At 43.1% G+C, this 125255-nt stretch overlaps 1 protein-coding gene across 9 annotated transcripts; it reads left to right on the plus strand.

The window, feature by feature from the left end:
• The first annotated feature begins 4315 nt into the window (after window positions 1-4315).
• rps6ka3b (ribosomal protein S6 kinase, polypeptide 3b) lies at window positions 4316-108908 on the plus strand. 9 transcript variants are annotated; one of them, XM_060899795.1, is made up of 23 exons: window positions 4316-4654; window positions 15851-15907; window positions 72599-72718; window positions 77586-77702; window positions 78000-78081; window positions 86797-86877; window positions 86992-87071; window positions 87168-87274; window positions 90536-90573; window positions 92045-92187; window positions 92293-92363; window positions 95451-95539; window positions 95649-95713; window positions 96360-96462; window positions 96726-96847; window positions 97975-98100; window positions 98212-98301; window positions 99327-99485; window positions 100650-100811; window positions 100906-100982; window positions 101072-101189; window positions 105003-105143; window positions 107310-108908. In XM_060899795.1, the coding sequence occupies exons 1-23, from the start codon at window positions 4601-4603 to the stop codon at window positions 107430-107432; spliced, it is 2325 nt and encodes a 774-aa protein (XP_060755778.1). In that variant the 5' UTR covers window positions 4316-4600; the 3' UTR covers window positions 107433-108908. The 9 variants fall into 9 exon arrangements, with proteins under 9 accessions (XP_060755778.1, XP_060755772.1, XP_060755773.1 ...); XM_060899789.1 differs by lacking the exon at window positions 72599-72718 and having other exon boundaries at window positions 107310-108907; XM_060899790.1 differs by lacking the exons at window positions 4316-4654; window positions 15851-15907; window positions 72599-72718 and adding an exon at window positions 46790-46893 and having other exon boundaries at window positions 107310-108907.
• Window positions 108909-125255: the final 16347 nt, after the last annotated feature.

A 125255-nucleotide genomic window follows, 5' to 3' on the forward strand; every position in this document is an offset into this window, starting at 1 on the left:
TAGCATCGCTAATCCTAGCAGTAGCACTGGATTAGCCTCGTCTTCTCTCTTTCCGGGCAGTTAAAGAAATTCTGTGCATGTGCAGTTTTGTCATTGGATCTTTGTATGATCTCCGATGTGTGATATCATGTTGTCTTGACAACGTGCAATATTGTAACAATATTGCATGCTCATTCTCCATTGGGTAGCGTGACGTAATATACATAGGATAAGCAATATGATAACAATATTGCATGCTATCAAACCAAATGAATAAAGCCTGCTAGAAGGGAATAGAACACATTTTTATTCCACGGAAAAAGTGTCCTGTATGTATAATAATTTGTTATAACGCAGGTTCATGTGATCAAATATTCATTGATAATAGAATTACTGCTTGTGTAGTAATAATCTCATCTCATCTCATCTCATTATCTCTAGCCGCTTTATCCTGTTCTACAGGGTCGCAGGCAAGCTGGAGCCTATCCCAGCTGACTACGGGCGAAAGGCGGGGTACACCCTGGACAAGTCGCCAGGTCATCACAGGGCTGACACATAGACACAGACAACCATTCACACTCACATTCACACCTACGGTCAATTTAGAGTCACCAGTTAACCTAACCTGCATGTCTTTGGACTGTGGGGGAAACCGGAGCACCCGGAGGAAACCCACGCGGACACGGGGAGAACATGCAAACTCCACACAGAAAGGCCCTTGCCAGCCACAGGGCTCGAACCCGGACCTTCTTGCTGTGAGGCGACAGCGCTAACCACTACACCACCGTGCCGCCGTTGTATATTATTATTATTATTAACTTTTTTATTGATTCTTTCCTCAAGTATGTTACAGAAATAAAATAATGTGATGTTCCTGAAATAAAGTTGTAGCTTAGTATTATTATAATTTTAGTTTCTTAATTGATTATTCTATTTATTTTATATTTATTTTGGGCAGCATGGTGGTGTAGTGGTTAGCGCTGTCGCCTCACAGCAAGAAGGTTCTGGGTTCAAGCCCAGCGGCCAATGGGGGCCTTTCTGTCCGGAGTTTGCATGTTGTCCCCGTGTCCGCGTGGGTTTCCTCCGGGTGCTCCGGTTTCCCCCACAGTCCAAAGACATGCAGGTTAGGTTAACTGGTGACTCTAAATTGACCGTAGGTGTGATTGTGAGTGTGAATGGTTGTCTGTGTCTATGTGTCAGCCCTGTGATGACCTGGCGACTTGTCCAGGGTGTACCCCGCCTTTCGCCCGTAGTCAGCTGGGATAGGCTCCGGCTTGCCTGCGACCCTGTAGAACAGGATAAAGCGGCTAGAGATGATGAGATGAGATGTAGGAGGAAAGGTCATTTCCAACATGCAAAAATTGTAAGAGTGTGATATTACATTTAATCATTAAATAATATTGGCTGGCTTTGAGTGGTCTATCAGATAGATATTCCATTCAGCGAGCATGATACAAGTTGAAGACGAGTAGCTGAATGGAATATATCTGATAGACCATGAAAAAAGTCAGCCATTATTATTATTGTACATACACACACTCTTCATATCAGCATTCTCGAAGGCCAACGCAAGCTTACCCGTGACTCAGTACTGTTAGCGCGGCGGTCCAGTTACCTTCCAGCCGGTGTAGCATCTAGCCTTAGTGTTAGCAAAGGCCACTAGCACAGGCTGAGAAGCTAAGATTTCTGTCTCCGGACTCTTCTTCCATGCACGCTCGCTACAGTATTTTTCACTCAGACTTGAGTATTCATTTCCTGATGTAATTTACTGAGTTACTTTTAAAATCAACTTTGACAGCTACACACAATGGAGCGACCTGGCAGCCAAAATTCTCTCAAAACTTCCACTTTTAATGAAGCAAACCTCACAGCCATGTTTGTTTACAAACTGTCACAGTCACTCGCGAGTGCGGCAGTTTTACATCTCTGACGTATCTCTTTTCCAGTTTTTCAATGTCCATTGGTATGTTTTTCTCTTGTAAATATGCATGAAGAATATATAATGAAGTTTTGGTAGCCTTTCCGGTGTTCAGTGCGTCTTCACTTTTCAGTTTGTTTATATAGTGCTTAATTATAGCATCGCTAATCCTAGCAGTAGCACTGGATTAGCCTCGTCTTCTCTCTTTCCGGGCAGTTAAAGAAATTCTGTGCATGCGCAGTTTTGTCATTGGATCTTTGTATGATCTTCGATGTGTGATATCATGTTGTCTTGACAACGTGCAATATTGTAACAATATTGCATGCTCATTCTCCATTGGGTAGCGTGACGTAATATACATAGGATAAGCAATATGATAACAATATTGCATGCTATCAAACCAAATGAATAAAGCCTGCTAGAAGGGAATAGAACACATTTTTATTCCACGGAAAAAGTGTCCTGTATGTATAATAATTTGTTATAACGCAGGTTCATGTGATCAAATATTCATTGATAATAGAATTACTGCTTGTGTAGTAATAATAATAACTTTATTTTAATTAAATCTTATATGTGAATTGTAGAGTAAAATTGCCGTTATGTTGTATATTATTATTATTATTAACTTTTTTATTGATTCTTTCCTCAAGTATCTTACAGAAATAAAATAATGTGATGTTCCTGAAGTAAAGCTGTAGCTAAGTATTATTATAATTTTCGTTTCTTAATTCATCTCATCATCTGTAGCCGATTTTATCCTGTTCTACAGGGTCGCAGGCAAGCTGGAGCCTATCCCAGCTGACTACGGGCGAAAGGCGGGGTACACCCTGGACAAGTCGCCAGGTCATCACAGGGCTGACACATAGACACAGACAACCATTCACACTCACACCTACGGTCAATTTAGAGTCACCAGTTAACCTAACCTGCATGTCTTTGGACTGTGGGGGAAACCGGAGCACCCGGAGGAAACCCACGCGGACACAGGGAGAACATGCAAACTCCACACAGAAAGGCCCTCGCCGGCCACGGAGCTCGAACCCGGACCTTCTTGCTGTGAGGCGACAGCGCTAACCACTACACCACCGTGCCGCCTAGTTTCTTAATTGATTATTCTATTTATTTTATATTTATTTTGGGCGGCACGGTGGTGTAGTGGTTAGCGCTGTCGCCTCACAGCAAGAAGGTTCTGGGTCCGAGCCCAGCGGCCAATGGGGGCTTTTCTGTGTGGAGTTTGCATGTTGCCCACGTGGGTTTTCTCCGGGTGCTCTGGTTTCCCCCACAGTCCAAAGACATGCAGGTTAGGTTAACTGGTGACTCTAAATTGACCGTGAGTGTGAATCGTTGTCTGTGTCTATGTGTCAGCCCTGACACAAGCGGCTACAGATAATGGATAGATATATTTATTTTAATAATTCTATTAAGTTGTATATTATTATTATTTTACTTTTTATTCATTCGGGTATCTTACATAAATAAGATCATGTGATGTTCTTGAAGTTTGCTAGCTACAAATAATTTTATTATGGCCTGGTTCTGGTCTGAACTGATAACTGTATTAGCAGTTTTTCTTTGGCTAATCAGACACAAGGTACGCCACCACACTTGCTGGAGTAGTCGGGGTTAGGTCCCTTGCTCAAGGCTCAGGTGGATAAGGCGCCATACCATAAATCTGGGGACCTGGGTTCGATTCCGACCCTAGGTCATTTTCCGATCCCTCCCCACCCCGCCCTCTCTCCCGCTCATTTCCTGTCTCTACACTGTCCTATCCAATAAAGGTGAAAAAAGCCCCAAAAAAATTTAAAAAAAAAAAAATTATTAAATAACAACAACTGAAGTACCTTACATGCAGCAAAGTTTAAAAAAAATAAAGTATCCTTTTGAATTTTTTTCCCCCGCACTTTATCCTGGCAACACGCAATAATAAACAAATAAATAAACAAACAAACCAATTGACAGTATGACCTCAACCTCTCTGCATTCACCTGTGTTTACGGTCTCTGCACGGCCCCGCCCCTTGTCCCGCCCACTGCTTAGTGACGTAGAGTACACGCTGACTCATTTTTAATTATAACAACTGAAGTACCTTACATACAGCAAAGTTTAAAAAAAAATAAAGCATCCTTTTTAATTTTCTTTTCCGCACTTTATCCTGGCAGCACACAGAAATAAATAAGTAAACAAACAAATAAACAAACAAACCAACTGACAGTATGACCTCAACCTCTCTGCATTCACCTGTGTTTACGGTCTCTGCACGGCCCCGCCCCTTGTCCCGCCCACTGCTTAATGACGTAAGAGTAGACTCTGACTGACAGCGAGATTGAGCCTATGGCGTGCTCGGTGTCTCGAATAGCGGAAGTGGGCCTGTGGGCGGGGTTTGTTGGGAAAGGAATGCGGAGCTGGGAGCTGAGGGCGGGCTGAGTCGGGAGCGCAGCGCCGCGGGGCAGCAGTGAGGAGGAGGAAAGCGAGCGGTGGCGGCGTTTTCGGAATTAACTCCACTTCTCAGCCCGGCGCTTTTACTTCCGCACTCAGCGCGAGGCTTTTTACTCCCACTTCCGGCTCTCCAGGAGCGTCCGAGGGTTCACAGGAAAACCGCCCGAGGTCACCGAGGGACGCTGGGATTCTGAGAAAGAGGCGCTTTTTGAGAGAGAGAGAGAGTGTGTGTGTGTGAGAGAGAGAGAGAGAGAGAGAGCCGACATGCCGCTGGCGCAGCTGGCTGACCCGTGGAGGAAGATGGCTATAGGGAGTGAGGTGAGGAGCTTTAAACTACCTTCACTAGGTCACTCATTAAGGAGTTAATTAGTAATGCCGCTTTAATTAGAAAAGGTGTTGCCTTTATTAGCCGTGCGAGGTGTGTGAGCTGTTTCTCTCCATGCAGCTCTCATCTGTCCAAGGTTAAACTTCAGAAGAAATCAGTGTTTGTGGATGAACAGCACATCACACTCTTCCCTCATACAGGGGCAAAGAACTGACAAGCTGGACCTCTGGATGGATGGATGGATAGATAGATAGATAGATAACATCCTGCCTTTGTGCAGTGTCAAGTACAGTAAATCGATATAAGGTTTTATTTTTGGCTTCCACACTCAAATTTGCTGTCCGTAAATGTCCCAGTATGAAGAAGTGACTCTGGGGCTGATTTCTTTCCAGCCCAGACGTACAGAGCAAACCTCAGGCTTGATGCTGATTCTGAAGCCAACAGGTCATTATTCGATGAGAGCACTGAACCTAATATGATAGTTTTGATTTCTTTCAGTTCAGACTTTGATGGTGCCATTACATCCGCTACGAGATATATATATATATATATATATATATAGGATATTACATGGTGGGGCGGCACGGTGGTGTAGTGGTTAGCGCTGTCGCCTCACAGCAAGAAGGTCCGGGTTCGAGCCTCGTGGCCGGCGAAGGCCTTTCTGTGCAGGGTTTCCTCCAGGTGCTCCGGTTTCCCCCACAGTCCAAAGACATGCAGGTTAGGTTAACTGGTGACTCTAAATTGAGCGTAGGTGTGAATGTGAGTGTGAATGGTTGTCTGTGTCTATGTGTCAGCCCTGTGATGACCTGGCGACTTGTCCAGGGTGTACCCCGCCTTTCGCCCGTAGTCAGCTGGGATAGGCTCCAGCTCGCCTGCGACCCTGTAGAAGGATAAAGCGGCTAGAGATAATGAGATGAGATGAGACTATGCGATTTCAATTCATCAGGTGACAGTTCAGTATTTGGCAATACAAGTGAATCTGTTACGATAAAACAAGATTTCAAGTGATGTTTAATAATGCCACTTAATCTACAAATATATAGGACTTCAGTTCATAAGGCGATGGTTCACTATTTGTTTTCTATATCACTAAATCCGCGATGCTACAGTACGATTTTGATTCATAAAGAGAATTTATTTGAGTCTCTGAATGTGATACGAGTATTTAATTTCAAGTCTTGGAGACAATTCCTTATTTGATTCACTGAATCAAATATGATTTTATTCCTCAGGCAGTGATTTGGTAATACCAATGGAACTGCACCGATACGATGAGTCGTAAGATAACGAGTCGGTATTTGACGATACGAAACGATCCATTTAATAGCCTTCGATTGATATGTGACTAGGTTTATTCAGCATTTGCAAATGATGGTGTCATAGTTTTTTTTTTTTTTTTAAGTGTCAGAGTTGCAAGCAAATCACTTTGTTAGTCTGTTGGATTATTTACACAAGTTAAAAAAAATTTCAACACACCATTTGTTTGCCTTTTTTTATTTATAGTAATCCATTTATGATTTTAATTTCAATCGTTGGTTCAGTCCGGATTGTCGTCACTTTACGCCCCGAGCCCAGGCTGTAGATTCATGCAGCTTATCAGTGGCCATCGCTGTCTGGTGATTACAGCATGACGTGCCCCGGGACTGGATCAGATGTTTTTCAGAAGCGTCCATATCACAGCTTCAGGAGCAACATATTTTCATGTAAATGAGTTGAAATGTTAAAATCATGAATACAGCTGCTTGCATGTCTTTGAAGTGTGTTTGTGTGTAATGGTTAGTCTTCCATCGTTCCTGTTAGACCTGAAGATGGTTTCACTGTCGAGATATTGATAGATTTTAGCCCTCACGTTTAATGATGACCAGCCACCGTCACTGAAGTCTGTTGCCTGAAGTCATGAAGTTGGTGTTGGTGATTCATAAAGAGCAAGGCTGTCTGATTCACACTCCTGCACCTCGCACTGGATTCATCAATGGCACTTAGTCACCACGGCTTGTCACCTCCGCACGACTCTCTCACAACAGCGAGGAGAAGAATCCGTTTCTCAGGAGAGAGACTGCAATCTCAAATCTCTTCCAGTGATCACATCGATGTAACCTTTTTTAAAGCATGTCATGATGAGCACGTAATCATCTAACAGATTTTTACATACATAATTTATACGCTCTAATGCACAGGATCCCAGTCGTGCTCCAGGAGATCCTCGTCTTTCACATTTCAGTGTGTTTTCCTGCTCCAACACGTCTGATTAGTTTAATCAGTGATTTACAATAACGAACGACAAGCCACATTTAAAATAACGCTGAAAAATAATGATACTTTTAGTGATGTACAAAATTTAAATTATTTAATGCTGAAGATGATGTAAAATAAATTCTGAAAAATGTTAACATTTTACCATTAAAAAAAAGACAGTTGAGGACAGAAGTTTACATACACTCATCCTGGACATGAACGTCATGGTGATATTGGGGTATTGGGCATTGAAGTGTTCTTTTTCTGTGGCAGAATGATTATACAGCAAACATCTTTAAAAAAAAAACAATAATTTGGAGCACAAGTTTTAATTCATTCTGGGTTTTTTTTTTTTTGTTTCCTGAAATAAGGTCAAAAGTTATACATACGGTAGGGTGCATCAGTTGCCCTCACTTTCATAAAATCTGATGCATTTTGTTTGGGTGTTCCTTTTCACCAATAAAGACATCCTGTATAATTTTTTGACCATATTCAAAAGTCTAATGGTGGCACCATGAGGTTCATTTTTTGCCAAAAACCGCTTATTTTATGTTTTCGCGTAAGGTTTGAATCACAATGTTGGACTCCATTTATTGATTTCTTGTGAGCCAGAGATCATGTTAAGAACCTCTGCAAGGGATTGAGAAGCATTAATGTGATTCATAATACATTTGTATTGTTTAAAAGTAGTTGAACAATGATTCAATGAACAGCTAAAACTCAAACTGTGCTTGATAATATATTTAGAATATGTACTAAAAATGTGGATCTAAGATATTTGGTATACTCTATAACAGGGGTTTTCAAAGTGTGGGAGAGTCAGGCCCCCCTCAGAGAGCAAATAAACAACAGCACCCGCCCCCCTTACAATTTTTGTTGTTGCTATACTTAATTTCCCATTTGTATTAAAAAAAATGGTTGTACACATTATTTTTTTCTTTTACACATTTTAAACATCTGTGCTTTTTTAAAACCTCTTTTTACACATTTTAAATATCTGTGCTTTTTAAAAACATCTTTTTTTACACATTTTAAACATCTGTGCTTTTTTTTAAAACCTCTTTTTTACACATTTTAAACATCTGTGGTTTTTAAAAACATCTTTTTTTACACATTTTAAACATCTGTGCTTTTTTTAAAACCTATTTTTTTATACGTTTTAAACATCTGTGCTTTTTAAAAACATCTTTTTTTTACACATTTTAAACATCTGCTTTTTTAAAACCTGTTTTTACATGTTTTAAACATCTGTGCTTTTTAAAAACATCTTTTTTTACACATTTTAAACATCTGTGCTTTTTTTAAACCTCTTTTTTACACATTTTAAACATCTGTGCTTTTTTTAAACCTCTTTTTTACACATTTTAAACATGTGCTTTTTTTAAACCTCTTTTTTACACATTTTAAACATCTGTGCTTTTTAAAACCTCTTTTTTTACACATTTTAAACATCTGTGCTTTTTAAAAACATCTTTTTTACACATTTTAAACATCTGTGCTTTTTAAAACCTCTTTTTACACATTTTAAACATCTGTGCTTTTTTAAAAACTTTTTTTTACACATTTTAAACATCTGTGCTTTTTTTAAAACCTATTTTTTTTACACGTTTTAAACATGTGCTTTTTAAAAACATATTTTTTTACACATTTTAAACATCTGTGCTTTTTTAAAACCTCTTTTTTTTTTTTACACATTTTAAACATCTGTGCTTTTTAAAAACATCATCTTTTTTTACACATTTAACATCTGTGCTTTTTTAAAACCTCTTTTTTTTTAACACATTTTAAACATTTGTGCTTTTTTAAAAAAAATTCTTGTTTTACACATTTTAAACATCTCATAGCATCGTTAGCTAGCACCTCTTGGCAGACAACACACTGTGGCAGTGGAGCATCTTCAGATCCAGTCCATGAAAATCCAAGCTTTAAATAATCGTGGTCGTACTTCCTTCTTTTTTTGCTTGGCCCAGACTCTGTCTCCTCACTCACTGTAGCTTTAGGTACTAAAAATCGATCCATTTTGTCTCTGGCAAAGGCTAGCTGAAGTTCGCTAAATGTCCGCAATAGTAACTTATTCTGGTTTGTTTTTCCTCACGTTGCGCCTCTCCTGAAGAACTCTGGCGCCCCACACTTTGAAAAGCCCTGCTCTATAAGGTGCCATAACGTTTCATGAAAAGTGATCGAAATTTTGTCATAAAAGTCATAAAATAGCAGCTTTTTCCATAACTTTGAGCTCCTGGTGCCACCATTAAACTTTTGAATTTTGTCAAAATATTTCACCCAGTGTGTTTTTTCTTACCAAAAGGAACATAAAAACAAAAATGCATCATGATCAGAGGAACTTTTCATTTTTAGGGGGCAACTGATGCACCCTAACATACAGGGTCCAAAATATACACGCACTAACTTAGATTATTAATCCAGTGGTGCTGAAAGTTCCACAATGTCTTAACTTGCCAAGGCCTCTTAACTTCCTGTTCGAGATCATGATTGACTACAGCTGGTAGCTTCTCTGTGCACAACATAAAAAGGGTTTGATTGACCAACACACAGTACAGTGGGGAAAGTCCAAGCAGCTCAGTGCAAATCTGAGAAAGAGGATTATAGATTTATTTACACACTCAGGAAAGTCTCTTGGAGTCATTTTTAAAAATGGCTACAGATTCAAATCTCAGCTCAAACAAGAAGTTACTGGGAGGTGTCGGCGCTTTGCAGAGGTCTGGAAGAAGACCCACGCTGTCACCCTCATCTGGGAGGAAATTGGTTCAGATGATCAGGAACCACCAAGGCACAGACCTGCCATCAACTGAAAGCTGCTGGAACACTGTCTACAGTCAAGTGAGTTTTATATCACCATGGGTTGAGAGGCCTCCGTCAAAGAAAGAACTCCCTGCTCCAAAATCAGCACCTTCAAGCTCAAACTATAGTTTACAGCTGACCACATGGACAAAGAAAAAGCCTTCTGAAGGAAAGTATTTTTATTATTATTATTTTTTTAAATGGTCAGATGAAACAAAGATTGAGTTATTTGGCCACCATGACCAGAGGTACTGGGGAACATTGTACTAACTGTGAAGCATGGTGGTGGTGGCATCATGCTCTGCGGCTGTTTTATTGCTAGTGAAACTGGTGGATTGGACAAAGTGGATGGAATAACCTCAGAATTCTTCATAATAACCTCAAAACATCAGAAACTTTGACAGTTTGAACAGGACAATAACCCCAAACACACATCAGAGCTGGTTGTGGAGGATAAAATAGGCTTACACTAAGCTTTTGGAATGGCCTTCTTGAAAAATACGTGGACCGTGATTTAAATGGCAATTCTGTGCCAGGAAACCAACAAATTTAGCCGAAGTCTACTAATTCTGCCCAGAAGCGCAGACAAATTTCCAAGCAGAATTCTGCCAGAAGCTTGTTGATGGCGAATAAAAGTGTCTGGTTAAGGTTGAGCTTGTTAAAGGACATTTAACCAAATATTACAGTGGTATGCAAAAGTTTGGGCACCCCTGGTCAAAATTGCTGTTACTGTGAACAGTTAAGCAAGTTGAAGATGAAAAGATCTCCAAAAGGCATAAAGTTAAAGATGACTCATTCCCTTTATATTTTAAGCAAAATTTTTTTCCCCATTTTTTACATTTGCAAAATGACAAAGGAAAAGGACCTGAAGCAAAAGTTTGGGCACCCTGCATGGTTAGTACTTAGTAACACCCCATTTGGCAAGTATCACAGCTTGTAAACACTTTTCGTAGCCAGCTAATAATCCTTCAGTTCTTATCTGGGGGATTTTCACACATTCGTCCTTGCAAAAGGCTTCCAGTTCTACAAGTTTCTTGGGCTGTCTTGCATGCACTGCTCTTTTGAGATCTATCCACAGATTTTCAATGATGTTTAGGTCAGGGGACTGTGAGGGCCCGGGCAAAACCTTCAGCTTGGGCCTCTTGAGGTATTCCATTGTAGATTTTGAGGTGTGTTTTGGATCATCGTCTTATTGTAGGACCCATCCTCTTTTTAACTTCAATTTTTTACAGATGGTGTGATGTTTGCTTCCAGAGTTTGCTGGTATTTATTTGAATCCATGCTTCCCTCGACCAATGAAATGTGCCCTGTGCCACTGGCTGCAACACAACCCCAAAGCATGATCCATCCACACCCATGCTTCAGAGTTGGAGAGGTGTTCTTTTCCTGGAATTTGCCACCCTTTTTTCTCCAAACATACCTTTGCACATTGTGGCCAAAAAGTTCTATTTTGATTTCATCAGTCCACAGGACTTGTTTCCAAAATGCATCAGGCTTATTTAGATGTTCGTTTGCGAACTTCAGACACTGAATTTTGTGGCTCAGCTGCAGGAACGGTTTTCTTCTGATGACTCTTCCATGAAGGTCATATTTGTTCGGGTGTCGCTGCATAGTAGAACAGCGCACCACCACTCCAGGGTCTGCTAAATCTTTATGAAGGTCTTTTGCAGTCAAACAGGGGGTTTTATTTGCCTTTCTAGCAATCCAACGAGCAGTTCTTTCAGAAAGTTTTCTTCATCTTCCAGACCTCACCTTGATCTCCACTGTTTCTGTTAACTGCCATTTCTTAATAACATTATGATCTGAGGAAACGGCTACCTGAAAACACTTTGCTACATTCTTGTAGCCTTCTCCTGCTTTGTGAGCATCAATTATTTTATTATTCAGAATGCGAGGGAGTTGCTTAGAGGAGCCCATGGCTGTTGATTTTAGGGACAAGTTTGAGGAGTCAGAATTTATACAGCTTTGAAATCTGCATCATCTGACCTTTCCTAACGAAGAATTTGAACAAGCCACAGCTTAATAAGCTAATTAAGGTCTGGAACCTTGGTAAAAGTTACCTGAGAACTCAAATGTATTGGGGTGCCCAAACTTTCGCATGGTGTTCCTTTTCGTTTTTTCCACTCTCCAATTGTACAAAACAAAAATAATACACACATCCTGCATAAAACGCTGAAAAGAAATGTCTCGTCTTTACCTTCATGCCTTTTGGTGATCAGTTCATCTTCTGCTCACTTAACTATTCACAGTAACAGACATTTTCAGCAAGGGTGCCCAAACTTTTGCATGCCACTGTAAATGGCTGTGTGTATAATTCTGACACTGTGCTGATTTCAGAAAACACAAAATAAATCAAAATTTCAAATTCATGTTTGCTGTGTGTGCAGTCATTCCGCTGCAGAAAAAGAACAGTTCAGAGAAAATCACTGCAGCTTAAAACTGCATGACGTTCATATTCATGATGAGTATATAAACTCCTGACCAACTTTCCTACCATTAAATGTGTGTCCAATTAGGATGTGATTTTTTTTTAATTAATAATATAAAAGAAAACGTTATTTAAAAGATCTTGCAATATCTCAGAAAAGTATACTGTGACATTTATTAAATATAAGCTCAATATTATGTAGCCTGATTGAGTATTGAAGACATTTTGTCACTTGTTCCCTTTGATTAGACGTTAGTAGAATGACTCTGCATTCTCTGAGGAAAAAAAACAAGGTTAAAGGTGCAATCAGTGATTTTTGTTTTTTTTAAAGGTGAAGTTTGGTAATGTTTACAAGTGTTTCTGAATTGTATTGACCATCTTTCCAAAGGTACTTTCGAGAAAATTGGATTCGTAGTATTACAACGCAGTGCCATGCTCCTGTTTACATTTTTCTGACCCAGAAATAACTTCCATACTCAGCCAAAACACAGCTCTAGTTTCCTTTGCCTCATTTCCTTAAAGGGCATATCACGGGTAAATTCAGGAGCAAGATCAGTGTAATTCTCCTATTTTATATTAAACTTTGGTCAAATATCTGTCGCATTTTGTGCAGTTTTTTTTTTTACCTTGCGCAATACCAGAAAAATTCAGTTGAAATCAAGCCATTTGAGGCGAATTGGTCCGCCTCTGAAAAAACTTGGCATATTGATTTTCGTGACGTCACGTGCGGGACGCCTCCCTCTGAATCCTACGTCAGCGCTGGTTTGTTTATGAGAAAACGACCTGGTGGTTTTCTGCAAATTTCTTCGTTATCGCGTAATTATTAAAATGGTTAACAGATGTATCGTAGGAGGGTGTAGCAACACCAATCATGATGGGGTTAGTACTCATCGTTTTCCAAAAGACCGGACAATGAGAGAGAAATGGGAGCGCTTCGTGCGAGGCACCCGGAAGCCGAGCCGAGAAAAAGACCAAGGAAATCGGCAATTCACAAGTTGACTGTTGCCAGGGTAAGAAATAATTCTGACATCTCATTATATTCTTCATCCAAAGGTGAAGTAACATTGCGCTCAGGTGACAATTCCATATTTCAATGCAAAATCGCTAGCTGCTAAACTTGGTCTACACAGGCTGTGCACTGAAACCGTGCAAGCTCTCGCAGCCTGCTGGCGGTTCCGCAGGTGACGTCACGAACCTGGCTCCAGACTCCCCTGGGATTTTTCCAGACGCGTTTTATTTTATTTTTTTCTGCTGTAGACAGATGGCCTTGTGCAAAATTACCCTTCTGGATGAGTGTGTACAGGGACATTCTTTCATATAAACCCCCCCCCCCCCCCCCCCCCGAAATTGGTCCAGGATATGCACTTTAAAAGGGAATTAAGTTAAGAGAATGGAATCAGTTCTGAGAAATGAGAAGGGCTGTCAGGGTTTTCTTCGCAATTGTAGTTCATGGAACTTCAGGCAGATTACAAAGTACTTCTTTAAATCACAACTCTTGCTAGTATTTGGTCATGTTCCGTCAACCTTAACGTCAACAAAATATCTGCTTACACACTCTGTGGAAAAAGTCGCACTGAACACCTATTGTTCCTTGTTGCTGGGGTGATGCCCTTATCTATCGTACCTTTAACTTGGAAATATGAATATAGTGCTCCTTTATTTTTAAGTATACACTGTATGCACCTTTCTGGATAAATATTAAAGGTGCAATACAGTTAGGTCCATAAATATTTGGACAGAGGCAACATTTTTCTAATTTTGGTTCTGTACATTACCACAATGAATTTTGAACAAAACAATTCAGATGCAGTTGAAGTTCAGACTTTCAGCTTTAATTCAGTGGGTTGAACAAAATGATTGCATAAAAATGTGAGGAACTAAAGCATTTTTTAAACACAATCCCTTCATTTCAGGGGCTCAAAAGTAATTGGACAAATTAAATAATTGTAAATAAAATGTTCATTTCTAATACTTGGTTGAAAACCCTTGGTTGGCAATGACTGCCTGAAGTCTTGAACTCATGGACATCACCAGACACTGTGTTTCCTCCTTTTTAATGCTCTGCCAGGCCTTTACTGCAGCGGTTTTCAGTTGCTGTTTGTTTGTGGGCCTTTCTGTCTGAAGTTTAGTCTTTAACAAGTGAAATGCATGCTCAATTGGGTTGAGGTCAGGTGACTGACTTGGCCATTCAAGAATATTCCACTTCTTTGCTTTAATAAACTCCTGGGTTGCTTTGGCTCTATGTTTTGGGTCATTGTCCATCTGTATTATGAAACGCCAACCAATCAGTTTGGCTGGATTTGAGCACACAGTACGTCTCTGAATACCTCAGAATTCATCCGGCTGCTTCTGTCCTGTGTCACATCATCAATAAACACTAGTGACCCAGTGCCACTGGCAGCCATGCATGCCCAAGCCATCACACTGCCTCCGCCGTGTTTTACAGATGATGTGGTATGCTTTGGATCATGAGCTGTACCACGCCTTTGCCATACTTTATTCTTTCCATCATTCTGGTAGAGGTTGATCTTGGTTTCATCTGTCCAAAGAATGTTCTTGCAGAACTGTGCTGGCTTTTTTAGATGTTTTTTAGCAAAGTCCAATCTAGCCTTTTTATTCTTGAGGCTTATGAGTGGCTTGCACTGTGCAGTGAACCCTCTGTATTTACTTTCATGCAGTCTTCTCTTTATGGTAGATTTGGATATTGATACGCCTACCTCCTGGAGAGTGTTGTTCACTTGGTTGGCTGTTGTGAAGGGGTTTCTCTTCACCATGGAAATTATTCTGCGATCATCCACCACTGTTGTCGTCTGTGGGCGTCCAGGTCTTTTTGCATTGATGAGTTCACCAGTGCTTTCTTTCTTTCTCAGGACGTACCAAACTGTAGATTTCGCCACTCCTGATATTGTAGCAATTTCTCGGATGGGTTTTTTCTGTTTTCGCAGCTTAAAGATGGCTTGTTTCACCTGCATGGAGAGCTCCTTTGACCGCATGTGTTCTTCACAGCAGAATCTTCCAAATGCAAGCACCACACCTCAAATCAACTCCAGGCCTTTTATCTGCTTAATTGAGAATGACATAACGAAGGAATTGCCCACACCTGCCCATGAAATAGCCTTTGAGTCAATTGTCCAATTACTTTTGGTCCCTTTAAAAACAGGGTGGCACATGTTAAGGAGCTGAAACTCCTAAACCCTTCATCCAATTTTAATGTGGATACCCTCAAATGAAAGCTGAAAGTCTGGACTTTATGGCCATTATATAACTATAACTTGAATATGTTTCAGTAAACAGGTAAAAAACAAAATTTGTGTCAGTGTCCAAATATATATGGACCTAACTGTAGGTGTGGTGTTAAGGGTAACACCCTTTTTTCTGAGAGTGCAGGAGAGTCTCAGATTTTTGTGAACAGAAGAGGGGGGGGGGACAAATGATGTGGATCACCGAAAACCAACCAATCACAACAAGGGCACATCTGTCAGTTCAAGAAGCTCCGCCTCCTTACACTAACACTGGTATGTGTATTGTGTGGGCGTGGCTTTGGAGAGAAATCTGAAAGGAAACCATTTTATTTTGTTGAATTTTAAGTTTTATCTCAGTTTTGCTAAAATCTCAGATTGTACCTTTTTACGCTCTTACTTTTCTACATTTATAGTCGCTTTACTTATTGTACGCTCCGGATCTAGTGACTATTTATTTATAAACTTATTTATTTTTGTGGCTGCAGGGCACGCAGCAAGTCTTGGAGGATTCTCTAGGAGATGATGACAACCTGTCATGTCAAGTAAGTCTGTCTCTCTCTCTCTCTCTCTCTCTCTCTCTCTCTCTCTGTGTTCATTTCCTGCTGACATTTATTTCCATATTCTCAGCAAATATTAGCTTGAGATTTTCTGCAGGCTTTTTATTGTATTTACACGTCGTAAGGCTGAAATGTACAACATTAGTAACTTTGATGTAACTACGAACATTTCCATCTGAAAAAATCTTGAACAAACTATAAATGTTCACAGCCACATTTGCTAATTGAATTCAAGAAGTTTGTAGAAATCCAATAAGAGTGTTTTCAGTTTCCGCCTTACGAGACCTAGATATGAGAGAACCTCTGGGAAAGCTTAATCCGTCGAGAGAGTCGCGCTTCCTCTCATGTCGAGCTCATCTTTAACACCTTTGTTGTTCGACCCCGTCGTAAAGTTCTCCATCTGGAGCATTTTAAAGACGTTCTTTCGCGGAATTCAGCAACTGCTCTGAGACCATCATTACAGTCCCGTTTGGAGGAAACGTTTTCTTTTTTTCTTCACTAAATGAAAATATGTTCACTCTTGTCAGTGGTAAGCGTGCGCGCACACACACACACACACACACACACACACACACACACACACACACACACACACACACACTCCAGGTGCACACTGAAGGATGGTAGACTTGGGCTTTAATTAGGAGATAAAAGGAGTGGAGCTGAAAGATGTGTATAATTCAGTAATGGCAGGTTTGCTTTTATTGTCACTGTGGAAAAGGAAAGAAAGCGACAAATGGACGTTATCGATCACAGAATCCCCTCAGACAGAGACACCACTGATTGGTTCAGAGCTCAGGGGAAAAGGGTGTGTGTGTGTGTGTGTGTGTGTTGGAAGGATCCGTTTTCATATGACGGCATCAGTGAGATTTAAAAAAAAAAGAGGGATGAAAATCTCACGTAATACAGGCTTACATCAGTGACTGCTAACGCTGAACACACTGTGTGTGTGTCTCTCTCTCTCCATCTGTGTGGATATGTCTCTCGCTCCCTCTGTCTCTCCCTCCTCTGTGTATCTCTCTCTCTCTCATATACTCTTTCTTCTTGTACGGTATCTCTCTCTCTCATATACTCTTTCTTCTTGTACGGTATCTCTCTCTGCATCTCTCTCATACTCTTTCTTCTTGTACAGTATCTCTCTCTCTGTATCTCTCTCATACTCTTTCTTGTACAGTATCTCTCTTTCTGCATCTCTCTCATACTCTTTCTTCTTGTACAGTGTATCTCTCTCTCTCTGCATCTCTCTCTTACTCTTTCTTCTTGTACAGTGTATCTCTCTCTGCATCTCTCTCATACTCTTTCTTCTTGTACAGTATCTCTCTGCATCTCTCATACTCTTTCTTCTTGTACAGTATCTCTCCCTCCCCCCTCTCTCTCGTACTCTTTCTTCTTGTACAGTATCTCTCTCTGTATCTCTCTCATACTCTTTCTTCTTGTACAGTATCTCTCTGCATCTCTCTCTCATACTCTTTCGTGTACAGTATCTCTCTCTCCCCCCTCTCATACTCTTTCTTCTTGTACAGTATCTCTCTGTATCTCTCTCATACTTTCTTGTACAGTATCTCTCTTTCTGCATCTCTCTCATACTCTTTCTTCTTGTACAGTGTATCTCTCTCTCTGCATCTCTCTCATACTTTCTTCTTGTACAGTATCTCTCTTCCCCCTGTGTATATCTCTCTCTGTATCTCTCTCTCATACTCTTTCTTCTTGTACAGTATCTCTCTCTGCATCTCTCTCATACTCTTTCTTCTTGTACAGTATCTCTCTCTCTCTGTATCTCTCTCATACTCTTTCTTCTTGTACAGTATCTCTCTGTATCTCTCTCTGTGTATCTCTCTCATACTCTTTCTTCTTGTACAGTGTATCTCTCTCTCTCTCTCTCTCTCTCTCTCTCTCTCTGCATCTCTCTCATACTCTTCTTGTACAGTATCTCTCTCTGCATCTCTCTCATATTCTTCTTGTACAGTATCTCTCTCTGTGCATCTCTCTCTCATACTCTTTCTTCTTGTACAGTGTATCTCTCTCTCTGCATCTCTCTCATACTCTTCTTGTACAGTATCTCTCTGCATCTCTCTCTCTCATACTCTTTCTTCTTGTACAGTATCTCTCCCCCTCTCTCTCATACTCTTTCTTCTTGTACAGTATCTCTCTCTGTATCTCTCTCATACTCTTTCTTCTTGTACAGTATCTCTCTCTCTGTATCTCTCTCATACTCTTTCTTCTTGTACAGTATCTCTCTGCATCTCTCAAAATATTTCTTCTTGTACAGTATCTCTCTCTCCCCCCTCTCTCTCATACTCTTTCTTCTTGTACAGTATCTCTCTCTGTATCTCTCTCATACTCTTTCTTGTACAGTATCTCTTTCTACATCTCTCTCATACTCTTTCTTCTTGTACAGTGTATCTCTCTCTCTCTCTGCATCTCTCTCATACTCTTTCTTCTTGTACAGTATCTCTCTTCCCCCTCTGTGTATATCTCTCTCTGTATCTCTCTCTGTCTCATACTCTTTCTTCTTGTACAGTGTATCTTTGCATCTCTCTCATACTCTTTCTTCTTGTACAGTGTATCTTTGCATCTCTCTCATACTCTTTCTTATTGTACAGTATCTCTCTGCATCTCTCTCTCTGTATCTCTCTCATACTTTCTTCTTGTACAGTATCTCTCTCTCTGTATCTCTCTCTGTGTATCTCTCTCATACTCTTTCTTGTACAGTGTATCTCTCTCTCTCTCTCTGCATCTCTCTCATACTCTTTCTTCTTGTACAGTATCTCTCTCTGCATCTCTCTCATATTCTTTCTTCTTGTACAGTATCTCTCTCTTTGTATCTCTTTCTCTTTGTATCTCTCATACTCTTTCTTCTTGTACAGTATCACTCTTTCTTCTTGTACAGTATCTCTCTTCCCCCTGTGTATATCTCTCTCTGTATCTCTCTCGTACTCTTTCTTCTTGTACAGTATCTCTCTGTATATCTCTCTCTGTATCTCTCATACTCTTTCTTCTTGTACAGTATCTCTCTTCCCCCTGTGTATATCTCTCTCTCTGTATCTCTCTCGTACTCTTTCTTCTTGTACAGTATCTCTCTGTATCTCTCTCTGTATCTCTCTTCCCCCTGTGTATATCTGTCTCTGTATCTCTCTCATACTCTTTCTTCGTGTACAGTATCTCTCTCTCTGCATCTCTCTCATACTCTTTCTTCGTGTACAGTATCTCTCTCTGCATCTCTCTCATACTCTTCTTGTACAGTATCTCTCTCTCTGTACATCTCTCTCTCTGTATCTCTCTCATACTCTTTCTTCTTGTACAGCATCACTCTCTCTTCTTGTACAGTATCTCTCTTCCCCCTGTGTATATCTCTCTCTGCATCTCTCTCATACTCTTTCTTCTTGTACAGTATCTCTCTCTCTCTCTCTGTATCTCTCTCTGTATCTCTCTTCCCCCTGTGTATATCTGTCTCTGTATCTCTCTCATACTCTTTCTTCGTGTACAGTATCTCTCTCTCTGCATCTCTCTCATACTCTTTCTTCTTGTACAGTATCACTCTCTCTTCTTGTACAGTATCTCTCTTCCCCCTGTGTATATCTCTCTCTGCATCTCTCTCATACTCTCTTCTTGTACAGTATCTCTCTCTGCATCTCTCTCATACTCTTTCTTCTTGTACATTATCTCTCTGCATCTCTCTCAGACTCTTTCTTCTTGTACAGTATCTCTGTCCCCCCTCTGTGCCTCTCTCTCTCTCTGCATCTCTCTCATACTCTTTCTTCTTGTACAGTATCTCTGTCCCCCCTCTGTGCCTCTCTCTCTCTGCATCTCTCTCATACTCTTTCTTCTTGTACGTTATCTCTGTCTCTCTGCATCTCTCTCATACTCTTCTTGTACAGTATCTCTCTCTGTATCTCTCTTTGTATCTCTCTCATACTCTTTCTTCTTGTACAGTATCTCTCTCTGTATCTCTCTCATACTCTTTCTTCTTGTACAGTATCTCTCTCTCTGTATCTCTATTTGTATCTCTCTCATACTCTTTCTTCTTGTACAGTGTATCTCTCTCTCCCCCTGTGTATCTCTCTCTCATACTCTTTTTCTTCTTGTAGAGTATCTCTCTCTGTATCTCTCTCTGTATCTCTCTCATACTCTTTCTTCTTGTACAGTATCACTCTCTCTTCTTGTACAGTATCTCTCTTCCCCCTGTGTATATCTCTCTCTGTATCTCTCTCATACTCTTTCTTTTTGTACAGTATCTCTCTCTCTCTGCATCTCTCTCATACTCTTTCTTCTTGTACAGTATCTCTCTCTGCATCTCTCTGTCATACTCTTTCTTCTTGTACAGTGTATCTCTCTCTCACCCTGTGTATCTCTCTCTCTCTCTGTATCTCTCTCATACTCTTTTTCTTCTTGTACAGTATCTCTCTGTATCTCTCTCTGTATCTCTCTCTCATACTCTTTCTTCTTGTACAGTGTATCTCTCTCTCCCCTGTGTATCTCTCTCTCATACTCTTTTTCTTCTTGTACAGTATCTCTCGCTCTGTATCTCTCTCTCTGTGTATCTCTCTCTCATACTCTTTCTTCTTGTACAGTGTATCTCTCTCTCTCTCTGCATCTCTCTCATATTCTTTCTTCTTGTACAGTATCTCTCTCTGTGTATCTCTCTCATACTCTTTCTTTTTGTACAGTATCTCTCTGCATCTCTCTCATACTCTTTCTTATTGTACAGTATCTCTCTGTATCTCTCTCTGTGTATCTTTCTCTCATACTCTTTCTTCTTGTACAGTGTATCCCTCTCTCTCTGCATCTCTCTCATACTCTTTCTTCTTGTACAGTATCTCTCTCTGCATCTCTCTCATATTCTTTCTTCTTGTACAGTATCTCTCTCTCTTTGTATCTCTCTTTCTTTGTATCTCTCTCATACTCTTTCTTCTTGTACAGTATCACTCTTCCCCCTGTGTATATCTCTCTGTATCTCTCTCTGTATCTCTCTCATACTCTTTCTTCTTGTTACAGCATCTCTCTTCCCCCTCTGTGTATATCTCTCTCTCTCTGTGTCTCTCTCTCATACTCTTTCTTCTTGTACAGTATCTCTTTCTCTCTCTGTAGCTGTCTCTTACCCCTTTTCCACCAAATCAGTTCCAGGGCTGGTTCGGGGCTGGTGCTGGTTCACAGCTCGTTCAACTTGCGAGCCCGCTGAGAACCAGTTTGATTTTCCATAGCTCGAGGTACTAAGGGAAGACACGTCGTTACGTCGTTGTATACGTAATTACGTCGCTGTATACGTCAGTTACGTCGCTACGTTTGCATAAACCTTGGTGCGAATATCGAAGCAAAAACAACGCGGAAGAAGCAGCAGCAGCAACAACAATAATAATAATAATGGATGACTTCGCGTTTGTACAGCTGCTGCTTCTCGTCGCTTAAAAATGGCGATCTTTCGCGGTCTTGTTATTGTTGTTGGTCTTAACAACTCCGCCCCCCCGCTGATGTAAGCGGTTCTTTCCTCTGGCCCAGCAGAGAGTTGGTGCTAGCCTGGAACCGGTTTTTCTGGCCCCAGAGCCAGTTCTTTGTCAGTGGAAACAGAAAACCCGGTTCCAAACTAAGCACTGGCCCCGAACCAGCCCTGGAACTGCTTTGGTGGAAAAGGGGCATCTCTGTGCATCTCTCTCTCATACTCTTTCTTCTTGTACATTATCTCTCTCTTCCCCCTCTGTGTATCTCTCTCTCTCTCTCTCTCTCTCTCTCTCTCTGCTCCCCTGTGCTGCTGCACCTCATTGATTTTTTTTTTTTCTAATGCAGGGAGATGAGCTTGTAAATCTTACAGCTGTCGTTAGGGATGACTCCAGGTTTTCTGTTTTACTCCTATGAAACACAGACATAGGTTTTGTGAATGACAGATTCTCTGACCTCAGATATCAGCCTGAACAGACTGGGACTGAATCAGAAACATGCACAACACAGCCCTTAGAACCTTTTGTGGTGTGTGTGAGATGCAGAATGCCCACGCTTTGACACCTTTGTGAGTGTGACTCGGTGTGTGAGTGGGCATATGTTAAGGCAGGTTAATGTGTGTTAATAAGTGAGCGAGTGTGTTAGTAAAGCACTAATGTGTGGAGTTAAGTGGCTTTAAATCAGCTCTCTCGGTCACGTCTCCATGGGCATCGAGGACGTGGAAGTCAGTCACTCGCCTCTGATTGGAGTTTAATAGAACAGTTTGTCATTTAGTGACAGAAACCCAGTGACATTTAATCCTTTCTGTGTGCAGAGAAATGAAACGCTGCAAAAATATATTTAAGGATGGAATCAGTTCCCTGTTCCTGTGATTAACACTGAAATCAGAGACAGATGTACAAAGTGTTATAAAAGTGCCAATGATGACCGTGATCGTGAACCAGCACATCCTCCAGCACTAGTTTGATGCGTACGGTGATTTGAGTCAGTCGAACAACGTCGGTTCGGTTTTCCCAGCGGTTGTGCTGGTCGAACAAGCAGTCAGTTATTGAACTCGTATGCAAAACAGGCGGTTTACTACTGAGTAAACATTCTGCATCGGACAACAAACACAATCATACGATCTTCAGACATGGGGAGGGTTTACGCCCTGTTGGGATTTAAATGAATATAAAAAGTCCAGTTTAAGGACATCATCCATTCAGATCAGCAAAGAGATACTTCATGTACGGTTACGCTTCTCACCGAGGTCGAGTGCGTTCCTGTTTTAATGACATCTTGTCGTCCTGCAAGTGGCCAGTTGTGTGATGTTGGTGATGCACTCTTAAAAATAAAGACGTTTATTGACGGAATTTAACAAGCGCCCACATACACGCCGTCCATATAAATGAGTAGTTCGGCTTTTGTCTTACGATAACTTTTTTTTATCCCCCGCTGGCTGAAAGGCCTGAAAGGGATTGTCGTGGCGATGTCCGTCCATCCATCCATCCGTCCCAGGAAGGGTGCTCACCTTCTGAAATGAACTCCTCTCACAATTTTTGGAGGAATTTCACCAAACTTGACCGGAATCTTTGTTATATGTCGGTAATACACACATTACAATTTTGTTCAATTTAGTCACATTTTACCAGAGTGATGGCCGAGTTGCCAGCAGGGGATACTGTGCTCTCGGAGCACTCTTGTCTAGCCTGGCAAGCCAGACTAAATGTGAATATTTAGTCTGGCCTCGCTCGTAGACATTTCCAAAGGGTGTGGGAGGAACAACCCGCTGTCTTTCAAACTGTCTCTGTGCGTATAGGCCAACGCTCTGACCAATCAGCGCAACAGTGACTGTGACGTAGTCAGAGCGACAGAAAGCAGTGGGGGAGGCCTTGAAATAAATAATTTTTCAAAATGCGTATTAATTAATAAACAGGTTCTAGATATTAAGAAGTTTGGAGATAATGACCACAAGTTTGGAGTCTGTACCACATACTTAACATACAGCACGGGCGATTGCTCGAAGACAACGAGGGAGGCTCAGCCTCCTCTAAAAATGACGAACATCGTGTAGGATGAATTGCGCTAGGCTTATGTTATAGCCGACCTTATAACATTGCTATTTCAGATCCAGAATCATAGAAATATATGTGCTCAACCCAACTACAGTGCGAAATCATTCCGTTATAACTTTCCCCAGTTCGCCTAATGTGTGCGTGAGTTTTTCCCCCTCGTGACAGCGCGATGCAGCCCAGCCTCAGTGGATTGGGAGCTATGTGCTTGTCAATCTCAAAATGCAAGACGATTATTGGACAAATACTGCGAAAACGCCCGCCCACAGAGTCTCACGGACTCCCAGCCTCAGTGGACTTCAACAGCATTTGGGAGCTCTGCGCTTTTCAGTCTCAAAATGCAAGACGATTATTGGACAAATACTGCGAAAATGCCCGCCCACCGGACTCCCAGCCTCACAGTGGGAGGGACATGGCAGTTTCCGCGAGGAGACTGGTGATTGGTGAAAGCGGCCGGATATTTTCTTTGATTGAAAGCTCGTTTCAACTATAGACAGGCAGCACAGTGTTGCCAGATTGGGCGGTTTTAAGTGCATTTTGGTGGGTTTTGAACATATTTTGGGCTGGATAACGTCAGCAGTATCTGGCAACATCAGTTCAGTCCCATGCGAATTCGCAAGTGCTGTGGTGTATTGTAAGAGATCGGCTTACATTTCGATTTCATTCATTACATACGGTTTCTACCAGCTTTTTTAGTTTGTATATATTTTCATTGTAAATAAAGTGTAAATATAGTGTTGTCAAGTTTGCTATCTTAGTTCCAGAAATTTCGTTTATTTGAGTGACTGAACTTGAACTTGAGGGGGCTAGTCAGCTAGCAAGAAAGCTGCGCACGGATGCCGAGCATTGCTGATTTAATTTTGGCGATGCCATTTGCCAGTCTTCCTTTGAGGAAAAAATTAAAATTAAAGAGCAGGGTAGACCAACGCCTCAAATTGACTTGGTGAAAAAGGTAGGGAATAATACTCGTTCCTTTCAGCTCTCCTGGTACGAGAAAGTGAATTGGCTAACAGCAAGTGACCCACATCAACAACAGTAAATAGGCTACTTTAGTAATATGTCATGGATGGACCAAAAATATAGAATCTATTTAAAACGTTTATGCTGAGTATATTATATTGGAATATTTATTTTTCTGGATATGAATTAAACACCGCTACAATTTGGAAAACATTTTTAAACAAAAACACAGCCGAGGTCAATTTTTAAACAACATGCCACAATTTTAAAATATAAAATGTGAAAATATCCCCCTCCCCCCCAACACCACCATCATGTATATTGGACAGTAGGCTAATGGGCCAAAAGAACCTGTTATTTCACAGTTTGTGACGCTGCCAACAATCAGCCAGATCAGAGGCGAGAGTATGGGCAAAATTGATGTGTTTTTTCTTTTAAAATCTGGAAATATCGTAACTGACCAGCCTCCCCTGTTTGAAAGACTACCAGCCGCCACTGACATACACTCATTTTTTTTTTTTCCAAGTGTTTTTCAAGGGTTTGCTTAAACTGTTTTTGAGAGTTTTTATTTAGTGGTGTTTGGTGAAATAATTTCCCTTAAATTTAAAATAACGGGAAAATAAGAAACAATCAAAAAGTAATGTTTCAAAGCTGTTTATTAATTCTTCGTACTGCACAAACTAGCCCCATCCTTTTGGCTACGAGCGGAGCCAGCTGGTAGATCAGACTTTTGCCATAGCCGGTCAGCAAAACAGCGAAAACGTCCTTCTTGAAAAGGAATGAGCGGAGAGCCTCTTCCTGCTCATGTTTCAACGAAAACTCCAAGTCTAATTCTTCTAAAACTGATTCCAAAGCGGAGTCAAACGCGCGCTGTTCTCTAGCCATAGCCATCTTTCCTGTTGCGCTTTCTCCAGCGTCGCGCAGCCTTGTCATCACTCCTGCAAAAGCCCGCCCAAAGAATCCAAACAAAAACCTTGCGTTGTGATTGGCGGGCACGATTTGATGTCCGGGGTGTTTTGTTGATATGGTGCGAGGCTAGACCCACTCGTAGGCAAAAATATTTTTGGCCGCTAGGCGGGTGGGTCTAGTTTACTAGGCTAACTCTTGTCTGTAGATGGAGTAACTTTTCCTCTCGCGTCGGTCTCATGTTTAAGACCGTTATTGTTGGAGCGTAAAGTGAACTCGAAGGGAAATAATAAAGATCAGGTCAAGTACTAAAGCTTAGAAAATAATAATCAGCTCAACAGATAGTGTGCAGCTCAGAAAATAATCAGGAAACGACAGTCAGTTTAGATTAACGACCAGCTCGGATAGTAGCGATCATCTCGGACAATCACGATTGCCGCAAATAATAACGATCAGCTCATTAACGATTGCAGCTGTAACTCAGACGAGCCGCCCATATGTTTCACTTTGTTTGTTCCCGTTTACCTCCGTATCACTCCAGCTTAATCATGACCGATGAAGGACCTTGTTTTTCTCGACCGCGCGTCTGTCCGTCCTCAGCATTGAGTTGTGTGTGTGTGTGAGTGTTTGGCTCTGTCTCCTGATCTCTCTGGCAGATGGTATTTAATCTTCCACGGCCATCTGGACCAACTCTCTCTCGCATCTTTAACACCCACTCATGCCTGTCTTTCTTTCTTTCTCTCTCTCTCTGTCTCTCATTCTCTCACCACTGCGCACACAGGTGTCACAGAGAGTGACGAGACATCACACGCTCTTAGTCACCCTCACACACCCTCGCTGATCATTTCTTCTCTGAAATTAGCGTTACCTTCAAGTCAGACATCACTGTTGAATTCTTTTTTTTTTTCCTTCCTTTTGTGAAGTGTTCATAGTTAATGGCTGGACCATGTGACTGTGACACACACACACACACACACACACACACACGAATGAAGTGTCTGAGACTAGGTGTAGGACTTTTCCTTATCTCTCCAGCTGAGAGGTGAACATGAATCAGTGTGTGTTTGTGTTTAAGCTGCTCAAGGGCATTAAAGACCAAACACTTCAAATCCGATTATTTCTTGTTGCAAAAATAAAGACACGTTTACGGGGGGTGTAGCCAGGAATAATTTCTAACTAGAGCGGCGGCTACAATTAGGCTACGTTCACACTGCAGGCTGAAGTGACTCAAATCCGATCTTTTCGCCCATATGTGACCTGTATCAGATCTTTTATTGACAATATGAACGACACAGATCCGATTTTTTCAAATCCGACCCTGGCCGTTTGGATATGTGGTCCTAATTCCGATTCCTATCCGCTCTTTTCATATGCGACTTCAGTCTGAACCGCCAGGTCGCATTCATCCGACTTACACGTCATCAACAAGCCACAAATGTCACTATTCTGCGCTGAAGTAGGCGGCGGGTCTCTCAAAAAAAGTTACAACAACATGGCGCATGACATCAATGCGAGGGACGCTTCGGGCTGTGAAGGTTCTGAATCTTCTCAATGGAAGGACGCAGAGGTTAGGGAGCTGATTTCCATTTGGGGGGATGCAGCTATTCAAGCTAGATTGGATGGGTCATACCGCAACCGGGCGGTTTTACTTCCGTAAACACTGGCCATGCTCACTGCGTGTGACGTCGTCGTATCCTGCAATGCGCATGCGGAACACTTTTAGGTCGCTTTTCGTTCATACTGAGGATCACATACAAGTCGCATATATTTGTTAATGTGAACGACCTCACAAAAAAATCGGATTTCACAAAAAAATCGGAATTGAGCATTAAGCCTTGCAGTGTGAACGTAGCATTATCGACACCTTAACGATCTTTTGGCCGTTGCAAAAGTAGAAAAGACTTTTTCAGTACGTAAATTGTGTATGGGCGCGGCACGGTGGTGTAGTGGTTAGCGCTGTCGCCTCACAGCAAGAAGGTCCGGGTTCGAGCCCCGTGGCCGGCGAGGGCCTTTCTGTGCGGAGTTTGCATGTTCTCCCCGTGTCCGCGTGGGTTTCCTCCGGGTGCTCCGGTTTCCCCCACAGTCCAAAGACATGCAGGTTAGGTTAACTGGTGACTCTAAATTGGCCGTGGGTGTGAATGTGAGTGTGAATGGTTGTCTATGTGTCAGCCCTGTGATGACCTGGCGACTTGTCCAGGGTGTACCCCGCCTTTCGCCCATAGTCAGCTGGGATAGGCTCCAGCTCGCCTGCGACCCTGTAGAACAGGATAAAGCGGCTACAGATAATGAGATGAGATGAGATGAGAAATTGTGTATGAATAATTACTCAAACTTCCACTGGGAGAAAATGAGTTGATTCCCGATTTACTTGGCGTATCAGATCACGAGACACCGTTCCACAATTATCGACACCTTTGTCCACGGTTATCGACAGCGTTCCACAATTATTGACACCTCACGTGACTTCTCAAACGCGCGTTTAGATACAAAATGTTGACTGTCAAATGAAACAAAGTAGGTTTCAACAAGGAGATCATGAAATATCGGTGAATTTGATCAGTAAAAGCATGTCCATGATTATTTCCACCATGCTTACCTGCGATGAGAACGTCCGGGTTTTCTGAAAAATTGCTGATCGTGATGATAAAATTCCATCTCAGGTAACGAGCTGCGTCATCAGACGACAAGATCAAAGGGCGAGGCGGGTCTTATTGATTTAACCAATAATAACTGTTGGAACTGAAACTCATCTTTGTTTTTTATTGGTAAATCTGAAAAGGTGTCGATAATTGTAGCCGCCGCTCTATATACATTTTTTTTTTTTAATTTAAATGTAAATATAATGCACTCATGTAATGCAGGTGGATGCCACACTGTAGTACAAATGACAAGTGTAGGAAATAAAATACCTTTATGACAGGTCCACTGAAAATAATTAAAATAACATGCATTGGAAATTTAAATTTTAGTTTATAAAACTGTCCGTTTGCGTCATGGAAAAAAAAAATCATACAATTCTATAAAACAAATTATTTAATAGCAAGTTGAATCTATTTAGAAATTCTCAGCCTATATTAAGAAGGAGGATCTCCAGGGTTATGACTTACTCAGTGTTGCTGTGTGTGTGTGTGTGAGAGAGTGTGACTAATTCAGTATATCTCTCGGTTCCCAGTGGAGTTTTCTCCGAAGCCGTCCGTCAGTCAAAAGCTAAACGATCTGCTGCCATATGCTGCAAAAAATCCCTAATAGCTTCTACATAGACGTCCATATGCTCTAAAGTCTGAGCCACTGAGCCGCTCAGATGATCCCGTTTCATGTGGACGTCACTGAAGGGCTTGTCTTCAGTCAGTATCCTGAATAAATAGAGCAGAGCAGCCGGCACGATCGATACAGTGCTTTATGGTGGTTCTCCATTTGGTCTTTATTCCGGATGGAGCCGGATGACGTCCTGAACGCTTATAGACCCTTTTCAGTCACGTGACCTTCGTAAACGCGACCGCCATTTTGGACATATAGTGGACTTCGGCTCGAATCGGTTTGAATGCGAGGAAGGCGACAAACGGAGAACATAAAAGAAAAAGGAGTGAGATGCAGAAAACACCTTCACTATCCAGCGACGTAGGGCATTTACAGGGAGAGCAGAGGGAGAGGTATTTGCAAAAATTGAGGTTAGCAGGCTTAGAGAACGACGTTTACCTGCTTCCACCAGGATTGTTCACTGACGTATGGAAGTACACGAAGCCCTCGTCTTTACCTGACTTCGGCCCACATGATCTGTATACCTATGTCGTTAAAAACCCATCGCCATACACATACACGCTAGGCTTGGCACGGTTATGGGAAAAAAAACGAACCGTACGATACGCCTGTTGTGGTGCAATACGCGTATAAACCGCGGTACCCCTATTTAAGACGTTCGCCAAAAAAAAAAAAGCTGAATGCCCGTATGAAACCACGTGGTTCTCTTTCGCGCGAACAGGGGTGATAGCGTTCCGGCACCACGGTACGCCGGAAATCCGAATTCCGAATTCCCTTTACTGTCTATCTGCGCATCTCAGAATGACACAGGATAATGGGCGAACTAGATTTTTATTTTTTTTTCCGGCGAGGGGAGGGGAGGTTTTGTTTTAAACAGTGCAGTGATTGGTTTTATTGCAATATTTTATATTGGCTGTGTGTATTTTGTTATAAATCGTTCTAAGAATACACTGGCACTTTAAGATTAGATAAGAAATCCAGCCATACGTTTCAAAACACTGCACTTTAATTTCAAGTGAAAAAATACATCCTCACTCTCAGGGATTAGAAGAGTTTTTGATTGGGTTTTTGTATATAGGTGGTTGGTTGGTCGCCACATAAAAGTTTAAGTTTTAACACACACATCTGTTCAAAAGTAAGCTTTAAGAACTCATTTTTATTTCTTCCAATTATGAAAACTCTGTATGTGACAAAAGACACCTGGTTCCTCTAGATGCCACAACATGGCAGCAAACACTCCTGACACTTTGTATAAATACTGTAGTAAATAAAAAAGCTGTTGAAATCATCCATGTCTTCCCTCTTGCTGTTTCAAAATACTACCTGGCTTTTCATCAGAGATTGTTCATAAAATGTGCTTATGTCAACTCAAACTCAGTTTGTGCATGATTATTTCATTGTAACTATAATTTTAACCTCTCTTAAATGCTGTATCCTAAACTATGTTTACTTAAGGTAAATAGTAGGCTATATGCCCAAATACAGAGTACTTAAGATTAAAAAAAAAAAAACGCAATACATACCGAACCGCAGACCTCAAACTGCAATACGTACCGAACCGCGACTTTTGTGAACCGTGCCACCCCTAATACACGCCAACGTCTGAGGTTCCGGCGCGTGCTCCGGCTTGCTCCAGGAGTGCTCCGGCCGAGGTTACGGAGCACGCTCCGGCTTGCTCCAGAGCAAGCCGGAGCGTGCTGCTTAATTTGAGGGGAACCTCGGCCAGAGTGTGCTCCGGAACCTCGGCCGGAGCACTCCGGGAGCAAGCCGGCGCGCGCTGCTTAATTTGAGGGGAACCTCGGCCAGAGTGTGCTCCGGAACCTCGGCCGGAGCACTCCGGGAGCAAGCCGGTGCGCGCTGCTTAATTTGAGGGGAACCTCGGCCGGAGCACTCCGGGAGCAAGCCGGCGCGCTGCTTAATTTGAGGGGAACCTCGGCCGGAGCACTCCGGGAGCAAGCCGGCGCGCGCTGCTTAATTTGAGGGGAACCTCGGCCGGAGCACTCCGGGAGCAAGCCGGCGCGCGCTGCTTAATTTGAGGGGAACCTCGGCCGGAGCACTCCGGGAGCAAGCTGGAGCGCGCTGCTTAATTTGAGGGGGAGCAAGCCGGAGCGCGCTCCGGAACCTCAGACATTGGCTCCGGCAGCTATTTATACTGGATCCGGTGTAAATAGCTGCCGGATCATAATTACAGTAAACTAGTAAATCCAGTAAAGGAAAAACTTGAGACTGAAAGGTTTTAACAGTCATCCAAATGACTGAACGTAAACATTGCTACAGTAACATACCAGCTATGATGATGTTGACATTAGCTAGTCAACAATAGCTACTACAGAAGAACAAAGAGGTTACAATGGGTTATTTTAGCCTATTTGGTTACACACTCGCCGCCACAGAATGTTAACAGCAATGTAATGCCTTTTCTGGCTAATTTTATTCGTCTTGCCTCCAACAAAGTGGTCACTACACAAGCGTTGGTATGCCGAGGGCTGCCAATCTTTCCTGTTTATGGCTGCTCTCCATCTTCTCCATCGGGATCTGATAAAATGATAACCCTTGCCTTGTTTGTTGATGGTTACTACATCCAGGTGCACAACAATATAGTGGCATGATGGAAGTCTTGCTGAAAGTAAAAACTTTCTTTGCTGCCGTTCCTCAATGTTGGCTGTGGTAAACTACTGGTAGTATACGTCCAAAATGGCGGCCGCGTTTGTCGTGACGTCACGTGAAAAGGGTCTATAGCAGTGAATCCTGCCGTGTGACACAACCAGTATTACCCATGATTCCTTTAACATTCAGAGTAAAAATTAATTCCTTCATTTTATCAGAGGTGGACAGTAACGAAGTACATTTACTTGAGTGCTGTACTTAAGTACACTTTTTGAGTATCTGTACTTTACTTGAGTATTTTTTTTGGAAACTTATGACTTTAACTTCACTACATTTGAAAGGCAAATATCGTACTTTTCACTCCACTACATTTCTGTCAAGGTCCTCGTTACTCGTTATTATGAAGCAGCTTAGAAAGTGGATGTTTTTTCGCAGGTGACACTGAGACCGCCGATCAGTAATCACTAGGGTCACGTCTCATCCATAGACTGGATAAAATCAAGATCAATGATTTCTCAGCAGCGTTACTGAACACGATCAGTTAATGGCAGAATGGAAGGAAGCGGTTCTTCTGGGGAACGCACACGCACCCATGGCCATACCTAGAACCCATGTTTCAGTTTTCAGAAAGGGTTAAAGATTCGTTTCGTTTTAAATGTTTGAAAACAAACCACATCACGGCCTACAAAAACTCGCCGTCCAACCTGCGGAAGCGTATTGAGGTATAGAAACGTTTTATTCCAAGAGAAAGCTTGCAAGCTTGCAATGAAGTTGTCTGTGCTTTTAGAGCTAGCGATAACGTTGCAAACGTAGCTATGCGGTCTGGTTCGTCAAATGACTTGCTATGGATTTTCCCACCAAGTTGCCGTAGCCTTGTCCACAGTTAACGTTTACACACAGCTAGTTAACTTGGACACTTAGTTAGCATGTAAAAACGGAGTTACGCTAACATGAATAACAGTAACTTATTTGAAGTCCTTTCAGAAATATTATGTTTTAGCAGAATCTTGCCAAATAAACAATGTTTATTAGAAATGTTTCTTTTCTAGTAGCGTTAGCTACCCAATATGATTTCGAGTTTGAAAAGAGTTTGCTAGCATGTCAGGTGGAGCGTCACTGACTAGCTAGCTTAACGTTAAACCACCATGATGCACAGCATGCGTTCATTTTGCGAATTCACATTTCTGTCTTTGGTAACGGCGTTAGGTTTTGTAAGCGTTGTGGCAATAATATAACAATGCGTTGACAGAAAATTTACTTTTAATACTTAAGTATTTTTAAAAGCAAGTACTTTAACTTAAGTAAAAATTTGACTGGACAACTTTCACTGGTATCGGAGTCACATTTGACCAGCGGGATCTGGACTTTTAATTTAAGCCCAGCGCACACCTTCCCGATTTCATCGGGGCTTCGTGTGTCGAGCGATCGGTTATAGGGTGGTCACACTAGAGGCGGAATGAGCCGGAATGCCGTCGGAATGAAAATTCTTCGTATATTCCGGGATATTCGAAGTGCATTCTAAAAATTCTGAGTGCATTCCAAACATCCTGGCCCATTCTTGTGGCCGGCCCGAACGTTTTGCTCATGCTCAAAACATTCGAGGTGCATTCGAAGAGGAGAAATATCGAATGGCATTCGAAGTGTATTCTGACTGCATTCTAAATATTCCAACAGCATTCGAAACCTTCTGATCGTGTTCGAGGGAAAAATCGAAATGGCAAGCCACTTCAAATCCTGCCAGAATGTCCCGAGTGAGCCGGAATGCCGTGGGAATGAAAATTCTTCGTATATTCCGGGATATTCGAAGTACATTCTAAGTATTCAAGCTGCATTCTCTGACGTTCGAAACATATTCGGCGGCTATTCCGGGAGCGTCCTGACTGCATTTGAGGTGAATTCGTACAGCATTCGAGGCACCTTCCGACCAGACTTCGGGTGGTATTCGGGCAGCAATCGAACCGCATTCGAAGTGCATTCTTAACATTCTTACTGCATTCTAACAGCACTCTAGGTATTCCTACTGTGTTCCAACTACATTCGAAAGCTAATACACCCGGAATGTGCAAGCTGAGGCTCCAAGTGAGATCTCCCGTCATTTGGCACTTTTCTAAAAAATCTCCCGACATGTGAAAAAAATCCTGCCGACATTTCGTTGCCTGAAGTCGAAAATTATTTTTATGCGTTTTTTTTTCCTGCGGAAGGCAATTGCAGCGCCACTCGATCGTCGGTTACTATTTTCTCCGTAAGAGGCCCCCTCACCTAGTCTAGTTCCCGCCTTCCGCCAGAAGTAAATCTGTATACTTTCAGTTTTCTGCGGTCGGAAGCATTTTTTGCATTGACCAACGAAAAGGAGTACATTAAGGATGCCAAAACGACAAAATACAGAACCTGATGGCTCTCAGCTGCATAAGGGCCTCTGCATGCTCTTGCAACAAGGCTTTCGCAGATAGCTTTTCGCAGACAGTTGTAATTTATCGTTGAGCGGGGAGTAATAGGCGTGCGCGATGTTATTCACCGCCACAACGCAAGGGGGCGCGAAGTCGCGAAATCGCTAGGAGTAGTTGGTGGGTGTGGTTAGTGGAGTGTTTATCCTCCGGTTACTTATAATGACTAGAACTGGAGTCGTATAGATGTACGTACTTCCTCACTTCCTCGATCAACCGCTCTTCGTGCTGCTCCATCTTCGCTCGTGTTTTTAAAAACGGCGGTCGTGAAAACAAACCAAACCGGGAAAGTAGGGAAGCGGAAGTGCGTGTACAGCGGATGTCGAGTGGACCAATCAGAGCCCTCTTGTCTGCGACACTGTCTGCGAGGCTTCTGCGGTGGTCACAATTTTTGGGAGGTGCACGCAGAGCGTCTGCGAAGGTGGGGGGGGCTACGCAGACGCCATCTGCGAGGACTGCGTTGTCAGCATAAATTGGCCTTAAGAACTCAACGAAGTACTTGTCGAAGTATCAGTTGAGTTGGAAAATGGGGTATCCACGGGTCAGAGAGAGCAAGAAAGGACTGCCGTCCGCAGAGTGTGTTTACTGTTTTGAGACTTTCTCGGTAGCCTATGGAGGTAAAAATGATTTTCGAAAACATTCTGATCGGCAAAAACACAAACACAGACCGTGAACGTTCTGCCAGACAGAGTGGTACTCAGGCACGATCGGCTGACGTAGATCAGTCAGTGTTAGTAACTGAAACTGTGGACGATAAAGTGACAAAAGCTGAGGTGCTGTTTTGCCAGTTTATAGCTGAGCATAACTTATCGTTTTCTGTTGCCGACCATATAACTCGGCTTGTGAAGGCAGCTTTTCCGGATGGCAGGAAAATATCAGCGTGGACACACAAAAACCGCAGCTATAATCAATAAGGCTCCTGCTCTTCACTATACGGAAAACATTGCGGAAACTGCTCAAGAGGGCCCGATCGCCATCATGATGGAGGAGTCCGACAAAAGGTCAGATGACAAAGCTTGTGCCGTCATGGTCAGCCTGCTTGACAAAAGGACCTTCAGAGTTGAAAACAGATGTCCAGGCATTCCAGTGTGCAATATACCGAATGCTCAAAACTTGATCATAACTCTACAAGACGCACTACAGTAAGTGTTTTTCCCAGAATATAATAATTATTAACAGATAAGAGAATAGCTTTTTATTCCGGTCCTTAAATTCTGGGTCAATCTAATGATAGGCCTACCAGTCCGTATTAAAAAATGTTTTAATAAACACAGATAACACATGCTGTGGGACCAAACCAAGTACCTCCTTGATCTCTTTGGCCAAGAAGGCACCAGTCCAGTATAATAGTGAGTTTATGGAGGAGAGAGTTCCTGAATAAATAGACTGCGATACTGAAACTCTGTGATTTGAAAAAAGGACAGTAACTGCAATAAGTAAACTTTAATTATCCTAATACAGTCATCCATCCACATTGTTTTATTTGTCTCCTAATGTTGTTATAAATTTGATTCTTGATATTATTTTATCATAGTTCTAAATTTCAAAAAGATAAATGGTTTTGTTTTGGAATTTATTATTTACAATTTATTTTTTTCAAGATTTTATTACTTCCTCCTTAATATGATTGTACTTCACCCAACTGACAGATGATAAAATTTGAATAAATATATGTTATTTACCAGCTGGGAGGTCTGTATCGTGAAATATCATGACCAAGGTCTTGAAAGTACTGAGCGAGGCTCTCTGGGCCGAGGTCAGTATTCAAGGTCGAGGTCACGGTATTTCACCATACGGACCGACCTTAAGCTGGTAAATAATATATTTGTTTTTTTCTTTACCAAATTCTAACAGAAAACGAGAGCGCCCGAAAGGGAAAACCGAGCCGAGCCGCCATTTTGAATCCTCATTCACGGCTGTAATGCAAACGGCTTCCTCCTCGGTATACAAGTGCACTTCCATGGCAGGAAAAAAACTACATTTCGCCGCCTATGTAGTACCCTATTTATACAAATAGGAGTCATTCAGGATTCAGCCATGTTTTTGCTCGGCGTTAGCAAGTTAGAGGTTTTTAGCTTTCTCCTGAAATGTTTTCTTTTATTTCTTCTTCCTCAGGGTAGTAAAACTCGCTTTCGCTGTGAACACTGTCGTTATCGCTATCCATGCTGTAAAATTAATGCTATTCTCCTGAGAAATGCGAAAATAAATGTTGACAAAAATTGCTACTATGTTTGAACGAGCGAGTCGCCAGAGGTCCGTAACTGGGGTCCGTATCGTAGGATACAGACCCGCTCGCCAGCCAATCCGAGCGCAGGATTTGATGGAAACCGGACCGCGAAAAAAATAACTTTGAGTATCGTGATGCGATGTCGTTATATCAACGTTGTTATCCCCCACTGGCTGAAAGGCCCGAAGGGGGATTATGTCATGGCGTTGTCTGTCTGTCCCAGGAAGGGTACTTACCTTCTGAAATCAACTCCTCTTACAATTTTTGGAGGAATTTCAGGAAACTTGACAGGATTTATTTACCAGCTTAAGGTCGGTCCGTATTTCGACCTCTGCCTTGAAAATACTGACCGAGGCCCAGAGGCCTCGATCAGTATTTAAGGCTGAGGTCATGGTATTTCACGATACGGACCGACCTTAAGCTGGTAAATAATATATTTATTTTTTTCTTTACCAAATTCTAACAGAAAACAAGAGCGCCCAAAAGGGAAACCATATTTAGAACAAACCTGACTCGGATAGCGCTGGATACTTCTCTGGAAAGACGTGAGCGAGGACGGCTCGTACACATCACCATTTTTCTTTGTTGCAGACGTGAAAAGTTGCACAGCAACATGTTTAGTTCTTCGCCAGGTATGTCTTCCACCTTTCGACCTTCATTTAGGTTTCGACAGAACTTCCCAAAGACATTGAGGTCGTAGGTCGTCTTTTTTGTTGTATTTTCTGCCCTTTGCTCCTCAATAAACTGCTGGATTTGCTCGGCGTTAGCAACAGTTACAGGTTTTCCAGTTTCTCCTGAAATGTTTTCTTTTATTTTGTCTTCATAAGGGTAGTAAAACTCGCTTTCGCTGTGAACACGGTCATTATCGTGATCCATGCTGTAAAATTAATGCTATTATACTGAGAAATGCGAAAATAAATGTTGACGACAAATTGCTACTACGTTTGTTGTTGTGAACGAGCGAGTCGCCCAAGGTCCGTAACCGGGGTCCGGATCGTAGGATTCCGGACCACTCGCGAGCCAATCAGGGCGCACGATTTGATGGAAACCTGACCACGAAAAAAAATAAGCATATTGTAATTTCGTTCAGTTCAGTCACATTGTACCAAAGTGATGGCCGAGTTGCCGGCGGGGGATGTTGTGCTCTCGGAGCACTCTTGTTTAACGTTTTTATCATATTTAAATTTTAAATGTTTTTAATATTAGAATTGTTCTATAATCAGTATATGAAAAAAGATGGGCTCATATATGTATGTTTTAAGCCTCCATAGTGTATGAATATCTAAAACTATAGGCATTATATACTTTATCTACCTAATGATGGCTCATTTCCTAGTTTTGGTGTTTTAAAGAATTAACAGTAATATTTCAGCAATTAATTAATACTGTATTCGGTATCTGTGGTCATGTTTATAACTAGCTTTAACCAGGATATTTATGTTTTATTACTATCAGGCTGAAAAGTTCTCTAAAATAAATGTTCAGGCCTACTTTGGTCTCATTCTGTGAGGCAAATCTTGCCAAGTGAGCTTCTCCCACAGGGTCGATCCTTCAAAAATTGCGGTACAAATCCAGTGAAAACTGTAAAGTGCAGCTGACTGCAGGTCGGGTTATACTACGTGCTGAACTTTTAAAGTGCTGATGACACGTTTTTGACATCTTTGGCGATGTTTTATAACATAAAAAGTAATTCCCGATGATCCATATATTAATTCACGAAGGCGCCTATTTTACAAGTTATGATAAAAAACGCGGCTATTTGGGCAAATTTGACGGGGCTGCAGCACCCAGGAGACGAAAGAGGAGGAGGGGCTATATGACGTCAGCGAAAGAACCTTCCTCCTAACTTACCAGTTTGTTGTTGATGCGGCAGGTGTTCAGTTTATCATTATTAGTATTATTATTATACATTATTCATACCTGCAAACTTGTCGCTTTTTGGCGACAGTCACCTTTTTCATTGTCAATTGGGTCATTCACGTGAATCGTGTAGAACCGGAGAGTTTTTTTTTTTGGGAGGGGGCATCTGGGCCGATCGTAATCTCAACTGAGCTCGTGCCTGTCAAGAGAGGGGGGGTGGGCTTGCTGCCATGTTATAGGCCATTATTGGACAATTCTTATAATTGACATTTTTTCTGGACCAATCGGAATCTCAGCCTTTGCCTCAGGATCTTGAAACACACTGCCATCTTTGTTCGCGCTTGTTAAGAGACCCCTGAACCTAATGTGGAAACTCTGATGGTAATTGAAGGTAAGTCAGCCTTTTTGGAGCTAAAACAACAGATATTTGTTTGCTAAAGCATGTTTCACAATTGGATCACGATCAGAAGCGACCAAACATTCGTGCGACCGATACATTTTCATATTGATCGTTAACTGTTGCTGAAATAATCGCATATGAAAAAGTAGTCGTGCAAAACCTGCACGTCTAAAGCGACCGTTGTGCAATGCAAAAGCATGAAATCTTGCGATATATCTTGCGACTGTTGTACAATGAAAGCAGGTGTTGTAAGATAGTGCGATAGGGTGGCGCGAATCATCTGGTAATTGGACGATTGAACGCGCGGCGCTCGTGCAATTAACGAATCCATGGTACGAGTGCACGTACGAGTCAGGTTAGAGTCGACGACGGATAAGTAATGCCAGCACGCCCAAACGTCTTCGCTGGAGTTCTTGGAGTTGTACTCGGACATTCAGCAATCCCAATAGACGGCGAGGAGGTATTGGTGCAGCAGCATCCATGGTCAGTGGTGGTCTGAAGCAGCTGACTATACAGAGTTTATATACTAGTGACAAAGCGTGGCAAATTGAAGCTGATAAATCGCGCACTGATAGTAAAGCATTGCAAGATGACATAAAATGTTGCGCAACAGTCTCATTGTTGCAAAACAGACGCACAGGGAGCTGCGATTCATCCTATGATCTTTAAAACTCGTGCATCAGTCTTGTAGGTGCACAAAACGTTGCAAAACATTCGTACTAATGTTCGAAACCCTTGTCCAGGCTAAGAAGAAAAAAAAATGAATGTTTTTCAAGTAAAACATATTCATTCATTTTCATTATTCATGCAAAACATACTGAAAAATAGTGTTTTTCAGTTTCCCTCCATGGTGTTTGCGTGTGTAAGAGTGTTTGTGAAGCCCTTGTCCAGGCTAGAGAAGGAAAAAATAAATGTTTTTCAGTATAATATAATTTGTGTTTTGGTTGTTTTCTTATTTCTTAACACTTACTTGAGTTCGGCGTCGGCGTCACCATTACCCCCCCCGGACACTGTCACCTTTTTTTCTCTGACGAGTTTGCAGGTATGATTATTATATATATAGTTATTATGCCTTCGCGTTGTGTTGCCGGCTTTTGCTCCAAAACCCACAAGGATGGGGTAAGTTTATTCAAGTTTCCCAGAGATCCCGAGCTGCATGCGAAGTGGGTGAAGCAAGTCAGGCGCACTCGTGACAAGTGGGAGCCCTCACCAACATCCGTCCTGTGCTCTGAACACTTCGATTTGGATTGTTTTGACACCCTTCCCAGCTTAAAAGAATCTCTTGGGTGTTCAGTTCAGCACAAACGTGTGTTACTACCATCAGCAGTGCCTACACAGTGTTGCCAGATTGGGAGGTTTCCCACCCAGTTGGGCGGTTTCAAGTGCATTTTGGTGGGTTTTGAACATATTTTGGGCTGGAAAACGTCAGCAGTATCTGTTGCCAGATACTCCAGCCCAAAATATGTTCAAAACCCACCAAAATGCACTTGAAACCGCCCAACTGGGCGGGAAACCTCCCAATCTGGCAACACTGCCAGTATTCCGGAGGGGGTCTACTAGTAGCTATGCCGGATCCAAAGACAGTCCTCCTGTCAGAACATGTGTTGTGAAACGACATAAGATAAAGGTACGTAGAGCTATAGATTCTACATGATAATCATAAATGTAACCATAAAGTTGGCGTGATATCAGTCATGTATTTGCTCGTGAAAGCTTGCGGCTTTCATGTAACTGCCGCCTAGCAACGAGAGGCAAAGGGTAAAGAGGGTAGGCTATCATAGATTCTATTCGGAAGAGATCAACACAATTCTAGACTCCCAGAAGAGGAAGAGCTAGCACTAGAGAGTTCACCGGCGTTTTCATGCGCCATTTCCATTGAGTAGAACCAGAGTAGAACAGCCAGTGAACCGCAGCGTGTTCTTCCGCTGACGTCACAGCATGGCCGCAAGCCACGGACCCAGTTTTCTTGCGCTGTGCAATTAAAAGTTGGATATTTGCGTAACAACAGCTTCTTTTCACGTAATTATAACAGAAATCTAACATGTTTGCCATGTTGTATAGTTTATTTAAGAAATTGCATAGAGTCATGTTCGTGTCATCAGCCCTTTAAAGGCTCGCCGGCAGCCGGATTTAAACATAATTTCACCCTGTCTCTCAAAACCAAGTGTATCTTGAGTAGCCACCCAGTGATAATGTGTGTGTTTTATATTTAGGTGGTATCTTTTGAAATTTGATGGCCCTTCCATTTCCACGTCATCCACATTTCCTCTGAAAGCACACTAGAGTTCAACGTGAAGGATGATCTGGTCTAGTCCTAATGCCCAGGATCAATAGAGGAGAGAAGCTTGCACGTAATTGTCTTCTTGTCCCTTTCCGGAGATCGCTCACAGTGGACGTCGGGATGGTGAAGCATTATTTACAGCGCAACATGAAAGCAAACTCTGCTTCACATCTCTATCTACAAAATAAGGTCATTCTCTGAACGTTCCACCACGAGGACGGTGAGGTTCCCTCTTCAAACGTCCCACGCTGGTGGGTCACAAAGCAGCATGGCTTTTATATGCGCCTTTGAGAGCCGAGTGTGGGTGTGTGTGTCTCAGCAACGGCGGTGACTGTGCGGAGGGGTGGGGAGGTGGAGGCAGCGGGTTAAACTCTCCTCTTTGTTTTCGCCTCAATAGGAGTGGGAACGCGACTCTGACTGTAGCAGCGATTTATTCACACTCCCCAGCTCCGTGACGGCGTGAATAAGGAGTGAGTACAGGCGGCCATTAGCACCGTGTAACCTCCTACCTTCTAAAGGTGAGAGCTCGGTTTTAGAGAAGGGACTCGGCTCTTTGAGTCATTCTAGAGAGTTCCACAAGCAGTAATCTCAGAGAGAGAGACTGAAGGAGAAAGAGAGAGACAGACTAAAAGAGAGAGAGACTGAAAGACGTGCAGACAGACAGAGAGAGAGAGAGAGAGAGAGAGAGAGACGTAGTCGGAGAGAGACTGAAAGAGACAGATTGAAAGGGAGAGAGACTGAAAGAGAGAGAGACATGCAGAGAGAGAGACTGAAAGACAGATTGAAAGGGAGAGAGAGACTGAAAGAGACACGCAGACAGAGCGAGAGAGACTGAAAGAGATAGATGGAGACCTGCAGACTGACAGAGAGAGAGAAACAGACAGACAGATATGGAGAGAGACTAAAAGGAGGGGAGAGAGAGACTGAAAGAGACAGATTGAAAGGGAGAGAGACTGAAAGAGAGAGAGAGAGAGAGACATGCAGAGAGAGAGACTGAAAGACAGATTGAAAGGGAGAGAGAGACTGAAAGAGACACGCAGACAGAGCGAGAGAGACTGAAAGAGATAGATGGAGACCTGCAGACTGACAGAGAGAGAGAAACAGACAGACAGATATGGAGAGTGACTAAAAGGAGGGGGAGAGAGAGACTGAAAGAGAGAGACCGAGACTAAAAGGAGGAGAGAGAGAGAGAGAGAGAGACATGCACAAACAGAGACTGAAAGAAAGAGATGGACTGAAAGAGAGGGAGAGAGAAACTGAAAGAAAGAAAGAAAGGGACACAGACTGAAAGAGACACACACACAGCGAGAGAGACACACACACAGATGGACACACAGAGATAGAGACTAAAAGGAGGGGAGAGAGTGAGATTAAAAGGAGGGAAGACTGAAGGAGAGAGAGAGTGAAAGAGAGACATGCACAGACAGACTGAAAGAAAGAGAGACAAAGAAAGGGACAGACTGAAAGAGAGAGACACCCACACACACACAGATAGACACACAGAGATGGAGACTAAAAGGAGGGGAGAGAGTGAGATTAAAAGGAGGGAAGACTGAAGGAGAGAGTGAAAGAGAGACATGCACAGACAGACTGAAAGAAAGAGAGACAAAGAAAGGGACAGACTGAAAGAGGGGGAGAGAGAAACTGAAAGAAAGGGACAGACTGAAAGAGAGAGACACACACACACACACACACACACACACACACACACAGAGAGAGAGAGAGAGAGAGAGAGAGAGACACAGACAGACAGACACACACACACACACACACACACACACACACACACACACACAGAGGTGGATATAATTGAAAAGGGAGGGATGGAAAATCCAGAGAGACAGATATAGAATGAAAAGGGTGGCCGAACAGGATTGAAGGTTTGAGCAGTAGACACACTACAACCTCCGGGACACAGACTGGAAAGGCATACCATTCATCTTCTCTTCACTGCCACCAACACCTCCTTCACCTGTCTCCATACGCAGCCCACCAGTGTCTGAGTCCCATAAACAGGGTAAATGACAGCCTGGCTCCTGAAAAGGCTCTCCCGAAGCAGAATGGGGATGTAGAGAGATGAAGAGAGAGTGAGATGGGTGGAGGAGGAGGAAGTGTGTGTGTGTGTGTTTTTTGGCCACCCTGTCTAGGTTGTCAGCATGACTAAGCAAGCGTAGTCCTCTGAGCCTCGATGAAGGTCGCAGTCACAAGAACACCACGAATCATCCGAAGGGCATAAACACAAAGGTCTGGGCCGGAGGAGGAATTCCAAACTCCCAGGAATTCAGGATGCAGACTATAGAAGGAAAATAAGGCTCCTTTAGATCGGCGTAGTTGATCACTTCCCCCATCTGTCAGACAAATATGGTCACCATTTGGCATCTTTCCATGAGGGAGTGGAAGGTATTCCCTGAGCTGATGTCCTTTGCACATTTGTATTGGACCATTATGGAAGTGTTTTGGCTCCATGCCAGTGTCTAAGTAAGATTTAAGAGCAACGGGAGGTCAGATCGTTAGAATGATGTAATGCCTTGATCAGGGTACCAGGCTTCCTGAGTGCCCTTTGAGGACTGTAGGCTTCAGGGACTCTCCCGTGATCTTTCACTCTGCACAGGAAGTCAAGTGAGCTGTTCGAACACATCCGCCTCCACCTTTGAGCTTTCTGGAGTGAGATGTAGATGTGGCGGAATGTAGATGAGCCTGCCTTTTGAACAGATCGGAATACGTTCACATACTTGCGCGACATGCAGATTGCAAACAAGATACCCTTTTTACCATATACTTCAAAAAACAAAAGCTCTTCTATCGTTCCTGGACAAACAGGACCACACAGCTACACCGATCGAGGGTTCCTCGGATAGTGGAGGGTCTTTTAAAGGAGATACGCAGAACCTTTTTATTTTTAAATACATTTCTGAGTGGATAGTAAATGGGAATAAAAAAAATATATTTGGGAGTTAAAATCGACCGCAAAGTTGGCATTGGAGCTGCCCCGCTGAGCCAGCCAGCCCTGAGCGTGTGACGTCACAGCGGGAACCGGTTTTAAGGCCGAGGCCTCTGACAGCTATAGACCAACGTCATATAAATAAAAATTTATGGTGAAAGTAAGAAATCCCGTTACCGACTTGCTCAACTAAGACTGATTTGACTTCATTGATTGTGGGTTGACTCTGATTAAAACAGGATGGGTGCTATAACTTATGCAGCATACATGTACATGCATGCGTTTTCACTGATAAAACGTAAAAGGCTAATTAAATAATCAGATGAACTGAGACAATCACATTCTGAAGCAAATTAAATCATCTTATACCGGTAACTTAAACACACAATACAAGTTACGTGTATTAATCTACATGCAGGTAAACAACGTGGTGTTTTGTATCCAAATAAGAGTCGGAGCTTACCCGTCTATGTTCTCGCTTCTTGAAGGCTGAGCTTGTGGCTGATTGTTTTTGAAACAATCTGACTTTCAGTTGTTTGTTCAGTTCTCTGTTCATTCGCTTCTTCCACGTAAGGGCGAGATATTGTTGCTGAGGCGAGCATATCCAGCAGAGAAATCAGACGGCTGCTCCACTCATTCTCTATTTTCTCCATACTGAGTACTCCGCCATTACTGCTCAGCTCAGGCAATTACTAAAACCTGGGATGGGATGTCACCGGTTTTAGCAACAACCACAGAGAGGTCACTGCCCGAGCGATAATATGTCACGTCCTGTTCCATCCCAGGTTTTACCAACAACCCTCGGCTCACACTCCGGGAGAACTGGTGCATCTGAACTTACTTTCCTTTTCTTATAGTTTTCTTTTCCTTACTTGTTGGTACTGAACCCTCTTTCAATATGGGCTTATAGCCAACGCTCCTCAACAGATCAGAGGTCTCGTACAAGTCCTCAGTAAAATGTGCACAGCAGAGGAGAGACCACTTCGTAGCTGCCCAACGTGCAAAACGCGTCCCAATCTTTGCAGTTTGAACATTCTTGGGCCATGAATGCAACGTAAATCCACCTTCTGTCGTGTTGCTGCACTCGCCAGCAACACGTCTACGTGGCATGGCGATAAATTAGCTCAAAATGGAAGCTCGAAGTTGCAGTCAACTCTGTTTTAGTATAGCGGAAATGGCGATGAGACCGATAGCCTTCCTGCTGTGACGTCACAGATGTCAAGGTCATTCACTCGGACCGCTACCTATATGAATCACTTTAATCGTAAAAATGACAATATTAGATTTATTGTTAACGCTTAAAACTATTCCTGTGCCATTCAAAGAGTGAGGCCATGGTTCTGCGTCTCTCCTTTAAGCTTCCTCTGTATGGAATCAATTTTGTGCCAAAATGTTCATACAGTACTTTTGAAATATCAAACAAAAACGACAAATCAAAATACAAAAAAAAGTCAATTTTTTTTAGACTGGCAAACAAATTATTCGTGTAATCGTGCAAAATATCAGTCTATTACTCTTCAGAAACCTTTTATTTTTGTTCCGCGTCTTTCTCAGTTTTGTTCGACGTAATTTATTTTGGTTGCGATTCCAGCTTTCTCGTTTGTGCTCCCTGAGTTTTGGCACAAACTTCACGTGTGGGTGGGCTGTCCAGGAATGCATTCCCATTGGCTAACTTGTGTTTGACTGACAGCTACGCTCAGCCATTCCCTACTCGGATTCTGGCGGACTGTTTGAGGAGTGAGCGATCCATTGACGGTAAACAAGGATCGAGTGGACTTCGGTGGCGACTATGATATTGAATTTACACTTTGTTGAATTAATTCAATATCATAGTCGCCACTGAAGTCCACTCCATCCTTGTTTACGGTCAATGGATCGGTCACTCGTCAAACAGTGACCGCAACAGCCTCCGGGGGAATGGCTGAGCGTAGCTGTCAGTCAAACACAAGTTAGCCAATGGGAATGTGTTCCTGGACAGCCCGCCCACACGTCAAGTTTGTGCCAAAACTCAGGGAGCGCAAACGAGAGCTGGAATCGCAACCAAAATAAATTACGTCAAACAAAACTGAGAAAGACGCGGAACAAAAATAAAAGGTTTCTGAAGAGTAATAGACTGATATTTTGCACGATTACACGAATAATTTGTTTGCCAGTCTAAAAAAATTGACTCTGTTTTTTTGTATTTTGATTTGTCGTTTTTGTTTGATATTTCAAAAGTATTGTATGAACATTTTGGCACAAAATTGATTCCATACCTCTGTAGAACCCTCGCTGAAAGAGAAATGCTCTCCCTGCCTTAGGGATCTCCATGTACTGTCGTAGAATTTTGAACCCGATCCATGGACTCCAAGACCGACAAACTAAAGGACGCTGTAAGGATCTATTTTCAACCCCCCAATATATTGGTTTGTTTTTATAGGACAAGTCAGAATATTTGACTGACCGTTCAGGATTCTAGTTCTTTCACAATTTCATACCATGCATTTGCAAACATTTTAACATCTTTTCTTAATTTGTCTCAAAGATCTGGAAATCCACATACAATGTCTGCGTCTTGTTCATCCTGCTCCTCCATATTTATGAGTAAAGCTTGGGGGGGAGGACAAAAAAAAAAAAAGAAAAGCAGCATTCTCCCTCAGGCGGTCACATGATCTTTGGTCCAGTTGGTTTGGGAAGCCGTACACATTGCGACCTGAGAACACAACCTTGTCATAGATGAGAAGTTCTTTTTTAGTGCGTATGAGCTATACATCTGGCTTTAGTCCGATGTATCTCTTGCTTTGTCTGCTTTGATATCTGACGCCCTTCAGAGTTTTATTAGGTGGAACTTGACAGGGAGAAAGGAAAGCACCGATGCATTGTTCCTGCTGAGGCTTGTACAGATAGGGTTCTGTCCATTCAGCATAAGTTTCACCGTGCAGGAAGTGTACCTCCGCTCTAGAGCAACTGACAGGAAACCAACGAGGAGCTAAGTCTTCCGACAGACATCCTCATACACTCGGAAAGCAAAGCACCAGAAGCATTTGATGGTCATTCAAGGCTGTGGCCTTTTTACCTTCGCTTGTTATCTCAACAGCCGTGCGTTCTGGAGCCGGTTTACTGTGTGACTAAATCTTGAAGGTATTCGCATTTTGTAGTATTGCTGTTGGGTCAAAAAAAAAAAATCGGCAACTCGAACCCTGAAGCCCGCCCCTTTTACTTGTATTCCCATAAAGGCCAAGCTGATTTCATGTTCAGGATCAGAAGCGCGTGTGTGTGTGTGAGGTAGTGGAAACCTTTTGAGAATGACCGAGATGCTCTGTCTGAACAGCTGTGCCTCTTCCTGTGCAGATGTTGCCAGGGGAACATGGACAGGACATGCTCTAATCTCAGTGCTGACCAGCAGCTCGAGGCCTTTCCTGGGCAGGCCCTTCCTCTGCTGTTTCTTTTGTGTAGTATGTATGAGCACACATGGGTGGAGTGGCTTCTGCCAGGCTGCCTCAGCGTCTAGCCTGTACCGTCCGCGAGTTTCATTCCCAGCCGGCTGCAGTGCTGGGGGACTGATGTGAAGACATGAAGATGCTGAAGATGTTTCCTTCGCGCTTCAGACAGAAATTCACACGGGTAGGCTTTTCACTTTCACACTGAGAGCGCTTTCCTGAACTCTTGATTCCTAGATCCGCTTTAAACCTTACATCTGCTGGGTTCTTCTCGATTGATCTTCTCGGATGAAATATCCATTTCTGAAAAAAACGAGAAGGAGAGAACGGGACTAAGCACAAAGTTAGCAAGAGGGCACTATAGTCGATGCCCCCTCCTCTGGGTAAGTCTGCCTCCGGCGGGATGATGACTTCTATTCTGAGTTGATGTCCACCACAGAGAACCACATCAAAAAACTCCCACGATATGATCTGGACTCGCTTCTGTCTTTTTTTTTTTTTTGCTTCATTTCTTTCACATGCTCGCTCTTAACTTGATGAAAGTTGAACATCGTTGTGGCGCTTGTTGGCATCAAATCCACAGTCTTGGCATCGGTTCTCATGATGGGCACCCAGTAATTAGCAAACGTTCTCTCTCCATCCTGAGCGTTACTGAAGTTCCTTATCAATAGACTTCAGAGAAGATTTACAGTAATGAGATGAGTCAGAAGAGACAGTGGTGTGTGTGTGTGTGTGTGTGTGTGTGTGTGTGTGTCAGACCCTGTGGACAGTGCATCATTATTTGTATCGAGATATTTTGCAAGTGACAGTAATGGAACACTGTGTATGAAGGTTGAATTTTGGGAAATGAATCTGAATTATTACTGAAGAACTCCCCCCCCCCCCCCCCCCCCCCCCAAGTCTGTCAAGTTACTGAGGGTGTCTGGAAATGTCTAAAAATGAGTCCTTGATCCTTCAGTCAAAGTGACGGAGGCGTGGCCTTGGTGACGATGGAGGACTGTCTGTGAGTCCAGGTGAAAGAGGTGTGGCTTTTGTATCGATCGTTCCCAGTATAGAGCGTGCACGTGACGTCACGTGATATTCATTATCCGCCATTTTGGACGGCATGGCCGCGCATAGAACTTAGACGAACCCGTTCTAATTATCAAGTGTGTGGGAGTAGATCTTTCGAGAACGGTTATATCTTATTCAGCATTTGGTGTAATCTTCTAATTCAATACTCCTAGTGCATCTGTTAAGTTGATTTTCGGATTGAATGATAGCTGCATACTTCGAAACTAGACAGTCTGTAACGTTTAAAATGGCTGTGCCTAGCCCTACTACCCTGGCCTAGTCTATGACAATGTTTTATCTTTTTGGCTCATATATGCCTTTGAAAGGCCAATCCATAGTAGGGATGGCGAAAACTAAAAAAAAAAATCTTGACCGACCACCGAGCCTCATTAGCCGGTTAAAGTCGGTTAACCTCATCATCTCATTATCTGTAGCTGCTTTATCCTGTTCTACAGGGTCGCAGGCAAGCTGGAGCCTATCCCAGCTGACTACGGGCGAAAGGCGGGGTACACCCTGGACAAGTCGCCAGGTCATAGACACAGACAACCATTCACACTCACATTCACACCTACGGTCAATTTAGAGTCACCAGTTAACCTAACCTGCATGTCTTTGGACTGTGGGGGAAACCGGAGCACCCGGAGGAAACCCACGGGGACACGGGGAGAACATGCAAACTCTGCACAGAAAGGCCCTCGCCGGCCCCGGGGCTCGAACCCGGACCTTCTTGCTGTGAGGCGACAGCGCTAACCACTACACCACCGTGCCGCCCAGTAGGTTAACCTATGAGTTTAAACAGGGATGCAAACGGCGGATGCCGCCTTTTTCACGGCTGAATCGCGCAGATCCGATTTTTTTTTTTAGGGGGGGCGTTGGAGTGTCTGAATAATTTCATCAGAGTAAATTCTGTATTAAAATTACTAAATAAGCAAACGCATTAGAGTCCATGAAAAATAGGAAGTATGAGAAGAAAACAGTAAATCAGAAAGCTGTCCACGTTTTCGCGGAAGCTGCGCAAATGTGCGCAGCTTTCTGATTTCCTGTTTTTCAGACAAAAACATACATATTTACAACCCTGTCATTATCTGGAACTGAGTTTAAATTTCGAACATTCTTACGATAAAACGTCCTGCATAGTCTATGATAAACGTCTTAATGCCACTTACCCGTGAGGTTATCAAGTAGACATTCTTCTTCGGAACCTTCCAGAGGTATAGTTGAGAGACCTATCCCGCAACAAAATATTTATAAGCTTCCAGGCTCTTGTAAGCTTCGAGGGCTTTGCCAGTGTAACACGATTCACGATTAACGAGAAAATTGTAAATGTCGTGGTAGGCCAGATCGGGCAAATCGCCAGCACCGCAGCTCCGAATTTCCCTGAACAAGGATTGCGGCAAGTTGTACGGATCTGCAATCCCCAACCTGGAACACTTTTCCACGTAACGCTGCCTCACGTCACCTTCAAGATGCTGAACAAACTTAGACAAGTAATCACGCGATGTAGATGGGGTATTTTCCGAATTTTCTTGGGGATTACTCCCTGGATCCATTACGCTCGCGCAAGGTAAACTATCCTGATGCCGTCCAATATGCCGGAGTGGGCGGAGTACACGCGTGCGGGTCACGTGACTCCACATCCTCTATACAGGGTGTGGCTTTTGCATTTCAAAGCCCAGGTAAAGGAGGCGTGGCTTTTGCATTTCAAAGCCCAGGTAAAGCAGGCATGACCTTAGTCCTTGTGACTCAGAGCGAAGGACACATGGCGTCTGTCGCTGTACCTGTCAATCTAAGTGAAGCGTGCGTGGTCTCTGTACGTACTCATCCGAGTAAAGGAGGCGTGGCTTTTGTGAAGGTGTTTTACTCTGTCAGTCCAAGGAAAGAAGGCGTGGCTTTTCTACATGTCGATCTGAATGTAGCATGGCCAGCTTGTCTGTCAAAGTGAAGGAGGCGTGGCCTCTTGGTCTATCACTCCGAGCGATGGTGTCAAAGGCGACCCGACGCTCGACAGAGCGAATACTTTTTTGCTTCAGTATTACTTTTCTTTTATCCATCAGATGTTGATGATGTATGGAATCATTGTGCAAGCAGAGAGACACTCCTCGCTAATCGCTCACTCTGCCATCAGGCCGTGTTACAGGGATCTTTCTGACGTTCAACACATCACCAGAGCGGCTCCATCAAAAACACATCTGCGTTTAATACAGATCGTGCCGAGTGTGAGAGGAGTTTCAGACCACAACCCTGTGAGAGAGGAGTTCCTACAGCATCAGCAGCAGCAGCAGCAGCATCGTCACCCCCATCTTTTATTTATGTACAACCTGAATGACCTTCTGATTCACCCTGAACTGAATATTTATTTATTTATTTATTTATTTATTTCCCCTCTTCATGAGTCACACATCTGACTCCTCCGTCTCTGTCCTCTTCATACACGCAGTTCAGTTTATAAGGTCATGGGTGTGAATGAGCAAATCGCCTGCGAGATGGAAAAACCCCCGTCTCAACAAGCATGCTTTTTCTTTCTTTTTTTTTTTTAAAGAACTATGTCGGCTTTTGTTTCGGTGTGCATACATGTATACAAATGCTTTTTTTTTTTTTGTCGTCTATAGACTGAAAAAACGGAAGCATGCAGACTGTGACCTGAATTGAGAGGGTTTTTTTTTTTTTATAAATACCTCCACTCACTTTTGTGCCTATATTTAGAAACCAAAGTTATGATTCAGACTCTTTTTCCATCAGGGGAAATGTTCCAGAGTGAGCTTACGCTGGAGGCACAGATTATACCACGTGATTCATTGAGCTCATTTATAATTGATTAGTTTAATCGATTGTCCTGTCCTTGGCTCGGAAATGTAGATATAAATTAAGTCTCTCTCTCTCTCTCTCTCTCTCTCTCTCTGTGACGTAAGACATCAAGGAAAAGTAAAGCTTAATCTGAAACCTAGGGGTTCGAAGAATCTCTGCACTAAGACCCCGTCCACACGTAGCCGGGTATCTGCTAAATCGAAGATATTTTTCTACGTTTTGGCCTGTCATCCACATGAAAACGCATCAAAAACGAATATTTAAAAAAAACTCCGGGCAAAGTGAAGATTTTTGAAAACTCCGTGTACGCCTTTTCGTGTAGACAGAGATAACCGGATTTTTAAGTATGTTACCTCGGTTGTTGACAGTTTCGGCGAACACTTCCGCCTTCTTCAAAACAGTCACCAGATGTCGAGTGGTGACGTGCCTTATCAGCTGATGTTACTCTATGGAGGCGTGAACGTCCCGCCCAATTTGACAGGTAGTCCACGCCTCCTGCTGTCAGGTCGCTGGCCCAGGACTGCGCTCCAGGTGTGTGACAGCGCGTATGCTCCGTCATCCCGGTTCATCGTCCTCTGCGCCCACTTACGTATGTTACCTCTGATTAACAACCGAGGTAACATACTTAAAAATACGTGTCTTAAGAAACGAACTTAAAAGAATAGTTATAATTATCAGACATAATGAATTTTCACTACATAGAGATAACCGGAGTTTTGCGTTTTAGAACGTCACAATCCGCGCCAAAAAAATGACAACAAATCTGCCCTGACGTCAAACGTGCGACCTTTGTTTACTGCAGAAGCCAGATTAAGCATGGACAAAGAGTAATAGATCGGAGTAGTGCCTTGAACGCATTAATTATTGTGCAGGTGCTATTTACATGTTTAATTTTAGAAGCCCAACTACTGACAAGATTCCCAATCAACGTTTTCTTGCGTCTTTTGAAGTTTATACTCCAAAATTGTGTTTAGAAGCAATTCTGTCTCCGAGTCTGTCCAGACGAACGAGCTTGGCGCCATGTTTTATGTTTAGGCGGAAGTGACGCCAACAGAGGGCTATTCTGATGTGATTAGGGGGTAGGATTTGGGGAAATAATGCCATCTACAGGTTTGGAATGCTTATGAATGTGATTGAAAACGCAGATGTTCGGTTATGTGTGAAAGGGATTTTTTTCGAAGACGAGGTGGTGTGGATAAAACATTTTTATAAACGGAGAGGGGGGAAATGTTCGGTTTTAAAAATACCCGGCTACGTGTGTACACGGCCTGAGTTTGCTTGTCAAGTTTATTTGTATAGCGCTTTTAATAATAAACATTGTCGCAAAGCAGCTTTACAGAATTTGAACGACTTAAAACATGAGCTAATTTTGTCCCTAATCTATCCCTAATGAGCAAACCTGTGGCGACGGTGGCAAGGAAAAACTCCCTCAGACGACATGAGGAAGAAACCTCGAGAGGAACCAGACTCAAAAGGGAACCCATCCTCATTTGGGCAACAACAGACAACATGACTATAACATTAACAGTTTTAACATGAAGACAGTTTCGTTGATGTTGTAACTCTTCATTGATGGAAACTTGAGTGCAAAACTGTTCATGACAACTGCAGTCCTAAAGTTAGCAAGTCAACTGCAGTCCTCAGCCATAAAAGCATTACTGTAAGAGTCCAGAGCATCTTCCAGGTGTAACTTTCAACTGTCCACATGGGGCCGTCCTCTACAGGAGTGATGCGATGAGACTCCAACTAGACACAGGGCACCAGGATGGATCAGGCAGGTCTGAGGAGCAGAAGAGGTCAGCATCTCGATCCCAGGATTGATATGTAACTCAGGCCCTGTCCACACGGCAACGGATTCAGGTGAATCTGATAAAATTGTTTATCGTTTCGGCCTGGCGTCCACACGGCACCGGCGTTTTGGGTGCCCCAAAACGAAATCTTTTGAGAACGGGTTCCAGAGTGGAAAAATCTGGCAACGGCGCCGTTGCGAAGTCGTCTGGATGCGTAGAACGGATTTGTTTACGATGACGTCACAACCACATGACTGTCAGTGCTTCACGCCGGGTAGAAGTGTAACGAACTCGATGCGAGTTGTCAACAAATCCTATAACTTGGTTCGTGAAACACGCTTACAAAATATTTTCACTGCTTTCCAAAAACAAAAACAATCCCGCCAGCAAAAATAGGGAAAAAAAAAAGGAGCGCTCTCACCTCTTCAGATGTTGGTTTAAGTCCGACAATACATTCCTCAAAAAGGGCGTAGAAGAACAAAGTAATCCATCAACGTGTAGCATTCAATTTATTCCAGACCATTAAAGAATTCTGGAGGATATCGGAATGTTGGCGTACCGGCTTCCATCTACCCCCATTCATTCCTCTTTCCGCGTCTTTCGTTTTACGCTACTGATTAATAATCAAGACTTTATGTGGCTAATGCTACAGAAGAAGGGGTTTATGCGCATGCGTCTACTTCTATTGTTCTGGTGTCTCCGATGGGACCGTCTTACAGCGCACGTAGAGGTGTGGCATGTGTATTGCATCAGTTTCAGCAAGCGTTGCGTTGCCATATGAACCTGATATTTTACTGATCCGTTGCCCATGTGGACGCGATATTTAAAAAAAAAAAAAAATCTCGTTGTCGTGTGGATGTAGCCTCAGAGGGACAGATTTTTTTGGGGAGGTTGTTAGGTATGCCCAATGTCACCTGAATAAGTAGGAACGGTATACATATTGCACGGAGTACAAGCAGGGACTCCGGCAACTAACTATGACAGCATAACTAAAAGGGGAGAGCTTATCTTGCTTCCCTTCTTCACGTATTAGTTCCGCCCCTTTCGCACATGAGGAAAGGACTCGAGCAGATGACGCGACACCAGACAGATTTATTTTTATAAACATCCAGCTGTGATTTACACAACAAACACCCTTGATTATAATTTTACTGCAGTGAGCCCTCGGTTAATCAAGTATGCATACATTTGCTTCGTCATGAAACCAAATATCTAGCCTTGGTTCGATATTTCACTCCGAACACACACTTCAGATAAATGTTTGTTGGAAAGTCTTTTGCTGTTTTATACTTTTTCTGTATGAAAACCATCATAAATCTAACAGCTTCTAAACAGATAAGAGTGAAATTTCATGAAAGCGTGCCGTCCGTCTAAAGTGTCAAATACGATTTCATATATTTCCACAGTCGTAAATGTGGTTTATCAGGGTTTTTAAAGGAAACTGACGTGTAGATCATCATAAAGGAGACGTTAATGCGAGTTTTTCGGAGCTACGTGAAGTGGGCGGAGCTTAAAGCCTTCTTCAGCATTGCTAAGTTTCAGAAAATTCGGAGAAAGAGACACCTTACTGCTGACTTAAGAGTAGACATGCTATAATTTATACAAAAAATTTGTTTTCTACCCGTCATGTCTTGGCACAAATGACGAGCTTTTCGCTCATTTTAGCGAACTTTGGTCCTCGATGTTTGTTTTGCCGTCATGTTTTAATTACTCATTGTGATTAACTTTGCTCATTTCGTTGTTTTTTATTAGTGTGCTTGCTCAAGCACACGGCAAGCACACCTATTGTTGTTGTTAAGTTTAGTTATTCTGCCTTATTCCGACACGTTTTTTGGATCCACTACTCCTCCTAGGGCATTCGACATAGACACTGTTCCAACTCTGAGACGTCTGGCCCGAAGTGGTGTAGTGTGCTTTCTATACAGCTTTTGGATCAACGTGCCCGTTCTTGTCGTTTTTCTTTTGGTTTTTTTCCCATAGAGAATGAATAGGGCTCATGAATCGAATCGTCCTACTCGGACACGCTCCATCGCAGATGCACCAAACCTCATGTGATTTACACATGAGGCCAACTCCCTCGACACATACATGAAATTGGTTCTGACCCGCATTCATATTTTTCCTTTCTTTTTGCTCATCCCTTTTTCCTCCATAGGCTTGCATTGATTTTTGTCCCCATTGAAAATGAATGGTGTTTCAGGAGAAAAACTTTCACTCTCCATCAATTTTTTTAACCAAGTGACCAAACTTCAAGAAACTTCACTTGATGCCTCAGGCCAAGTCCCTGCACAGATCCATCCCCTCATCTGAGACCTGCACTCGTCTTTTCCTTGGTTTTCACGCATCTCTTTTTACCTCCATTGGCTTCCATTGATTTTTGGCCCCATTCAAATGAATGGAGTTTTGCTCAGTAACACTTCACCACACATCCACCAAACTTCATACGGCACCTCAGGCCAAATCACCATCACACACATGATATCGGTTCTGACCCGCACTCGGCTTTGTCTTGCCTTTCATCCGTCCGTTTTTTCTCCATTTTGCCGCTAATCAATGGAAGCTCGACTGAGTCATTCCTCCCTTCCCCCATAGGTGATGATGCATTTGGCAAGGATCTGCTCATTTGAGACTTTGACAGCAAATCAACTTCAACTCAATGGCCACTTTATTAGGAATACTTACACGCGCGCACACGATAGCAATTAGCATATAAGCATTCACGTGTACCATGAACTGTTAGCATGTTATCCATTACGATATCATGCCTGCTCTTGGCTCACGAGTTGTTAGCATGTTCGCCATTACCATGTTATCATGAGAGCGGTTAACATGTTAGGATTAGCATGGTAGCATGCAAAGTTCTCCTGAGCATGTTAGCATGTCACCCTCGGTGTGTTAGCATGCTAAAAGTTAACATACTAGCCTGTTAGCATGATAGCTGTCAGCATATTAGCCTTTAAGTGTTAGAATTTTAACAAATAGCATGTTATCTATTAGCATGTTAGCATTAACATGTTAGTATGCTAGTTGTTAGCATGTTGGCATGCTAGCTTTTAGCATGATTGCTGTTCTGCTACAGCTCAGCAAGCACACTTTGCATTTTCTCTGCGGAAATGCAGTCTAGTTGACCTCATAATTCCTCTGAACAGACACGAACTGAAACGTCATGTAAATACGACGGCGCATGATCGATTTCCAAGTCACGAGCTGGATTATACAGGGTCAGGTTCATAAACGTTCCAGTATTATTATACACGCAGCTCAATAGTTTCTTTTGGTTATTTTTAAATTAGTCATTTGCGTAGATTTTCTTTTGTCTTGGAGGATTCTACCTACGCCGCCTTCTTTCTGTTTTTGTAAGGGTTTTTTTTTCCCCCCTCTCCTACTCAGAAACCAGACAGGGTGTGAACTTTTGAGCTCGGCTATATTTAATATGTTGTAATTAAATATAATTATATATAATGATACAATACAGTGAGCTATAAATTCATAAAAAAATTCCAAAGTCAAAAAAGGGCATGACACATCCCATCTCATCTCATCTCATTATCTCTAGCCGCTTTATCCTTCTACAGGGTCGCAGGCGAGCTGGAGCCTATCCCAGCTGACTACGGGCGAAAGGCGGGGTACACCCTGGACAAGTCGCCAGGTCATCACAGGGCTGACACATAGACACAGACAACCATTCACACTCACATTCACACCTACGGTCAATTTAGAGTCACCAGTTAACCTAACCTGCATGTCTTTGGACTGTGGGGGAAACCGGAGCACCCGGAGGAAACCCACGCGGACACGGGGAGAACATGCAAACTCCGCACAGAAAGGCCCTCGCTGGCCCCGGGGCTCGAACCCAGGACCTTCTTGCTGTGAGGCGACAGCGCTAACCACTACACCACCGTGCCGCCCGGCATGACACATATTATTTTTAATTTAGTAACGGATAAAGCAACGAACCACAAAGTAAAGACTGAAGAAGCATGCAGCATGTGTTAATATGGACAGCTACAGTGCTGTGCAAAAGTATTGGCACCCTTTGTTATAGATTTCTATTTTATGACTTCTACATTACTGAGTCAAAACATTTTAGAGTCCAAATGTATTTTTTTTTTTTTTTCTCAGCACAAAATTAAATGTTACAAGAAAAATAATGTTTGTATCCGAGCAGCATATTACCACTTTTCAGATTAAAAAAGAAAACATAATCAAGGCTGCTGGGTTTTGGTGTAAAATGAAGCGAGTGTGACCAAGTGTCCAGAAGAACTGTGGCTGGTTCTGTAAGATGCTCAGTAAAACCTACAGCTTGTTTAGCAGACGCTATTATCCAGAGCAACTTACAACATACCCAGAGCAGCCTGGTCCAGGGAATCGAACCGGCAACCTTTTCATCCCAAAGCTGCTTCTCGAACCATTAGGCCATGACTTCCCCTACAGCTCATTTCCTTAAAGCAAAGGGTCGTCTTGTCTCTCACCAAATATTGACTTTTTCGTTTATTATGGCTTTCCATCTCATCTCATCATCTCTAGCCGCTTTATCCTGTTCTACAGGGTCGCAGGCGAGCTGGAGCCTATCCCAGCTGACTACGGGCGAAAGGCGGGGTACACCCTGGACAAGTCGCCAGGTCATCACAGGGCTGATACATAGACACAGACAACCATTCACATTCACACCTACGGTCAATTTAGAGTCACCAGTTAACCTAACCTGCATGTCTTTGGACTGTGGGGGAAACCGGAGCACCCGGAGGAAACCCACGCGGACACGGGGAGAACATGCAAACTCCACACAGAAAGGCCCTCGCCGGCCCCGGGGCTCGAACCCGGACCTTCTTGCTGTGAGGCGACAGCGCTAACCACTACACCACCGTGCCACCTATGGCTTACCAATTACTGTTTAAAAAAAAAAATACTATAATGTTGAAACATTTCATTATTATTTTTTTAAGCTGTTTTTGATCGACAGCATTTCTTTACATGTGCCTAAGACTTTTGCACAGGACTATAAATTTGTTTTAAAAAATTTTTTCTACAACTTTTTGTCCTTTTATTCCTCACTTTGATCGATCTGAAAATTCTGGAGTGCTGAAAAGAATATTGGCAGGGTTTTTGGATAATATTATTATAGATAATAATAAGAATAATGATGGAACATCTTTTGTATAAGGCTTTGGAATAAAACTTGTAAGAAATTTCAAGGTAATAAACAAAATCCATGAACGCATTAGTTTGGCTCTCCTTCAGTTCCAAAGCGCAGACGTGTCCCTCGGGTGTCTGGACGTGTGAACTCCGGGTCAGGGTCGGAATGTCCGATCCATACTGCTGTTCTGCTTCGAGGGGTTTTACTTATAGACGAGTGGAAACCTGTCAACGCCTTTACACAGACTGACCTTTCCAGAGAAGCGTAACTGGAGCCCAGGAGGCCTCACAGCTGTTCCGGTGTGTTGCATAACTCCACATCTCTCTCTCACACACACACACACGCAAAACCCATGTCCGTACTATCCTCTCGGAGTTCTCTTGCAAAAACATGCAGCTTGTCGTGCTTTCCGTGTAAGAAAACATCCCGCCTGCTACAAAGCGCCGACACTGGAGTGTCTTTTACCCCTTTTCCACCAAATCAGTTCCAGGGCTGGTTCGGGGCCGGTGCTGGTGCTGGTTCACAACTCGTTCAACTTGCGAGCCAGCTGAGAACCAGTTTGCTTTTCCATAGCTCACGGTGCTAAGGGAAGACACGTCATTACGTCGCTGTATACGTCATTACGTCGCTGTATACGTCAGTTACGTCGCTACGTTTGCATAAACCTTGGCGCGAATATCAAAGCAAAAACAACGCGGAAGAAGCAGCAGCAGCAACAATAATAAATGACTTCGCGTTTGTACAGCTGCTGCTTCTCGCTGCTTAAAAATGGCGATCTTTCGCGGTCTTGTTATTGTTGTCGGTCTTAACAACTCCGCCCCCCCGCTGACGTAAGCGGTTCTTTCCTCTGGCCCAGCAGAGAGTTGGTGCTAGCCTGGAACCGGTTTTTCTGGCCCAGAGCCAGTTCTTTGTCAGTGGAAACAGAAAACCCGGTTCCAAACTAAGCACTGGCCCCGAACCAGCCCTGGAACTGATTTGGTGGAAAAGGGGCATTTCTGTAAATCGTAATAAACATCCACTTACCGGAAACTTCTGATCTCTTTTTCTTCTCATTAAAATGAAAGTTCAGCCTGTTTTAATCCGTCTGAGATTATACAGGACGCTCCTTGTGTTAGTCGTTACTATAGAAACGATAACGTCAGGGTGCTGCAAGGATAACTGTATTAGCTAAGCAAATCAAAGCTCGAGTGCTGCCTCGTCTGAGGTTTCAGTTTAAATTGGTGACTCTAATATAATGCAATATAATATACCATGCAGTGCCAGTCAAAAGTTTGTACACCCTTACTCGTCATTCATGGGGTTTTCTGTATTCCGAAATGTATTTTCTACATCGTAGAACAATACTGAAGATGGTAAAAGTATGACATAACCTCTAGAAGATGTATGGAATTATGTGGTAAACAAAAAAGTGTTCAAAAGAAAATGTTACACTACGTTCACACTGCAGGCTGAAGTGACTCAAATCCGATCTTTTCGCCCATATGTGACCTGTATCCGATCTTTTATTGACAATATGAACGACACAGATCCGATTTTTTCAAATCCGACCCAGGCCGTTTGGATATGTGGTCCTAATTCCGATTCCTATCCGCTCTTTTCATATGCGACTTCAGTCTGAACCGCCAGGTCGCATTCATCCGACTTACACGTCATCAACAAGCCACAAACGTCACTATTCTGCGCTGAAGTAGGCGGCGGGTCTCTCAAAAAAAGTTACAACAACGTGGCTTTGATGTTCCTTTGAACGGAGGTTGCGGTCACTACCCTGCAGAACGCCTGAGCCGAAACCCTTGCCCTCTTCCTTCTCAACCTCCTCCTTAACATCAGGCTATTGTGCATGTTCTGGCTCCGTCGCAACAACAACTGCATCATCGCCAGGTACTCCATGCTGGCTACTGTCATACACAGGAAACTTTAGGTTACTTCCGTAAACACTGGCCATGCTCACTGCGTGTGACGTCATCGTATCCTGCAATGCGCATGCGGAACACTTTTAGGTTGCTTTTTGTTCATACTGAGGATCACATACAAGTCGCATATATTTGTTAATGTGAATGACCTCACAAAAAAATCGGATTTCACAAAAAAATCGGAATTGAGCATTAAGCCTTGCAGTGTGAACGCAGTGTTAGATATTTTAGATTCTTCAGCGTATCCAGCGTTTACCTTGATGACGCTTTGTACACTATTGTTGGGTTTCACGTGACGTCACATCCGCATCATTAGTTATTTAGCTGGTGGTCTACCAAAGCTCAGTTGACAAAGCGTTTGTACGGAGAAGGTGCATTGCTCGCATGAAAAATGCCTTACGCTTGCATTGTTTTAGGTTGTTCAAACCGTGAAAGTGATAAAAGTTTCTTCAGGGTTCCCCGTGAACTAATAATAAAAAGGGTGAACGAACAGGATTTCACAAAAAGACGTGGAGAAAGGTGGCTTTTGAACCTCTCAGTAAAATCAAAGGGAGCCGAGTCGAAGCATGCTCGAGTTTGCAGTGGTCACTTGGTGAAAGGTTTGTATTTCCCTCTCAGTGTTTTCCAAGTACTTTTCTTGCTATGTGCCGTTATTTTACGGTACTTTTTTAGTCCCGAAGTGCTAAAGTCCCCAGCTGTTTCTTTGTTTACTCCTCACAAAGTCCATACGGTATGCATGAAGGTCGCGACAAAATTCTTCCCCAGCCGTACAGTTACAATGCACCGTGACCACTTCTCCGTCTTATTTAACTAATGGCCCTTTTCCACTACCCTTTTTCAGCTCACTTCAGCCCAACACGGCTCACGTTTCGACTACCTCAGAGCGGCGCGACTGGGCTCGCTTCAGCCTTACTCGGCACCCAAAACTCGCACGGTTTTGGAGTGGGGCTGAAGTGAGCCAAACCGAGCTGAGTGAGGCTGGGGGCGTGAGGAGACACTCCCCTATGCACTGATTGGTGAGGAGGAGTGTCCTCACACGCCCACACACGCCCCGCGAGCACGCTGGGATCTGTAAACCCGGAAGAAGCAGAATTATGAAGCCTTATGCGCCTCGCCTCATCTATACGCTCTTGCCAGTATCTGTTGGCGTTGTCGGTGACAACAAGCCACAGCACCAAGACCAGCAACACTAACGACTCCATGTCCTCCAGGTTTATTGTTTACTATTCGGGTCGTGAGACTACCGCTTAAAAGCTCACTGATGTCACTGTTTGCGCCGCCTAACGACATCACGTGACGTCCACCCACTTTCGCTAACTCCACCCAATGTGTCCACCCACTTCCAGCCAGCACGGTTCAGCGCGGTTGTAGTCGAAATGCAACTCCAACAGCCCCGCTCAGCCCGACTCAGCACGGCACGGCTCAGCCCGACTCAGCCGCGTTTGTAGTGGAAAAGCGGCATAAGATCCAGGTCTTTAAAGGGGTTTCTGATGATCTTTGTGAATGATTTAGCTGAGAGATAAGAGCCAACACAAGTGAGAATCAAGCAAACTGTTGTTTGTTTACACTTCAACTTGCAGCGCTTCGTTGTAAAGACGCGAACGAAAAGCTTAAAAAAAAAACACACTTACACGGGCAAAAACGATACAGGATTCATTGGGCAGCAACTTGATGCTGAGGTCCTTTACCCAGCCACATACAAAAAAGTTGTAAGCCTCCATACTCTTCCACGCTTTCATCTGTTTTGCGGTGTAGAAGGACGTCTGCAACACCAGATAGTTGGAGATGTCGGGGAACTCGACTGAAGGGTCGTTTTCCAGATCGTATGACAAATCCTTCTTTCCCAGACTGTAGGGGTCGATTCCATTGCACACAGCAATCTTCTGAATATATCTAAAGCCAGCAGTGGCTTCTAGATTACGAGCGTACTCTGATAAGTTATCGCTAGTTGTTTGCACTACGGCAGCCGTTTAGACCACCAGCTATTTCACTTCAAACTGCTAAGAAAAGTCACGTGACTGAAACCCAGCAATATTGGCATTATCTTAACCAGCTTCATGAGGTCGTCACCTGGAACGCCTTTCAATTAACAGGTGTGCCTCGTCAGAAGTTAATTAGTGGATGAGTTTCTTGCCTTATTAATGCGTTTGAGATCAAACAAAGAGTAAATAATAATACAGTAAATAGTCCTGTTCCACACCTGCAGTAATCCATATTATGTCAAGAACCGCTCAGCTAAGTAAAGAGAAACGACATCATTACTTTTAATTAATAAAAATAAAGAAAAAACATGGAATTAGAAGGTGTGTGTGAAACTTTTGCTGGTACCGTCAGACAAGCCAGTTAGTTACATTAATGCTACTACTTCTTTTGGCTGCTCCCGATTAGGGGTCGCCACAGCGGATCTTTCGTCTCCATTGCTCCCTGTCTTCCGCATCCTTCTCCAGGGTTTTTTCTAGAAAAATTTAGTATGAGGGCGCTCACCGTGGCGAGGGAGCGAAGCAGGTGGGGGGGAGGAGATGGTGCCGGTTGTCCCCCCCGCCGTGTAAAGCCTTTGAAAAATGCTCCAATGGGACATTCTGAGGCTATCTGAGAGGGAAATTGTAACAAATTGTCTGTCAACATTGAAAAAGAAAGAAGTAATCTTCTTCTGCCCCGGACAGTCTTTGGCTTTCTTCCGTTTCGTGCCGCGGGATGACATCTTTAAATGCCCAAGTGTCAACAAAAACAACTCGCGAACTACTTCTGTCAAAAGCTCCCGCGCCGGTGGGTGAAAGGTCATTCAGTCTCGAGAAATCTCGCTCTACAAGTCAGCTGACCTTGTATGTAACCCATGTCAAATCTCGCGAGAGCAGCCGCGACAAGTAAACAACTAAACAACATGGCGCCTCAGTCTGGAAAACGCCAATTCGGATTGTTTTTGCACCGTCTGGCGGTGTATCTACTATGATTGGAATATTTTTTGAGCAATTATAACGTATTTGATGATCAGACACATTGTCACGTAGTGTTGCTGGGATGTTTTCACGGAGTCGGTAAGGGGGCGCACGCCGAGAGTAAGAGGGCGCAGCGCCCCTGTTCCCCCGTTTAGACGAAAGCCTGCTTCTCTACCACACCTGCCACTTTCATGTCCTCTCTCACCACATCCATGTATCTCCTCTTTGGCCTTCCTCGTTTTCGTTTGCCTGGCAGCTCCATCCTCAACATTCCCCTTCCCACATGCTCTGCATCTCTTCTCAGGATGTGCCCATACCATCCCAGTCTCATCTCTCTTTGCTTCATTCCCAAGCTCTCCACATGTGCTGTCCCTCTGATGTGCTCATTCCTTATCCTGTCCAACCTCCCATCGCAAACCTTAACATCCTCAACTCCGCCACCTCCAACTTTGCCTCCTGTCTGTTAGTTACGTTAATACAGGAGTGTGAATTGCCAGCGAGAGTCATGTCGCCTCTGATGCTCCTTTTCCACCAACAGGGAACGGGTTCTTGATCTGGTTCCATTCAGGATTCTTTCAACCTTGGTGCCAGTTAGCGACCTGGTCCACATTTTCACCAGTTTTGATTAGAACAATGGTAATGTATCATGAACAGAGGGCGAGTAACCAGTAGTCACAAGATGGCGGAGTGCATCGACTACCTGCGAGTTTTTTGTTCTGTTTTTGTTCCTTTTTTTTTTTTCTGAACATGTTTCCTTTTCCGTTGCGTTCCGCTTTGATACACCCACTGATGTCGTGACGGTTCATGCTGGAAAAACCAGCTATGTTTTGGTTCCAACTAGGAACCAACTTTTTCAGGTTCTGGACTCATTTTTGGTCGAAATGCTCTGAAAGGTTCAAAATTTGGTGCACGAACCAGAATAAAAGTGTTGAAAAGTGGTAACCGAGAGCTCGACAAACAGTCAGCAGGTTGCTGGTGGATGTCTGGGCTGCGAGAGGTGTGTTGGGTTGTTTGCTTTCTTTGTCTGGTTGTCGAATCGACCGATATAAAGACAGGAAATGTGTTCGTCCTGGGCGTCAGGGCTCCACCTCATCCTCGTTGTCCTAGAAAATTAATCAACACATTCTAACCAGTCGCACTTGAGAATTTGCAAGCGTTGTGATTTAGGATTATTAAATAACCCTGATCCGTGGACATTCTGTACTGGAAGGCCGCTGGCTGCCGGAGTTGCTAATTATGTTGTGCGAAGAAACAGTTTCCAAAATTCATCTCCCGGAATTCCACGGATGAAGGCCACAGAGCTGGAAAGTGGAGTTAGAGGAGGCTTTTGTGTTCCCTTTCGGTAAACCCAACACCGATAGCACTACCTCCTGTTATTCTCGGCCGGCTTTGTGAGGTTAATGAATTGGCATGGAAGCAGAGGAAGTGCTCGAGTTTCAGAATGCTCTTGTTTTGATCCGTACATCACACGCAGGGCTTTGGCTTGGCACTCGGGGGTTGGAGGGAGTACTTACAGCCTAGTGGTGCTTGGCTCTGCACGACAGGTGCTTTTAATCTCAGCTGTAGAGCTTCATCCTGGAGAGAGTGTGTGTGTGTGTGTGTGTCAGCTGATGGAGAACATGGGGATCTCCAGCTTTTTCTGAAAGGGGACTTTGGAAGGGAAATCTCACACTTGAGATAGAACACACCCCTCCTCTGGGCTTCCCCGTTTAGTCACTCAGTGCTGGACATGTGAATAATCGGGATACACTCTCTTTGTGTGAGTGAATGGATCACTAAGGACCGTGGTGAGCTGAAGCAGTGCAGTAATGGACGAGGGTAAGGCCTGGGCTCTGGCGCTCAGGGAAGCGCTGGCGTGTGCTGTACGTTTCAGGCTCAAGGCTCTCCGTCGTCTCGTCTACAGGGAGCCGCCGAGATTCTTCAGCCGGACCGTGAGTACCTCAGCGTGACCGCTGTTCACGTTTTCACCACAAATCGGTAAAAGTGCTCACCTTTATTCTGAAGGTCCTGCGAATGTCTTGGGATTGTTCTCATCTCATCTCTCATTATCTGTAGCCGCTTTACCCTGTTCTACAGGGTCGCAGGCAAGCTGGAGCCTATCCCAGCTGACTACGGGCGAAAGGCGGGGTACACCCTGGACAAGTCGCCAGGTCATCACAGGGCTGACACATAGACACAGACAACCATTCACACTCACATTCACACCTACGCTCAATTTAGAGTCACCAGTTAACCTAACCTGCATGTCTTTGGACTGTGGGGGAAACCGGAGCACCCGGAGGAAACCCACGCGGACACGGGGAGAACATGCAAACTCCGCACAGAAAGGCCCTCGCCGGCCACGGGGCTCGAACCCGGACCTTCTTGCTGTGAGGTGACCGCGCTAACCACTACACCACCGTGCCGCCGTCTTGGGATTGTTGATTGACACAAAGTGTGTCAGACTGAAGTGCTTTCAACTGTTTATTTATACAAAGTTCTTCAAGATATGAATTAGAACTTCCTACAACGGATCAGTTCTTGGTTCCTGGTCCCTCGCCAACTACACTACCATTCAAAAGTTTGGGGTCACCCAGACAATTTTGTGTTTTTTCTATGAAAAGTCACACTTTTATTTACCACCATAAGTTGTAAAATGAACAGAAAATATAGTCGAGACATTTTTCTGGCCATTTTGAGCATTTAATCGACCCCACAAATGTGATGCTCCAGAAACTCAATCTGCTCAAAGGAAGGTCAGTTTTATAGCTTCTCTAAAGAGCTCAACTGTTTTCAGCTGTGCTAACATGATTGTACAAGGGTTTTCTAATCATCCATTAGCCTTCTGAGGCAATGAGCAAACACATTGTACCATTAGAACACTGGAGTGAGAGTTGCTGGAAATGGGCCTCTATACACCTATGGAGATATTGCACCAAAAACCAGACATTTGCAGCTAGAATAGTCATTTACCACATTAGCAATGTATAGAGTGCATTTCTGATTAGTTTAAAGTGATCTTCATTGAAAAGAACAGTGCTTTTCTTTCAAAAATAAGGACATTTCAAAGTGACCCCAAACTTTTGAACGGTAGTGTATGTGCTGAGTTTAGTGAAGATCTGTCGTGAGTTTGTAAATGTAACGTGAAAGGCATTGAGGGAAGGGGTGGGTGGCTGTTGTGCCCCTAAGGGACCTCCCTGGGGCCCGAATTTTGTTTATATCTGCAAAATTCCAGGTCATCCCCGGACCTACTTGCCAAATTTGGTGAAAATCCGTCGAGAAATGGCAGCGTTAGCTCAAAACAGACAGACAAACAAACAAACTTTGCTGCTGATTATACACGTCGAGAGCCACTCCTGTTGTCCAGAGTCCACGTCGCCCGCTGAGTGTGTTTAGTTTAGTTTAGTTTATTGCACAGTTTGAGGCTGGAAGTTAAGGACAGAACTAGAGGAAAATACTTTATTGGGGTTTTTTTTTCACACTAAATTGTGCTAAACCCTCAAAATTATACCTTTTAACGCTGCTTTATGTTTGAATGCAGTGGGGGAATAAAATAGCCTAGAAAATAATTGTTGCTGTGTCCAGCTTTATGCTTCATGACCTGGCCAGCAAGCAGATTTGATATCCCACTCCCCAAAAACTCAAAACGTATCATTTTAAGGTACGTTTAGAACATATTTAAAAAAAAAAAAAAAACCGTACGATTAATTGCGAGTTAACTATGGACAATAATACGATTAATTGCGATTAAATACTTTAATCGATCGGCAGCTGTAATATTAATCCTTATTTTAATCACTGTTCTGATTATTGCTTCACTCTTGTTCGATGCTGATCTTATGGCGTATTCACACCTACGTTGTTTGGTCCGGACCAAACGAACCAAATTTCCCTTGGTCCAGACCTTTTGGGTTGGTCTGAATACAAACCACCGAACTCTGGTCCGGACCAAACAAGCGGACCGAGACCGAGCTGCAAGGTCGGACTCGGTCCGGACCAAAGGAACCCTGGTGCGGATCTTTTGGAGGTGTGAAAGCAGACCGGACCTAATCCGACAGTTTTGCTTTTTTTTTTTTGTACCTCGGGAGCTTCCGTCGTTTGTCGAGCATTATGGGAAACAGAGTCTTGACACTCCACCGCAACGTGCAAACACTGTTTCGGTTGTCAAGGGAACCTTATAACAGTCGTTCAGTCATTCAGACCAGTGGTAGGCTAGACTACAGAGTACAAAAAATGAGTAGGGGGCAAACGTGGGCCGAGGAAGAAACGCGCACCCTTGTGGATATATGGGCAGATGTCCACATATCTGAGCTTTTGGAGAGAACACACAAAAATGCCGACGTGTTTGCTGTATTCAGTGAGAAAATGAAGGAGAAGGGGTTCACGCGCTCCCCAGAACAACGTCGGCTAAAAGTGAAGAAACTCCGTCAGACCTACATTAAAATCAGGGACATTCTTTCAAAAAGTGACGGTACTAGCGACGCAAAAAAGAAATTCATCTATTGCGTGAAGAGCCAGAACTGTCACATGATCATCAGCGCTATCCTCCGTAGCCGCCTTGCCCTTCGTCGTCGTCGTTGATAAATTACTTGTACAACAGCATAGTAATCGCACAATTGTGAAAACAGTAAAAACTGGAAAAAACATATAGCTTTGATGACATTACAAAGAATAACAGCACGGAAAGCCTCCATGACTACTTTTGAACTTAACGCTTTGTGCGCGTGTCGTCTCTGACCAATAGCTGAACGACCTCAGGGCGCGTGGCTTTGTGGACAGATTTTGGTCCGCTTACTAAAATGTACAGTGTGAAAGCGAACCGCACCAAAGTGAAAAAATAAAAAAAACCTTTGGTTCGGACCAAAGCAAGTGAACTATCCTGGTCTGAATACACCCTTAAATTCAGATCATCCGCTTTCAAGTTGCTTCAAAATTTAAAAAAATATATATATATATATATTTTTTTACACGTTTGTGTTTGAAAGCATTGTTTGCGCCATACGTCAGAAGGACTTTTAGATTTTTTTTTTTTTAACGGACCACATCATCTCTTTCACCTCCATTGTGTTCCTGAAACAGGAAGTGGTATGACGAGTCTAACCGATTACACTATCCAACACCCAGCGCCAGGAGTGAGTCACTCTTCACACACTTTCTCTTCTCACCTCTGGAAGGAAAAAAAAGCTTCAGAATCTGCTCAAAAATGTCGTGTGTCTCGCCTCACTCTTCCCCTGAACAACAGAGTACGTGTAGAGCTCGAATATTGTGGGATATCTGATGAAAAAGGTTTTGGCTAAAACAGCTCGTCGTTAACACGGATGACAACGGCTGCTATGGAAAAGATCACGTGACTCATTTCCCACTTCCTCTGTGGATTTGGCGATATCTCCAGGCCTGTTTTATTTGACTGATTACTTGTAATGTTCTTGACACATGACTGATGTTTTGTATTCACGTCAGTAAATCTGTGCCGATATGTTACAACCGCTTATCTGATAGAGCTGCGAGTTTTAATTCTGCAGTCCGTGAACTCTGACAGGTCTGATCTTTTCTGTCCTCCTGTTATTAAGCTGCGTTTTTGACGTCTTTGGTATGAGAAATAAGAAACAGGAAATGATTGGCATTTTATTTCCTGTTGGCATGTATTTTCTCTCTTTTTTTTTTTTTTTTTAAAGGAAGAGGAATTGAACAAACTGGATGGAAGGTGAGAGGAATGAAATCAAGAATGGAATAAAACAGAACAAATTAGAATGGAAGGAAGCAGAGCGGGATAGATTGATGTGGAATATATCCATCCATCCGTTATCTGTAGCCGCTTTATCCTGTTCTACAGGGTCGCAGGCAAGCTGGAGCCTATCCCAGCTGACTACGGGCGAAAGGCGGGGTACACCCTGGACAAGTCGCCAGGTCATCACAGCGCTGACACATAGACACAGACAACCATTCACACTCACATTCACACCTACGGTCAATTTAGAGTCACCAGTTAACCTAACCTGCATGTCTTTGGACTGTGGGGGAAACCGGAGCACCCGGAGGAAACCCACGCGGACACGGGGAGAACATGCAAACTCCGCACAGAAAGGCCCTCGCCGGCCACGGGGCTCGAACCCGGACCTTCTTGCTGTGAGGCGACAGCGCTAACCACTACACCACCGTGCCGCCCTGATGTGGAATAGAATGGATTAGATTAGAGTGGAGTGGAATAGAATAACAGAATGGAGGGGAGTTGAGTGATATGGAATAGAATTGTGAGTGGAATTGATTGGAGTGGAGTGGGAAAGAATGGAGGTGATGTGGAATTAGAATGGAGTGGAATGGAATGGAGTCCTATAGAATAGAGTGGACATGGAGTGGAGTCGTATGGAATGGAGTAGAGATGGAACGGAACAGAATGGTGTGGATTGGAATGGAGTGATATAGAATAGAGTTGAGGTGGAATAGAATGGAGCAGAGTGATATGGAATGGAGCGGAGTGGAATAGAATTGAATGCCATTGTCATCACTGTAAAAGTACAGAATTGAATTGGAACTCTCCAGGTCGGCTCAACTGTGTTCTTTGTTACTGTAAATACGGATGTAAAGATGTTGCCTATAAGTGAAATGGTTATAAAAGGTGTGTGTGTGTGTGTAACGGCTGGTGTGTTGTTGCGTCCCTGTGACTACAGACTGGAGCCACTGGAACACTTTAAATTCCCCAGGCGTTTCTTCACCACGCTGCTGAAAAAATAAAATCCAGTACAGCGTGGACATGCTGGAATGTCTCCATGCTGCTGCAGCAGGTTTCATACACACCATGTAGAACTGGGATCCAACTCATGCTCATTTCCGGTTCCTACACACACACACACACACACACACACACACACACACACACACACACTCACTCTCGGTGCAGGAGTTCTCAAGTAGCCAGCTCGATCTAATTGAGTAGATCAGACAGCTTTAGATGAGCAGGCAGATTAGCAGTGCTCGTTTGCGGCATGGAGAGGCTCTCTGCAGTGCGCACACACACACACACACACACACACACGCACGCACGCACTGTGAGAGCTCAAAATGTCCAGACAGGGGGTCCAAGCAGGAGGACTTTGATCACAAAACTCATTTGCAGTCGGCTTATTTTTATGATCAAACACACAGCGATAGGTCAACAAAAACAAACTTATTGTAAATCTTAGTTATAAGGTGATGGGAATGTTAGCAGCATGGCCACGCCCATTCACAACACCTCGTGTAGGTCTTATCTTCCTGGAGCCCTTTCTGGTGGAGAAACTCTCTCTCTCTCTCTCTCTCTCTCTCTCTCTCTCTCCCCGGTCAGGTTCACTTCCTGCACCCGAGTTGATGGAGTCCAATCATGAGAGTTCACTGGAAACTTTCTGAGACACGTTCACTCCGATCACGGTCTTCTCACCTCGATAAAGGACGAGAGCAAGGAGGAAACACGGCAGGGGTCCGTTCAACACAAGGTTCTTTAACGAGAGAGAGAGACAAAGAAGGAAAGAGGGGGGAGACAAAGAAGGAAAGAGGGGGGAGACAAGGAAGGAGAGAGAGAGAGAAGGAAAGAGGGGAGAGACAAGGAAGGAAAGAGGGGGGAGACAAGGAAGGAGAGAGAGAAGGAAAGAGGGGAGAGACAAGGAAGGAGAGAGAGAGAAGGAAAGAGGGGAGAGACAAGGAAGGAGAGAGAGAGAAGGAAAGGGGGGAGAGACGAAGGGGAGAGAGAAGGAAAGGGGGAGAGACAAGGAAGGAGAGAGAGAAGGAAAGAGGGGAGAGACAAGGAAGGAGAGAGAGAAGGAAAGAGGGGAGAGACAAGGAAGGAGAGAGAGAGAAGGAAAGAGGGGAGAGACAAGGAAGGAGAGAGAGAGAAGGAAAGGGGGGAGAGACGAAGGGGAGAGAGAAGGAAAGGGGGAGAGACAAGGAAGGAGAGAGAGAAGGAAAGGGGGGAGAGACAAGGAAGGAGAGAGAGAGAGAAGGAAAGGGGGGAGAGACAAGGAAGGAGAGAGAGAGAGAAGGAAAGGGGGGAGAGACGAAGGGGAGAGAGAAGGAAAGGGGGGGAGAGATGAAAGGAAAGCAAGGGAGAAGGAAGGAAAGAGGGCGAGAAGGAAAGAAAGGGGAGAGAGAAGGAAGGAGAAGGAAAGAGGGAGAAGGAAGGAGAAGGAGAGACAGAAGGAAAGAAAGAGGGAGACACAAGGAAAGAGGGAGAAGGAAAGAGCGACACGAAGGAAAGAGGGAGAAGGAAAGACAGACACAGAAGGAAAGAGAAGGAGAGACAGAAGGAAAAAGAGGGAGAAGGAAGGAAAGAGAGAGAGAGAGACACAAAGAAGGAAGGAAAGAGAAGGAAGGAGAGGGAGAAGGAAAGAGGGAGAGAGACAGAAGGAAAGAGAGGGAGAAGGAAGGAAAGAGAGACAAAGAAGGAAAGGGGGAGAAGGAAGGAAAGAGAGGGAGAGACGAAGAAGGAGAGAGACAAAAAAGGAGAGAGAGGGAGAGACAAAGAAATAAGGAAAGAATGAGATGAAAGAAGGAAAGACGAGGAAAGAACGAATGAACCCTGACGTGTCCTCGGTTCAGTGTGTTTGTGCTCGTATTATCCGCCTGTAGCTTCAGTCTGCATCGAACGCTCTTCGGCGCTCCTGGCGTTAAAGGGGCGTGGCCATACGATCAAACAAACATCCTGCACAGATAAATCCAGAAATACAATAAAGTACACACTTATATTTTCTACAATAAATGAAATCTTGTTGGAGCGAGCGAGCGAGAGCGCGGAGAGTCAGCGCTGCCAAGTCTGTGCACAGGTGTCTTTAAATCCTGTGATTAAGAGGTGGGACGTGAACATCCTGCATCCTCACCATCTGCGGACTGAGTCACAGCTACTGAAATATCAGCAGCAAACAAACACGCGCGCTCGCAACTTCAGCGAAAGCCACACTGCGTGCACAGACACCCCCTCACACAGACACGAGAGTGTGTTTAATTGCGACCTGATGATTTAACCACTGTTTCCTGTGCGTTCGAGTTTGTTTGGCCGTGAGCCTGAGAGTGGAGCTCGCTCGCTCGCTAACGAGCCTGCTTCATCTGCAATTAAAATGTCAGGGTTTGTTAATGAATTAAAATAGGTGCTTAAGTTTAAAAAAAAGAGTGAGAGAGAGAGAGAGAGAGAGGCTGCACTTCACCTGAGCTCGTTTTTCAGCAAGTGTCAAAATTTTCATCTCCAAAGCCGAGGCGTTAGTTTCCATTCCTGGCGTGATCAAGATGAGGCGTGAATTACGCTCCTGTAGGCGGCGAGGGTGGTGGGGGAGAAGGGGGTGGAGATGCTGATAGAGGTACTGGAGGCGGATTGCTTATCATCGATGGCATCTCTCTCTAGCTCTCGCTCTCTCCTCCCTCGATCCATCGCTTTCTCACTCCTCCCTTTGATCGCTCGGATATTTGTCCTCCGTGAGGTAGAAGTTGCTAAGTGGAATCCGGAGCTGCTGGTGTTGCTGTTTCACACATTTCTGCTCTGCTCGTGCGGATTTCTGGACCTCCTCAGCACGTAGTTTTACTAATTCTGGCTCCTGACAAAAGTGAACCGAAATCTCACCTTGCGGAGAGTCTCGCTGCCGTGAACGAGCGTCTCTGAATCCCAGACCTCTGGTATGATCTCCAGGAACGTGGTGGGTCCATCTGGACCTGATAAAGTCTCTTTCCGCATGGCACTATGCCATCTCGGCTGAAGGAATCCAGGCGAAGTGCGCGGAGCACCATGGAGCGAGCGCCAGCCTCCACTCCTCCAGACTCTCAATGGGACTCCCAGGTACTCGACGGGGAAGAAGAGGGATCTGGATTTGTATCCGTCCTGAATCTCAGTGTAGGTTGATGCTCCTTGGTCCTATTTTTACCAGCTGTCAGCTGGTGCCCACATGTTCATGTTGTTGTTGTTGTTGGTTTTGTTTTGGTAAAACCCACGACACTCATCTTTTTCTTCTGTGGCTAAATCGAGAACAGTCCTGGATTAGGAATCGTTATGGGTACTTATGGTGACATCATCGCGTACTGCCAGGAGAGGAGAATAGAAAAGTGGAAAGAGAGAAAGAGAGAGGGAGAGTAAACGAGAGCCCGAGTGCCAGGTCTTGAGTCACCCTGCTTCACACCCACTAACGGAGGATTGGGAGCGGTGTCATGGCAACCATGTAGGAAGCTATCCATCATATGAGCTTTGTACAAAGTCTGTTCTCGGGTTTTTTTTTTGTGTGTGTGTGTGTGTGTGTGTGTGTGTGTGTGTGTTTGTTTCTCTCACCAGCCTGCAGGCCTCTCGTTTGACCCCTTGGCCCCTCCGCTGTGGTTCAGGGTGGCCGATCTTGAATCGGATCCAGGAATAAGTCTGATAAAGCAGGGCAGAGGCGTGATGTGTATGACGTGGGTGAAACTCAGGGCTTTGAGTTTGTTTGGCTCACCGCAGCGATCGGTACATTTTGAATTCTTTCCAAACCTGATCGTGCACCGAGGGAAAGCTGCGTCGGAGCGAAGGAGAGTGTGCAGCCTTCAGATTTTTTGCTCAGAGAGAAGCTCAGCTGCTGCATGTTACGGACGTGGATCACATATTAGACCTCGGATTTATCTGCCGCTTTATCCAGGGATTCCTCCAACTTCTTAACCAGCTAGCACTGAAATAAAGCGCGGAGATAAAAGGGCAGTGATATTACTTGTAAGTGCTTTTTGACACCTTTTGGACTAAAAGAATCACATCTTGTTCGAAGATTATCCGAGAACGATGTGGAGCTTTTCAGAAAATGCAAGTGTGTGACATCAAGGTTAACTTGTTTTACTTGCATAGCAAATATTCCAACACTTTTTTTTTTTTTTAAAATAAAAAGTGAAAATATTTAAAATGAAGATGAATTTATGTGGCGGCACGGTGGTGTAGTGGTTAGCGCTGTCGCCTCACAGCAAGAAGGTCCGGGTTCGAGCCCCGTGGCCGGCGAGAGCCTTTCTGTGTGGAGTTTGCATGTTCTCCCCGTGTCCGCGTGGGTTTCCTCCGGGTGCTCCGGTTTCCCCCACAGTCCAAAGACATGCAGGTTAGGTTAACTGGTGACTCTAAATTGAGCGTAGGTGTGAATGTGAGTGTGAATGGTTGTCTGTGTCTATGTGTCAGCCCTGTGATGACCTGGCGACTTGTCCAGGGTGTACCCCGCCTCTCGCCCGTAGTCAGCTGGGATAGGCTCCAGCTTGCCTGCGACCCTGTAGAAGGATAAAGCGGCTAGAGATGATGAGATGAGATGAGACTCTAAACATCGCTCTGAGATTATTTTATTTTTTTTAAACCTCGCCCGGGACGGAGTCCATTTTGTAAACGATATTACGGGAAACCGGCTGGATCAATCTTCAGGAAACTTTCAGTATAGATGGGCATTGGTCTCAAATAGACCCGCCAACATTTTGAGGGTCATCCGGTCATCAAAAAGGTCAAAATCGTTTTTGTTGTCTACTGCCTCATATAGAGGCGCTAGCCACTACATCATCGTGCCATAAGAATCTAACGATCACACAGTGTGCATACGCATACACGTGTTCCGATTAAAATGGCCGGTGAGTGTATACAATTCGGTTCACCATCTGAAATAAATGGACTAGACTAAAGAAACTGCTTTCAGACATGTTTATGCTTATTACAGAGGGAAAGTGCGTTCCACTGAGCTCTAGCGCCGGGCCGTTTCCGGGAAATAAGAGTTTGGGTCATGGCGACAGCGTGTGTGTCAGCCTCAGTTCGGAGGTTTCAGTTTTGAAAACTGTAAGAGGTCAGAGTAGAATAATATAAAGTGCAGACACTTGGTATACAGGTAGTCGTCGACTTACGGCTGCGTTTGGTTACGATTGACCGGTCTGGTCGTAAGTCGGCCTATGTTAAATGAACGTAATGATATTGTAATCATCTTAAAGTCTTATTTTATCAACATTTTCTTATTTCATTACCTTGGCTCATTATTTGGTTTAAGTCAAACACTGCATACAACACTGCGTACAGTACAATTCGTTTAATATGTGCAAAACAAAAAAAAAAAGGAAATACATGTGTGAAAACATTTTAGTTTGAAACATAGCAAAATACAAATGTAAAACATAGCAAAATACAAAACTTAGTGACCGCTGGCATCACTGGTGCTTGGCTGTGGGTCGTCTACGTCATCATCAGCTGTTGCAGCGCTCGGGCTGGCAGGAGCATTTGCTCGTTTCATAAACCAGGAGCTGGGGCGGAAACTGTATGACGGAGCGCGCGAGGGAGCGCGAGAAAGACTGCGCATGTGCCGGGAGCTGGGGCGGAAACTGTCGTACGCTCAGCTAGATCAGCTGGGAAACACTTGGCAGTCATAACCAGACGGTCGTAAAATCAATCGGTTGTAAGTCGCATAGGTCGTAAGTCGACGACTACCTGTATTTTACTTCTGTGATTTTTAAATTGTTCATTTTTGGATTACGCTTCGTTTTTTTGGCTACTGCCTCATACAGTAAATATACATGCTATATTTACTATATGGACATGGGATCAGAAAACTATTTTATTTATAAGCAGTAGCCACATGGACCCATAGGGGACCGAATTATTATTTTATTTATTTATTTTTTGCAATATCTTCCTTCATATTCATCATAAGTGCGACCAGGCGAGGTTTGTTTTGCCTGGCAACATCTCATCTCATTATCTCTAGCCGCTTTATCCTGTAGGGTCGCAGGCAAGCTGGAGCCTATCCCAGCTGACTACGGGCGAAAGGCGGGGTACACCCTGGACAAGTCGCCAGGTCATCACAGGGCTGACACATAGACACACACAACCATTCACACTCACATTCACACCTACGGTCAATTTAGAGTCACCAGTTAACCTAACCTGCATGTCTTTGGACTGTGGGGGAAACCGGAGCACCCGGAGGAAACCCACGCGGACACGGGGAGAACATGCAAACTCCGCACAGAAAGGCCCTCGCCGGCCACGGGGCTCGAACCCGGACCTTCTTGCTGTGAGGCGACAGCGCTAACCACTACACCACCGTGCCACCTGGCAACACCTTATGTTTTGTTATTTAGTTTATAGGGTTTATTGTTCCAGATTAAACCAGTAGAGAGCAATTCCAGCGTTATGGACGTGACACTTGAACTCAAAATGGCAACAAATGACCCAGTGCATGTTTTATTGTCTCCCAGTATTTAAACAGGTGTTGTATATTTTAAGGCTGTACCATACTGGAGAAGTGATAGAACAAGAACAATTCCCATAGTACATCTAGGGCATGCCAGAAAACGCCAATAAAAGATGCGTTATGGATGTGACAGAAAAAGTATCACTTTTCTTGGGTGACTGTACATTTTTATCAAACTCTGTGAAATTGTAAACCTAATGTCGAAATGGAGATATCCATTTGATAGAGGGGTCCAAGGTGAATATTAAAAAATCTTTGTTTAAAATATTTTGTATTTCATGCAGAGTTTCGGAAGGAAAAGTCAGCGTTATGGATGTGACGAAATTCCGTTATGGATGTGACGCGTCTGAAATAGACATGGCATATGTTTAGAAAATCAGCAATTTAACCACCATAACCCTTTGAAAAACTCTCTAAATATCAGCTAAAACTATCAAAGTTCTTAAATAATATTTAGGATGGCTATTGTTTTGCTGTTTTGTGGATTTTAGCATACATTTCTGTGGCTTGTGGCAATAATATAGAATTGTACATGATCAAAGTTGATTTTAGCTTGGGTTTTACATTATAAGAAAGAAAGACTGACAGTGACATATTAGGTTGGTTACAAATTGGTTCAACTTATTCACATCTGTAAAATACAGGCCTAGGTGATATCTCTGGGAGTGGTTTTGATGTATTACATGTTGCTTTATTTTTGCATGGTGAGGTTGACATTTACATGGAATTGCCCTAAACTTATTGTGCATGTTGCACTGGGTGTGTTGCCCTAGAAACAACTCCGTTTCATCATTTCGTAACTCAGACGAAATGCACACGTGTTAACGTAGCAAGTGTATCAGGATCGCTCGCAACAACATTAGTGGCAATGCTAAAATACGAAAGTCATTTTTTAGGACCAGGAATGCGAACGTATAGAATTGGAGGAAGTAGTATGTATGTGTGTTTAGCTAACATTAGCTACCTGTATATACAGAAATGGGATTAAGCCCAATGTGGTGGATTGCGTCCAAATGTGATCAGTGAGTCTCTGCTTGTTTAAGTTTCTAAGCTGAAATGTGGTGAACGTTGAGAACCGACTCACGAGTTTGCGTCAGTGTGTACATAATTTTTTTTTTTTCCTGAACTGTTCATTAGCACAAATGTTGAGTCGTGTGTTTGACTCTCCGCTGTGTGTATCATGTGAGGCGATGAGTTATGAGGATAAATGGAAATAAATCTTATAACGAAGCGCGCACACTGCTGGACGATAACATTAACGAAGGGACGTTTGCTGTTCGTCAATTCACGTTTGTAGCGCAAATTTTATAAAAGACAATGTGGAATAATGTTTGAGAAAAACAATCGAAACAAGTGGAGTTGTTTGGGAAGTGAAAGGGTCGACTGTTATGGACAGGGAGCTGAATCAAAAGATCTGACTCGGTGAAAAAGGAGCTGGAATTCCTGTCGCTCATCTGGAAGTGGCTTAGCAGTGAGCCGAGTCAAAGGCACACGCCGATGATGACGTATACTTGGAAGGAAAGGGTTTTTTTTTTTTGAGTAAAAAAAAAAAGGGAACCTTTTGGGAGCTAAAAGATTCGCTTCTTCTTTTTTCAGTGAGCTGAATCAAATGGAATTCCCAAGAAAAAATGACACCGAATTCCCATCACTAGTCGGAAACAAGTGGTTTAAAAAAAAAAAAAAAGTCGTTTGGAATCCAAAAGAGTTGACTCTGAGACAAATGATCTGATTCACCAATAAAAAAAAAATAAAATAGAGTCGAGACGCTATCACTAGTTTGGAAAGAATTTATAAGCGGCTCAGGAGTGGGAGGAGTCGGAGGTGCACACTGATGACATCGCATAGTTGGAAGGAACAAGCAATGATGAGCTGTTTGGGAGCCGAATGATTCGACTGTTCGAAACGAGTTGAATCGAATGATTTGACTCGTTGAAAAGAGCTAGAACTTCTATCACTAGTCTGGAAAGGATTTATTAACAGGTCAGGAGTGGGAGGAGTCCGAGGCGCACGCTGATGACATCAGAAAGTTGAAAGAACAAACCGTTTGTGATCCAGGCATGGTTTAATTCTCTTTTGCTGTGTGTTGCTTCTCAGGATGACGTGCCGGTGAAGGAGATCAGCATCACGCATCACGTTAAAGAGGGCTCGGAGAAGGCCGACCCCCAGCAGTTTGAGCTGCGCAAGGTCCTGGGTCAGGGCTCCTTCGGGAAGGTCAGTTGACCTTTTTTTTTTTCGGTGTGCGAGTGTGTATGTGTCATTGTGAGTTTTTGTTGTTCATGCACTCGAAGCCAATTAGCAGCGACACGAGGAAATAAAGGAAGGAAGCCAGACATCATGCTGGAGTGGAGAAGAATAATTCTCATCTTCCTGAAGGCAATCAGTGAAATTAGTCATGGAGACCTGTTAAGCCCTGGTTGCTATGGATACTCTCATTAACTCCTTAGTGTGGATGTTAGTTTTTTTTTATAAATAGAGCCTTGACCCTGCGTCTCTGTTTCACCTGCACAGGTGTTTCTGGTGAAGAAGACTACTGGGCCGGATGCAGGACAGCTCTACGCCATGAAGGTGCTCAAAAAAGCAACACTGAAAGGTAGGACAGGTTTCCACAGCGCAGAAGAATGACGTGTGTGAGAGAGAAAGTGTGCGAGTGGAAAAGAGGAAGCAGCTTTGAGTGTTTGTGCAAAACCGACCTCTGGTTCCCATGGTTTCGGCTGCTGCCCTGTGGTTGGCAACGTAAATAGTGTGTGTTTTCTCTGTTTTGTCTTTGACAGGATGTTTTGAGTGTATGCGTGAGTCATGATGCTGTATTCAGAAGGTCAGCTCAACATGTAATCACTGTAGTTTACATTTAAAAAAAAAAACCAACCTGTTCACTCCGAAGAGGTCCTTTTCGACTAATTTTAGTGTCATGCTCACTGCTCCACTATTGTCATGGCACAAGAGGGAGAAATTACTCATCAGAGCATCATGGACTTCAGCAGAAGCTCCACCTGGTGTCTAAAGGAGAACTGGAACAACTTTCAGAGTCTTCAGCGTGTTTATAGCTGCTCTGTCCACACGCGTCCCTGCGTTACAGCTTTAAGAGGGACAACGTTCGGCCTTTCGAGAAGATCTATCTCAGACCTGGGCATTTTACAGCCCGCGGGCCGCATCCGACCCTTTGGTTCATTCTGACCGACCCGCGTAAGGTTAATTAGAAATTACAAAATAAACGTATTTTCCAGGGCTTTGAACCGGTTCAAGGAACGAAAACGAAAACCGGGAACTTTTTCTATTTCACACGGAACAGAAACGAAACCAGAAACTTTATTATTTTTTTATGTTCCGGAACAGAAACGCTTATTAAAAATAATGGTAACCGGTTAATACCGGTTTTTATTTCGTTCCTCAAAGTTTCCGTAGCCTACAAATAAAGTCATTCTTCTCCTGCGCAAGTTTCTATGACCCGCTGGGGTTCACTTCCTGTGTGACGTTCGCTGACTGAATGGAGAGAGCGGGAGGGTGGACTACTATCACGTCTCCACATCTTAAATAAGAGGTAAATATTGCAGTCTATCGTTATTCAAAAACGTCAATTTCAAACACGATATCAATATATTTGTCCATGTTAATGAGAGGCTCGCGAACATTAAATGACGTTAACCTCTGTTAGCCTATCAGTGCATAGGGCCTGACTAGCCTTTGGTAACACACTAAACGAATTATCTTTCATTTTTGCCACTTTTTCTGTTTGTGTAGATGGGAAGACATACTGAGAATCCAAATCGCCAACATTTGAAATAATAATTGTTTTGAATTATTTCTTGTCTTATTTAATGAAGGTTGTAATAGAATTAAGGCCTCTGTGTGCTCGTGCGACAAGGCTTTCGCAGATAGCTTTTCGCAGACAGTTGTAATTTATTGTTGAGCGGGGATAATAGGCGTGCGCGATGTTATTCACCGGCACAACGCAAGGGGTCGCGAAGTCGTTAGGAGTAGTTGGTGGGTGTGGTTAGTGGAGTGTTTATCCTCCGGTTACTTATAATGACTAGAACTTTTTTTTTTTTATAATGACTAGAACTGGAGTCGTATAGATGTCCGTACTTCCTCACTTCCTCAATCAACCGCTCTTCGTGCTGTTCCATCTTCGCTCGTGTTTTTAAAAATGCCGGTCGTGAAAACAAACCAAACCGGGAAAGTAGGGAAGCGGAAGTGCGTGTACAGCGGATGTAGAGTGGACCAATCAGAGCCCTCTTGTCTGCGGCGCTGTCTGCGAGGCTTCTGCGGTGGTCACAATTTTTGGGAGGTGCGCGCAGAGCGTCTGTGAAGGTGGAGGGGTTACGCAGACACTGTCTGCGACGCTATCTGCGAGGACTGGGTTGTCAGCATAAATTGGCCTTTAGCCTACATTTGGCTTAAGCTGGATGAGACAGAGACATAATTTTATAGCCAGTTGTTAAACAGCTGACAGGGAACGTAATTAACCGTTCCGGGAACGAAATTTTTTTTGTTCTAACCGGTTCGGGAACGTCTATTTAATGGTGGAACCCAAAACCGGAAACGTTAAAATTCCGTTTCTGTTCGGAACGAACCAATAGGAAAAAAATTCTGGTTCAAAGCCCTGGTATTTTCTAATTTTACCTCATGCATGGACTGAATGTGCATTGCTTTTATTTAGAAGTTGTGTTCAACAAAAACGCAATGCACGCGACATGAACATGACATGAAATCCCACGAAACCTAATCCCGCGATAACTACTTCCGTAATTTGTCCAGACCAACCACAAACTTGTACGTCATCCTTCAAACGGTCCAGCCAATCACGTAGTGTGACGTCACCAGCAGGCGCCGGAGCCGATCTGATACCTACACCGAATCAACACGGCATCATTATTATAATATGATGTATCTTGCTTGATATTTGGAGTAGAAAGACAATATTGTGATGTCTTTATTGTGTTTTGGGGTGAATGTGACTGGGGAAAAAAATGGTACAAACGTTCACATTTTGTTAATCATTGTTTTGGGAAATTTGATTGAATAAATGACACATTTTTTGTAAGGCAACCTCGTTTCTTCCATACTCTTACCAGTCTTAGCAGCTTGTAAAAACAATGATATTTATTGCTTTATATAAAGAAATACAATTAATATTATGCAGAATTTAGTTCAGCCTTTTGGTCCGGCCCTCCACAAAATTTTCTCTTTCTCATGTGGCGCCATGGAAAAAATAATTGCCCACCCCTGATCTGTCTGCTCATGTCGATGGAATAAGTTCATCATGCTTGATGTGTTTTGCCTCTGCATCTCGTGTAGGTTTGGAGACGAATAATCAAGTCACAAGTCACAGCAGGGATGCAGAAGTGAATTATTTGAAGCTGTAGGATGTAAGGTTCAGGAACGTTTCCACTGTATCCATTCAGGTACATTGGAAAGAGTGGAGGAATTCAAGTACCTTGGTGTGGACTTTTCAAACGACACGTCTTGTTCTGTTCACGCTGAAAACCAGATCAGCAAAATTAATAAACGCGTTGGCTTTCTGAAGCGAATTAAACGTCTTTTACCTGAATTCGCTAGATTGTTGTACTTGAATAGCTTCGCTGTACCGCTCTTTGATTGATGATGGTGATCTTGTGTGGGGAGATAAAGACAACATCACGCTGATGCAGTCACTTCAAATTCTGCACAACAAAGCCGCCGAGATCGTCTTGGATCATCCGCTACAGTCCTCAGCAACTGACGCGCGTAAGGAATTCAAGTGGAGAGATCTCACTCAACGCACACGCGATCACTGATGTCGGCACATCAAGTGTAAGAGGCTTGGAGTACTCGAGTCCGACTCGTGCCCTAATTTTAAGGACTTGTGACGTGACTTGAGCACTGATGACTCAGACTTGTGCATTAACTGCATTCAGAATCGTAAATTAGAGACGAGGACTCGGATTTTTTTTTTTTTTTTGTAACATGCCATAATAATTTGGTATAAGAGATTTATATCTGCATTAATTTTTGTACTAATTTCATGTCGGAATGTCATATCTGCGCGCCTTGGCGCGTGCATCAGTTAGACTCTCCAGACAGCGCATGCGCCAAGCGGACTCTCTCGCACGCCGTAAACGACTCGCAACTGCACAGGATTAAGGCGCAGCACCCACGTGCAATGAACCGGTGCTACAGGTGCTCTAGCCCCTGCCCCTTTTCTGTTTGCTGTCCAAAGTGCCCTTTTCATAGGGACTGTTTTGTTGTTTTTTTTAATATTTGTAAAAGATAAGTTAGCTCCAACATCAATATTCTCTACAATTTGACAATAATATGTGAAATTATAGATTTATAAAATAACGTTTTTCTATGTAAACGCGGGCATCAACCCGTGACGTCATGCATTCAGTGAGCCTCCGTGCAGAAAGCGCATGCAGGCGGTTGGCAGTGGGAGACAGTGCGAGGAACGGCATGGTAAGGATATGATACGGACTAAGCTCTTTAACGTGATGCTCCGTTACGTAGCTCCGTATTGGTGCTACGTTACAAGTTGTGGATGTTATACAGTCTGACAGCAGTAGGTATGAATGACCTGCAGTATCTCTCCTTCTTACACCGTGGGTGTAGCAGTCTACTACTAAACGAGCTGCTTAAAGGAACAGTCCACCGTACTTCCATAATGAAATATGCTCTTATCTGAATTGAGACGAGCTGCTCCGTACCTCTCCGAGCTTTGCGCAACCTCCCAGTCAGTCAGACGCGCTGTCACTCCTGTTAGCAATGTAGCTAGGCTCAGCATGGCCAACGGTATTTTTTGGGGCTGTAGTTAGGTGCGACCAAACTCTTCCGCGTTTTTCCTGTTTACATAGGTTTATATGACCAGTGATATGAAACAAGTTCAGTTACACAAATTGAAACGTAGCGATTTTCTATGCTATGGAAAGTCCGCACTATAATGACAGGCGTACTAACACCTTCTGCACGCTTCGACAGCGCATTGATACGGAGCTCAGATATCAGATATAGTTGACTAAGCTGAATGAACGTGGTTCTGACACAAGACATGGAAGCGGGTGTCGTCTACCAACCACAAAAAGGAACTGGGGACAACAAAGGCCATCGGCTCAAGCTATCAAAGCATGGAACAATCTCACTGACGATATTAAACAGCGCTCTAAGATTTCCCGGTTTAAATCTAAAATCTTTTAAAGTCTTTCAACGATTCAAATTTTTGCATTCTTACATTATTATAATGTTCAGTTTTTATCATCCATCCATCCATTATCCATAACCGCTCATCCTGTGCAAGTTATCAGTTTGTTTCAGCTAGTTTAAATATTTTGCTTTTAAACTTTTCTCAATCTTGTAGCATGTAATCAGTTTTTACAGGACCTTCTTGAAAATCATTTTGGTGAAGAAGCATCCTGTTTAAATAAATAAATGGAAGTTTGGACGTCTTTGGTTGAGATTTGTTTTTTCCGTTATGTTTAGAGAACAAGAAACGTCTTGAATAATTCTTGAAGGCTTTTCTACGATACACGATGCGTAGCAGTGAAACCTACTTATTGATCATGAAATGAAAATTTATGTTAAAAATCACGTCCCATTGATCTGGTGTTAGTTTTTTTTTTTTTTTTACCCGTGCGTGTGGAAGGAGGTGAAGGCACCACATGAGCCGCAGCACCGATCTGCTTGATTGAGTTTTTATCCCTCGCTGGCTGAAAGGCCCGAAGGGGGATCATGTCGTGGCGATGTCTGTCTGTCTGTCCGTCCCGGGAAGGGTGCTCACCTTCCGAAATCAACTCCTCTCACAATTTTTGGAGGAATTTCACCAAACATGGCAGGATTCTTTGTGTGATGTCGGTAATACGCATATTGCAACTGCGTTAAATTGGGTCACATTTTCCCAGAGTTACAGCGCTCGATTAACACAATTATACTTTGACAATTTCATAAGAGCGTGTTTTTCTTCTGAAATCAACTCCTCTTGCAATCTTTGGAGGAATTCCACCAAACTTGGCAAAAGGCTTTGTTATATGTCGGTAGTACGCATGTTGTTATTTTGTTCAACTCGGTCGCGTTTTACCAGAGTTCCAGCCCTTGATTAACAGCCTTGTACTTTCACAATTTCATAAAGGTGTGTTTTCCTTCTGACATCGACTCCTCTCGCAATTTTTAGACGAATTTCTGGAAGCTTGGCAAAAGGCCTTGTTATATGACGGTAATACGCAGATTGCGATTTAATTTCGTTTGTGAAAAATTTTCCCAAGTTTTGACCCTTGATTAAATAACTTGTACTTTTCACGAGGGTGGACGTTCTTCTGAAATCAACTCCTCTCACAATTTGTGGAGGGATTTCAGCAAACTTGGCACAAGGTTTTGTTATATGACCGTTATACGCAGATTGAAATTTAGTTTAATTTGGGCAAATTTTCCCAGAGTTATGCGCTTGATTATTAACGAACTTGTACTTTGGCAATTTCATCAAGGTGCGCTTGCTTTGGGCAATTCCATGTAAATGTCAACCTCACCATGCAAAAATAAAGCAACATGTAATACATCAAAACCACTCCCAGAGATATCACCTAGGCCTGTATTTTACAGATGTGAATAAGTTGAACCAATTTGTAACCAACCTAATGTGTCACTGTCAGTCTTTCTTTCTTATAATGTAAAACCCAAGCTAAAATCAACTTTCATCATGTACAATTCTATATTCTTGCCACAAGCCACAGAAATGTATGCTAAAATCCACAAAACAGCAAAACAATAGCCATCCTAAATATTATTTAAGAACTTTGATAGGGGCGGCACAGTGGTGTAGTGGTTAGCGCTGTTGCCTCACAGCAAGAAGGTCCTGGGTTCGAGCCCCAGGGCCGGCGAGGGCCTTTCTGTGCGGAGTTTGCATGTTCTCCCCGTGTCCGCGTGGGTTTCCTCCGGGTGCTCCGGTTTCCCCCACAGTCCAAAGACATGCAGGTTAGGTTAACTGGTGACTCTAAATTGAGCGTAGGTGTGAATGTGAGTGTGAATGGTTGTCTGTGTCTATGTGTCAGCCCTGTGATGACCTGGCAACTTGTCCAGGGTGTACCCCGCCTTTCGCCCGTAGTCAGCTGGGATAGGCTCCAGCTTGCCTGCGACCCTGTAGAACAGGATAAAGCGGCTAGAGATAATGAGATGAGATGAGAACTTTGATAGTTTTAGCTGATATTTAGAGTTTTTCAAAGGGTTATGGTGGTTAAATTGCTGATTTTCTAAACATACGCCATGTCTATTTCAGTTCTGAAATCAACTTCCCTCACAATTTTTGGAGGAATTTCATGAAACTTGGCAGAATTCTTTGTTACATGTCGGTAATACACGTATTGTAATTTTGTTCAATTCAGTCACATTTTACCAGAGTTATGGCCAGCGGGGGATATTGTGCTCTCGGCGCACTCTTGTTTACAGTTGAACTCAAAATTATTAGCCCCCCTTAAATTTTGCAACATTTTCCCAAATATCCTCCAAATGTTTAAAGCATTGATAAAAATTGATATACACAAACAATCACCAGTACTATTCAGATGTTTGTGGTGCATTTTGGAATATGAAATTAGTTTTAGGCTGTCTTTATATGAAATATGGTAAAAATGAGTTGGTCAAAAATATTAGCCCCCATGTGGATTCTTGCTTTTAAAACACAGTTAATTAACCAATCAGCTTTTAAACAACACCTGTGCAATCAATTGGCTTCCTAGCAACACCTGTAGTCAATTGGCTCCATTCGACAGTTTAAAAGGACTCCAAGGAACAGGGCATTTGAATGAATGAGGAGGATTACTATTTGTCACAATGCCGAAGACTAAAGAAATAAGTCTTGAACTCCGACAAAAGATTGTGGAGGCTCATGACAAGGGCCAAGGCTACACTGCCATTTCGAAGAGGTTTACAGTCTCCAGAACTGCAGTTCGGTGCATCATTGCCAAGTACAAGGAGACAAATTCGGTCAAGAACAAACCTGGTCGTGGACGCAAGTGTAAGATCTCAAGAACTCTGGAAAGAAAAATTGTCAGAGATGTCCGTAAAGAGCCCCGTACACCTGCAAAGGAAATTGTTGCTGACCTGGCCTCTTCTGGAGTTTGTGTGTCAAGGCACACTGTTGTGAGGGCTCTTCATCGGAATGGGCTTCGGGGCTATCGTCCCAGAAGAACCCCCTTACTAAAACATCGTCACATCAAAGCCCGACTAAAGTTTGCCCGTGAGTACTTGAAGAAGAAAGATGAGTTTTGGAAGTCTGTGCTTTGGTCAGATGAGACGAAATTGGAGCTGTTTGGGCATATGGACATTGCCTATGTATGGCGAAGAAAGGGAGAGGCCTTCAACCCTGTGAACACAGTTCCCACAGTTAAACATGGTGGTGGCAGCATCATGCTGTGGGGCTGTTTTGCAGCCTCAGGTACAGGCAGTCTGGTTTGGGTGCATGGCACCATGAAAAAGGAAGATTACCTAAAAATACTGAAGGAAAACATGCAGAAGTCTGCTCTCACTTTGCGCTTAGGTCGTCGTTGGGTCTTCCAGCAAGATAACGACCCAAAGCATACATCTAAAATAGTCCAGCAATACTTCAAGGATACCAAGACCAACGTCATACAGTGGCCTGCACAGAGCCCAGATCTCAATCCAATAGAAAACCTGTGGCAAGTGCTGAAAAAGAACGTCCATGCACGAAAACCATCCAATTTGGGCCAGTTGGAACAGTTTGCAATGGAGGAATGGGCCAAAATTCCTCAGGAGACCTGTGCCAACCTAGTGAAAAACTATTCCAAGAGGTTGTTGTCAGTTGTGGGTCAAAAAGGGTACACAATTGACTACTAATGGTCAGGGGGCTAATAATTTTGAACATCTCACTTTTGCTGTTTTTGGTTGAAACTCAGTGTGATAATAAGATATCGTAATGAAACTTGTTGGACAATGTCTTCATAGTGCATTTATTTCAAGAATAAAAACATTTGTTGTCAATGGTCATTTTCATGGAGAAATCAAGAATTATGTTCAATTCCACAAGGGGGGCTAATAATTTTGAGTTCAACTGTACCTCCTGACATTAAACATACCAAAGAGCAAGACCTTAAAAACCTAAAACACTCACTACTTCTCTGCTGAAAGTTGTGTCCGTGCTCTCGGAGAGGAACGTCAGTTCTCTGATTCTGTCCCTCTGCTCTGCATGTTCTTTTCTCTCCTTTATTTAATTAGTCATCCTGTGCCATCTGTGTTGTTCTGAGTTTGCCAGAAAGCAAAGGCTCTTGAAGGGTGTGCAGTTATTTCGAGGTGGTTTAGTGGAAAAGCTCAGCTCTGTGTGTGTTTTCAGTCCGTGATCGTGTCAGGACTAAGATGGAGCGAGACATCCTGGTGGAGGTGAATCACCCGTTCATCGTTAAGCTGCACTACGGTGAGTCTCGACCAGTCGGCGTGATCAGTGCTTCTCGTTCCACCGCCCGACTCGGTCTTATGAACTTATTAAACATCTCATGTTCTCTCCCTCTGAAAATCCATCCATCACCAGCATTCCAGACAGAAGGAAAGCTTTATCTGATTCTCGACTTCCTGAGAGGAGGAGATCTCTTCACGCGTCTGTCCAAAGAGGTAAAATAGTCAGAGGATGTATACGCAAGTTTGGTTTTCTTCCTCATTTTGTGCCCTTTTTTTTTTTTCATGTAACTATCCACGTTGCATTTTCAGGTGATGTTCACAGAGGAGGATGTGAAGTTTTACCTGGCGGAACTGGCTTTAGCACTGGACCATCTGCACGGCCTGGGAATCATCTACCGAGACCTCAAACCAGAGAAGTAAATAACCGCGTTCTAGTTCACACGCACAGCGCACTAAAACAAAGAGCCGAGCTTCACTGCTGAAACCCGGCACTCTCATCGTGTGCGTGCGTGTGAGAGACGCTTCTGCGTATTGTTGTGCCACATTCTACAAAATATATGTACAGAGTACACGAACACACCACGCACGCAAAACACTGTGGAAGTGTCACAACTTCACGCTTTTCTAGCACTGTGTGTACCTTGCCATGGAAACGCCTCGGTCTCTCATTCTGCAGTCGGTACTTATTTATGAATGTATATACTATTGACTTTTTTTTCTTCTCTTTTAAAGTGCTGATGACACGTTTTTGACATCTTTGGCGATGTTTTATAACATAAAAAGTAATTCCCGATGATCCATATATTAATTCACGAAGGCGCCTGTTTTACAAGTTATGATAAAAAACGCGGCTATTTGGGCAAATCTGACGGGGCTGCAGCACCCAGGAGACGAAAGAGGAGGAGGAGCTATATGACGTCAGCGAAAGAACCTTCCTCCTAACTTACCAGTTTGTTGTTGATGCGGCAGGTGTTCAGTTTATCATTATTAGTATTTTTATTAGGCATTATTATACATTATTTTATATATACAGGGTGCGATTTGTCAAAAAAACAGAAGGGGGGGATGGTTTTTTTTTATCATGAAACGTCACAAAATTAAGGTAACAATAGGCTAACAGCTCAATAACATCCGATGATATCAAATGAATAACACTAAATGAAAACGAACACTAAACCAGAGATAGTAAATTCATCTTCCTATCTCTCTGACTAAATACACGAACACTAACACAACAAAGTTCGCATTGCTTGTCGCGTTGCTGTGATGTTTCTCTCCCTCCGGATTAAATGGACAGTGACTCGAAAATCACTAAAATACATGAATACTAAATGAACAGTTTGCTCTGATGGCGCAGTTCACATTGTGCCCAGCTTTCCGATTTAATTTCTCATTTTTATACTTCCTGTTTCATGGACTGTAACGGATTTGCTTATTTAGTAATTTTAATACAGAAGAAGAAGAGAGGGTCCCATATACGATTCGTACATTGGGGGAGTGCCTGTTAGAGAGCGCACTTGTCCTGGGCCATCGGCATAGTGAGGTAGGGTGGCCAGTTCCTTTCCTCGCCGCCTTACTTCCCCCAGTGTTTCCACCAGGTCCCCATTCACTGCTGGGTGGACAGGGAGCGAGCCCCAGATCCCCGTCGAGCCGAGGCTCGAACTGGAGACCGTTCGCTTAGTGGTCAAGCGCTCTAACAACTTGGCCACTTCGCCTCCTTTAATACAGAATTTACTTTGAAATTATAATCAGACACTCCAACGTCCCCCCTAAAAAAAAAATCGGCCGTGAAAAAGGCGGCATCCGCCAAAAGGCGCGCTGTTTGCATCCCTGCATAGAACGCAAAGATATTGTTATTATCTACAATGTATCTATTTGCTGGGGACGTTCGTGAACATCAAAGCTGCCACTTCGGGTCATTTTGAAAGTGAGTGCAATGTAGACCATAGAAAACTGTGTCACAACATGCCTGTCATGTCAACTTTTTTTTTGGTTTGTTTGTTTTATTGACGGGGTTGTACCCGAGGATTTTTTTTCAGCAGAGATAAAAACCAGAGGGGGGGATGATCCCCACCATCCCCCCAGCAAATCGCACCCAGTATGTGTGTATATATATATTAGTTATGCCTTCGCGTTGTGTTGCCGGCTTTTGCTCCAAAACCCACAAGGATGGGGTAAGTTTATTCAAATTTCCCAGAGATCCCGAGCTGCATGCGAAGTGGGTGAAGCAAGTCAGGCGCACTCGTGACAAGTGGGAGCCCTCACCAACATCCGTCCTGTGCTCTGAACACTTCGATTTGGATTGTTTTGACACCCTTCCCAGCTTAAAAGAATCTCTTGGGTGTGCAGTTCAGCACAAACGTGTGCTGCTACCATCAGCAGTGCCTACAGTATTCCGGAGGGGGTCTACTAGTAGCTATGCCGGATCCAGCAGTCGCCTGGGACAAGGCGACTCCTCCAAAGACAGTCCTCCTGTCAGAACATGTGTTGAGAAACGACATAAGATAAAGGTACGTAGAGCTATAGAGTGCTCCGACATGATGCTAAAAATAGTAACACTGCAGTCTGCACGGCCATCTTGGAAGTGACTCGCTCCGGAGCGCTCATAGAGTACACATCATAGAGTACACATTCATGATAATCATAAATGTAATCATAAAGTCGGCGTGATATCAGTCATGTATTTGCTTGTGAAAGCTTGCGGCTTTCATGTAACTGCCGCCTAGCAACGAGAGGCAAAGGGTAAAGAGGGTAGGCTATCATAGATTCTATTCGGAAGAGATCAACACATGATTGCTTAAAAATGAGGTATTTTAACAATTTGCATCTGTTTTGTGATTATCGTGACACTTGTGTGTTATATAGAACTGTATGTCTTATCAGCACATCGAGGATCTTCCACCGGAGGCTTTAGCAAGTACTCGTAGCAACACTACACTTTACCCTTTGCCATGCGTTGTTAGGGAACGGTAGCAAGTACCCCGATGACCGACTTCAAGAATGTGTAGAAAAAATTTAGAAATTATACTTTCCAAAAGTCATTTGAGCTGAGTGTATTGCATTTCCATTTATATTGTAGGTTCTTGCTGATGTTTTTGTGGAGTATAACGCAGCTGCTGAATCAGAAGCTGCAGAGTTTGTATGTACTAGTTGTGAACATTCACATTATTATCAATCTCATTTATTTAAAATCAGATAAAATCATGCCATCATGATCACTGCTTAAAGTACCAGTATTTGGTTGTTCTTTTGTTCAGAGGAAGGGCTAGCACTCAAGAGTTCACCGGCGTTTTCATGCGCCATTTCCATTGAGTAGAACAGCCAGTGAACCGCAGCGTGTTCTTCCGCTGACGTCACAACATGGCCGCGAGCCACGGACCCAGTTTTCTTGCGCTGTGCAATTAAAAGTTGGATATTCGCGTAACTACTTCTTTTCACTTAATTATAACAGAAATCTAACACGTTTGCCATGTTGTATAGTTTATTTAAGAAATTGCATAGAGTCATGTTCGTGTCATCAGCACTTTAAATAATAGGTTGTTTCAGTTGCACGCAAATTTTATTCTGCATCGTAGAGTCTGCGCTAAATAAGTTACGGCTCCTTCAAGGAGGAATAACCTGTTAAAGCCGTTTGTTTCCCGAACGACTTTCTGACGTTTACGTTTGTGTGATTTCAGCATCCTCCTGGACGAGGACGGCCACATTAAGCTGACAGGTGGGTAATTCCAGATCTCCCCCCTGTCCTCCTCAGCACCACGCCCGAAAAGACTTAGAACTATCAAGTAGTTTGGTGTTTTTTCTTTAATAACAAAACACCTAAAGGTATTCTACAGTTATTGACCTGTGGCTCAGAAAAGCATTAAAGCAGCAGTTTGTCTAATTTTTCCTCATAAACTTGATAAACCATCACTTTTCTTTTTGCCAAACGAACCCAAACCCTCAGTCAGAACTGCACATGCGTTACAAGTTGCCTTTAAAGGAAAAGGGGTCGAGCTGAAGCACTGTGCTTGAGCTGTGGGCGGGGCTAATTTCTGGGAATAGCGTGAACAAGCACAACACGAGGAAACGAGTGCAAAACAATACTACGAACTCGCAGTTCTTGTAATGTTCTTTCAGCGTATATAACAGTTATTCCATAAAATCGAGTCACACATGAGCTGATAGCCAACGAGGCGCGTAGCACCGAGTCAGCTATAAGCCAATGTATAATGAGATTGAGTGGAATAACTGTTTTATTCTATCCACATTCACTGGGTTTTGAGAAACGGAGCATTTGTATTTTTTGCAAATTTGATAAATAACTTTTATACAAAACATGCGACAAAATCATTTCCGCTTAGAATGTAAATGACAGGAGCAATTTGTGAAAAATATGAATATGATGATTCTTGAAAAATACTTTTTATTCCTTTTTTTTGGGGGGGGTTGTTTTTGAGTAGAGTTTTTATTTCGTTCTCGGTTGGTTCAGCAACACGCTCCGCCATTTTGTTTTTCTCTACTTACAATATATGAGCTGATAGCCTAGTAGTAGAGTAGCCAATCAGAGTGCACGATTGCTCATATCCGGTGAATGTGGATAGAATATATGGATGTGATTTCATCTCATTATCTCTAGCCGCTTTATCCTGCGGGGTACACCCTGGACAAGTCGCCAGGTCATCACAGGGCTGACACATAGACACAGACAACCATTCACACTCACATTCACACCTACGGTCAACTTAGAGTCACCAGTTAACCTAACCTGCATGTCTTTGGACTGTGGGGGAAACCGGAGCACCCGGAGGAAACCCACGCGGACACGGGGAGAACATGCAAACTCCGCACAGAAAGGCCCTCGCCGGCCACGGGGCTCGAACCCGGACCTTCTTGCTGTGAGGCGACAGCGCTAACCGCGACAGCGCTAACCACTACACCACCGTGCCGCCCCTGGATGTGATATTATTATTATTATTATTATTATTTCAAAACCCTTTAAAATTATTTGCATTACATAGTCCATGTCCCACCATTTTATTTTTCAATTTGTCTTAAATCTCTGGTGTCCTTTTTTTATTTCAACTCAGTTATAAATATTAATTAAAGATGTACAGTTTCACAAAAAATGGAACTTAACATCTTCCATATTAGGATTAGGTCCTCGTTGTGTATCCAGGACTCTTACTGTGTTACTGTGCGTGTTTTAGACTTCGGCCTCAGTAAGGAGTCAATCGATCACGAGAACAAGGCCTACTCATTCTGCGGGACGGTGGAGTACATGGCTCCCGAGGTGGTGAACCGGCGAGGCCACACCCACAGCGCAGACTGGTGGTCGTACGGCGTACTCATGGTGAGCTGAATGACTTCCACGAGTTCATCGTTGCTTTGCGTGTCTGTTACATGACGCAAACACAACACGCTGTTCACCAGCGAGGGGTTTGTTTTCTGTCTGCAGTTTGAGATGTTAACCGGGACGCTTCCCTTCCAAGGCAAGGACCGCAAAGAGACCATGACCATGATCCTGAAGTGAGTGCTGGGAATGAACATCAGCCCGTGTTGTGTGCAGTATGCAGTCTCGGTTAAAGTAGTAAATGTCGCGTTCCAGAAATAGACATGTGAGATGGTTGGAATGTTGGCAGTGAAATATTTTCAGTTCAACATGTTATTAAAATCTGGCTCACTAATGAGCAGCACTTTATCCTCCATGTTTTTGGTGTTTTTTTTTTTCCCTCCCCTGCTTTCCACACCCCTAAAAATCAGCAGGCAACCTGATTGGTTGAGAGGTCAAATAGTCACGCTGTCCTTTTCCTATTTCAGTTTTTAGAAGCTCCACCATGACCAAAAGAAAAAAGAACCTTTTTTTTTTTTTTTTAAATATAAACAAAGTGACAGTTTCATAAAATACCCGCTGGCAGTGAAGTGTGCAAGAATCCATGCGCTTATCAGAATATGAAATCCACTAATGGAGGACGTGGTCATCCTTCAGTCCCAGTGCTCCAACACTTCACCTTCTATAAACACCAAAGGTTGGGTTGGATCACAGTGAGTAATGCTGCTCAAAGTGGATTGAATGAAGTGCCCCAGGCTTGGGCAGATGATTGGGATAAGCTGAAGTAGCGGAGTGAATGGAGCAGGGATGAAGGCTCGAGAAGCTCAAAAGAGCACGGAGACTTCCGTATAACAAAGAGCACCTTCAGTGGAATGCCGATTACCCCATGTCCATGACAAATCGACTCATTTTCGTTGTTGAAATGCATTTTGGGGATGGATAAAATCAACAATGGTGTTAGTTTGTATAAGCCGTAGATACGACGTATGTGAACTTTGGGTCATTTGTTCCTCCATCAGCTGTTTTATTTCCTTTCTCGTACTTCACCCTGAGTGTTCTGAATGATTAGCCGGAAACCTGGCACTCGAGACAGCAGAGGCACGCTCAAATTTTAACATCATGTTAATGATTTCTCACACATTTCTACACCCAGTATGTTTATAACAAAAGTAGACAATGTTCCACTAACTGCAGTCCACATAAACCAGACATGTGTCTCGTGTTGCTGTTATATCTCATTCCATCACATCCATCCATCCATCCATTTCATCTGTCATGTCTGTTCGTCTCATTTATCATCCATCATCTCATCATGTCTTTCCCATCCATTCAACAGTCCATAAATTCATCTATCCATCCATTTGGACAATCCCATCTTATCTATCCCATATATTTATTCACCCATCCATCTAGCTGTCCATCTCCTTTATCATTCCATCCATCCTGTCCCATTTATCTATCCACTAGCATCCATCCTCCCCATCCATCCATTAAATCCATCCACCATTTTTTCTGTATTTATCTATCCCATACACTCATCCATTCATCTGGTTCAATCACATTGGTCATATCATTTATCCATGCAGCTCATTCACTAATTATCCATCCATTAAATCCATCCATCCAGTCTCATAACATCATTTCCATCTATCGATCCATCATCCATCTATCCATCCAGTCTCATCATTTCCATCCATCCATCGAGTCTCATATTTCCATCCATCCATCCAGTCTCATAACATCATTTCCATCCATCCAACCAGTCTCATATCATTTCCTTCCATCCATCCATCCATCCATCCATCCATCCATCCAGTCTCATAACATCATTTCCATCTATCGATCCATCCATCCATCCATCTATCCATCCAGTCTCATCATTTCCATCCATCCATCCATCCATCCATCCATCCATCCATCCATCCATCCATCCATCCATCCAGTCTCATAACATCATTTCCATCCATCCATCAATCCATCCATCCATCCAGTCTCATAACATCACATCCATCCATCCAGTCTCATAACATATCCATCCATCCATCCATCCATCCATCCATCCTCATATCATTTCCATCCAGTCTCATAACATCATTTCCTTTCATCCATCCATCCATCCATCCATCCATCCATCCATCCAGTCTCATAACATCATTTCCATCCAGTCTCATAACATCATTTCCATCCATCCATCCATCCATCCAGTCTCATAATATCATATCCATCCATCCATCCATCCATCCATCCATCCATCCAGTCTCATAACATCATTTCCATCCATCCAACCAGTCTCATATCATTTCCATCCATCCATCCATCCATCCATCCATCCAGTCTCATAACATCATTTCCATCTATCGATCCATCCATCCATCCATCCATCCATCTATCCATCCAGTCTCATCATTTCCATCCATCCATCCATCCAGTCTCATAACATCATTTCCATCCATCCATCAATCCATCCATCCATCCAGTCTCATAACATCACATCCATCCATCCAGTCTCATAACATATCCATCCATCCATCCATCCATCCATCCTCATATCATTTCCATCCAGTCTCATAACATCATTTCCTTTCATCCATCCATCCATCCATCCATCCATCCATCCAGTCTCATAACATCATTTCCATCCAGTCTCATAACATCATTTCCATCCATCCATCCAGTCTCATAATATCATTTCCATCCATCCATCCATCCATCCATCCATCCATCCATCCATCCATCCAGTCTCATAACATCATTTCCATCCAGTCTCATAATATCATTTCCATCCATCCATCCATCCATCCATCCATCCATATAACATCATTTCCATCCATCCATCCTTCCATCCATCCATCCATCCATCCATCCATCCATCCATCCATCCATCCAGTCTCATAACATCATTTCCATCCATCTATCCTATGCGTATATCCAGCTCAATCATTCAACTCATTTGTCCATCCTTCCACATCCCATACTCTCATCCTTCCATGCATTATCCATCACATCCACCCCATCCCATTTATGTATCTACGCAACCCATCCATTAACCTTCCTTCCCCATCAAATCCATCCAATCATCCATTTTTCCATCTCATCACATTATCCAGTGAACTCATTCATCAATCCTTCCATGTCAATCTATTCAGTTTTGTTCAAATCCCCCCATCTCATCCATACATTAATAAACAGGCATTAGGTGCGATGTTGCTATTTTGGATTTAATATTTGTATTATTTCCTTTATTCTTCCTAATGTACTTTGTTCTGACTGCTCTCCTGCTGTAGGGCGAAGCTGGGAATGCCTCAGTTCCTCAGCTTGGAGGCTCAGAGTCTCCTCCGAAACTTGTTTAAACGAAACCCTTCCAACCGGCTGGGTAAGTCTAACACCGCCAACGTGCGTACACACATGCTATCTAACGTTCAGTACTGCATTGTGAAATCATAACATTTACACTGATGACTTTGTATCTAATGTTTGTACAGGTGCAGGCCCAGATGGAGTTGAAGAAATAAAGAGACACCACTTTTACGCTTCTATTGACTGGAATGTGAGTGTGTGTGTGTGTGTGTGTGTGTGTGTGTGTGTGTGTGTGTGTGTGTGAGGGAGAATGTGTGCTTGTGCTTCCTGTGTACAGTGTTAGAAATAACACACAACCCCAGTGAGGCTCATGTTCCTGTAACAGCATGGGCTGAAGTGTGTTATTTGTCGTGTCGTGAAGATTTGCCAATGATTACAATTTTTAATTTATTAATGAATGACATGCTTTTTTAACTATTTATGAATGTTATGGAACATCCACAAAACGAGTTAGCGCCTGTTTATCATTGTCATTGATCAAAACAGTCATTCTATCACTAGCTGGTTAAAAATAAATAAATAACCTTGCAGCTAGTCATGGTACCAAGAATCTAACAAGCTCAAACGTGTCTTTCTTCAAGACTTTCCAATAGTGGAAAATTTTACCGATGTGTTATTCCTGATATGCCTCTAACAAAAAAGTTCATCGTATCAAAGGTCCTATCAAATCCCTGAGCCGTTACCGTGGAAACGAAATGATAACGGGTTAAAACAAATGCGTTAATTCATAATTAATGATAGAAAATGGATCAGCTGTGATGTACTGTAAATGGCATGATTCCATGCTGGTGTTCATCTGCATCGTGTGTTTTTTTTTTTTTTTTTTAAATCACCAGAAATTATTTAGGAGAGAAATTCAGCCACCTTTCAAACCTGCGTCTGGGAGACCTGACGACACGTTTTACTTCGACCCAGAATTCACTGCTAAAACTCCCAAAGGTACGGCAACCGAGCAGCCTCTTAACCTTGTGTCACTTTATTTTCCTCGAATCCCACACGAGTAATAAAGTTCTTTTGGAACAGTGTAACGTCGTTCCAGAGAAATGGATCACAAACAGAGAAGAGGAAGTTTACTGAATTACTCAGACCTTTTAAATAAGTACGGGGGGTGGAGGGAGTCTAACAGGATGTTTAGAGAGAGTGTGTGTGTGTGTGTGTGTGTGTGTGTGTGTGTGTGTGTGTGTGTGTGTGTGTGTGTGTAGACTCTCCAGGTGTGCCCCCTAGTGCCAATGCTCATCAGCTCTTCAGAGGTTTCAGCTTCGTGGCCATCAGCTCCGAGGAGGAAACACAGCCACTGCAGAGTAACATGAGCTCGATAGTGCAGGTAAATGCACCACACCCATGACTTATTACTGGGGAGTGGATTTTACACAACAGCAACTCCAGAATTATTAGCGCCCTTCAAGAGAATGGATAGGATACACGTATAGAATAATTACTCACTGACCACTTTATTAGGAATGCCTGTGCGCCTGATCATTTGTGAAATTATCCACTCGACCAGAAACGTCGTCGCAGCAGCAGGTACGGGTCAAGAGCTTCAGATTGGAGAAACGATGTGATTTTTTTTTTTTTTGACCATGGCATGATTGCTGGTGCTGGCTTCGAGTATTTCAGAAGCTTCGGATCTGATCTCCTGGAACCCGCTGACAGGGAGGCTGGAGTAACTCGAATAACCGCTGAACACGCCACCTTGAGGCGGATGAGCTACCGTATAAAGGCAGAACATCACATCAGGTTCTGAGGCTACAGAAGGCACAGGATCAACCAGACGGCTGAAGATTGGAAAAAGATTAAATGCTGTCGTGTCCCGTTTTAAATCTACCACCAGCGTATTTGTGGCCTGTGTATCAAGGAAAAACCCTCAGAGCAAACATGAATATAATGTTCTATTGAAAGGATCGTCCACGATCTTCTACAAATGTCTCCAGCATCAAACAATTCCATAACGGGTCTATTCTTCTGGGGTGCCAGAAGAAAGTGCGCGGTTTAAGATGACGTACACGTGAAAATGATTTGGGACGAAATGAAATGACATTAATCGAATTTAGCGGACGCTGTTATCCAGAGCGACGTACAGCACACTCGGAGCGGCCTGGGGAGCAGTTGGGGGTTAAGTACCTTACTCGGGGCACTTCAGCCATTCCTGCTGGTGCAGGGAATCGAACCAGTGACCTTTTGGTCCCGGAGCTGCTTCTCTAACCATTTGTACGTCATCCACAAATTTTTAAAAATAATATCAAAATACAAATGCCAGTGATTTTGTCTCCGAAAAATGTTTTATTGTCAGAACAAGCTCCCGACCTGTATCTCTGAATAGCTCGCTGATGATGGTTATGATGTTTATTCTAACAGGCTCTGTGTAGTTTATTTTGCGCTCGTGTTTGCACTGGTAGCGAAAGGCCCCGAGTGAGTCTCATGCTGCTCGTCCTCTTTTTGTCCCCAACGCAGCAGCTTCACAGGAACACGTCTCAGTTTGGCGACTCGTACGAGGTGAGGGAGGACATCGGCGTCGGTTCGTACTCCATCTGCAAGCGCTGTATTCAGAAAAGCACGGGCATGGAGTACGCCGTCAAGGTGACCATTCAGTCCTGATGTAACCTTCTGCTCCTGGTTATAATATTTATAATATAATAAATGTCATAACCTTGTGTGTTTTTTTTTTTTTTTTTTTTTTTTAATAACCAGATCATCAATAAAGCCAAAAGGGATCCGACGGACGAGGTGGAAATCCTCTTGCGCTACGGCCAGCATCCCAACATCATCACTTTAAAGGATGTGAGTGTGTAGAGTGCACCAGTGTGTTGTGTGATTTTGTGTTTTACATTCAGTGCTCTATCCTTCAAGCGATATGTGATCCCCCGAACCTCGCAATATTTTAATCCGCGAAAATGACCATGCAGTGTAATTTGACCCCACTACCATCTTTCGAGAATATTTAGAACTAGATAAGTTCCATCCTTTACGTGGATGCGATATCAAGTTAAAGTAACCACTAATGATTTTAGCGTCTGTTCAGTTAAATTAGCTGCATGTTGGTCGAGATGGTATTGTTAACGTAGTTCTGCGCAATAGATAAGCAAGCTGTTATCAGAAAATAATCAACGACTGAGTGGTGTTTAAAAACAAATAAATAAATACAATAATAATCAATGTTACAAACCAGAAGTTCATTTTCCTCCAACAGCACGTCCTATTATAAGCGTTTTATTCCTCTTCTTATACTACTGCACTTTGCCAGCCGTCATATTATTTATCCATTTATAGCTACATTTAACATCATGGAACAGCCGCAAAACATGGTAGCTCCTGTTATCACAGCTATAAACATGTCGTTCCTTCAGCAGCCTCTCTTGTTTTTCCTCTCGGAGTTAAGACAAAACTGCAGCCGAAACCATTCTGTCCTTTAGAACATCTTTACTTCTGACTCTTACAGCAATGACACTGGAGACTCCTTCCGTAAATGTTAATAAACAACAATCACACAAGCTTTTAAATCGGTTCACGTGAAGCGTCTGCCGTACGCGTCTCTGTGTAAGCTGTTCCTATAGGATACTGAACTACTTATTTATGAGGTAATAAAACAGTCTAACATCAAACCAAACTTTTTAATTTCAACTTCAGAATGTTGTTATAAATCCCCCCCCCCCCCCCCCCCCCCCCACATAAAGGTAAGATATAATATTTTTAGATATGGTCCATGTTGTTATGGAGAGAGGTGATAATCCCATATGCTAAGTACGAAGAATTAATGAAATATGAGTCCTGGTCGCGATGGTGAAATTGGTCCCTGTGTTGTGCAGGTGTATGACGACGGCCGCTCGGTTTTCCTGGTAACTGAGCTGCTTAAAGGAGGGGAGCTGCTGGATAAAATCCTCAGACAGAAGTTCTTCTCTGAGAGGGAGGCCAGCGCTGTGCTCTATACCATCACCAAGACCGTGGAGTACCTCCATGCACAAGGGGTATTTATCCGCATCAACATCCCCATTATTCCCTACCATCTTCCAGCATTCCATATGTCCCATCATGCCCCACCATTTCCATCGTAATATCCCCATCATTCCGTAACATGCCCCAGCATCCCTGTGATTCCCCATTATTCCCTGACATCATTCCATAACACACCCCGACATCATTCCCTACCTTGCCCCGACATCATTCCCTACCTTGCCCCGACATCCCTGTGATTCCCCATATTCCCCAACATTATGTCCCATCATTCCATGTCATGCTTCATCATTCCCCATTATTCCCTAGTATCATTCCATACCATGCCCCATCATCCAAATGGTTCCTCATTATGCCCCAACGCCATTCCATATCATGCCCCATCATGCCCCAACACCATTCCATATTATGCCCAGTCATGCCCCAACGCCATTCCATATCATGCCCCAACGCCATTCCATATCATGCCCCAACACCATTCCATATTATGCCCAGTCATGCCCCAACGCCATTCCATATCATGCCCCAACACCATTCCATATCATGCCCCATTATGCCCCAACACCATTCCATAACATGCCTCAGCATCCCCATGATTCCCCATTATTCCCCAACATCATGCCCCACCATTCCATGTCATGCTTCATCATTCCCCAATATCATTCTATACCATGTCCCATCATACCATGCCCCAGCATCCAAATGATTCCCCAACACCATTCCATATCATGCCCCATCATTCCCCAACATCATTCCATCACATACCCCATCATTCCATCACATGCCTCAGCATCCTCGTGATTCCCCATTATTCCCCAACACCATTCCGTATCATGCTCCAACAACATGCCTCAGCATCCTCATTATTCCCCATCATTCCATAACATGCCCCATCATTCCATATCTTGACCCAGCATCCCGATCATTCCCCTTTATTCCTCAACGTTCTCATCGTTCCATATCATGTCCTAACATCTCCGTTATCACCCATCATTCCTAGTGTTACTGTACACTTAAGCTCCACAGACAAAAATATTAGCCACATCCACCAGCAGCAGCATTTCATGGTACTGTGTTTTTACAAATGTAAAAGCCTTAAAAGTCTTGATCTGCATGCTGATAAACCGGCACCTCGATCATTTATCACTTCATGTAACTTTCCTGTCCCGTGTTTTCAGGTGGTCCACAGAGACCTTAAGCCGAGTAACATTCTCTACGTGGACGAATCCGGAAACCCCGAGTCTATCCGGATCTGTGACTTTGGCTTTGCCAAGCAGCTGAGGGCAGAGAACGGCCTTCTCATGACGCCATGCTACACAGCTAACTTTGTTGCACCAGAGGTACACATCGCTGTCTCTCTTCACTCTGAAGTACAAACGAGGTGTTTGCATGTGTTTCAGGTTAAAGCAGAAATAAACGATTTGTGTCCTGTAGGTGCTGAAGAAGCAGGGTTACGATGCTGCGTGTGATATCTGGAGTCTGGGTGTCCTTCTCTACACAATGCTGACAGGGTAAATGTCCTTCCAGCGTTAGAAAATGAACAAATTGTTCAGCTGAATGTGATTTTCCTTTTAATAACGAGATCGGGCTGTTTGTACAGTTTTACTCCGTTCGCCAACGGACCCGAGGACACGCCGGAGGAGATTCTGGCGAGGATTGGCAGTGGGAAGTTCTCTCTGACCGGCGGATACTGGAACTCTGTTTCCGCTGAAGCCAAGGTGGGTTCACTGTTTACCTTTAACCGTGGATTCAGAAGGAAACTAAAGCTAGGACCATTTTAAGAAGAAGAAGAACTTTATTTATCACATACACTTGTGAAATTCCTCTGCATTTAACCCATCTGAAGCAGTGAAAACACACACACACACACGTGAGCAATGAGCACACACACACATACCCAGAGCAGTGGGCAGCCATGCTAACAGCGCCCAGGAAGTGCTTGGGGATAGGTGCCTCGCTCAAGGGCACCTCAACCCAACCACATGTCTTTGGACTGTGGGGGAAACCAGAGCACCCGGAGGAAACCCGCGGGGAGAACATGCAAACTTCACACAGAAAGGCCCCCATTGGCCACTGGACTTGAACCCAGAACCTTCTTGCTGTGAGGTGACAGTGCTAACCACTACACCACCGTGTCACCCTAAATTTAAACCTAAATACATAAACAATTCAAATATAAATGCGTTCAGAAAATCTAATAATGATGCAAAGTAAACTCAGAATTTTTTTAAGTTTTATCCGAGATGATGATACAAATATGAGATAATATTGAAATTGTAAATAATGAAAAATTACAATACGATTTTCACTTCCAACACTTATGAGATGTTAAAATTTTATTTAAAAAAAGGTGGTGGTTTTTTTTTTTTTTGGTGGTGGTGTTTTTGTTTTTTTAAATAAATTCCACAATGTGGTTTTGCTGGCACTTTATCACGCCGAAGTATTGCGATATGTTTTTGTGTATCATTTCTGATTTAAAGTGTCGTCATGTAATTTAAAAAAAAATTAATATTATTTCCCATAATATTTTTTTCAGAACAAATTTGCAGACCTGGACATTTTTCTTGCACACAGTACTGTGCAAAAGTCTCAGGCGCCCTTTTTTTTTTTTAATATAAACTTTGTTATAGATTTCTCTTTTCTATTTGATGACTTCTACATTATCGAGTTACTACAAAAACATTTCAGAGTCCAAATGTTTTTGGGATTTTTCCAGCACAAAATTAAATGTTACGGGAAAAACAGTTTGTATCTGAGCAGCATATGACGTACTGTAAGAGAGCACTTTTCAGATTAAAAAAGAAAACATAATGAAGGCTGCTGGGTTTTGGTGTAAAATGAAGAAGCGAGTGTGACAGTCAAAGAGTCCAGAAGAACTGTGGCTGGTTCTGTAAGATGCTCAGTAAAACCTACAGCGCATTTCCGCATAAAACTGCACTCACTGGACCTGAGACTACTATAATTTTTTTTTTTTTTAAATATATCAAGCAAAGGGGGCGGCACGGTGGTGTAGTGGTTAGTGCTGTCACCTCACAGCAAGAAGGTCCGGGTTCGAGCCCCGTGGCCGGCGAGGGCCTTTCTGTGCGGAGTTTGCATGTTCTCCCCGTGTCCGCGTGGGTTTCCTCTGGGTGCTCCGGTTTCCCCCACAGTCCAAAGACATGCAGGTTAGGTTAACTGGTGACTCTAAATTGAGCGTAGGTGTGAATGTGAGTGTGAATGGTTGTCTGTGTCTATGTGTCAGCCCTGTGATGACCTGGCGACTTGTCCAGGGTGTACCCCGCCTTTCGCCCGTAGTCAGCTGGGATAGGCTCCAGCTTGCCTGCGACCCTGTAGGACAGGATAAAGCGGCTACAGATAATGAGATGAGATATCAAGCAAAGAGTCGTCTCACACCAAATACTGACTTTGTGTCATTTATTATGGCCTACTGATTACTGTTTATAGTATTTTTTTAATGTTGAAACATTTCATTTCATTATTTTTAAGCCAGGGCGGCACGGTGGTGTAGTGGTTAGCGCTGTCGCCTCACAGCAAGAAGGTCCGGGTTCGAGCCCCGTGGCCGGCGAGGGCCTTTCTGTGCGGAGTTTGCATGTTCTCCCCGTGTCCGCGTGGGTTTCCTCCGGGTGCTCCGGTTTCCCCCACAGTCCAAAGACATGCAGGTTAGGTTAACTGGTGACTCTAAATTGAGCGTAGGTGTGAATGTGAGTGTGAATGGTTGTCTGTGTCTATGTGTCAGCGCTGTGATGACCTGGCGACTTGTCCAGGGTGTACCCCGCCTTTCGCCCGTAGTCAGCTGGGATAGGCTCCAGCTTGCCTGCGACCCTGTAGGACAGGATAAAGCGGCTACAGATAATGAGATGAGATGAGATGAGATTTTTAAGCCATTTTTGTTCGACAGCATTTCTTTGCACAGGACTGTGTTTAAAAAAAATAAAAAGGATCTAAAATAATATATACTAGTGCATCTCAAAAAATTAGAATATTGTGAAAAAGTTCAATATTTTCCATCAGTTATTTAAGAAAGTGAAAATGTTATATATTATAAACTCATTACACATAAACTGAAATGTTTCAAGCATTTCTATTTTAATTTTAATCAGTATGGCATACAGTACAAAAAAAAACATCTCAAAATATTAGAATATTTCATTTCAAGTTTGAGTAAAACAGTATGAACACAGTGTATCTCTCGGTCTAGTTCAGTACACACAACCACAATCATGGGGAAGACTGCTGACTTGACTGTTGTCCAGAAGATGATCACTGATGCCCTCCACAAGGAGGGTAAGCCACAAAAGGTCATTGCTGAAAAGGGTGGCTGGAAAAGGTGCACAAGCAACAGGGATGGCCGCAGTCTTGAGAGGATTGTCAAGAAAAGTTGATTCAAGAACTTGGGAGAGCTTCACAAGGAGTGGACTGAGGCTGGTGTCAGTGTATCAAGACCCATCACGAACAGACATCTTCAAGAAAGGGGATACAACTTTCGCATTCCTAATATCAAGCTACTCCTGAGCCAGAGACAATGTCAGAAGTGTCTTATCTGGGCTAAGGAGAGAAAGAAATGGACTGTTGCTCAGTGGTCCAAAGTCCTCTTTTCAGATGAAAGTACATTTTGCATTTAATTTGGAAATCACGGTTCTAGAGTCTGGAGGAAGAGTGGAGAGGCACAGAATCCAAGGTGTTTGAAGCCCAGTGTGAAGTTTCCACAGTCTGTGATGATTTGGGGTGCCATGTCATCTGCTGGTGTTGGTCCACTGTATTTTATCAAGTCCAAAGTCAACACAGCCATCTACCAGGAGATTTTAGAGCACTTCATGCTTCCGTCTGCTGACGAGCTTTTTGGAGATGCTGATTTCCTTTTCCAGCAGGACTTAGCACCTACCCACAGTGCCAAAACTACTACCAAATGGTTTGCTGACCATGATATTCATGTTTTTGATTGGCCAGTCAACTTGCCTGACCTGAACCCCATAGAGAATCTATGGGGTATTGTCAAGAGGAAGATGAGAAACACCCGACCCAAAAATACAGATACGCTGAAGGCCACTATCAAAGCAACCTGGGCTTCAATAACACCTCAGCAGTGCCACAGACTGATCACCTCCATGCCACACCGCATTGATACAGTAATTCATGGTAAAGGAGCCCCAACCAAGTATTGAGTGTATAAATGAATATACTTTTCAGAAGCTGGACATTTCTGTATTGTAAATCCTTTTTTTGATTGATCTTAGGGAATATTCTAATAATTTGAGATACTGGATTTCTGATTTTCATGAGCTATAAGCCATAATCATCAAAATTAAAACCAAAAAAGCTTTAAATATTTCACTTTACATGTAATGAATATAGAATATATGAAAGTTTACCTTTTTGAATTAAATTATGAAAAAAAATGAACTTTTTCATGGTATTCTAATTTTTTTGAGATGCACTAGTACACTTTTTTTTTTTTTGGCTAGAACACACATTTAAGTATTAATCTTGATCGTTGTACACTAGTCCTGTAAGTGTGTTCCTGTTCCCCACAGGATCTGGTATCTAAAATGCTCCATGTCGACCCTCATCAGAGATTAACAGCAGCACAAGTGCTGAGGCATCCATGGATCATTCACAAAGACCAGCTACCGAAGTACCAGCTCAACAGACAGGACGCTCCTCATCTGGTCAAGGTACAATCCAGGACACGCACTCGGGGTTTAACTCCTAAACACACTCGAATATTCTATTTTGTGAATTATATTGAATAGAGGCAGAAAAGCTGATTATATTGGATTGAGCTGCTGGACTGTATTACTGCCTTCAGTAAATAGAGTTAAAACAGATGAAATATGAATTAAAAATTGCTCCAAGAGTGTAATATTTGTGTGAAAGTCACACAAATATTAAAAAAAGCATTATTTCAAAGTAGTTTGTTTTGAATTTGGAAGCTTACATCATACACACCCGGGGTTTCAGGTCTTTGTAAATGACTAGAATGATGATTTCATAATCCAGAGTAGGCCTAAAGGCAGCGGAGCTGGCGCTATCCTCGCCTAAATAATAGAATTTCATATCCAGTATATTGTATATGCACAAGATTTGAGAGGAAGTATAAAGTACAGTGTAATAATAACTACTAATTACCTGAGCGCAACCTCTTTACGGGAAAACATCAGACCGGGGTCTTGACAGTACAAAAAGACCTCGGTCTGATATTTTCCCGTAAAGACCGAGCAACTGAGGTTAACAAGGAGGTTATTATTTGGCTTTTTCATTTCTAAGATTAAAATAGACGGTCATTATAATGAGGCATGACGTTGCTTTCCGTCACGTCATATTTGTAACGTAGTTGAGTCACGCATGCAGAATAAACGGCTCGCGGTCTCAAAACTGAATTTCTGTTCGAGGTTAGCCGTTTATGAATGCTCTTTATTGCTCATTTCTTGAATAACTCGGTGACTCTTTTTTTGTTTTTCTGCCATTTTTGATTCCGTTTTGATTTCCAGTTAATCTTTTTTTTTTGTCATCGTTTTGTTTTTGTAGCTAGAGGCAAAGCGAGGCAGTAGCCACGATGTAAGAATGAGTGGAACAATAGCGAAACTTCGTAACCAATCAGCACTTATCCTGATCAAGTTTGATTACTCATTCTACTTCTTGATAAACTTCGGAACCAATCAGAACCAGAAATGAAATAAGTGAAACCTCGTTATAACTTCGTAGTATCGGAAGATAATCAGCAGATAAAAAGATAACGAAATTCACCTCGTGGTTCGCCGAGGCTACTGATTCGATATCAAGTAAGTGGTGTTTATTTTAAGAAAATTTACCTTTTGATGATCACAGCTTTCGTTTGGTCCTTCTGAAAGTTCAACTGAAAGGTTTTGTACGTATTTTTTTTAAATTTTTTTTAGCTTTTTGGTCGATATATTGAGAAGCCGATATCAAACTTCTGCTATCTGCTTTAATTTTTAACATTTTATTTGAGTCTTTACACTACACTTGTGAAACAAAATGTGCTCATTAGTACTAAATAATGCTTCGGAGACAATTCATGGACGAGTGCTTTCTTTCTTACTATTTTGAAAATAGATCGAGTTCACAGCGCTGGATTTTGAACAAAACACAGGAAACAAAATTGGTAACCAAAACACTGCAAGCCCTGATTCTTGAAAAGATGAGGAGCGTATCATTAATAACATGTATATATGCTAGATTTACTGTATGGACGTGGGATAAGAAAACTAGCCACATGGACACTTTTTTTTTTTTTTTTTTTGCAACATTGAAAGCCGGTGCCTTGGAAAAGTCTATAATCGCCCACGGGCATTATGGGAAAATGTTGCCTGCCAAGGAACCAATCAGAGTGCACGACTTTACCGGAAGTAGCTCATACCATATAAAATGTAAGGAATAAAACATTCCATGTCGTGCTGTTCTAGGAAAGTAATCAGTGATAGGGTGGTGTGATCAAGCAGACATAATGTTTCCACCCTCATGTTGATTATTTTCCTACAACAGTATGGCTCTATAAAGGGTTTTATTCCTCTTGTACCACAGCGGTTTGATAACGATGACTCTTTCTTTCTTCTTAATCATCATGTGCCTGTGTAGGTTGTTACTGTGTAAGCATATTAGAACGAGCGCTTTAATACAATAACCCTGTGATGGCTTCTTGTCAGAAAATTAATCAACACCTTCCGGCCAATCAGAATCCGCAATTCAGAAGCGGTTTAGTATAGGACATAAAACGCAGCTGATGTATTGTTAGTTACGTCACATGAGCAGTGATGTAACAGCAGCGGGGTTTTTTTTTTTAAAAACCGTGTCAGAAATATCTGTCGTCTATGTTCCGACAGGGGGCCATGGCTGCAACGTACTCCGCCTTGAACAGGAACGTTCCCCCCATACTGGAGCCTGTGGGCTGCTCCATTCTCGCTCAGCGCCGAGGAGTGAAGAAAGTGACCTCCACTGCGCTCTGAGGCTCCGCCCACCACACCACACCAACCAACCACAGACCTCATGGCCTGGCGCTAGCACACGGCCCCGCCCCATGCCTGCCTGACGCCCGCCTGCTACCCATTTGCCTCTCGTCAAGTCTGGACTCTGAGGACCCCTGGTGAATGATCCAAATCTTCCTCATCTGCCGGCAAAGCGGATCAATAAAACTTTCCGATTTTATAATACGAGCATCCGGAACACTCTGTGGAAATTTTTTTTCCTTTTTTTTTTTTTTGGGGGGGAAGCAAGAGACTCAGTTATGCGTATGAACTTGTAATATACTGTAAAATTCTTTTTATAAAGCTGGTAGAGAACAATATTATTGTATTAAAGAGAGTGTGGCCTGTTGTATTATGAAATGACATAAAATATTAACACAGAAGCTATTTCTCCAGAAAGAGGAGAAAAAAAAAACACTCCAGATCATAAACCTATTATGGATCTAATAGATTTTCAAACCAGATTTTTTTTCTTTTTTTTTTTTTTAGGAACAAAAATTATAATGTTAAATTCTTTACTTGCTATTCCATATACAGTGTGTAGATATAAACTTCATGTGCAAAAAAAAAATCTGAAGTATTTTTACACTTGTACATTAAACTTTAGGGAACATCTCAACTCTGCTTGGCTAAGCACAAGTCTTATGCAGTGTGTAAACTGACCAGAAGGATTTAAATATGAATTTCAGATCATATTAATTAAAATAATATACAGTACACATCATGTTAAATCAAATTTTAGTGTATAAATGTTTGGAATTTGCTTTAAAAGCGACTAATTCAAATCACAGGTAACAGTTTTGGGATTTAGAAAGAAGAGAAAAAAAAGAACCCTAAATGCAAATGTCAAATTCAAATCTGGGGGAAAAAAAGCAGATTTTATGTAAATTTAATGCAAATTAGGCCACATCCATACTCAAAGCCTTTATTTCAGCTTCAATATAAGCTTCATGTAGTCTCAAACCAGTGGACTTTCCTTTTTTTTTTAATTAATTTATTTATGCATTTTAATTAAAATCACTGAATCATATAAGGTTCTGAAAATGTTGATGGAGTCGTGAAACAGATGGAAAATGAAAACCCTGCTAAATGTGTCATTATCGCTCACAGACTCATCTTCAGCTTTACAGATTGCATTAAAGAGAGCACAAACACACGATGGCACAACAGGACTGTAAATATATAGAAAACTCAGGTTTATGAAACGCATAAAGGCACTGCATAAAAATATTCGGACATGCACGTGTTTTTCACGTGCGTTTGTGAAGAGAAATCGGTTGAGGAAATGTGGATTTCAGAGCACTATTCAGTATATTTTTATACATGCAACAAATAGATGCTTTAAATTATTTTAGTGGGTGGAAAGCTAGCAGCTCTGCTTGGTGTGTGTGTGTAAGCGAGAGAGAGAGACCATGTTTTAAGTGGAGTTACATGATGCTCTAATTCTAGTTGTTCTTAAACTGGAAGAAAAAATGCTGGAACATGTTCCTGTTGCTCCTTTTTGTGCTTGAATCATCACTCTTTTTATGTGGAGTAAACTTTTACATTTTTTATGAAGAAACAAAGAATGACGTTTTTCAAATTCAACCCCTATTATAAAGAGGATTATACCTTCCCCAGAAACTTTAATTAAAACATTCAGGCAGTTATCGAATCAGCCGATCACATAGCAGCAGCTCAGTGAATAAGCTCATGCAGATGCAGGTTGAGAGTTTCATCTTTATCAGAATGGGGGGGGGGGGGGGGGGGGGGAATACTTTCTTCATGGGGTATTTGCTGGTGCTATATAGGCTTCAGTGAGTATTTCAGAAAAACTCTGCTGATCTCCTGGGATTTTTACTCGCAACAGTCTGTACGCAGCGTGGTGCAGAAAAACAAAAAACATCCAGTAAGCAGCAGTCTGCAGTAACCACTTTATACAGCCGTGGTGAGCAGAAAAGCATCAACAGAACAAGACAAGATCCAGGCAGCTGGAAGAGTACTCTGAAAAAAGTAAGCTGTTTATAAAGTAATGTAGATTTTGATGTCAGTGGAAAGCTCAGGAATTAAAAAAAAAATAAGGCCAATAAATAGCCAGAATATTACAGTACATAATGAGTCGAATATTTGAATCGTTAGATTGTGTTCACCAAATTTCAACCTGGAAACAGAACAAGTTCCTGCTTCTTGCTATTAAATGACCGTCATGAGACACTGGGTGAGGAACAAAATGTAGATTTTATTTTTAGTCAGCTGAGAAAGAAAAGCACCCTCAGTGCGACAACAAAAATAATCTAGCTGCCTACAGTATATTCCATGTTAGGTGTACAGTCATAATAATGTAGTGATGTGTGTATGCGTGTGAATACAAGGTTTACTGTTAGAGGTTTCAAAAGCGACTGGACACACAGTCCATACCAGCCCCTGCTCACGCACAATGCCTTCGTGCCTGTTTTCATTCACTAGTTTAGTCAGTATAATACAGAAATATCAGATTATTATACACTATATGGCCAAAAATGTTGTACCCCTGACCATCACACCTATACATGCCCCATTCTAGATTTAGTCCATTTCATCTTTGCTCTTATAATGAGCTCCGCTCTTATAATGAACTCCACTCTTCTGAAAGGCGTTCCACTAGATTTTAAGAGCACGGCCTTGGGGATTTGTGTTCATTCAGCTACAAGAGCATTAGTGAGATGAGGTAGTCATGTTGGATGAGGAGGACTGGGGTGCAGTCGGTGTTCCAGTTCATCCCAAAGGTGTTCAGTGGGATTGAGTTCGGTCAGGGGATCTGTGCAGGACACTCGAGTTTTTCCACTCCGTCCTTCACACACCATGTCTTCATGGAGCTCGCTTTGTGCACAGGGATCATCCCCCGTGACTCCACACTTCGGCTCCTGCCTATCACCCCCACCTACCCCACCTCTACTGCTGGCTAGGCCTCTTTACAACCTCTCAACCTGGACGTGGTGGCTGGTCCACCACCACCACAGCCTCAACTCTTTCCATTCTGGAGAGGAATGTCAACAAGCTCTTTAATCAGAATCAAGTTTATTGCCAAGTGCGTTCTCACAGCCGAGGAATTTGCTTTGGTGATTGGTGCTTGAATAGTTAAGATAGAAGAATTTAGCAAAGACAAAAAGTAGCTATATGCATCGAACAAGAAACAGAAGAATCTGAAATATACAAATTTGAAACGTGGACATATTTAAAGGGTATGTGAATGAGTTGTTGGAATCCAAGCTGTACAGAAGAAGAAGAAACCTTTATTCGTCACATGCACACTTCAAGCACAGTGAAATTCATCCTCTGCATTTAACCCATCTGAAGCAGTGAACACGCACACACAGATCAGTGGGCAGCCCAGAGCGCCCGGGGAGCAGTCAGGGGTTCGGTACCTTGCTCAAGGGTACCGCAGCCCAAGGCCACCCCACGTCAACCTAACTGCATGTCTTTGGACTGTGGGGGAAACCAGAGCACCCAGAGGAAACCCATGCAGACACGGGGAGAACATGCAAACTCCACACAGAAAGGCCCTCGCCGGCCGCTGGGTTTGAACCCGGAACCTTCTTGTTGTGAGGCAACCGTGCTAACCACTACACCACCGTGCCGCCCTTAAGTATGTTCGGAATATGCAAAAATAGGTCACATGATGTGTGTGTGTGAGAGGAAGAGAATGTAATGGTCTAAGTCAGTAACCAAGCTGTACAGTGTGAGCTGGAATGTGCGATAAAGGTTCATAGAATGGAGATTTATGACATGGCCTTGAAATGTACAAAATTGCAGTTCAGAGACAAAGTGCATTAATGTCACAGATTGGAAGTGTGAGGTTAGAGTCAGTGGGGAGTCTCTAACCTTATTGATGAGGCAGCTGCAGTGGGGGAAAAGATGGCCTTATGGTGTGAGGTTTTGGTTCTAATGGACCGCAACCTCCTACCAGAGGGGGGAGTGGTTTGAAAAGTTTGCGTCCGGGGTGAAAGGGGTCAGCCACAATCCTTTCTGCTCTCCTCAGGGTCCTGGACTCATATAAGTCCTGAAGAGACTGAAGGTTGCAGCCAATTGTCCTCTCAGCAGAACAAATGATGCACTGCAGTCTGCCCTTGTCCCTGGCAGTGGCAGCAGCGTACCAGACAATGATGAAGGAGGTGAGGATGGACTCAATGATGGTGGTGTAAAAGTGCACCATCGTTGTCTTTGGCAAATCGAACTTCAACTGCCGCAGGAAGTACATCCTCTGCTGTGCTTTCTTGGTGAGAGAGCAGGTATCCCACTTAAGGTCCTGGGTGATTGTAGGGCCCAGGAGGTGGAAATACTCGACAGAGGTTACTGGGGAGTCAAACAGGGTGATGGGAGAGGGTGTGGCAGAGCTCCTCCTGAAGTCCACAATCATCTCCACTGTCTTTAGAGCATTAAGCTCCAAGCTGTTGCTCCTGCCTCCACCAGGACACCAGACGGTCAATCTTGCGCCTGCAGGCAGACTCATCCTCATCAGAGAGGAGTCCAATGAGGGTGGTGTTGTCTGTGAACTTTAGGAGCTTGACAGACTGATGACTGGAGGTGCAGCTGTTGGCGTACAGGGAGAAGAGTGGAGGAGAAAGGATGCAGCCTTGGGGGGGATCCAGTACTGATGGTTCGGGAGTCAGAGACGTGTTTCCCCAGCTTCACGTGCTGTTTCCTGATCCACCTGCAGGTGGATCTTCTGCTTGTCCTGCAGAAGAGCTGGGATGATAGTGTTGAAGGCAGAACTGAAATCCACAAACAGGATCCCCAACATAAGTTTCTGAGGAGTCCAGATGCTGGAGGATGAAATGAAGAGCCATGTTGACAGCATCATCTGCAGATCTGTTGGGTCTGTAGGTGAACTGCATGGGGTCCAGGAGTGGGTCAGTGATGGCTTTGAGGTGGTAAAGCACAAGGTGCTCAAAGGATTTCATGACCACAGAAGCTGAATCCCCTCACAGCAGGCAGGTCCTGACTCTGTCTCACCATTTACCTTGAAGCACTGTGCTGATCAGCTGTCTCTGGTGTTCAGACATCTTCAACACCTCACTGGAGACATGCCATGTGCCAGCCTGCTTCAAGGCCTCCACCATTATCCCCGTCCCCAAAAAGCCAAGGATCACAAGATTAAATGACTACAGACCCATCACCCTGACTTCTGTGGTTATGAAATCCTTTGAATGCCTTGTGTTTTATCACCTGAAAGCCATCACTGATTCACTCCTGGACCCCATGCAGTTCACCTACAGACCCAACAAATCTACAGACGATGCTGTCAACATGCTCCTCATTTCATCCTCCAGCCCCTGGACTCCCCAGGAACCTATGCTAGTATCCTGTTTGTGGATTTCAGTTCTGCCTTCAACACCATCATCCTGACTCTTCTGCAGGACAAGCCTCTCCCAGCTGAGCGTGCCTGACTCCACCTGCAGGTGGATCACTGACTTCCTGTCTGACAGGAAACAGCATGTGAAGCTGAGAAAACACGTCTCTGACTCCCAAACCATCAGTACCAGATCCCCCCCAGGTTGTGTCTTTTCTCCTCTTCTCTTTTCCCTGTAAACCAACAGCTGCATCTCCAGTCATCAGTCTGTCAAGCTCCTAAAGTCGGCAGACGACACTATTCTCATTGGACTCATCTTTGAGGAGGATGAGTCTGGCTACAGGTGGGAGATTGACCATCTGGTGTCCTGGTGCAAGCAGAACAACTTAGAGCTCAATGCTCTAAAGACAGTGGAGATGATTGTGGACTTCAGAAGGAGCTTTGATCTGCCAAAGACAATGATTGTGCACCTTTATACCACCATCATCAACTCCATCCTCACCTCCTCTATTACGCTGCTGCCACTGCCAGGGACAAGGGCAGACTGCAACACATTATTCGCTTTGCTGAGAGAATGACTGAGTGCGATTTTCCATCTCTTCAGGACCTATACGAGTCCAAGAACCTGAGGAGAGCAGAAAGGATTGTGGCCGACCCCTTTCACAATTTTTTTTGAATCACTTCCCTCTGGTAAGAGGTTGCAGTCCATTAGAACCAAAACCTCACACAATAAGGCCATCTTTTTCCCCACCGCAGCTGCCTCACAAAAGGTCAGAGAATCCCACTGACTCTAACCTCTAAACTCGCACTCTCATTCTATATCATTAATGCACTTCCTCTCTGAACTGCCATTTTGCACATTTGATGGTCATGTCATGCATCCTTATCCCGTGAACTTTTATTGCACATTCTGGCACACACTGTACAGCTCGGTTATTTATTTACAACCCCAATTCCAAAAAAGTTGGGACGCTGTGTAAACTGTAAATAAAAACAGAATGCAATAATTTGGCAATCATGAAAACCCTATATTTCATTGAAAATAGAACAGACAATATATCAAATATTGAAACTGAGAAATTTTGTTTGTTCAAAAATATATGCTCATTTTGAATTTGATGTCAGCAGCACGTTTCAAAAAAGTTGAGACAGGGGCAGCGTAACTGACGTATACAGTGACATAATGACGTGGCTTCCCTTAGCACCGCGAGCTATGGAAAAGCAAACTGGTTCTCAGTTGGCTCGCAAGTTGAACGAGTTGTGAACCAGCACCAGCATTGGCCCCGAACCAGCCCTGGAACTGATTTGGTGGAAAAGGGGTATCTGTAACATTTGGGAACTGAGGAGACCAGTTGCTGTAGTTTTGAAAGAGAAATGTTGTCCCATTCTTGCCTGATATACAATTTCAGTGGCTCAACAGTTCAGGGTCTCCTTTGTCGTATTTTGTGCTTTATAATGCGGCAAATGTTTTAAATGGGAGACAGGACTGGACTGTAGGCAGGCCAGTTTAGCACCTGGACTCTTTTACTGTGGAGCCACGCAGTTTGGCATTGCCTTGCTGAAAGAAGGAAGGCCTTCCCTGAAAAAGATTCTGTCTGGATGGCAGCGAATTGCTCTGAAACATGTATATATCATTCAGCTTTAATGATGCCTTCCCAGATGTACAAGCTACCCATGACATGTGCACTAATGCACCCTCATACCATCACAGATGCTGGATTTTGAACTGTGCACTGATAACAAGCCGGATGGTCCATCTCCTCTTTAGCCCGGAGGATGTGGTGTCCATGATTTCTAAAAAGAATTTCTACTTTTGATTCGTCAGACCTCGGGACAATTTTCCACTTCGCCTCAGTCCATCGTAAAAGAGCTCGGGCCCAGAGAAGGCAGTGGTGATTCTGGATACTGTTTATATCTGGTTTTAACTTGCATTTGTGGATGCAGTAATGAACTGTTTTCACAGACGATGGTTTTCTGAAGTGTTCCTGAGCCCATACAGTGATTTCTACTACAGACATGTGTCTGCTTTTAATGCAGTGTCTCCTGAAGGTCACAGACATCCAATGTCAGTTTTCAGCCTTGTCTCTTGCATATAGAGATTTCTCCAGTCTCTGAATCTTTTAATGATATTATGTACTGTAAATGATGTGATCCCCAAATTCTTTGCAGTTTTACATTGAGGAAGATTATTCTTAAATTGTTGCACTCTTTGCCCACCAGGGGCGATTTCTCAGAGACAACAAGGGAAGCCGAGCTTCCCCTAAAATTCTCTCCCCAAACTGCGGTGTCTACGACGTTGAATTCTCATTAAAACAATAACTTGCATAACATAATATATGCCCAAGATTGTATTTATGTTCATAACTATCCTGTAACTTATTTGAGAGATGTCTGACGAACTTGCAGTTCGCTACGAGAATCACCTTTGCTGTCAGGCTGTAACCTTTCTTATTTCAATGGGCTCTATGGACTGGCAGCAGTGTTGCCAGATTGGGCTGTTTTAAGTGCATTTTGGCGGGTTTTGAACATATTTTGGGATGGAAAACGTCAGCAGTATCTGGCAACACTGACTGGCAGCCGGGTATCCGTTGCAGTCTACGAGACGGCTCTGAACAGCCAATATCGGCTAGTTGTTATTGGTTAAAATCAACAAAATCGTCACTTCCAGGGAAGCCGGGCTTCTCTGGGACTAAACGAGACAGTGGGAGGGACAAGAAGCCGGGCTGATAAAGGATTATTGGAGGTAGTGTTTGAAAGACATGAGGAGGGCGGTACTTCGGCGAGGAACACGGAAGTATGATCAGTCAGTCCCCAGCGGATGTCGAGAAAGTGCAGTCATGTGCCAAAGTGCTGTCCGAATTTCTTTTCATATAAACGTTTCTTCTCATTGATGTCTCTGTACATTACTCTGTAAATAAATGTAAATATTACTCGTTGTGCTCCGTTAACTTTCATCCATTCTATCAGTTTGATCATTCGTGAATTCACTCGTTTATTTCATTTGTAGTTCAATCTGGTTGTAGGCTAGCTTGAGCCTTATTGGGATCTGCAGTGCTAGCTGCTAACAGAAATTGGTAAAGTCTCTGGAAAGCACAACCAGCTGGTATGACAGGGTCACAGACCATTTTCTGGAAAAGGAGCGGAGGGCAGAATTTGTGTATAAATAGTGTTCATGTTCATGAATCTGAAGTGTGTATATTGTTCAGTAATGTTAAGAGAATGGTGGGCTCTGTGTTATAGGTTATACCTGGGTATAATATTCAAGGTTCTGTGTGTTGCATAGCCTACCTGGTTATGAATTTCCAGACTGTGTTGCAGAAGATGTTCAAGGATGTGTTGCACAGCTGGGTGTTGTGTTAAAGACTCTGTGTTGCATATCAGGGTATGATGTTCAAGGCTCTTCGTTGAATAGCCAGTGATTTTTGGATGTTTGATATTTTTGATTAAGGATATGAGGCACTAGCCTGGCAAGCCAGACTATAACATGAAATGTACAAGCAAAAATACTTTCTGCCACTAGGTAGGGTTGTCTAGTTCACTGTGCTAATGGGGCACACCTTTCTATGCTTTGATATCCGGCCTACAGGTTTTACGATGAATGCGTAAAATGGGCTTCCCCTGTTTTAAAAACCAGCAGCCGCCACTGTTGCCCACGCAGTCTTTCACAGAGCGGTGAACCCCTCACCATCTTTACTTCTGAGAGACTCCGCCTCTCTGGGATCCTCTTTTTATACCCAATCATGTTACTGACCTGTTGCCAATTAACTTAATTAGTTTTTTTTTTTAAACATTACACAATTTTTTCAGTCTTTTGTTGCCCCGTCCCAGCTTTTCTGAAACAGGTTGCTGACATCAAATTCAAAATGAGCATATATTTTTCAAAAAAACAAAATTTCTCATTTTCAACATTTGATATGTTGTCTTTGTACTATTTTCAGTGAAATATAGGGTTTCCATGATTTGCAAATCTTCACATTCTGTTTTTATTATTTATGTTTTACACCGTGTCCCAACTTTTTTTTTTTAACTGGGACTGTGAATTCTTTTACCTTACCTGTTCAAGCACCAACCACCAAAGCAAATTCCTTGTGTGTGAGAACAGACTTGGCAATTGATCATCTTCTTTGGGTTTTTACAGCAGCTTGCATCCTGGGTGTTGCACTACTGCCATCTTCTGTATTGGAGTAGTTCCTACTTGTCAGAGTTGTCAAGTTTCCATATCAGTCCTGTTTTCCTTCTTCTTTGCATTATAATGCAATCTCCCTCAGATTTTTTTTTTCATTTAAATCCATTTGTCTAGTCCTGTAGTCCTCAGGAACCTAAATAGCTCTCTTTTACTCTGCACATTGTCTCCATATTCCAATATACCTTGAATGCTATTTTCTACTTTTCCTACCTCCCGTAATTCATTCATCATTTCTTGTCTGGGTTGTGAATACTTCCGACATGATGTGAGAATGTGTTCAACTGTTCCCCGCTCCTGGCAATGATCACAAAGGTCTGTTAGATGCTTTCCTAGAATGTGAAGTGTACTGTTTAGGTTGCTGTGCCCAATTCTCATCCTGTTCATTATCACCTGCTCTCTCCTCCCTGTTCCCCAACTGCTTGATACTCCACTTACTTTGTCTTTAATAGCATACAAGTGTCTTCCTTTTGTTTCATTATCCCACCGACGTTGCCACTGTTGGTTCGTCTTTCTCCATACTATGCTTTTCCTTTCAGATTTAAAACAATTTAATATTGACTTCCACATTTCCCTTTTTGATTGCTTCTTTTGCTAGTTCGTCTGCTTGTTCAGGGCTGGAACCCACATGAATGTGGCCACTCTTCCTTGCCTGGAGCTTATAAACAAGACTTCATACAAAAGATCTAAGTGCCTTTTGGCTGTTCCTGTTTGAATACTTGACAAAACTGACCCAGAATCACTACAGATGATGGCGTTTCCACAGTTTGCCTGTTCGAGCCACTCAAGTGCCATCAATATGGCATACAACTCAACACTACTCACATTTAAACAATCTGATGTCCTTTAATTAAGTCTGACCTCATGACTGGGCACAGCAACTGCAGCCCCTGTTGTATCTGTTTGTGGATCCTTTGACCCATGTGTAAAGATATGAATAGTCTCTTTGTATTTAAGGTCTCTATACCAGTAGTATACACTTGTTAAATTAGCAGCCTTGTCACTGTGCTTGACCTTAAGCAGCTCCATATCCACACCAGGACTTTCTAAGATCCAAGAAGGTCTGGCAGGATGCAGCACAGTTGCCCCAAACTCTCTATCATACACTCCCATGTCTCTTGCTGTTTGGTCACCTATCCAGCCAAAATTTTGCTTTTGCATTCTCTCTTTCTCCCAACATGTCTGCAAAACCCTTTATGTTGGATGCGCATCTTCATGTCCCTTTAGGGTTATCCAATAATTAGCTGTCAGTTGTCTTCGGCGCAGCTGTAATGGCATTTCACCTATTTTGACTTGTATCGCACACACTGGGGAGGTTCTGACGGCACCTAAACACACGCGTAGTGCCCGAGCTTGTATGACATCCAGCTCTGCCAGCACAAATTTTGCAGCTGCCCCATACACAACACTGCCATAGTCAAGTCTGGATCTTATTAATGCTACGTAAATGTATTTCAAAGATTGCCTGCTAGTTCCTCATTCCAATCCTACCAGACACCTCATGACATTTTAAAACTTTTCTGCACTTGATAGCCACATACTTTACATGCTCTCGCCATGTTAGTTTCTGGTCCAAATAGATTCCTAAACTAGATAGAACTCGACGCCAACGGCGTCGATGGGGATGCCTCCGCCTGGTAGACTACACGCCTTATTAAGTTGTGATTTGGGGATGGACATTTGACCTCACAGTAATCTTGACCTGGTGAAATTACTTGTATTAGCCTTGGAGATATTGTGCTCACAAGGTTCTCGGACAGACATTTGACCTCACAGTGACCTTGACCTTCGACCTTTTGATCTCAAAATCTAATCAGTTTATCCTTGTCGCCAAATGCACAAATGGTGAAAGTTTGGTGAAATTCCTTTTATCTGCCTTGGAGATATTGTGTTCACAAGGTTTTCGGACAGACATTTGACCTCACAGTAACCTTGACCTTAGACCTTTTGATATCAAAATCTAATCAGTTCATGTTTGTCCCAAAGCGCACAAATGGTGACGGTTTGGTGAAATTCCTTTCATTAGTCTTTGAGATATCGCGTTCACAAGGTTTCGGGACGGACGCACGCACGGACGGACGGATGGATGCACGGACAGACGGACAACCCGAAAACATAATGCCTCCTGCACCTTACGGTGGCGGAGGCATAAAAATTAAAACTTTCAACTGTTTCTATATTATGCCCATATAATTTCAGATTAGGGGCACCACGGTGGTGTAGTGGTTAGCACTGTCGCCTCACAGCAACAAGCTGGGTTCGAGCCCAGCAGTCGGCGAGGGCCTTTCTGTGCGGAGTTTGCATGTTCTCCCCGTGTCCGCGTGGGTTTCCTCCAGGTGCTCCGGTTTCCCCCACAGTCCAAAGACATGCAGGGTAGGTTAACTGGTGACTCTAAATTGAGCGTAGGTGTGAATGTGAGTGTGAATGGTTGTCTGTGTCTATGTGTCAGCCCTGTGATGACCTGGCGACTTGTCCAGGGTGTACCCCGCCTTTCGCCCATAGTCAGCTGGGATAGGCTCCAGCTTGCCTGCGACCCTGTAGAACAGGATAAAGCAGCTACGGATAATGGATGGATGGAATTTCAGATTACATTCCCTATTTCTTTTCTTTGTAAAGAGCATAGATTTTGTTTTTCCCACAGAGAATTTAAAACCCTACTTTGTTCCCCACTAAATTGATTCCATCCTGCAGCTTCTTGATAATGTGTTTGACATTTCTCTCTCTTTGCCACAGTGCCCTGTCATCCGCAAACAGTGATCGCCCCATATCCAGTGGAACGTTGTCAAATATGTCATTATTTATTACAGTGAATAGCATTGGACTTAAAACACTCCCCTGGGGTGTTCCATTTTCTACAACGCGACGTATTGAAAGTTCTGGCCCTATTTTAACCTGAATAGTTCTACCATCTAAAAAAAGCCCCATTATCTAGTTAAAAACTTTTCCTCCAATCCCCATACTGTGCAGTTTGATCATCAGTCCCTCCCTCCATAACATATCATAAGCTTTTTCCACATCAAAAAATACTGCTTGTTTTTAAGCTGCTTTTATGGACGCTCCCACTTGAAGTGATTTGGAGTCCTATAAGGATTGGAACTACTAGTTCACATATTGTGACCAAGCACACACACATTAAATACGAGTTTCTTTTTTTTTTTTTTCAAAATTAAATTTTTATTTCTTTTTCAATAATAAACACATAAATGTCATCATAAAATTCTTTATGTAAAAGTAAATTTTTAATATTAATTTCTAATTGTTTATTTCTCATTTTTTTAATAATTTTATCATGAAAGTTTGGATATTTGATACAATCTAGAAGCAGATGTTTGACATGTTCTTTTACACCACAAGTTGTACATTGATTGGAGGTTTTTTTTTTTTTAAAGAAATTGTGTATCATTAAGTAGACATTTTCCAAATCTAAGTCTTGCAATTATCCTTTGTTTGTTTCTGTTTTTATCAGAATATGTGGTATGGGTTGTAATCTTTGTTTCAAGTTGGTAGAAGAATCTACCAGTTTGGGAATTTTCCCATCCATCTTGCCATATTGTAAAAAATAACATCTTTGATATGTTTTGTGATATCAGAAGTGGTAAAAGGGTAATGGATGTCATAATAGGTTTTATTTACTGATCTTTTGGCCAATTTATCATCCATTTCATTTCCTTTAATACCCACATGAGCTGGAATCCAACAAAAAACAACCTCAACACCCATAAGATAAAGCTGGTACACAAGATATCGGAAATCTAATAATTCTATGTCATTATCTTGCTTTTGAATTTTTTGTAAGACAGACAAGGAATCAAAAAACATCACACTTTGAATAGGAGGTTTATCGATAAGAAGTTCCCAAGCCTTTGTAATTGCTAGTAACTCAGCTCTAAAAATAGTACCATTTGAGATTTTATAATCTTTTTGAATGTTTAGACTTGGAATTACAATGCCAGATGCACAATCAAAATCTTTTTTTTTTTTTTGAACCATCAGTAAACATATGTACACTACCGTTCAAAAGTTTGGGGTCACTTTGAAATGTCCTTATGTTTGAAAGAAAAGCACTGTTCTTTTCAATGAAGATCACTTTAAACTAATCAGAAATGCACTCTATACATTGCTAATGTGGTAAATGACTATTCTAGCTGCAAATGTCTGGTTTTTGGTGCAATATCTCCATAGGTGTATAGAGGCCCATTTCCAGCAACTCTCACTCCAGTGTTCTAATGGTACAATGTGTTTGCTCATTGCCTCAGAAGGCTAATGGATGATTAGAAAACCCTTGTACAATCATGTTAGCACAGCTGAAAACAGTTGAGCTCTTTAGAGAAGCTATAAAACTGACCTTCCTTTGAGCAGATTGAGTTTCTGGAGCATCACATTTGTGGGGTCGATTAAATGCTCAAAATGGCCAGAAAAATGTCTTGACTATATTTTCTATTCATTTTACAACTTATGGTGGGAAATAAAAGTGTGACTTTTCATGGACAACACAAAATTATCTGGGTGACCCCAAACTTTTGAACGGTAGTGTAAGTGTTGATTGTATTTGAGTTGAATGTGTTCTAATGCCGAGTGTAACATGTTGAAACTACTATCCTCTTGTTTAGAGATTTTAGGGACTAAATCCAAGGCAACTTTTGGAGATTGGGATTCCCAGAATGGAAAAGGATCAACCAAAAGATTACAAGCTGGAACCGGAAGACTATTAACCAAATGGGGGGAATAAATAAATAAAAATACTGCTGTCACTGCCTCTTTATTTGTCTGTGAAGATTCTCAGTCATCCAGGTGGTAAACTACTTCTTCTTCTTCTTTTGGCTGCTCCCGATTAGGGGTCGCCACAGCGGATCTTTTGTCTCCATTGCTCCCTGTCTTCCGCATCCTTCTCTACCACACCTGCCACTTTCATGTCCTCTCTCACCACATCCATGTATCTCCTCTTTGGCCTTCCTCGTTTTCGTTTGCCTGGCAGCTCCATCCTCAACATTCCCCTTCCCACATGCTCTGCATCCAGGTGGTAAACTGTGGGTGGTAACAGAGAGCAACTGGACTTGCTTGAAGATGTTTCGCCTCTCATCTGAAAAGCTTCTTCAGTTCTGTCTGACTAATAGGGGGTATCAGGTATTTATCCTCTCATGGATGAAAAGCAATCCTAAGGTGTCATTCAGTACGTTTACATGCACATCCAAATCGAGCTGCTGTCGGTAATCGAGCAAAGGGTCCCAGCAGGGGTGCCAGAGAAATCCAATCCTACATGCACACAAGGAAATCGAGCTATTGTGTGAGGTACATTGTGCACCCGAGCCACAGGTGGCGCTACACGCCCCATCGTGTTGGTACACTTCCGGTTGTCGTCATGAAGAAGAGCTATTCAAGAGTGTAAACAAAGTTATCAGTTCCGTGTTCTCCATTGCGCGTTTTTCTCCCGTCCATGAATTTTAATATATTCAACTCCTTAAGCTGAATGAGCATGAACTCTGTCTCCTCATTGCTCCAGAAGTGCACGTTTCTGCTCGCCATTTTCTCTTCTTCGTTTGTTCCTCCTGACCTCTTCTGCTGCTCGCTAATACTGTTATCATGCCGACCGTGGCTGTCGTGTTTCCCGCTTGTGGTCTCGTCACTCCCGGAAGGGGCAGTGCTGAAGTAAGTAGCTCGACTACGTAGCTCGATAGGGTTTACATGCACTAAGTAGCTCGACAAAAATCGCATAATCTAGGTCGTGTAGCTCGATTACGAGAAATCAAGTTCGGTTCAATTTCAGCCGAGCTAAGGTGTTTCCATGGCATTTAGAACTTCGATTTCAGTCGAGCAACGGCAGAAATTCGATTTTCTCTATGTGCATGTAAACACACTCATTGAGTCATCCTGTTGGTGTGGGTGTGAACGGCTTAGAGAGTCGTTGGGGTGATCAATGGGTTGTTGGTTCTCTCTGTCCTCCTGTGAGTCACTGAAAACAACTGGGTTTTGGTGTGCATTCAGTTGTCTGGGAAGTGTGCCAAGGACTGCATTGTAGGTGGCTGATAAATGGTGTTTTAGACCACCACCTCTGTTCAGTGATGGCCGTTCCAGGTCGTTCCTTAAAGTGCATATCACGGGTAAATTCAGGAGCAAGATCAATGTAATTCTCCTATTTTATATTAAACTTGGGTCAAATATCTGTCACATTTTGCATTTTGTGCAATTTTTTCCCTTGCGCAATACCAGAAAAATCCAGTTGAAATCAAGCCATTTGAGGCGAATTGGTCCGCCTCTGAAAAAACTTGGCATTTGGATTTCCCGGCAAACATTGATTTTCGTGACATCATGTGTGGGATGCCTCCCTTTGAATCCTACATCAGCGCTGGTTTGTTTATGAGAAAACGACCTGGTGGTTTTCTGCAAATTTCTTCAACGTTATCACGTAATTATTAAAATGGTTAACAGCTGTATCGTAGGAGGGTGTAGCAACACCAATCTTGATGGGATTAGTACTCATCGTTTTCCAAAAGACCAGACAATGAGAGAGAAATGGGAGCGCTTGGTCTACACAGGCTGTGCACTGAAACCGTGCAAAGCTCGCACAGCCTGTTGGCGTTTCCGCAGATAACGTCACAAATCTGGCTTCAGACTCCCTTGGGATTTTTCCAGATGCTTTTTGTTATTTTATTTTTTTTTCTGCTGTAGACAGATGGCCTTGTGCAAAATTACCCTTCTGGATGAGTGTGTAAAGGGACATACTTTCATATATATATATATATATATATATATATATATATATATATATATATATAAACGAATTTGGTCCAGGATATGCACTTTAATGTTCATCCATGAGAGGATAAATACCTGATATGCTACTCCCTAGTCAGACAGAACTGAAGAAGCCTTTCGGATGAGAGGTGAAACATCTTCAAGAATCTTCAAGCAAGTCCAGTTGTTCTCTTTTACCACCCACTGCCTCTTTATTTATTTGGGCTTTCCTTCTTCGTCTTTTGGGTTTAATGGTAGCTGGTGCATTACTGTCACCTACTGGATTGGAGTGTGGAACAGACGATTGGCAGGGGGGGAAAGAAACCTAAATTTTCTCTAGTACACCATTTTCCTTTTAAAAATGTGATTAGTTGGCCATGTACAGTCAAGCCCGAAATTATTCATACCCCTGGCAAATTTTGACTTAAAGTTACTTTTATTCAACCAGCAAGTTTCTTCTTGATTGGAAATGACACAGGCGTCTCCCAGAAGATAATAAGATGATGTATAAGAGGCATCATTGTGGAAAAAAAAAATATTTCTCAGCTTTTATTTACATTTGAACAAAAAGTGGCATGTCCAAAATTATTCATACCCTTCTCAATAATCAATAGAAAAGCCTTTATTGGCTATTACGGCAATCAAACACTTCCTATAATTGCTGACCCGCTTTTTGCATGTCTCCACTGGTATTTTTGCCCATTCATCTTTAGCGATGAGCTCCAACTCTTTCAGGGTCTCCTTGCCATCACCCTGATCTTTAGCTCCCTCCACAGAAGTCAGGACTCTGGCTGGACCACTGCAAAACGTTAATGTTTTTGTTCCCTAATCATTTCTTCACCACTTTTGCTGTGTTTTTTGGGTTGTTGTCGTGCTGAAATGTCCACTGGTGCCCAAGGCTAAGTTTCTCTGCAGACCACCTGATGTTGTTGTTGAGAATCCTAATGTACTGCTCTTTTTTCATGGTGCCGTTTACTGTGATTAGGTTCCCTGGTCCATTGGCTGAAGAATACCCCCAAAGCATTAGGTTCCCACCACCATGTTTGACAGTGGGGATGGTATTCTTAGGGTTGAAGGCTTCTCCTTTTTTATGCCAAATGAAGGACACACCATTGTGGCCAAACAATTCAATTTTTGTTTCATCTGACCATAAAAGAGAACACCAGAAGTCTTCTTCTTTGTCCAGATGAGCATTTGCAAAGGCCAAGCAGGCTTTTGTGTGCCTTATCTGGAGAAGTGGCGTCCTCCTTGGTCTGCGTCCGTGGAACCCAGCAGTGTGCAGTGTCCGTTGGACTGTCTGCCTTGAGATCTTGCCACCAGCAGAGCCCAGATTCACTAAGATGGCCTTGGTGGTGATCCCTGGATTCTTTTTCACCTCTCTCACTATCCTCCTGGCCAGCACAGGTGTCACTTTTGGCTTCCGACCACGTCCTCTGAGATTTTCCACAGTGCGGAATGTCTGGTATTTTTTAATAATACTTTGCACTGTAGCCACTGGAACTTGGAAACATTTAGATATGGCCTTATAGCCCTTTCCTGACTTGTGAGCAGCCACAGGTCCTCAGTGAGCTCCTTTGTCTTA

The sequence above is a fragment of the Neoarius graeffei genome, chromosome 19 (assembly GCF_027579695.1).
Source record: "Neoarius graeffei isolate fNeoGra1 chromosome 19, fNeoGra1.pri, whole genome shotgun sequence".
Lineage (NCBI taxonomy): Eukaryota > Metazoa > Chordata > Actinopteri > Siluriformes > Ariidae > Neoarius > Neoarius graeffei.

Excerpts from the sequence above, each read along its gene's own strand:
- rps6ka3b (XM_060899795.1), top strand. The coding sequence starts at position 4,601 with ATGCCGCTGGCGCAGCTGGCTGACCCGTGGAGGAAGATGGCTATAGGG. Across the intron at positions 98,101-98,211 it reads GCATGGAGTACGCCGTCAAG|ATCATCAATAAAGCCAAAAG; the intron begins GTGACCATTCAG and ends TTTAATAACCAG. Across the intron at positions 98,302-99,326 it reads ACATCATCACTTTAAAGGAT|GTGTATGACGACGGCCGCTC; the intron begins GTGAGTGTGTAG and ends TGTGTTGTGCAG.